Source organism: Pogona vitticeps, chromosome 3, assembly GCF_051106095.1.
Source record: "Pogona vitticeps strain Pit_001003342236 chromosome 3, PviZW2.1, whole genome shotgun sequence".
Lineage (NCBI taxonomy): Eukaryota > Metazoa > Chordata > Lepidosauria > Squamata > Agamidae > Pogona > Pogona vitticeps.
The window spans coordinates 240170945-240300315 of record NC_135785.1 but is presented as its reverse complement, the minus strand read 5'-3'; the positions used below and the strand labels follow the sequence as shown (position 1 = coordinate 240300315).

The following is a 129371-nucleotide window of genomic DNA, read 5'->3' as shown; positions in this document are numbered from 1 at the left end:
AAGGGTTTTACAAGATTGGGCATCTGTACCTCTTAATTCTGTCTTCTCTTGTTCCTTTTTGTTCCGGAAGAGTGTGGGATTATCTGGATGATTTGGGATTCACAAGAACTGGCTGCAAGAAAATTCAGGGAAGGGGGCTATGTTGACTCCACCCCCACAAGGCAATGCAGTCTTAACAGAGGCCAGGCTGAGCAGAAAGGCAGGAAAAGGGGGCTTTAACTTTCCTTCCACCTTCACCCCAGTGTTTTCTCCTGGTGGCACCACTGTCCTCAGCTGATGTTGCTGCTGCCTTCTTACTTGTTAGTAAACTGAGTAAACCTTGCTATATTTGGATCTGTAGCACAGGAGAAGAATGCCTTTAACACAATCTCCGGTGTGGAGAGAAAGATTGCTCAAGTGAAAGTTAAAATAGATCACACTTAAGAGGATAGGCTGGACTGCACCACATTCCCCAGTGTGGACAGGCCCTCGGTGTCCATTCTGGGGGAGCATTAGCAGGAGAGTGTTAACTGCATATACTTATAGATTTCTCAAAGCCATCTAGTTGGTCACTATGGCAAAAGAGATGGACTGTAGATTAATGTCATAGGACTTATGTTACTCTTGCTGCTGTTTCTCTTGAGGTACTTGAAACTATTTAGCACCATACTATTGTCAGAAGCTTGTCCTGAATGAGCAAGCTCTAATTCATGAACAGCTCTGGCAACAGAACCAATAGTAAATTAGTAGTAATGTGAATGCACTGGTGGCTTACCTATGCCTTATGCTTGTGTAATATGATTTTTTAAAAACCCAATATTCTAAACAGTTTATAAGAGCCACTCAAAACAGACAATCTGCACTGCCAACAGATAAGACATAGGAGGGTCCAGCTGAAACACACACGTATATCTGGAGGGGAGGTTCTGTTCTAGGTCATTCCATTACCATCTAATGTACAACTAAGAATGTGGAAACACAGGGGGCTTGGGAAACCTTGGAAGTTCAGCGTGAGGCATCCTCCCGACTCCATCTATAAGCTGTTCCCAACTGGAAAACAGCAAGCTGTCTTATACAAATTGGGCAAACTTGATTATCTGCCTGCAACAGCTCTCTGTTTGCTACATTGGCCAGCATGTCTATTCAGGGTGAGAAGTATGGAGCTCTCTGACTTATCCAGAGGTGCCCAAGGATTGGATCTGGCCTTGCCAACAATGTGGTCGGACACTGAGTTACGACATTGGTACAAAGGACTATTGACTGGTGGGTTCCAGAACATCCTTCCTAGGTGGTCCATTTGGCTCCTTCTGTTCTGACATGTTAAAGCACCAGTCAAGCATTCAACTTGCACGCAGACAGACAGATGATTGACACCTAGTTTGTTAGCTGCAATTTCCTGACACACTTTACGTGAGTTTACTTATTCCATAGAAAAACTCCAATAGGTTTGTTGCCATTGTTTCTATTGTTTTTCCTTATACGTAAGCTGGTTTGGTAAGGTCTTTCTTCAGGCTTAAAAGCAGCACTAACAATCGTTCTTCTTGCTGTTTCAGTTACAGCAGTCTCATAATACACATGATTTTATTACAAGAATGAGAGAGATTAAAGAAATGAGAGATTCTAGATAAGCCATGTCATATAATGTCTACAGTTATTGATATATATTAAAGAAATCAGTATCTAGACACTTTGGGGCTAAAACACAAGCACTGTAACAAATACATGTAATCCAAATCCAAACATGCTTTGTCTCCCTAACTTCATGAGGACTAAGCACATTTAAATTCAGATAACCTAGTTCCCTTTGGTCATGGAAAATCTGTGAAGCTTCAGGGTGCTATTCCTTTGGGCAATCTGCAATGTTTGTTTTTCACTAACTCACAGATGTGTTACATAGATATCTGCTTAAAGGCATGCACAAGTGTGCTTGTTAGTGTATTGGACTTGGATTTAGAAGACTAAGGTTGGAAACCACTGTCTTCTGTCAGCTATGAAGCTCACAGAGTGATTTTGGGCTAGTCACCTTCTCTCCGCCTGACCAACCTCACTGGGTTATTGTGGAGATAAACTGGAGGAGATATGAGCCACATACGCCACCATGAGATCATTGGGGGAAAGGCAGGATATACAATTTACAACGACAAACACCCTCCAACATCTTTGCAATAGTGTTACCAGAATTACACACTCACACATAGGCTTATACAAATGACTATGGATCATACATGACATAAATCTGAAGAATTCTAAAGAGGGACAAAGAATATGTGAATCAGATGTGGGGAAACTAACCTGCTAAATGTTGTTGAGATGTGTCTCCCACAACCTTTGACTATCAGCAATGAATGTGGTTGGTGCACCAGTTTTAACCATCAAATGCAATTCCTGGCCATTGCTAAAACCTGGGCATCCAAAACTCTAAACAAGCTTAAACAAGCTATCCCGGAGGCTTCATATAGATGTTAGATAGCATAGGGGACAAAATTGAGCCCTGAGAGGTATCACAGGCCAATGGGCAAGGTGTTGAATAGGAGTCCCCCAGCAGCATATTCACAGTTCTTCCCCCCAGAAAGGACTGGAGTCACCATAAAACAGTGCCACCAAGTCCCATCCCAAAGAGAAGGCCAAAAAGGATACCTTGGTATGATGGTATTGAAGGCCACTGAGAGGTCCAGTAGAATCAACAGAGACACACTCCCCCTGTCCAGTTCCCAGCAGAGGTCATCTACCAAGGAGATGAAATCAGTCTCTGTTCCATAACAAAACCAGAAGCCAGATCGAAATGAATCAAAGTAATCTATCTCATCCAGAAACCCCAGGAGCAGTGAAGACACAACCTGCTCCAGTATGTTGTCCAAGAATGGAACATTAGAGTTGCAGGCATTCTTGGATGAGATGGATAGTCTAGATCAGTTTCAATAGAGGTGTAGATTTAATATTGAAATGTACTGGTCACTCTGCAAAATGATCTCTGACAGGGAGATTATAATCCTGCTGGTGCTCCTGAATCTTTCCGCAGTCTTTGCTACTGTTGATCATGGTATCTTTCTGGGAAGACTATCGATATAAGGAATCCACTCTGTGCTGGTTGCAATCCATCCTTGATGACTGATTCCAGATGGTGCAACTTGGGTATGTTGTCTCAACTCCATGGAACCTCTTTTATGGGGTTCCACAGGGGTCAAACATCTTCCCAATGCTTTTCAACATCTATATGCTAAGATAAGTCATCTGGAGTGCAATGCCACCAGTATGCTGATGCACAGTTGGTTACAAAATTGTACTCAGGGAGTGCTTATCAATGGTTCCTCCTCAAACTGGGAAGAGGTAACAAGTGGGGGTACCACAAGGCTCAGTCCTGGGCATGGTGCTCTTCAACATTTTTATTAATGACATGGAGAGGGGGTGCAGGGAATATTTATCAAATTTGTAGATGACACAAAATTGAGTGGAATAGCTAATAACTTGGATATAAAAAAAATCTTGATAGGCTTCAGCACTGGGCTGAAAACAACACAATGAAATTTAACAAGGATAAGTGCTAATTTCTACACCTGGAGAAAGAAACCAACTGCACAGTTACAAGATAGAGGATGCTTGACTCATTATGAGTGAGAAAGATCTTGGAATTGTTGTAGATCACAAGCTGAATATGGGCCAGTGGTGTGATGTGGCTGCAAAAAAAGGCAAATAAGATTTTAGATTACATAGTCTCCAAATCCCTTGAAGTACCAGTTCCCCTCTATTTGGCACTGGTTAGGCCTCATCTAGAGTGCTGTGTCCTGTTCTGGGCACCACACTTAAAGAAAGATGCCAAAAAACTGGAACAATTTTAGAGGATGGCAAAAAGGATGGTCAGGAGACTGGAAACCAAGCCTTAGGAGAAAAGATTGAAAGAACCGGGCATGTTTAGCCTTGAACAAAGAAGACTGAGGGAAGATATGATAATACTTTTCAAATACTGTATTTGAAAGGCTGTCATATAGAAGAGTAGCAGAATATGTTCTCAATCAACCCAGAGTGCAGGACATGTAATAATAGGCTCTAGTTACAAGAAATCAAAGCGTGCTGCTTTGATTTCTTGTAACTAGAAATTCAACTAGAATTGTAACTAGAAATTCTTGCAACTAGAAATTTCCTGATATTCAACCCAATTTCTTCAAATTGGGTTGAATATCAGGAAAAACCTCCTAGCTGTTAGAGCAGTATCACAATGGCATCAGTTACCTCAGGAGGTAGTAAGTGCTCCAATGCTGAAGGCATTTAAGAGAAAATTGGACAACCATCGGTCAGATCTGCTTTGATTAGGATTCTTACATTGAGCAGGGGGATGGACACGATGGCCTTATAGGGCCATACCAGCTCCATTATTTTATGATTCTGTTCTTTAATTAAGCTGAAAGTCAGGAAGCAGCCAGAGTTGGAAGGATATGTATGACTCCTGTTTTAGATTCCTCTTGAGTTTCTCCTGGAATAGTAGAATTGTCATCTTTGAAATATTGTTATGGTCTAGTAACTATTTATTGGCTTGATTTTTCATGCTTATTTTCATTCTGAATGAATTTATTGAAAAGACTAGTACTAACGCACTGACCTTCTGTGATGAGTTGTTTATTGCATTAACAGTGTCAGTTATAGTTCTACTTTCATAGTGTATATTTTTAAGGTCTAACAGTGTGGTTACAGCAAGAAAAAGCTCATATTTCAATCAAGTATAGTATGTCAGGTTTTTTTAAGGTGACTATATGACATAACATGGAAGCTCAGATTTTTTGACCCCCCAGAAAGCGTGTTTTTTGGTTGGAAAGCAAGGTGCTTTACTGGGCGACAAGAGAGTCTCATTTAACACACTTACGAAATCAATCTTTCAGTCTGAATCATTTTGGCATATGAGAACGCTTTGCAATTTAGCAAAGTATGAGGGAGGCAAATGGGAAAGCCTAAAGTACAGAGTTGGAGGCAAGAGGCGTGTGAGATGTGTAATCTAAGTGAGAACCAAAGTCTTTTCATTGGAGCAAAAACATGGATCCAAAGCACAAATCCTCATGACTCCACATGATTTTTATGTAGGATCATCCGCAAATATCGATTCAATCATAGGCACCATATCTGCCGACAGATTGGACAATAGTTTGGAGATGATCCTATATAAAAATCATGTGGATTCATGAGAATCCATACTTTGGATCCGTGTTTTTGCACTACTGTGAAGCCATGTGCAGAAAGACCCATGATTTCTGGGGGGTAGTCTGTGGGTACAAATGGAACCTATGATTTGGTTGTGGTTTGGGTCAGATCAAGTCTCACAAGGCCCCCTCCTTGTCTCTTTGCAAACATCCATGGTCTATCCTGGGTTGGTATTCTTTGGAGCCAAAAAACAACAAAATATTTTCAGGAGTCATGTACTGGTCTATTTCTCCTCCCAGTCCCTAATAGCTCTCTCTTTCTCTGTGTGTCTCTTTTCCTGAATGCTGCTTATCTCTGTTCCCAGGGAACAGCTGGAGCATTCTTAAAGGGACAGAATCAGCCAAGCTTTCCAAAGGGACAATTTTGCTAGCACACTGGTTCTTAACCTTGAGTTACTCAGGAGTTTTGGACTGCAACTCCCAGAAGCCTTCACCACCAGCTGTGATGACTGGGGTTTCTGGGAGTTGCAGTTCAAAAGCATCCGAGTAACAAAGGTTAAGAACCACTGTGCTAGCAGACCCTCCCTCTCCCTCAGCACAACACTGAGGGCCAGTATTAGGGCAAGCAAGCAGGTGGGTGTCAGTTACAACTATTAAAAAAACCCATGTAGCCCCATCAACAGATATATAATACAGCTTAAAATTGATTTAAAAGTTTTCCCAGGAGGATGCATACACCAACTCAAAGACTATGTGACTAATCTGTGACTTAAAACAATTTCAAAACCCCTGATCCAGCTACCAAGTTATTTTCACAGTGTAACCACACTCTTAAAGGGGCAAGATGAAATAGGAAAAATTGGGCAAGAAAAAGGACTGAGCCACCTTCACTTGGAATTTCTCCTCCTCAGACGTGGCCTTTTATTTACACCCCAAACTTATATTGTGGCTTATTTGCATTTATGATTAACCCCGAAGTGACACTGGTAAAGCCAACTGTGCGTATGCATGGTATATTAAATGACCCTGCCAATCCCTCCAGCACAGTAGCTTGAAAAACCTGTTTCTCCTGTAAGCATACATAGAAAGGATTTCAGTTTGCAACACAGAATGGAGCGCAACAGGATAGTTAAAATGTAGGTTAGATTAAAGTGTTTTTCTGAAATTATGAGAGGAAGATAAAAGGAATAACATCAACTGTGAGTCTACACAAACTTACCATTTTTATTAAAAGTATATTTACTGAACTCATTTGCTAGATACTTTTCTACTATTTAAGAGGAATAAGATAGAACAAAAGAAAATTAACAACCAACACAAAAAATTTAAAAGCATCATGAGTCAAAACAAACTGTCCAGCAGAACTGAAGGTGAAATGGAAACTAATGCATGGAATATCCCTACCCCACATCTTTAACATATAAAAAGAACTGCAGATCTCACAAGAGAGATGATGCCACATCCTCAAAACTAATATAGCAGTGTAACAAATATCCTGTCCCTTTCTGTGTGTAGCTGAAAACTGGACCAGTGACTGTGAAAATCAAAATTGACTACATGTCTTACTTTAAGCACTCTAACATTAGAATACTAGACGGGCTGTGTCCCATCAAAGTCTGATTTTAAAAATGAAACACAAGGGAATTCAAGGGCCTTGATTCCCACGACAACAAGCAGGTGGACAGAAGACTGAACAGGAAGGTACAGGTCAACTGATTCCAGTCTTTTAAACAATGGTGAGATGGTTTATATTCTTATTCAAATAACAATAATTATGTTACAGCATCTGTGCATATAAATTTTCATATGTAATTATGTGTTGCTTTTAAAAATCTGGTTTGGTGATACTTTTCTTGTTTTGGTAATAAGCAGTCACCCTCGCAGATAAGTGGTTCCAACCTGCAGTACGATGGTGAGGCAGAAAATAAAGAACATGCCTATACCTAACTTTGAAAGAGAAAAAATATTATTATTCTTGGGGATTTCCGCTTTATTATTCATTTTTATTCTGGGATTGTATGCCGTTTTCCCCACGTCACTTAATGATCTAAATATATAAATTAACATATATATTTCATTTTGGCAAAGCTCCATATTTTTTGTCCTCATCCCTGCTGATGCACCCGCGGCCCCCAGCTTCTGCAGCCCGTAAAGGGGCCACCCCAAAACGAGCGGGCACTATAAAAGGCTGCAGCCTTTGCTCTCCATGACTTTTGGGAGCATTGGCCAGCAATGCAATCATCAAGAAGGAAGCCCCACCGAATGCAGCCAGGCTTGCTTCCGAGCAAACCCAGGCAGGACCGTGATGTGACAGGCTGAGGAGCCACCCTGGCAGAGATGAAGCCAGAGAAGGTACACGCGCGCCCATTCCCAGACGCGGTTACAGGGATGCCCTCCCTCATAGTCACACGTACACACAAAGGGGGGAAAAAACACATGTACAAAGTAGGCCGTGAAATAACGAAATACACAACCCTCCTCGTACAAAGTAGGCCGTGAAATAACGAAATACACAACCCTCCTCCTCCTCCGCCTCCCCCCCCGCCCCACCTCTTCCCTTCCCCTCCCTTCCCTTCCTGTCAGGGCTGGGTTGGGCCTCGACAAGCGTATTTGCCTCTTCCAGGCCCCCGATTACCCAGCGGACCTCGGTGTGGCGCAAGCGCGCTGAGGCGACCGCTCAGGAAGAGGAAAATGGAATAAACAACCCCGCCGCCGCCGCCGCCGCCGGGACCAGCCAGCCGCCTGGCCGAGAGGGCCCAGCCTCCCTCCACCTTGCCTTCTCCTCAGTTTCGCTGCCTTTCTCCTTCGACCTCTCTTGGAAAGAAGCACGAGCGGCGCCCTTTCTTTCTCTCTTCACCCCCCCACTCACCCCCTGCTCGCCCGCCCACCCGCTCCCAGTTGCCGGAAACTCGGTCGGTGACAGCGGGCGGCCGTGCTCCGGCGGCTGCTCCGGCTCGCCGCCCGCTGCCTCTCTCCCCATGGTGCTGTGGCCGGCCGCGGCGGGGCCTCCCGAGGCGACCTTGCTGCCGCCCCTGCCGCCACGACGACTCCTGTAGCGGCGGCCGGCGCCATGAACAGCGGCGGGCTCCCTTGCTCCTCCCCGGTGGCGGCGGCGGCGGCGGCGGTCGTGGGGCCACCCCTTCCAGGGCCGGGGGTGTCGGCGGGAACCGGGGCGGCGGCGGCGGGGGCCGGAGTCGCTGGCGGGGTGAAGCTCAAGTTCTGCCGCTATTACGCCAAGGATAAGACGTGCTTCTATGGCGAAGAGTGCCAGTTCCTGCACGAGGAGCCCGGAGGAGCTTCCGCCGCCTGTCCCGGGCCTCCCCCGCCGGTCGCGCTCGGGGGGCTTCCGCTGGGACTCCCGCCGGGCTCCGCGGCTCCGGCCGTGGCGGTGGCGGCCTCACCTGGACATAGCGGCGGGTACCCGGCCCACGGGGCAGCGGCGTCGGTAGCGGGGCCTAAGAAGCCCCCCGACTTGGTGGGAGGAGGCGGAGGCCACGCAGGAGCGGGCGGCGGAGGCGGGGGGCTGGACGGACCCCGGCTGGCCAGTGAGTGTGGTGGGTCGAAGGAGGGGTTGGGATGGGGTGGGAGAGAAACCTTTTGCTTGGGGTGTGAGGGAGGAGACAAGGAGGGAGGAAAGGGGGCACCCTCTGGATCTCCGATCCCAGGCCGGGGACTCCACGGCCCCTTCTCCCTGGGGCGGTGTCGGGACTGCCTCCTGGGAACTGATGCTTCGGATGATGAGATGGCGGGGATGAGGGATGCCGGAGACGGTCCCCCGCCCGGTTTCTAGAGCGAGTTGATGCCTGCGAGGTTTGAAAGAAAAGGTGTTGAGCAATAGAAGGAAGAGGCGGGTGATAACGCTTCTTAGGCTCCTTCCTATAGCATGAAAACTGACAAATGTGGCAACCTCCTTAAGAGAGATAAAAAGGGGTGTGGTGGCTTTTTGTTAAGATAGTTGGTGCTACAGATGTTGGTGGTGCCTGTGTATGAGTGGGAGTTTTCAAAATAGGCCAACAGTCATGTAGACAGTGGTGGAATGTATTTTAGTTGCAAGCAGTGGCGAGAGACAAAATTTCAAGAGGGTCCAGTAAATCTTAGCTGGTTTGATAGTTCAGTGTACAAGCCCTGTGACAGGGAAGAACGATGATGGCTCTGTACTGTCCGTGTGTCATTTGTAATGTTAAAATTCTCAATTGAGCGATACATTCTTTGTACAAAAGTGGAACAGGGTACTGGTTGAGAAACCAAATTGTGAGAACTTGACTTGGCTCCTGCTATTCCTTTTTCTACCTCTCCAAATTGGGGAAAGCACCTAACACCTGCTAGAAGCTATGAAATATTCCATGGCTTTGGAGTAGTGAAATAACACTTTAGGCTGGTTGATGGGAAGAGGCAGCTAATCTGTCATCAGTATGTAAAAAAAAATTGGCAGAACATGTTGGAGATATTTTCAAGTGTGGTTTGACAACTTGTCATGCTCTTCCTTTAGGTTTCTTTGCTCTTCTCATGCCAGCTTCTAGTTGCAACTCTTTAAGAATATTCTGCTTGCTATCTCAAACATAAGAGTATGCAATGTAGCTTCCTGTCTTACTTATTTTGAAGTATTCTCTGTGGCTTTAATTCAGATTGTAACCAGAATTTGAGAATAGGGAAATTTTAGGCTTTCCCCTTCTGCCCTTTTAAAAAGTTAATATTTACAATCACGACACACATATACTGTGTATTAGGGTTGAGAAGGAAAAGGGAATGTGACGTCATGTAATGCCAGATGTTTGAAGGGATGTAACAGTTTTTTTTTTTTTAAAAAAAACAATGTTTGGTGTAGATGCTAAGATGTAAAAATGCTATTCTGGTACCTTGCGTGGTGGTGTGCTGGTCCATAGCAAAACCAACAAAGAATCTTTTGCATATATCCCCAGGGCTGCTGAACAGAAAAAGAGAAAGTATAGTATAAATATATTACATCTTCTGGTAGAATTGTCAGAGTGAAGCAGTTTTAAGGAAAGGATCTGTGAAGAGAATTGTCAGTCATTTGTAGTATTACAGTATTCTGATTGAAGGAAGTCCAGCTCTATAGCCATGCTTTGTTGGAAAATTGGTTAACCCACAGTTGTTGGTAGTTAAAACCTAAACTTTTAGGATAGTTTCACATGGATGCTTTTCCCACTACAAGCTGAGCATATAACAGTCTTGTTGCAGAGACCCATCTCTGGGTCTGATTTGACGGTGTGATACAAAGATATGGTGTAGTGCAGGGGTCTCAAACTAAATTTACCTGGGGGCCGCTGGAGGCAGAGTCTGGGTGAAGCTGGGCTGCATCAGATTTTCCACCAAGCGGAGCAAGAGCCTGAGGAAGCCGTCCAGGAGTTTCCTTAGCCCAGCTGAGGCTCTGAGGAGGAGTAGTAGCACACGAGCCATCGTCACCGGCCACGACCCCCTCCCCGGTTCTTTTTTCACTACCACCACCAACAGCAGCAGCAGGCCAAAGAAGCGGAGAAGGGAGGGAGTGCCAGCAACCGCCTAGCCGGGGAGGGGGGGTGACATAAATTACAAAAAACAACAACACAGAATCGCCTTGCCAAAGGAGAAAAGCCCCCATCGGTACCTGCGAAATTAAGCAGAATGGGCCGGGCCCCCCACAGTTGTGTACGCACGCACAGAAACAGAGGCGTTGTCTTGGGAGAGAGGCTTTTTTTTTACTCTTGACAGCAGAGGACACGTAGGCGCTTTGGGGGGCAGGCAAGGCTGGGTCCACAAACTATCATCTGGAGGGCCGCAAATGGCCCCCGGACCGCATGTTTGAGACCCCTGGTGTAGTGTAATGACCAGCTAAGATTTGCTAGGCTGCAAATCAAAACAGCATATTACTGATTGACATCTCTGTAATGATCTCAGCAGCCTTTGTTCCTCCATGATATGGTATGACAGATAATAACAGAGGTTTACCTTAGAATAGCTGCCTGGGTAGCTCACTGTGATTGGGAGTTCGATTCTACACTGTGTCCCCTGGGAGAAGAGCCAGCCTATACTCACAGATAAGCTGCCATAGTCCCAGGGTGTGCCCAGAAAAAAGGAATGGTAAACCACTTCTGTGTATATTCTACATAGAAACCTCTGGAAAGGGTCACCATAACTCAGAATTGACTTGACAGCACACAGTTATTATTATTACCTTAGTTTGTCGCATGCGTGGTTCATGTTTTAAATAACCATAGAGGCAAGAATCAACAAAACTAGCTGAGAAGGAAAAGGAAAACTCCAATTTCAAACCTCCACTGCTTTGTAGCTATATCAACTCATGGAAAAGGCTTCAAGAGTTAACCTAGAGGCAAAATCCGGAGCTGCCAACTCCTGCGACATTGCTAGAATCAGTTGTATTGGCTCTTGCCTTTCCACTGGACCATTTCAGTGATGTGGAGAGGGGGGATTTGCTGCTTGGGTAACATCCTATCCTCCATATTACTTTACCCAGGCTTCATGCTCTGGAGAGGACACTTTTCGATACAGAGCACGTTATCATAGTCTCTCGAGACTGAAGGATGCCTATGATGAGAGCAGTGTTTCCCAGCCTTGGGTCCCCAGATGTGCTTGAACTCCCAGAAATCCTGATGGCCCAGCCTAGTAGTGATGACTTCTGGTCGGTTTAGTCCAAGAACATCTGGGGAACAGATGTTAGGAAACATGGGCTTAGAACATTGTTTTCAGGATATGTCTGAACCATTTCAGACACTTGAAATTGTGCAATGAATGTTACGTTGATATTTTTGAGCTTGTCAGTAGTGGAATAGAAATTTAAAAGTGAATTGAGCTTGTTTTCATAGTTCATGTTCAAATAAATATAGGATTGCTGCTTGCTGTGATTTCAGAATATCACCATGTTGTGTGAAAAATAGCAATGTGGATGTGGCGATCCCCTCTGAAGCCCCTATTCCCTCAGGTCTTCATGAGGTTCTTGCTCTTCTTCTTTCTTCGCTGCCACTAGGTATTGCTGCCTCAATACCATTCAATCAAGGAGACACGTGTGCTTTTAAAACTTAACTCATTTATTAGATCAGGGAAGTCCATATAGGATTATTAATCAATACGTAAATCACAGGTTGCTAATCACTTGTATTTATGTCAATTCTACTTTAACTTTAAAACTCTATCAACTCTCTGTTCCATTCAGTGTTCTTACAGGCCTCTAACTCACTCTAAGTTCACTTTTAAGTTTCACACTGTCTCTCACTCACAGAATCTCCCTCTGTCTCCATACACCAGCCTTTATATCCAGCCCCCTCCCCCCTTGGCTCCACCTTTCCGTCCTCTCATTGGCTCCTACTCCACTGTTCCACTGTTCCACTGTGACGGACAGGTGAGGGCAGGGCTGTTCGCTACAGTGGATTATACCATTTATGTATCTCTAATTTCTCATTCTCTTTGCATATTACCTCTCAGGTACTCAATTGTGTGTTTGCAAACAATGTCGAGATTCAAGTTGGCATCATCATCAAATGTCTTCATGGCAGTATTCTAAAACAATAATAATCAACATGTCATCAGGTCAATTTTGATCTATAGCTACCCTTTTCAGGATTTTTAAGGCAGAGAGTACAGTACTCAGAAGTAGTTTACCATTCCCTTCGTCTGAAGGAATTCTGGGACCATTTAGCTTGCCCAAGACCACTAAGTGGGTACAAAAGGGTAGTTTATCTAACTAGAGATATGTCATGTAATACATTTGAAAGAAACATTCTGGAAAAGCTAGCTGTGTTCTGTGAAATAAACTCTGAAATCAGCAGGTAGACACTAGTGATAATCAGAAGAAACTACAAATCTATAATAGCATGCAAGTATTTTAGTTCTTTCTAGTTCACCATCAAGCAAAGAAATTAAAAATAGGTGTGGATCACTTTGGTTGTAAGATACTATTGTTGTGACCTATATTTAGAGATTAGATTCTCTGATTTCATATTATATGTTTGCCATAAGAAGTGCACCTAAGCGTAGAAACATTAATGCCTATTATCTTAAAATACTTTTTGCTATACGGTAGATGAGCATGTGTCAGGAATTACCCATGAGAACAGTTGGGCTGTTACACTCAGAACCCTAAGTATTGGTGAGAATCTACTGCCTGTAGGTGATAGCTGCTTCCATGTTATATAAATGTCCTGTGCTACATCAGTTTTTTGAAGAAGCACTAACATGTATGAAACAAATAAATGTGTGTGTTAATTCCTTAAAAAATAAGAGCAGTGGCAATTGTCTCCTTTATGTGGACTTTTTGAATCTTATTTGGGATTTCCACTCGTGTAAATGTAATTGCATAAATTGCAGTGGTGAATTGCTGCTCACATTCCTGGTCACCCGGAATACAAATGACATCTCTTTAATTAGCTGCAATTCTTCTTAGCAATTTACTCAGTTATCCTTATGCCCTTATTGAATTTAGTGTGGAAGACGAACAAGGAAGCAGTCCAGATTAACCCCTTACAGGGTTCTGACCATTCATGGTATTTCTGTCCTTTCATCCACCATGATATAGTACATTTTGTAGTCCTATGTCAAAGTGGTTGTGGTTGATCTCCTGGATAGTTACATTCAAAACAAACAAACAAAAATCTCTGAGATAGGCCAATCAGCCACCAAAAGAAAAGAAACCAATAGCAGACTTTTTGAGTTGAATTAGATGTTGCAGTGTTCAGCAATTTCATGATACATTTGTGCATTGAGTACTACATATGATCTACAATAACAATGTTACTTTTAATTCTAGATCCTAGTGTTTAGCTTATTCAGTATGTACCATTACATTCTGTGTTGAACAGATGAATCACCACGCTCATTATCTGTGTATTCATACACAAAACCCATTAATAATAATTGTCAGGATATAAATTATCTGAATTACCCTACCCTGTTTTCTGAATGTGCCACCTAAAAGGTTCTTTAACACACACTATTATACCTACTCTTAACTGTTGGTTGATTTAATTCTTATAATACAAAAAATCAACAGAGTTAGTTCTGAAATAAGAGTTCTGTTTCTTAATGACTATTTAATGGTCATTAAAGAAGTGGACTTTTCTCACAAAAGCTCACATTAAAATATAATGGTTAGTCTTTAAGGTGCCACCCTTTTCTTCTTTTGTAAAATTTGCTTTTGTTTTATTTTGTGTTTCTTGTTGATATTTAACAAGCCAAATTAAAACTTATTTTTGAGGCATTCTTTGACATTGTTGTCTTAAAGTGTAAGATCTAATGATACTTGTGTACCACATCAGTATTTTGATGATATACAGTATATTGATTTTAGTATGGAAGACAAACAAGGAAGCAGGCCAGATTAACTCTGAATGGGCTAACTAAACATACATTTCAGTAGCTTTAAAAGAGTGTGATTTTCAGTAATTTATTGATGTTATATTATTTTTACTCTGATGCAACAAGATATGTAATATACATGTTTAAGGCTGCAGTCTTTTCTATGTTTATCTGAGAGTAAGCTCCATATATGCATTAGATATTACCTTTGAGTAAATGCACATATATTTGCACTGTTACTATCTTTGTGATAGAGAGACAAGTTTGTGGATCTGTAGCTATGCAGATTAGATAACTGTGGCACGTAATTTCAATATGGTCACTTGACATACATGCAGGAGAATAGACACCCTTATTAAATTGTATAAACCTTAAATAATATAATATCTCAAATTACTCTAAATGATGGATATTGTATGTAATGGGTGACTACACTAGCTATTTTGGATTGTAGGAGCCATTGAATTTTCAAATACAAATGTTAGAGCAGGTTATTTTCAAAGTATGGATTTTGTAATCTTAATGTACATAAGGATGTTCTAAGAAGATGTGGGCAAAGAACAGCATCTGTTTGGTGATTCTGAGGAAAGGGGGATGAGCTGCAGATGATAGAATTAAAACTAGTAGGCAGATGGTAGTATTTTCAGCGTGGTTAACTACTCGAAGAGTGTAATGTTCTCTGTGGGGAGATGAGAATAAAGGTTTTGACAGGTTAAAACTGTTTATGGGTCTGATTAAACTATCTAGTTGAAAAATAATAGGACAACAATTGCAATTTGTTACAATGTTAAAGATAGCTTGAATTGGCAAAAAAAGGTAAGTTGTAATTTAAGGAAGAAATGCAAATACCAATGTGACCTGTGTGTCAGTGAAAAAGATAGAAAGTATACCTGTTTAAATGCTGTGGCATTGACTGGGTAAAGCACTGAAAAGAGTAGTATAATAAATCATCCTGCATGGATGAATATTTGGGTCAGTCCAGCTTATGCATATCTGCTTCCAGTTGTAAGAAGTTAAAAGGAACAAACGATGCTGCTCTTACATACAACTGATTTCAAGCATCTTGGGCCTTTCTTTGTACAGGTTTGGGAACAATGTTGTGATCTAATTGTTTTCACATTTCTGTCATTTTTCACCTGGAACTGTTGTCTTGAGAACCACTGGGGCTATGAGAGAAGTTCCTCTTTTTGATATAAACTGAATAGAAGCACAGGGATAAAAAATATGGACATCACTAATATGTGGTGCACTGTGAACTGTTTGCTTCAATACAGTAATGTCTCATTTAACAAACTATCACAAATTATTTTCAGAAATTATTCTGTGCTGTCAAGTTGACTTATGGGAACCTTTTTCAGGGGTTTCCAGGTACCCTGTTTCCCCAAAAATAAGACAAGGTCTTATATTAATTTTTCCTCCAAAAATGCATTAGGCTTTTTTTTTAGGGGATGTTTTATTTTTTTCATGTACAACAATCTACATTTATTCAAATACAGTCATGTCTTCTGTTTGCTGCACAATGTTGGAGGGTGGGGTTTCACTTAACTAGGGCTTATTTTTGGGGTAGGGCTTATAGCAAGCATCCTGAAAAATCCTACTAGGGCTTACTTTTAGGTTAGGTCTTATTTTCAGGGAAACAGGGTTTATGGTACACAGAAGTGGTTTATTGTCCCTTTTCTGAGAGTCTCTGGGACCATATCTATTGCTCAAGGCTACACAGACTGGCTCTTTTCCCAGGAGGCACCGTGGGGATCGAACTCCCAGTCTCTAGCTGCAGCCAGATACTTAGCTCACTGAGCTATCCAGCCAAAGAGTTTTCAGAAATTCGATAGAAACATATCTATGCAGTGATTGTTATGGATTTTAGATACCACGAAATTAGTTTTCTCAATACATTTTAGACACTTCATCATCAGAAGATTACTTGTATGAGTATCAGCATGTATGCATCTGTATTACATGTATGTATCTCCTCAGATGTAAATCTCAGTGAGTTTAGTGGTACTTCCTTGTGGTAAATGTGTGTAGGATAGCATACTGGGAAGAGACTCAGGCAGTAGAGAGTTAAAACAGGCTTTAAAAAGTTTAAATAAGCTATTCCAAATGGCCTCTCATTTCTGGGACTTTTTTAAAAAAAAAGTTAGATAATGTTTTGAATCTGATTATAAAGAATGCCTTTAAGCAATTTTTAAAATTATGCTTTTAATCTACTTTTCATAATTTGAGTCCATTACAAATCACTCTGGGGAGAAACCCTATTTGGCATTAAAGCAACCTTGATGGTTTTAAGTTTAATATTTCTGCAAAATGTCACCTATTAGTATTATTGTTAGGAATGAATTTGTTTTATCTTAAAATGTTTCACAAAGTGTTAAAATGTAAAATGTTTAATTTCATAACGAAAACCTCTTTTATCTTCTGTTGGTGGGTTTTGGTGACCCAGAACCTAATCATACAGTAATCTAAAGAAGACTGTGTCAGTTGTGTTATTAGCCGTTTTCTGTAAGAGACAGAGTAGGATATTTTAAAAGGCAGAATAATGGTAAAAAATTAAAAAGAAGATTCCATATTGTAAATTGACACTGAATAGCTTGGTGAGTACAATACCTGCTAGTTCCTGGGAGTTCAGTTCTCCATTATGCCTTTCGGGAGAAGAATGAATCTGTATAGAGCAAGCTACATTGCTCCAGAGTGTTATCAGTAGAAGGGAATGGTAAGCCACTTCCGAGTACTGTATATTATACCTAGAAAACCCCGAGAAAGGGTTCCCATAACTTAGATTTGTTTCAGAGACAAATTGATGGCACGTTAGAATTAGACATGTGTCCCAGCTTTGTGACATCTCAAAGCCACTAGCTTCATGCCTCTTTGGAGTAAGCTTTAGTACAGTGTTCCAAGAGGTTGCTGACCCAGTGTGTTGCGGCATAAACAAAATGCCTTGGACATAACATATTTATTACAGTGTTAGCTTGAGTGGACTTCAGATGAATGGAGCATTACGAAGTGTGCTCTATATGCAGTTAACAAAGTCAACTATAGTCCACAGAAGCTCAAACTGTCATAAATCTATTAGCTTCTAGAAGCCATAGGATGCTTTGTGATAATGCCTTTTATTAGCGAAGAACAAAGCTCTTGGAATTTGGAGGAAGCTAGCTTTTCTTTTAAGGAAGATTAATTAATTTTTCAAAGTCACTTGTACCTATTCTGTTTAATTTATAGTACTTTTTAATCTTTGCCATCATTAACACCTGTTTCAGTGACAAAAGCTCAAAGACTTCCTTGGTGACTCCCCACAATGATAGAATTGTTTCTCTCACCTGGTGTCCGTGCACTTTCTAGGCAGTAGATTTTAACAAGTGGAGGAGCAGTAGGGAACTATATAAAATTACTACCTTTTACATCATACTCTTAATTTGCAGTATGTATAAGCATGCTATATGCGTCAGTCTTTCAGGATTGGGTGGTGTAGATAATAGTTTGTATTTAGAACATTTTGTCTTCATGTTGTGATTAATTGGTTTAAGATGTCTAAACTAACACACATTTTATACAGATGAAATGATCATAATTTAAGACAAAAGGCAGTAAATTGTGTCAGCCTTTAAAGCATTTTAAGTATGAGTAATAAAGGGAATACTGTATTCTTGTCTGTGATATTACAGTACTGATGAATTAAGGCCATAAGATGTAGCACTCTTGGTTGATACATTGAGTAACATAAGCAGTTCTCTTTGATACAAACATATGGTTGGGGTTTCTAGCCAGAAATAGGTCAGCCATAAGCTCTACATAGCCTATACTATTTCTACTAAAGTAAAAGCAATTTCCTCTAGATACATGTGCTGTACTACTTATAAACCAGACTTTGAACTGTCATGCTCAGAAACAAGGTTTTGTTCAATATTTGTTTATTTTTTATTTAGCTTGTAAACTTGGTGTTCTAACAATGTTAAGTCGCTAAAATGTGAAATTGTGTTTTTAAAGAGACACAAGTTTTCAGTGTACTTTCATTGCATTAAATAACATAAGTCTTTTAATGAAATCATAGAAACAATGTGCAATTCAATCATTGTACACGACTGAATATATATATATACTTTTAAAAAGACTTTCAGACCTAATCTAAATTAGAAGCGCTGGAGCAAATAATGGCTGAAATCATCTTGGTGTAACTTTTTATTCTACAATACAAATGATGGTATTAACTGGTGCCAGAAATCTTTAATTGAATTGAATTTAAAACATCCTACCATCCTCTTAAGACCCCAAGGTTCCCTAGGGATCCCTTTCATCCTGGGGAAGCCTTTGGAAGCCTTAGAATGGGGGGAGGGGCAGCCTTTAATGGTGGAAAATCACTGTCAAATTGCCAGAGCCATTTCCAATCCTGTGGTAGCAGTGTCCATGTCAATTTTTTAATATTAAAAACTCCCCACCCTTATTCCAAGGCTCCCAAAGACCACTTGGGGCAAAAAGGATCCCTGGAGAGCCTGGGAAGCTAGAGTGGGGTGAGAGGAAGCTTTGAAATCAATTCAGTGGAGTCTCAATTGTGGGGTTCCACAGGGGTCGATTATCTCCCCAATGCTGTTTAACATCTACATGAGGCCGCTGGGAGGGGTCATTCGGGGGTGTGGAGCTCGGTGTCATCAGTACGCTGATGATACTCAGCTGTACATCTCCTTTCCACCTACCGCAGGAGATGCCATTTTGCGCCTTCAGCGCTGCCTGGAGACCGTACTGAAATGGATGCAGGAGAACGGGCTGAGGCTGAACCCGGACAAGACGGAGGTGCTGAGGGTGGGTGTCCCCACAGTGAGGGGTCTGGGAAACTCCCTCTCCTTTGGAGGGGTGACCCTCCCTGCCAAGGATGGGGTCCGCAGCTTGGGGATCCATCTGGACCCGGCGCTCACCATGGAATCCCAGGTGGCGTCTGTGGTCCGAACCGCCTTTTTCCACCTCAGGCGGATAGCCCAGCTGCGGTCCTATCTTGATGTGGGGGCCCTCACTACCTTAATACATGCGCTTGTAATCTCAAGATTAGACCACTGTAATGCGCTCTACGTGGGGCTGCCTTTGAGGCTGCTGCGGAAACTACAGGTGGTGCAGAATGCTGCAGCCAGACTTATCAGTGGCGTGAAAAAATACCAACATATTTCTCCCACTCTGGCCGCACTGCATTGGCTGCCCATCCGTTTCCGCATCGACTTCAAAGTGTTGATGCTTTCGTATAAAGCCCTAAACGGCTTAGGGCCTCGATACTTGGCGGAACGCCTTCTTCCACCAAGTTCTACCCGTGTCACTCGCGCGAGTCAGGAGGTGAGGCTGAGGAGCCTAACGCCGAGGGAGGCCCGGAAAGAAAAGACAAGAAATCGGGCCTTCTCGGCGGTGGCTCCTCGCCTCTGGAATAACCTTCCCCCTGACATTCGCGCTGCTCCCTTGCTGGGTATTTTAAAAAAACAATTAAAAACACTGATGTTCCGGCAGGCCTTCCCCACAGCCAATCCCTGACCTTCTCCATGTTTCCTTTGCCCTAGTCTCTGTTTCACTTCGTTCTTGCTCTTCCCTTAAAATTGTTTTAATTTTATTGTAATTGTTGATGTTGTAAGCCGCCTAGAGTGGTCCTATGTGATTCAGATAGGCGGGATATAAATTAATTAAATAAATAAATAATAATAAATCAGTTAAAAAATTTTGTTGCCTGATGGTGACATCAAGTGAAATGCATGATAGAAAGTTGGACCAATAGGATTTCAGCCAGTATTTAAAGTGCCCCACTTAACTAGAAACAAAGCAACATTAAAAATCAAGTAAGCCATCCATGCAATAGGTTATTAGGTTTTTTGGGGCTCTGTGGCCATTCCTGTATGTGAATAGATTAGGAGCAGACTTTGCATGAATTCTCTTTTGCTTCCTTCTGACACACAGAAGGTACTGTTTTAACTAGGGGTAGCCTGTGAGTTTCAGAGCACATGTTGTCCTCCAAAAAGCAATCTTGTAGCATTCAGATCTGACTGAAGGCATCTGAACAGACTCTAGTATTTTTCTTCTGTTTATAACTTTTACTGTGCTCCCCCACCCCCACATCTAGGACAGAATTCATCTCCCTCTCTTTTTCTCTTCCAAGCCCATCTGAAACAGTGACTTAGCTTTTATCTTCATTAGCAAGTGTTTCTCAGACCCTCTTACCTTTTCAGAACTTTCTTGCTAGCGCTTAACCATTTATTTTCACTTAACCATGATGATAGCTAAAATGAACATTTCTACTTTCTTTCAATATACAGTGCCATGAAAAACACATTGCTGTTAGAGCCCTTAAAAGCATTTCAAGTTTCTTGCTTAATTTCATATGGGCTGTCATTGACCAGTTTCTCTATGTATGGTTTCCCTCCTGAAGGCTTCACTTGCCCATTCAACTCCTATTCCCCACTGCCAGCTCTGTCTTTTCTAGGGAGCAGATTCCAGCCAGTTAAACCCAGCTCTTTACCAGTAAGCCGAAATACGTGATTTAGAGCCCAAAAGTTTGCACGTGTGTGCTCCTCTACATTTTCAAGTCTATAAGCTACAGCTTCCTTTGAGATTGGGGAAGTGGGGGAAATACCAATGTCAAGGCACTCTGTTCCTCACACAGTTAGTGTTGTTTGAGGGGAATAATATTGCTGTGCTGTTTGTCCCTGCCCTTTCTATGTTACTGTTACCCAAGGTGATTGTCTTCCCTAAACCTGGAGAGCCTATATGCATGGAGCAAACTCACTCTTCAGACTCCCTTGGCACATGGATAGCAGGAGCCTGCAAGGGGATGCATGAATAGGACCAACAAGTACCTCTCTCCTGTAATCATAACGAATGCCTGAATAGAGAGAAAGTGTGGCGCTATGCTAAGCAAAGTTCAGCATGGTGTTTATTGTGTATGTGGCATTGAATTTCTTGGTGGGACAAGGACAGCTTGCCTTTATGTTGTGTCCAGAACTACTGCTCACTGCAATTCAGCCATGCTGATAATCTTTCTGTAGCATATTACAGAAATGTATGTTTAGATAAACAGGTGTAAAATTGTGACTTGTGTGGTATCAATAGGAAAGGGTTTGCAAAGCCCATATTTTTTAACATTATTTTCACTTTTTGTTCTAGTTCCAGGTATAGATGGAGGTGCCCTGGCTGAAGCTAGTCTTACAGATTCCTACTTCAGCACAAGCTTCATTGGAGTTAATGGGTTTGGAAGTCCTGCCGAAACAAAGTATCCTATGATGCAGGTAATGCTCCATCTGGTAATCAGCTACGTTAAAGTACACTGAGGCTTAGAAATATTTCTGCAACAAATCAGTTTCTTTTTAATACTTTCAATTAATTTTGAATCTCTCTGGGCCAATCTGTTTATTGCTTTACATAGGGCAGTAATACATATATTCTCAGTCATTGCAGTAGAGATAGCTTGATGGCAACTTTGACAAATCCAGGAGCCAGCATGTGGCTCACTTAAAACCTTACTACCACTCAGTTCCTCAAATTTGGCAGCAAATTAGAGAAAATAATGAAAACTAGCTGGAATTGTTTTTTTTTTACAAAGATTTTCTTGGTTTGTTGCTGAATTTCCCTTAAAACAAGTAGGAAATATTGTGTTGCTGTTGGCTTGCAGTGGTCTCATTGGTGGAGAAAAGGCTGGGGGCTGGAAAAAGTGGCCTGAGGACTTCCATCTGGGTGATGAGCAATGTGTCACTCAAGTTTTGCAGTAAGGACTTCTGATGATAAAGTTCAGCTGCAGCCTTTGGAATTGGGCACAAAATGTAAATTTCACACTGCCTCTTCATGTATTGTTCCTTTCTCATCTATTCTCTAAATATGCTTAGATTAGGATAACACATTTTCTATTTCCATGTCTCTTATTCTACATATAGGACAGTCAGGAAGAGCCCATGTTTGTTTGGAAACACACAGTGTAGCTCTTGCCTTCTGCTTGTATTCCAGAGGAGGGAGAAGGTTGCCCAGGGAGGGACCTCAAACTGACCATTTGCTTTTGATCTCTTTGTACACTGAAATTAGAAGAGTTGTGGGCTGTAAGTTAAAAGTATTGAAAACTTGTGCTTTTGTTTTGAAAGAGATGTGAAGCTTGGGAGTGCTTTTAGGTAGGGGAAGATGGATGCCACTTCAGTTAATGATTTATTTTAACTTCAAGAGGTTATGAGGAACAGGTTTTACAGCTTCCATTTCTGGTATCTTTTTAGGTTTTGACTTGATGTACTGTAGTTATCTCCCTCTCTCTTCTAATCAATTGCTGTTAATCACAAATGACGTTTAATGTAAATGTACTAATCTCTTCTGGAGTACTTCATAGTTCCTTCTTCACCAGCACTTACCAGATTCATTTAGATGTGGGTCAACGATATCATTTAATGTATGTCTCTGTGTGTATATCCCAGCCCATACATGCTCTCTGTACTTGCAACCGTCAACATTGTGGTTTTTTATTAAAAACATAGAATCACAAAATAATTGAGTTGGGAGGGGCCTCTAAGGCTACCGAGTCCAACTCCCTGGTCAAGGTAGGAATCCAAATCAAAACGGATCTGACAGGTGGTTATACAATTTTTTTCTTGAATGCTTCCAGCGCTGGAGCACTCCCCATCTCCCAATGTAATTGATTCTGTTGTTGTACTGCTTTAACAGTTAAGAAGTTTTTCCTGATATTCAGACTAAATCTGGCTTCTTGTAGCTTTAGCCCACTGTTAGGTGTCCTGCATTCTGGAGTGATTGATGACAGATCCTTCCCCTCCTGTGTATGACTACCTTTCAAGTATGCTTTATAATTATATAGCCTGTATATTACATGCTATGTAATTATAAAGAGTGTCTTCTCTATGGTGGTACTTAAAAAGTGTGCTTGGTGCCTTATTTACATTTTTTTCAACACCAGGCTAAGACATCTATTTCTCCCAGAATTTTAATCTGTATATCCCCCAAGCTGCAAGAGTAACTGAAATTTCTCTTTTATGAGCTAGTATCCTATTGCTGGTCTCGAAGTAACAGATCTACTGAACTGACCAATGAATGGTTAGTCAGCATTCATTGATATCCCACTGAGTCAACGGGACTGCTCTAGCTGAGATTAGTAATAGGCTACTGGGCATGATAGCTTCTAGGTACATTACATTTACTGTATGGTATGGTATCAAAAATTTTAAGTACTGTATCATTTATATTGTAAACTATACACGGCAATATACTGGCTTTTTAAAAGTGTTTGATACAATTAATACATATTTAGTTATTGGTCGTCTTCAGTCAAAAGGTTACCTTACTCAAAAGGCTATCTTACTCAAGCTCTCATAAGTGCCCTTGTTCACCAAGATTGGCCCCATTTTCTGACCCCTGATGAATCATCATCTTTCATCTGACCTTATTTCTGCCTGGGAGAGTGCCTTAATATTTCGTGAGGTAGAATATGTGCACATTTTGCTTTGATTTGAGAATCAGCATATAACAGGTATGCTATAAATTATTAAAAATAAGGTACCCAATTTTAGGTAATTTAAAAACTACCCTTCCACCAAAATGTATTCCAGTATAGTATACATAAACCTAAAGTATTCAAAACTTCCAATAAAAAAGAACAAGTGATACCCATCATACTAGCAATAAAGACTGAGAGACAACAAACAATGACAAAATACTCAGTACAATAATGGGGCCTGGGGCTCAAGAGGCCAAACTTCTAGGAGCCTTCTGATTCACGGAGATGATGACATCACCTCCCACACTACTCAAATTTACTTTTTCCCACTGAGCTTCACTGAAATCCACACAATTGTCAGGATGATTTTTTGAGGAAAAACATTGGTATGCATTAATTACGTTGCAATGTCAAGTATTTCTGAGCAGCTTGGTCCTGAACAGGCAATTAATGCTATTTAGTGTTAAAAAAGAGCTGATCCTTTGGTTTCTTTCTAATTTGGATCAACGTAACTGTCTGCAGTTTTAGACTCTCTGCTGAAAATGGCTGTGGGGATTGCCATGGTGAGGAACTACACTTTAAAACTTGCCACTACACCACTGACAATGTTAAAATTAGTAATGATACAGTCAGTGAACATACATGGTGAAATAAAATGTATTGATCTGGGGCCAAAGACTTTGCAGTGTTGATTTTAATTTTAATTCTTCCAGCAGAGACATTACCAGAGAAATGGTATGTTTTGGGCATATAAATAATGTACTTCTCCCACTGAACCCTACTCAGAAAAAGGTTGTATCTGAAGCTCTTAATGAACGACACACTGTAATGGGAGAAAATACTTCTTGAAGAAAGTATTTGAAGAAGGTACTTGAAGAAAATGCCATCCATCAGAGGCAAGCATCCTTACTAACAGACAAGACTTGGTGTAATATGGCCCTACCTAGCTGGAGCTAAAAGAATCCTAGCAACCAAATTCTGCAGTAATTAAAGCTTTTGAATCATCTCCAAGGGAAATCCTAGATATAAAGTATTATAGTAATCCAACTAAAGTTACTGACCAACTTTAGCAAGGCTATCTCTGTTTAGGAGCAATGACAGCTGGTTAACTTTCTGAAAGTGTTAAAAAGTACTCCTCATAGATCAGTTGGGGTTCAAATAACCATGACATCTAAAATTCTAAAGAGTTGTAGGTTTTTCAGGCTGTTTGGCCGTGTTCTGAAGGTTTTTGTTCCTGACGTTTCACCAGTCTCTGTGGCCGGCATCTTCATAGGACAGGAGTTAGAACTCTGTCTATGTTCATAGTAGGTGTGCTTTTCTGCTTTGGAGTGTTTCCAGTCTCCGGGTCTGTCTGACCATTTCCTCCCTGTAGAGGTGTTCAATGTATTCTCAAAGGCTTTCACAGCTGGGCCCCAATGGTTGTTTTAGGTTTTTTGGGCTGTTTGGCCGTGTTCTGGAGGTTTTTTCTTCCTAACTTTTTGCCAGTCTCTGTGGCTGGCATCTTCAGAAGACAGGAGTTAGAACTCTGTCTGTGTTCTAACTCCTGTCCTTTGAAGATGCTGGCCACAGAGACTGGTGAAACGTTAGGAAGAAAAACCTCCAGAACACGGCAAACAACCCGAAAAACCTACAGCCACCATCGGATCCCGGCTGTGAAAGCCTTCGAGAATACAAATTCTAAAGAGATTTTCTGGGTATTTTTCAACATTTATGCCATTCTCTTATCAAGCCTAACACTTAAAAGAAAAAAAGGAATGCAACGTAGTGGGAAAGTAAAGAAGTGGCAACTTCTTGATCACTGTAATAAGTAATGACAGTGGATTATTTTTCAAACATTGTAAAATGTAAGGAGAAGGATGTTTTGTAAAAGTAACTTTCCCATTACTGATCAATCGGATGTATTTTTTTAACCTGTAAGGTAACCTGCTGAAGACTAAAGACAAATTATACATTAAAGTAGCTTCCCAAACTGACAAGTGGGACAAGTGTCCTTGCTACACTTTAAAAATAATCTGCACCACAATCAGTTGAATTTTACATTATTTGAAAATTGTGCAGATTAACTGATTTCACAAATGGCTTATTTTTATAGCTGCACATAGATCTTTGCCCTTCCCCCAAGTCTCCCCTCCTACCACTAGAAATTCTAATGATTAAGAATTGTATCAGGCATTTGAAGATCTGTTACCTGAATGGAAAAGTACAGAAATTAGTTTTTTTTCCTTTTTAAAAGAGAACCAAAATGGTGTGCCGGTGTAGAATTCCAGAATAAAGAGAGCTTGCACAAGACTTGTTGTTTTGAGGGGGAAGCAATCAGGACTTATATTTTGTAGTGCATCACTGGTCAGGCAGAATTGTCATACTACATTCTGAAAGTCCGTAAGAGACAATAGAGTTTCTGAGGTAACGATAATTCTTGTATTTTGCCCCTAAGACCTGAGTAGTAATCATTTGTTCATGCTTTATCACATTGAGTCTGAAATCTAAACAGGCCATTATGACCTATTTGGAGCTATAGCAACAGTGTGTTGCATCCTGGATCAAAGAAATTCAGAAGGATGAACATGCAACTGAATGATGTCTGTATGGAAGTTAAGAAAAGGGTTTGTTTGTTTTTTACTCTTTCTTTGAACAGTTTTGTTCTAGCTTATGTGAATACTACTATGATTATGGAAAAGTTTTATACTTAAGATTCACAGTACCATATAGTTAAAATTTCTTCTTAAAGCCCAGATCTGCTTTCACTGACACCTTTGACCCTATACATCTCGCTGTTTAACCCACTATGAAAGAGTTCGGTGTAAAAAAATGGCACACGTCCTTACCAGTATACTTGGCATCTTCTCATATCAGCTGTCCCAATTTTTTTTCCAGACTTGGCCCATATAATGGTTTCAGGAAATTGTAGGGTACATTTTCACCTACTAATTATAATGGGTTATTGAGTTTTTCTCTGAGGGTACTCTGTCATAATATCTAGAGAGCTCTTCATATGAACACAATCCCAGTATGTTTATACACTTTGTTATAGATTGGTGTTATATAATCTTTATTCCTCATTCCTGCTTGCAAATATTTAATTTAAGAGTAATGTTCTATTCAGGCTTCTTGATGTATCTTGGAGAGGTCAACTATAAATTGAAATTTTATTTTATTTTTCTATTTAAAAGAAATATGCAGCAAAATGCAGCAAATGGAGTACTGAAAAATGGTAGAAAATGTAAGGTTTCAGTTTAATCTTGTTCTTATTTCCTTTTATTTAATTTTTAAAAAAATCTTCGATAATGATTTTTTTTCTTGTAACTGTACAGTTTTTGCATCCCTTAAGGAGCCCCAGAGATGTAGAAGAATTTCACTAATTATTGGAATATGAGTGGGATTGTGAACATCTGTTAAAAGAAGAGTGCTATTAAGCTAGATCAGAAAGAGAAGAGGAACCCATTAACATTTGTGGAGAATGCTTTTTTGGGGTTAGAAGCCCAGTGTGGCATGCTGGATAGAATGAAAGACTAGGATTTAGGAGGGTTGGATGCCCAGTGCGGCATGCTGGATAGAATGAAAGTCTAGGATTCAGGAGGGTTGGATGCCCAGTGCAGCGTGCTGGATAGAATGAAAGACTAGGATTCAGGAGGGTTGGATGCCCAGTGCAGCGTGCTGGATAGAATGAAAGACTAGGATTCAGGAGGGTTGGATGCCCAGTGTGGCATGCTGGATAGGATGAAAGACTAGGATTCAGGAGGGTTGGATGCCCAGTGCGGCGTGCTGGATAGAATGAAAGACTAGGATTCAGGAGGGTTGGATGCCCAGTGTGGCATGCTGGATAGAATGAAAGACTAGGATTCAGGAGGCCTGGGTTCAAATCCCAGCTCAATCATGAAAGCTCACTGGAGGTGTGAAACTGGCAAATCCACTCCTTACATAAAACGCTTGTCTTGAAAGCCCTGTTAGGCTTTATGCCCTACTGGCACATTTCCCCCTATGTCTACTAGAGGGTAAAAGGGTTTTATGGTTGAAGCTAGAGATGGGTATGAAATACTTTGAACCTTTTTTTCATAAGTTGTCTGCGTAGCAGCACAGCTGCCACATGTTCCTTTTCCCTACTCCCCCCCCCCCCACTGGCACCTTCACTCACCAGCCAGCACACAATGCTCCATCCCTCTCCATCACACAATCTTCCAGTCTGGGTAGGAGCCTGGACTTTTCTGCCCGCCCCAGCGGCTGGCCATTCACATAAGGAAGCGGGGCAGGAATACCTGCAGCGCTGTGTTTGAGTGATCTTTTATATTGGAGAGGGGAAAGCTAGGCATACTAGAGGCACGGTATGGGTAGAGGAGAAAAGACTTTTAATGTCCAAAGCCCTGACAGCTCTTTACACGAGAAAAGATTTCAGACCAACCCTAGAAGCCGGTCTAAATTATTCCTCCCTCCCCCATTGTTTGCATGGTGGGGCTAGGAGGGTTGGGTGAGTAGGACAGGGAGAGAGATTGGTCAATGATACTCTTCATTCACTTCTGCCTTTCCAGCAGGAGCCTGCCAATGCTTCGCCAATGCATTGCAACCTACTGTTACGATTTTCCTGTAAATGCTTCAGCCCAATGTTTCAGCCTTTTGTTTGTGTTGTCAATTGCTATGTCCTTGAAAATGTAGATGATTAATATCACTTTGTAACAAGTATTTATCAATCCATTTTCAGTTTATAGACACATGGAATAATACCAGTGATCCCTTTGGCATTGTTGATCATGCAATTTGTTTCCCACTTTCTGCAGCGGATGACAAATAGCAGCAGTTCCCCTAGCCTTCTCAATGACAGTGCCAAGCCGTATGCAGGCCATGGTAAGAAGTTTTCAAAATTTAAGTTAAGTTAATGTATGGGCACCCTTCTTGCCTTCACATTAAATCATTAATCTGTTTACACTTTGCTCAAATCCTGACTTTACTTGCATTTACATTTACAAAATTTATATCCATCACTGAAAATGCTTTCACTTATGTTTTAAAAGGTGTTCATATGGAGCCTTTCTGTTTTCATTTTGCTTCCATTCTGTGGGTTAGTTTGCAAGGTCTAGAATATTAAGGAAATGAAAGACTAAGGTTGTTAAGAAAAGTCTAGAATTCAGGTGCAGCTGATGGCACAGGTATGCCTTGGGTATATGTAGAAGCACAAACAGAGGTAGTTGTGAAGATGGTGTGCTTATTTTCAATTTAATATTTGTAAGATTAAAAAAATAGATGTAGAACTAAGATATTTTTTCTTAGCAGCTATCTGGTTTGGTCTAAAAATGGAAACGACTTCCCTCCTTGCCTTTTGAAATTTTCATTTGAATATTTTTGGAGGAAGGCTATGTAAATGGCATGGATGATCCATATAATCCACTTAAACTTTCAAATACAGTATCAGATATACAAATGTACATATTATAGCTGTAGTCAGCTCCCTCTGAAGACATCTTAAGCCTTTGTTCCAGGATAAATGTATCTGTAAAGGTAAAGGTAAAGGTTCCCCTTGACAATTTTTTTGTCTAGTCGTGTTCGACTCTAGGGGGTGGTGCTTATCCCCGTTTCCAAGCCATAGAGCCAGCGTTTGTCCGAAGACAATCTTCCGTGGTCACATGGCCAGTGCGACTTAGACATGGAACGCTGTTACCTTCCCACCGAGGTGGTCCCTATTTATCTACTTGCATTTGCATGCTTTCGAACCGCTAGGTTGGCGGGAGCTGGGACAAAGCGACGGGAGCTCACTTCGTCGCGTGGATTCGATCTTGCGACTGCTTGGTCTTCTGACCCTGCAGCACAGGCTTCTGCGGTTTAGCCCGCAGCACCACCACGTCCCTCTAATGTATCTGTAGTAACACTAAATTAAACTGAATTTACAAGTTAATATCAATAGCTTCTGGCTGCTGTCCATGACAGAAATTTTTTGTTGCATCTCTGCACATGTATGATAATCAGTTGAGAAAGAAGTTGCAAATGAACAAATAAGTAAGTATCTGTATTTATAATGTACGCTAAAGACTATAGAAAATATCGTACAGAAGTCACTGGTGTTTAGGAAACACGATGAATATCTCCACACAGGTGGAAATAATGAGGGTCCAGCCCCATGGGGCCAGACTGTCCACTCATAATTTCGCTACTGCCGCCGGCTCCACTGTGCCTTCCTATTGCACCATTGTCTTCACTTGATTATCCAGTCTTGGAAGGAGGCAGGATGACAAGCCTCTCTGCTAGGTCAGAGAGTGGCTAATACATTGCAGAGAACAGCACGATAGGAAGCTGCCACAGAGGCGGTGGCAGTGGCAAAATTGTGAGTGGACAGTCGTTATTTCCACCTGTGTGGGAATATTCGTATACAAATGCCCCCATCTCTAAACATGACCCTAAAAGCACAATTGCCAGAATCCTATTGCTATTGCACAGGGTTTGCACACATTGCTGTGGCTAATTATGGTTAATAGATGAGGTCTCAGGATACATGTCTATTAAGAGCCTGGTCACATGCCAAATTGTGCAACTGAGATGTGCCTCAGCAAGTCATCAGTTAGCTGTAGTTAGTTATGCAAATACCCTGTACAATTCCAATCATCTGCCTTGACCCAAATAAAGCAATGCTAAGTTAACCTCATACAGTGGTGCCCCGCACAGCGAGGTTAAACCGTTCCGGATTAACCTTCGCTGTGGGAAACATCGCACCACGGAACGGAAAAAGGCATTGGAACACATTAAACAGCATTTAATGCGTTCCAGTGCCAAAGAATACTCACCGTTGTGCGAAGTTTCCCAGGGGCCGGCAGCCATTTTCGCGCCCTCCCCTCGCAGAACGAGGGCGCGAAAATGGCTGCCATCAGCTGTCCGGCGGGTCCAAAATGGCCGCCGGAACAGCCGAAAGGGGCCGGGGCACAGCGTTTTCGCGCCCTTGGTAAGCAAGGGGAGCACGCGAAAACGCTGCCGGAAGCCCCGAAATGGTTGCGCGCAGCGTTTTCGTGCCCTCCCCTTGCTTACCAAGGGCGCGAAAACGCTGCGCCCCGGCCCCTTTTGGCTGTTCCAGCGGCCATTTTGGACCCGCCGGACAGCTGATCAGCGGGTCGCAAAGCGAAGGTCGGTAAGCAAGCAGCTTACCGACCTTCGCTCTGTGAATTTCCGCCTATACGGGCACTGTTTTGCGATCGCATTTGCGATCACAAAAACGGCCTCGTAGAGCGAATTCATCGCTCTACGAGGCGCCCGTTGTGAGAGGCCCCACTGTATTTCATTGAAATTCAAATGCTAGCAATGTTGGTTTGTGTTCAGTTAGCTGTGGTACCCATTTTATTTCAAGTTCCGGTTCTTCAGTCACCTAGATTTTGAAGTAATTTTTTAAAAACCACGAGATAGTGACTTTTGGAAGGTGTCCCAAAGGATGTTTGCAGAACAGGAGGCAAAGAAAAGGAGGAACCTTCAGGTTCAAATTGGTAATGAATAAGGATTAATTGCTAAGTGGAGAAGTCCATTGAGACTGCATGTCTATAAGTATATATAAAGTAGCCTTCTGGGTTCTAGTTTGTAAATTTTGAATGCTGAAATAAAAACGAAGCTTTCTTAAAAATATTAAACGTATTAAAGTTTCTCTTTGTGTTTGCAAAACCTCTTTTGCAGATCCTCTTACTTCACCTGGTTCATCCTTGTTTAACGATTTTGCTGCCCTCAGCTTATCTCAAAGGAGAAAAGTAGGTATTGCCGAACTTTTCAAGTTAGCATGTCTTACAGAAGAATCACTTTCTTAATTCCTTTTACACAGATACAGAAAGCTTTCAGCAGTAAAATTAATAGTAGCCAAAGCAGCAGATAGCAAGAACTTCTCACAATATATTGAAAGGAATTTTAACAGCTGCTCAGAATTGTTTAGATCAGCTCCCATAAATCGAAAGATGAATGCACACATTGTAATCCTAAAGAATTTTGATGATATAGTTATACTTAAATAGGTATTCAGAAATTTTCTTATAAAATGACTGAATCAGTTAACACTATGCAATCATCCACATTATCCAAATGCTTCTACAATCCATACACCATGTCCCAGTTTTCATATTTAAATTGCTAGACTGTTAGGAGGATGATTTCTATGACATTTCACATTTTCTCTGCAACATACATCTGAACCCCATAATCAAATTCAAAATCTGGCCTTTCTCACCAGATTATTAATAAACGTGTATAAACCCACCCATAAGCTAAAACAAAAATATGACATATCATAGATCTCTTCCCCATGTAACACTGCACATAATTTCAGTGTCATAATCATTTTCTAAAAGTAGTTTTTCTTTTTTTTTTCTGTTAATAACTGCACAAGACACAAACCTCCAGTTGTGTTTGTTCTATAGTCAATTAATTTACTTTTACACTTTTAGGAATACTTTTTAGTGAATTTTCTAGGTTAGCTGATTTTAAAAACACTTTCCAAATGTGATTTGCTGCAGCTGGTTATTGCTGTTCACAGTTTTTAATGGTCTGCAGTGTCCTTTCTTGATATCTGAAGATTACGTGTCACAAGTATTATCAAATTTGCATATTTCAACCATTTTTATTTGGCACTTACTAGTAATAGAACCATGTCCACAGTAATACACAAATGTTTCTCTTCATTGGCATAAGACATGAAATTTTCTGCCTTTTGTTTAGGATAAAGGATTCATTGGGATCTTTTCTCTGAATTTTCTCTGCTGGTGTTTATTGAAGTATATTAAGAATTTGTTCAGCCTCAAAGAAGCTAAAGCTTAGCACTGAATTTGGTGATAGATCAGACACTGGGAATATCTAGAACAATATTAATTAATTTATTCATTTATTCATTTATTCATTTATTTATTTAAATTTAATATGCTGCACCTGTTGGTGCCGCAGCACTACTCTGGGCAGTTCACATAAAATGCACAATCAGATAATTAGTATGATAAACAACCTAACCACATAAAAACAGAGGGTGCCAGAGCATTAATAAAATTGCCTTAAAAACACAACAAAGATACAAATAACAATTAACTGTGCAGAAATGTGTCAGTACACATGTAACATAATGTAACTAATACTACAGAAGTGAAGGCATACAGTTCAGTTTCACTTGTCTTACATTGGAGATGAGCGATTTCCAAAAATCCAGAGTCTGCATATTCTCATTTTTGGACTTTAAAGGGCCACCCGCTATGTTTCTTACAGAAATTTTTAACAGAAAATGCCTATTTGTGCCCTTTAGCATCTAAAATGAAAAACGTGGATGGAGAGCGTTCAAAATATGGCAGAATTGCCCCCAAAATTCTTCAGAGAGAACAAAGAAACTTTCTGAGCCAAATCCCCTCAAAAGTTAATTTTGGACCGGTGCTGGGGGCTTCATGTTGACCACCCTGGCACTGTGGTATTCTGGATATTAGCAATTTGCATCATTTTGAAGTGCTACAAAGATGAGCCTGACTTAAGTCAAAGACTAAAATGAGAAGAAGATGCAAATATTTATCGGCAAGCAATGACAGCTTTATTACACTGCCTCTGAAAACCTCAGAGCATGCAGGATCACTACTGGAATTCTGTCTTATCTGAAAGTGTGACGTGTGCACACCCACACCACAGTTCATTGCAGTAGGCAAGTCCACTTGCTCTGTAAATATCCAGGTAGAGCTGCTTGTTTATAGAAATGGAATGTTAACTGCTTGCTAGACTGCCAGCCTCCCCGTCACCCCCTGTGTGCTGTTAGAAGTGATGACATAATTACTGCTGGATGGACAAAAGTAGTCCTTAGGGAGTTTGTTCAGTTAACCCCAGTGCCAAATTTGACAAAAGATTGTGCATGAGGTAGGGTGTATAAAGTAGATACTTGGCTTTAAGACTGTGTATTTTAGGATTATAGTGTAAACCTTTTCTAAGACTTTAGCAACTTCCCTTTGAGGATATGTGTAACTAAAGGCTGTTGCCACTGAAACAACAGAGATCATCTATGTCACTGTTAATTAAACATGACATTTGTGCTATTAGAATATCAATTCTTCAGTTACGCAACCTCACTCTGATGCATATGAGAGAATGTAATGTATGTTTGGTAGTGTTTTTTTTAAAGTAAGTATTTTATTTTATTCATTTGAATTATTAACTTCAAATCGGAACTTTTAAGGTTCAGGTGACCGGGATAGTCATTTGAAGTACATGAAGATTTTTTAATTATTCTCATCTTTGTGAAAATGTGTTATTTGGAAGATTGAAGTGTATGAGTGTATTCCATCATCTAAGTGTCTTAGAAGTTGAGCAAATGCAGTTTTGAGCATCATTTAATTAAAAAGCAGGATATACATTCTAAAAAGAAAGCAAACTCAGGTAGTATATGTAGAGCACAAAAGCCAGGATTTTTGTTGTTAGACCTCTGTTGTGCCTTCACATTTATGATTTGAGAGGGAGAGGGAATAGTATTCACTGAAGTGTCTTGTGATGCTGATTTTCCATTTATCTGACTTCTTACAGTTTGTCTTGTAATGCATTGAAACTCTGATCTTGTTAAAAAAAGTTTAGAAAGGCTTTCTGCAAATTTGTAATTCCATCAATTAAAAGTAAAAACTGTAGTATGACTCCAGCTCATAACACATAAAGCTTGTGCTCGTATAGCTCCGTAAATGATAATGAGCTGTCCCGCATACTATGCCTCTTTTTAATTTTTAATGTCTTTTACCTCTTTGCTTCCTACTTTTCCACCTGTTTTTATTTTATTTATTAATAAAATGAAATAATAACAAAGCACCCTTGTTTTCAAAGTACCTTTCATCCTAATATATGAGTAACAAACCAGAAGAGAAAAGGGAAAAAATGCAAACTTCCGTATGTGTGTAACGCTAAATCCCTATGTACGCACTTCTATGTATGTGTGAGAGAAAGTATCTAATAATGTAATTGTTCTAGTACAAGACCTGTTGTGCTAGTGGTTGCAAAATAGCGGTTGTACAAAGAGACAAAGTATACAAAAATGCAGTACAGTGAAAACATAAAATGTTATAATAAAACCCATTTTGAAAGCATAAAAGGAGGAACAGACTAAATAAACTTAAATATACGTACATACAAGTTTTACCCAGCCATTAAATGCTAACAGCATCAGCCAGACAAGCTTGTATGTGGAGAACGTTACAAGGAAAGAAGTAAATGGAAAACAAATTTTAATAATTTTCTTTTTGAAATCATTGTAAAATGATCCCATCAGTTTATACAATTTAAACATGCAGCAGCTGCACTGTGTTTTGTCTGAAGCTTCTGTGTTCTCTCCATAGAGAAAACACCACACATTAAGTAGCCTCATCAGAGGTTTACCATGTCAAAGATCATTTTAACCAAATTATCCTTGTCCAGGATTGCCAAATCACTTAAAACTGTTTAAAAACACTGTATGTCAAAAGATCTTCAGATTATAAGGCTAGGATATAACTCATAGCAATCTTCTTCCTCTTTTAGGAAGTGCAACTCCATATAGATCAGAATATACAGCTAGGCGGTACTGTGTAGTTAGTTGGTGTGGCTTATGAGCCATTTTGTACCTCTGTAAGTAGCGGAAAATGATATGGCCAATGAGTTGCATGGTCACTTGACAGCAGTACTGTTTCTTCTACAGCATCTGCCCAAATACATGGGGGGGGGAATCTAAATGTGGGTTTCTTCAAATGGAAAAGTGTCTCTGTGCAAAAGGAATCAGGATCTAGTGGAAACTCTGCTAGAAGAAGGAGATGGGTGATGCCAGCAGTGTTTACTATTTGCCCCTTCCTTGTGGACCCTAGGCCAACCTTCATCTTGTTTCAAAGGATGAAGGTGCCATTTGCCCCTGCCACAGCTTTTGAGAGGACATGGGTGGCTGCAGTAAGAAGGGGGACCTGGTGAAAATTATTGCCACTCCCCTTTATGGGCTTTAATTTATTTCGGTTTGTTCATTCTCATCCAGCCTATTTCTAAACCCAAGCAGTTTTTTTTTAATTTTTATTGGTTTTTATAATTCATGACTGTTTCTGTGGAGAAGTGATAATAAATGTAAATAAATAAATAGTTTCCTCCAGCCTAGTAGAACACTGTACTACAAGTTTGGACCTATCCCATAGTCTGTATGCAGCACAATATTTTGTAGAAGTTTCTGTTCTTCTTTTGCATGTGCAAATATAGAGGCCACAGAAGGGATCTTTCAGATGGACTTGAAGACTCTGGAGTGCCTTTTTCTTCATTGAGATAGTCATACTCAATCATTTTGTTCACATTTAGTAGATCTGAAGATTTCCTGCTTAATTTTGCTACAGTTTGTCCTCTCTTTGGTAGCCACTGTGATTGTACTCCACATTCCTTTTAAATATTAACTATTTATCAGAAAGTAGGTTCTATTTCCTTGTATGTAATGTTATATCCACAGTTATTAAGTAAATGGATTCCAGCTTACTGCACTCCATGCTCTTGTTATTACATGGTTCATTTTGCTGGTCAGCTTGATCCTTGTCAAAGCTTTAAGCTCTTTACAGTGCATGTCCAAAATTGCTTATCTTCCTAGCATTTTTAAGCATTTTGAGTGCTTAAGGCTTAGGTCCACAAGGGATATAGCTTATATAGTTAACTCCAAGCAAATGAATTGAAGTCTATAAGAATGTTTACTATATTAAGCTTATTAGTAAATTCTGGGCTAACCAAAAACTCATGTATAACTGTACTGGGACATGTTCTTAGTTTTAGCAGGGATGTGGGCATACCGTCTGATCTGATTTTTACCCAGATATTTGCCTTACAGATTGGGACCAACCTGCCCTGAATTGATTTGAAAGTAGCTTGAGTTCATTTGTTCTCAGGTTTTTGCAGATATTTGTTTGCATTTGTATATTTCTGCTGTGAGAGGAGAAAAACTGAAAATGTGGAAAATAAAAGTCTGTGATCTGATATGGAGATTGTTGCACAGTGCCATCAGCTGTGTTAATGTGGTCGACTTCCAGTTTGTACGCAAATCTCCTACAAAGCTTCTTTCCTTCCACTCCCTCCCATGAGCTGTGGTCTGGGAGAACGCATATTAGGGGCATGCCTGCTTGTGCAATAGACTAAACGGTAAACTTAATGAGATGAATAGGTGAAAACCTGTAGAGACTGGAGAAGATGGCCCCTAGTGTCCCCGGTCAGTTGTCTGGCCAAATGTGCCACACACTACCAAACACAGATCAGAGTACTGTTCTGCATGTTTGGTGTCCACCTACTCTGGAACTCACACCAAGGTGAAAAAAGGACCTTCTCTGCATCAGAGGAACAGAAGAGGCTTTTCCAGTTTAGTTATTTCTGGAGTAGCACTTAGATGTTTTATTTTACAATTAAGTCCTTCCTATGCATTTGTATTCAGAGGAAATTACTCAGTTTGGAAGTCATTAATAAATTTGGAACTCATTAACAAATTTGGAAGTTCTATAAATGACCATGAAGGCATCTGCATGTTGTCACACACAAAGTCATGTGGCTAGTTTGTGCAATGTGAAATACAAATACCCACTTAAATAGCAAAAATTTGCTTCTGATATTTACATAGTTGGATTTATACCAGCAAGTATAATTAATAGAATTCTGGTCAGTGAAGGAGAAATTTGATAGTAGAATGGCCATACCTGTCAATGCCCTGATTGGGTGTTCACAAAGTAAAACACACTCATCACCACCTACAACCTTCCATGATTGACAAATAAATATTTTTTAATGCCACAGAACTATCTACTTTTCTTTCTAATTATAGATGTTGCTCAGTTTTTGGAGCATAAAAACCCAGTATTCCTTCACATAATTTTATATGATTTATGGCAACCCTACAAATGAGTAATCTTCAGAATATCCTATCCCCAATAGCCCTGATCAGCTCTTGTAAACTCAAACCTGTAGAATCCTTTAGACAATTAATCCACTTTAACTTCTATGCACATCAGCCTCTAGATGTCCTTTTGTCCTTAGTTACGCATATAGGGACAGCACTATTTGTAGTCCTTCGCTGTTCTCCAGTAGTTGATTGACTGCTTTCTGACCTGGAGGTCTCACCTTCCTTCTATTTCCTTCATTGCTGCCTTTCCAAGTCTCAGTCTTTTTCTGATTTGTTGGCTGCAGTCTTCATTTGGATCGGTGATTGAATCAAAGTATACAAAAAATTTAGCAACATTAAAGTTGTTTATTTCTTCTGTAGTCATTATTTTTGTTGTCTTCAACTATAACCCTGCTTTGGCACTTTCTTCTTTCACTTTCATCTGAAGTAATTTCAAGTCATTGCTGCTTTCTACCTGTAAGATGGCATCTGAAGCTGCCTGCTAGCACATCTTGTTGGTGCATACGGTTGTAGGTAATGCACTTCAGGGATTACAGCTACTGGTTGCAGTAGGAGTTCAATTAATGCTTCCTTGGATGGGCAGGAAGCTTCCCTAGTGACATGCTTGTTGGCTGATTATTTTATACACTGTGGAATTCAGTTTTATACTTTTGGGGGATTTAAGAAAGTTATTTTAGTTAGTAGTTAGGCTCCCTCAGCTAATGGTAGAAGCCTGTTGTTGGTGAGAGTTGCTCTGTGGCAACACATTATTTGCTTCTGTGTTTCATATGACGATACCATACAGTGGTGCCCCGCTTGACGACGATAATCCATTCCAAGAAAATCGCTGATAAGTGAAGTTGTCGTCAAGCAAAAAAAAACCCATTGGAATGCATTGAAAACCAGTTAATGAGTTCCAATGGGGAAATACCTCATCATCCAGCAAAGATCGCCCATAGAGAACCACCGATCAGCTGTTTGAAATCGCTGTCTTCCGAAGCAGGGGTTTGGAAAGCAGCCATTTTGCGAAGGGAGGGAAGCCATTTTGCGGAGCCAGAAAAATCATTGTTTAGCGAACAAACAGTTTGCAAATCAGGCTCCTAATCAATGTAATACGAAAAAACCCCATTGGAACCATCGTTTTGCGATCGCAATAGCGATCGCAAAAAACTAATCAAGCGATTTTGTCGTCTACTGGGGTCGTCGTCAAGCAGGGCACCACTGTACTTGAACCTGTTTCTAAGTATCTCAGTAAACCTTACTGGCACTGGCACAACATATGTAAGCCACATTTTACAGTACTGCCCATATTTGCATCTTGCTCTATGTCTGGTGTTACCTTGGGGCTGTTATTTAATCTGCTATGTTTTGTCAAGTCATATCTGAAATTACTTTGATTTGGATTTCTGCATTGATCACAGGGCTGGACTCAGTGGCCTTATAGGCCCCTTCCAACTCAATTATTCAATTATTCCATGATTCTATGGCAACCCTAACTGGGTTTTCAAAGTATGTGAGATATTTAAGGAGTGGTTTCATCAGTACCATCTCCCTAGTTGAATTTCCTTGGTCAAGCAGGAATTTGAACTCATGTCTCCTTGATGTTATTTAATGGTAATTATTTTGACTGTGGTTTAATTGTTTTGGTCTTGCTGGTTCCTTTGATTCTTGTGAAATCGCTTATGTGAACTAAGCCACACACATTTTTGGTTTGGCAAATTTTCTTTCATTGTAGTATAAATGTTTTTAAACCCCAAGCTAAGGTTCCAGTGTTTGACTAAAATTGCCTATAAGCGTGATGTTGACTGTTTTTACAAATGTGTGTGATAAAAGGCAACGTCCTTGTGCTTTATTCTGGAAGTGGCCACCATGCTGTTGTTTGAAAGTTTGAACCTCAGTGTTATTAGCAAGGAACCAAGATTTGGTTTTTATTTCGTCTTCCATCTGGGAAAATTAGAGCTTACTGTATTTATATTTTTGGCAAACTTCTTTCTGTTAGCTTTCCCTTCATACCTTTTTGTAAGGACACATTGTATAGCTCAAGATCTATGATTATGAAAAGCCATGTCATAGGAAAAGCTGAAATAATGTAAACAATCTACAGCTTATTTCTAAAAGTATGTTGTAAGAATTCTGGCTTAATACAGCTATCTTATAAGCATCTCTTTGTGTCAAATAGCTATATTTATAGTTTAATTCTAAGTTACAGACTTTTAATTATCATCCATATGGCAGCAGAGGTTTTTATAATGTTACCTGTCTTTCTCCATTTATTAGAGTCTAGTGTTAATTTAAATATAAATAAATACATACAGTGTGTAGGCTTTTCTAGAAAGCTTTTCAAACTTCCAAGGCTTACATTTGAACCTTTAGTGCCAAAACTTCAAGAGGTCTGAAATGAAAACCTGTTTCAAAGCTTAGTTCTTGTTGATTTTTAGAAATCATAATCTCAAAAAATATTGGGGTTCGTTATCCTGGTTGCAGTGTGTGATAAGAAAGTGTTTAAATTAGCTGGTCCTGCATGTTTCAAAAACTTCTCAATTCATTTCTATACAAAATGGAAGCGGTAGGACTAGATGGTTTCTTGTAAAATATGGATGAAGTGGGGAAGATATGACACACTCACACACCAATGTTGAATTACAACTCCCACCAGTCTGAGCAGCATAGCCAACAGTGAAGAATAGAGGGAAATTCCAATTAAAAATTATTTGGAGATCTAACGTTCCTGTAAAACATGACTTATGTTGCAGTCTTGTACACCTGTAATCTCTTAGCAGATAGGCACAGGATTGCACTGTAGTTTGTGCTACTTGTATTGTTGATGCATCTGAAATTTTCCAAGCCATGGCTAGTTTAGACTGAAGCAAATAGACTCCAGAATTTTACTTGCAAATTGTGCCTATTCCACCAATGAGACCAAAGATACCTTCTCATTAATTTTAGTTTGAGTCTCAGACTGAGGGATTTTGGGAGTGCCCTGGTTTTTTTTCCTTCTTTTCCATAGCCAAGAAAGTATCGACTGGGGATGCTGGAGGAGAGGATAGTTCCGGTGGGATCAAAGGCACGAAAATCAAAGAACACTATTGGCTGCTTGGCTGACAGGTGTAAAACAGGAGTACCCATCAATATGGTTTGGTGGAACAGAGTCACAGAAAACAATTTACAGGTAAAATTACTTTTTCCTAGTCATTTAATTAATTTCAGATACTATTTTTATTTCTGGAAAATGCTGAAGTCAGATACATGTGTTGGGGTTGAAATCTGGCCAGAAAGGTAAAATTAAGAAGTGATAATGCATATTGATATTTTATGGAGAAGGAGTGAAAGGGTCTTGTGGTGTGTTCAAAAGTAAAAGATTTATCATGGCATGAGCATTCATAGGCCAAAATATTGTTGCTTAGTGTAGTAAATTGCACTAGAGTAAGCCAATTGAACCAATGGGGATTTACTGAGTCACCTGCTCCATGTACAGTACGTAGAATAGGAGAGCCTGCTCTAAGTAAAACTTAGTAAGTCACAGTTAGATTAGGACCATTTGAATCAGTTGCACCTACAAAGTAGGGGACGCACTAAATCATCCCATTCAGTGGACCTACTCTAGTGCAATTTACTATACTGGGCCACAGGAGTTTGTCAGTAAAGTATAATCTACTATTTTGGGATCTCAAGAAGTGGATTGTAATCTAAAAAACAATGCTAAAACTGTTACTCTTAAAGGTGTCACAAAACCCTTTTTTGATTTCCATAGGACTCTTTGTTTTTTGGTGTTTTTTTGTTTGTTTGTTTGTTATCCTGAAGCAAATTAACATGGCTACCTCTTTCTGATTTGCCAAAATGGAAAATATGTAATGAATTATACATTTCACAATTAAGGTTTTGCGTGTCAAGAATAATAGTTTTTTTTAAAAAAAAACTTGCATCAAGTGTCGTTTTCTTTAATAAGATTATTTTCTAATGGAAATTGTGACTTTGATGTTAAATATTCAGAATAGGTTGTTAGCTGATTAAGTGGAGTCAACTCAGGTCCAATATGTTCAAATAATCTGAAAAGTTTAAATAGAAATCTAATAGAAGTAGTCTTGCTAAATAGTATGTCTTATTTATGTTCCCCACCCACACTTAGAAAAATCAGCCTTGAATGAACATCATATTAGGGGCCAGTATCCAATTGTAGCATTCATTAGCACTAATGATGGTGTACTTCTATACACTTAATATTTGGATTTTGTTCAGTAACGGACTCTTAACGTTGTTTTCAATTGCAAAACCAGTTGCACACATGATAGCATGTCTGAGGTCCTGAAAAAGAAATGTACTATTGTTTACCCAACTGGAAAAAGCAAACAAGTCCTGCTAATGCACCCTGCTACTTTTCATCTGCTAACATTGTAGCAGATTTGAGCTACAGTAGTTTTCTCTTAACATAATGGCATTAACAACCTCCACTACTTCAGTGGCACAGCTAGTATTAGTAAAACATCTTAGGTATGCTCTTTGTGTGACTTTAAACAGACATTATGGCATGGAGAAGGTGGGTAGTATTGTTTGTCAGGGTGCTGTGTTCAAAACGTAGACTAGTGCTCCTCTGGCTTTAGTGGATCAGGGAGACACACACAATCTGTCAGGTAGGATAGAAGCTAGTGGGCCTATCAGATGCTGTTGTACTTCAGTGTCCATCAGCCCCCCGCCCCCCAAGGATGACCTGTGATTAGGAATGAGTGGATTCGTGGTCCATCAATATTGGGAGGATTGCAGTTTCTCCATTCCTGGTCTAAAGGAAAAAAATAGTCTAGGAACAAGATAAATTACAAAATAAATACACTGGTGCCTCGCATAACGAGCGCACCGTTTAACGATGAATCCACATAGTGATGCGGATTTTGCGATCGCTAATGCGATCGCATACCGATGTTTTATCGCATTGCAATGGGGGAACAGCTGTTCGGCGGTTCCAAAATGACCGCCGGAACACCCGAAATGGCCGCCGGAACACTCAAAATGGCCGCCGGAACATGGGGAAACATTGCAGAACAGTGAGTTTGGGGCCCATTTGGAACGCATTAAACTTTTCTGTTCCGTTTAGCGATGTTTCCCCATAGTGAAGGTTAATCCGGAACGGATTAACCTCGCTATGCGGGGCACCACTGTATGTAAATAGGAAGAGTTGTCACCTAGTGATATAGAAAGTGCCTGTCATGATTGTGCAGCACCATTCTGCTTGATATATGCAACTCCAATGCATGTTAACAGTAGAGGAAGAATTATGCTCTCTTTGTTGCAAAATGGAGACCAAATTGCTAACATGTGCTAGATTATGGAGAAAGCCAGATAGTTCCAGAAAAACATCTACTTCTGCTTCATTGACAACACAAAAGCCTTTGACTGTGTGGACCACAACAAACTATGGCAAGTTCTTAAAGAAATGAGAGTGCCTGACCACCTTATCTATCTCCTGAGAAATCTATATGTGGGACAGAAAGCAACAGTTAGAACTGGATATGGAACAACTGATTGGTTCAAAATTGGGAAAGGAGTATGACAAGGCTGTATATTATATCCCTGCTTATTTAACTTACATGCAGAATACATCATGCGAAAGGCAGGACTGGATGAATTCCAAACTGGAATTAAGATTGCTGGAAGAAATATCACCTATCTCAGATATGGCAATGATACCACCCTGATGGCAGAAAGTGAAGAGGAATTAAAGAACCTCTTAATGAGGGTGAAAGAGGAGAGCCCAAAATGGTCTGAAGCTCAACCTTAAAAAAAAACCCTAAGATCATGGCCACTGGTCCCATCACCCCCTGGCAAATAGAAGGGAAGATATGGAGGCAGTAACAGATTTTACTTTCTTGGGCTCATGATCACTGCAGATGGTGACAGCAGTCATGAAATTAAAAGACACCTGCTTCTTGGGAGGAAAGCGATAAGAAACCTAGACAGTATCTTAAAGAGCAGAGACATCACCTTGCTGACAAAGATCTGCATAGTCAAAACTATGGTTTTTCCTGTAGTGATGTACGGAAGTGAGAGCTGGACCATAAAGAAGGCTGACTGCCGAAGAATTGATGCTTTTGAACTGTGGTGCTGGTGGAGACTCTTGAGAGTCCCCTGGAATGCAAAGAGAACAAACCTATCCATTTTGAAGGAAATCAACCCTGTGTACTCACTGGAAGGACAGATCCTGAAGCAGAGGCTCCAGTACTTTGGACATCTCATGAGAAGACTCCCTGGAAAAGACCTTGATGTTGGGAAAGTGTGAAGGCAAGAGGAGAAGGGGATGAGAGAGGACGAGATGGTTGGACAGTGTCATCAAAGCTGCCAACATGAATTTGACCAAACTCTGGGAGGCAGTGGAAGACACAAGGGCCTGGCGTGTTCTGGTCCATGGGGTCATGGAGAATTAGACACTACTTAACGACTAAACAACAAAGTTGCAATATGCTACATTTTGACCACGGGGAAAATGCCCTTATACTACTAATGCCATATCTTATAACTGAAGTGCCTATGAAATGAAGGTCATGGGAGTTTTTCTAGTGTTTGGAAAACAATCACAGCATTGAGAAAGTCTGAAAAAGCTCTGGAGATCTTGTTTTTAATGTTTTTTCAGTTTATATTACGTGAAAGAGATAGAATAGCAGAATTCTGTATTAGTTAAGCTTAGAGGATGTGAGGATGGAATAATTTTATTCATGCTGCTTTCTGTATACTGAGATCTCCACCTGAATGTGTGTCAACTCAGAATGTGTAATGATAAATCCTGTTTATCACTATTTATATATTTATAGCTATTATGTGAGAGAAGAATATTTTGACTTTTTTTGCAAAAATTATACTAGCCCTTTTTTTTAGTATCTCAGTGTTCTCATGTGCCTAACTTAGGTTTTATTATTGCATAAGTGAGGGTGTGGTGATTTTCTTCCTGTTAATGATTTGACCTACATAGATGTGTACTTTGGCAGATCTCTTGGATGGAATGACCTGATTTCATTTCAGTATCTTCTCTAGGTAGTGTCATCTTAGAAAAGGGCATCCAGAGAGAGAATGAATTATACACTGTTCAGGCAACTATGATTAACGTAGTTTTGAATTGCGAGTTTGATTAATCTGTAGGCAAAACAGTTTTCCATTAGACTTCCAGCTTTTCCCCTTAGCTTCTATAGGAAATAAAAGACTCATTGTGGAGATATACAAGGAGTATGCCTAGTATCTACAGACTTTAAAACACATTTGCAGAATTTGTTTTACATTGTGTTTTTTTGTACCCATGCTTCTTTCCACACCCATGAACTCTTACATTGTAGTCTAATACTTTGGTCTTGCTCAGAATAGAAGTTAAATGGATTCTGTAGAACTAACTTTCTCTCATGTTGTGCAGTTTTTGTAATAGCCATAAGAGCTGACTGGAGTAATGGAAGCCTGATGCATGTACATGTTGGTCTCTGGCATGTTTGCATTGAAGGTTTACAGGAAAAGGTTGGAAAGTATAGGTGGTTAGGTCGAGCCACAAATGTGAGCGGTTGTTGTTTTTTCTGTAGAGAAAAAAAAACTTTTATACGTTTTTAAGCAGATTATCAATGAATTTTTTTCAGTCTTAAAGGAACTTGAGATAACTTGAGAGAAATATGATTCTTGTTCAGTATGTGTTTGTTCATATGCACAATAATTTATTTTACTTCTCACAAGTATTTTTTTTTGTTACTAGGAGTCCATATTTGTAGCCTCACTTGCATGAGCCACTGCTCACATAAAGCACTTTATAAGGAAAAATGGGAATATGGTCTCATGAATGTGAATTCCTACCTTGTACCCTTGTCATGAGAGCACACATGAATGTAAAAGTGGCAATGTAAGGAAACTGCCACAAAAAAAAAAAAAAGAATTATGCAGTGGTAGAATCTGAAGCTGAAATTGCTTCTTTAGTCATGGAGCCAAGCTTTGGACCTCACATATCCTTGCCTACAACTCCCAGAAACCCTAAGCATCGGGTGTGCTTGCTGAGGCTTCTGGGATTTGTAATCCAAGAACATTGAGGCCTCAAATTTGCAAACCTCTGTATTACAACAGTAAGAGCCTAATCTTTGGTAAACAGTGAAAGTGTTGTTTATTAATACATTTAATGGTAACTATATGATGTCAAGTTGATTACAACTTACAGTGATCTTCCCAAGGTTTTCTAGATGTACAGTACAGTGGTGCCTCGCTTAGCGAGCGCACCGTATAACGACGAATCCGTATAGCGATCCCCTTTTTCGGGATCGCTATACGGAGCACCCAATTGCCGCACTCGCATTGCGACGATTGGGGAGTCCGGTGGCCATTTTGGAGCCGCGTTCGGTGGCTCCAAAATGGGCGCCGGATGACCCGAAATGGCCCCGCGCGGTGTTTTCGCGCCCTCGGCAAGCGAGGGGAGGGCGCGAAAACACGGCGCGGGGCCATTACGGGTCCGTTTTGAAGCCGCAAAACAGCTGTTTTGCGGCTTCAAAACGGCCGCGGACAACCCGAAATGGCCCCGCGCGGCGTTTTCGTGCCCTCCCCTCGCTTGCCGAGGGCGCGAAAACACCGTGCGGGGCCATTTCGGGTCCGTTTTGAAGCCGCAAAACAGCTGTTTTGCAGCTTCAAAACGGCCGCGGACGACCCGAAATGGCCCCGCGCGGCGTTTTCGTGCTCTCCCCTCGCTTGCCGAGGGCGCGAAAACACCACGCGGGGCCATTTCGGGTCCGTTTTGAAGCCGCAAAACAGCTGTTTTGCAGCTTCAAAACGGCCGCGGATGACCTGAAATGGCCCCGCACGGCGTTTTCGCGCCCTCCCCTCGCTTGCCGAGGGCACGAAAATGGCTGCCCGGGGCCAGGAAACTTCTCTAAGTGGGAAGTTTAGGGCCGATTTGGAACGCATTAAATGAAGTTTAATGCGTTCCAATGGCTTTTTACTTCCCGCTTAGCGAAGATTTCACGTAGCGAAGGTTAATCCGGAACGGATTAACCTCGCTATGCGGGGCACCACTGTACTTAGAAGTGCAAGTTAACTAGGTGTGGGGCTGGATCGAATGGCTGTCAAGTGGATACATAGTTGGCTACAGAATTGTACTCAGAGAGTAATGAATCGATTAAAGGCTTCTTCTCAAACTGAGAGGAGGTAACAAGTGGAGTAACTCAGGGTTCAGTCCTGGGCTCAGCATTCTTCAACATTTTTATTAATGACTTGGATCAGGGGATTCAAGGAATGCTAATCAATTTGCAGATTATGCGCCTGGAAGACAGAAACAAAATTCAAAATAATCTAGATTGGCTTAAGCACTAGGCTGAAAACAACAGAATGCAGTTCAACAGGGATGTGCAAAGTACTGCACCTAGGAAAAAGAAACCAAACACACCGTTCCAAAATGGGGGATACCGGGCTCAGCAATACTACAAATGTTATGGATCTTGGAATCATCGTAGATCACAAGCTGAATAAAAGCCAACAGTATGATATGGCCATAAAAAAAGGCAAATGCTATTTTAGGCTTCATTAACAGAGGTATAATTTCCAAATCCTGTGAGGTATTAGTTCCCCTCTGTTTGGCACTCGTTTGCCCACATCTTGAGTACTGTGTCCAGTTCCAAACACACACTTCAGGAAGGATACAGACAAATTGAAACAAGTTCATAGGAGGGCAGCAAGAATGATCAGGGGGCTGGAAACTAAGCCCTTTGAGGAAAGACTGAAAGAATTGGGCATGTTGAGCCTTGAGAAAAGAAGATGGGGGAGATTTGATAGCATTTTTCAAATAGTTGAAAAGTTGTCATACAGAGGAGGGGCAGGATCTGTTCTTTATCATCCCTGAGAGCAGGACATGCAACAATGGGCTCAAGTCACAGGAAGCCAGATTTTGGTTGAATATCAGGGAAAGATATAAGAGCAGGACGACATTGGAACCAATTATTGTTAGAGGTAGTGAGTGCTCCAACACTGGAGGCATTCAAGAAAAATTTGGACAACCACCTGACAGATTGATTTGTATTCCTGCATTGAGCAGGGGGTTATATTATATGGTCTTATAGGCCCCTTCCAACTTCATTATTCTATGATTCTAAGTGGTTTAGCAAGCCTTCCTTTTGATGGTGCTGTGCTACTGTGCAGCTTTTCGAACGCTACGTAAGTAACATGGCACACAATCCCATCAGCCATACACATTCCAGGTGATTTTGTCTGGTCCTCTCTGAAGAACAGTGAAGGTTTGAATTCCTAGCCCTTCGGCTGCAGCCAGGCATTTCAAGCACTGAGGTATACTGAATTGTCCTCTGGGTCCTGATTAATGTGGAAGGTGAGATGTAGAATGAATTATCTGAGGGGTTATATCCTGACCCTCTACATATGTATCTTTTTTCCTACCTCTGGTATCTTGCCTTAATGTAATCTCTTTTAAAGCTTAGACCAGAATTTGCCTGGTATTACATTTATGAAGCTAGTGGAGCTGTCATACAGTTGTTTTTTCTTTGTTCAACTAGTTGTGTTTTTAATACTAGTGGAAGTTTAACCAATGTAGGTTAGTTTGGTCAACATGTGAAACCCATATTTTCTCGTTTTAACATATTATTTGAGGTATTTAGAATTCACATATGAATGGGGTTGTAATTATTCATTTGCCTCCTCTCTATCTGTTCTCTGTAATAACAGAGACCTGTTGACAGTGTGGTGATATTTTAGTGAATTTTGACATGGCAGGATTTATTTGTCATTCTGTTTTGTCACCTATACTTAAGTTTTTAAATTCTGTATCCTTTCTGCTTTAGGAAAAGATTGTCCAAGATTTTTAATCAGTTTTGTATAAAGATGTTTCTCTCTCTTATATCCAACTTTCTGGCTTGTTCAGTTGCTTTAGCTACTTAAAAATTGATGCAAGTGCAAAAGTAATTTGTAGTGCAATCCTATATGAGTAAGCTGCACTGAGTTCAGTGAGACTTGCTACAAATCTGTTGCTCATGTATTGTTTGAGGCTTTTAGATTTAGTAATTTGATAGGCTCATACAAAAAAACAGCAAAATGAATTGGGCAAATATTGTACGCAAAGATGTAAAGCCTTTGCAAACAAAGAATAGTAGCTGTAATAGTTCATTGTTAACAGAAGCAGTGAGTTTGGATTATGCCAAGGTAAATCTTCAGGCTTAGATACAAATGTCCAAGATATGTGAACTTGGTGTATATTTTGCTGATTCTCATTTTGATTAAATATTCAGCTGTGTACAGGATCATCAATTTGCAACCTGCTTTGCTGAAACATCCACTTTTTTAAGGAATGCAGTATTGCAGTGCTTTCTGGAGCCTGTTTAGTTTTGCTGCCCTATGCCGATGGCTTTTACAGTGGGAGGTTTTTTTTTTTAGGGGTTTGAGTGAGCTTCCCCAGTGTTAGTTTTGTGTGACTTTTGAATATCAATAAATTGAGTAAAATATACATTATCTGCTAAGATTTCCTTAACTACCCTGTTTCCCTGAAAAGAAGACCTAACTGAGAATAAGCCCTAGCATGATTTTTCACCCCTTCACGAATTGCTGCCTTGTTGTGGTGAAGAGGCTTGAGTAATTCAGAGAAACTATGGGCTATGCTGTGCAGGGACACTCAAGATGGACAGGTCATAGTGGAGAGTTCTGACTAAACGTGATTCACCTGGAGCAGGAATTGGCAAGCCACTCCAGTATCTTTGCCAAGAAAACTCCAAGGACAGAAACAAAAGGCTAAAAGATATGATGCTGGAAGATGAGCCCTGCAGGTCGGAAGGCGTCCAATATGCTACTGAGGAAGAGTGGAGGACAAGTACAAGTAGCTCCAGAGCTAGTGCAGTGGTTGGGCTAAAGCTGAAAGGACACTCAGCTGCAGACGCACCTGGAAGTGAAGGGAAATTCAATACGGCAAAGAAGAATACTGCATAGGAACCTGGAATGTAAGATCTATGAACCTTGGGAAGCTAGATATGGTCAAACAGGAGATGGTAAGAATCAATATTGACATCCTGGGTGTCAGTGAACTAAAATGGACGGGAATGGGTGAATTCAATTCAGACGATTATCGTATCTACTATTGTGGGTAAGAATCCCGTAGACAACAAAAGAGTGGGAAAAGCAATACTGGGATACATTCTCAAAACTGATAGAATGATTTCAATACAAATCCAAGGCAGACCTTTCAACATCACAGTAATCCAACTTTATGCACCAACCACCGAGGCTGAAGAGGCTGAAATTGACCAACTCTATGAAGACTTGAAACACCTTCTAGAACTGACACCAAAGAAAGATGTTTTTCTCATTCTAGGGGACTGGAATGCTAAAGTAGGGAGTCAAGAGATAAAAGGAACAACAGGTAAGTTTGGCCTTGGAGTTCAAAACAAAGCACGGCAAAAGCTAATAGAGTTTTGTCAAGAGAACAAGCTGGTCATCACAAACACTCTTTTCAACAACAACACAAGAGGCGACTCTACACATGGACATCACCAGATGGGCAATACCGAAATCGGATTGATTATGTTCTCTGCAGCCAAAGATGGAGAAGCTCTATACAGTCAGCAAAAACAAGACACTCAGCTGATTGTGGCTCTGATCATCAGCTTCTCATAGCAAAACTCATGCTTAAACAGAAGAAAGTAGGAAAACCCACCGGGCTAGTCAGGTATAATCTAAACCAAATCCCTTATGAATACACAGTGGAAGTGAAGAACAGATTTAAGGAACTCGATTTGGTGGACAGAGTGCCTGAAGGACAATGGGTGGAGGCTCATAACATTGAACAGAAAGCGGCAATGAAAACCATCCCAAAGAAAAGAAAATTCAAGAAAGTGGCTGTCCAAGGAGGCCTTACAAATAGCAGAGAAGAGAAGGGAAACAAAATGCAAGGGAGATAGGGAAGGTTACAGAAAATGGAATGCAGATTTCCAAAGAATAGTAAGGAGAGACACACAAGGGCCTTCTTAAATGAACAGTGCAAAGATATAGAGGAAAATAATAGAAAGGGAAAAACCAGAGATTTGTTGAAGAAAAATAGAGATATTAAAAGAACTTTTTGTTCAAAGATGGACATGATAAGGGACAAAAATGGTAGGGACCTCACAGAAGCAGAAGACATCAAGAAGAGGTGGCAAGAATACACAGAGGAATTATACCAGAAAGATTTGGATGTCCTGGACAACCCAGAGAGTGTGGTTGCTCACCTTGAGCCAGACATCCTGGAGAGTGAAGTCAAAGTGGGCCTTAGAAAGCATGGCTAACAACAAGGCCAGTGGAGGTGATGGCATTCTAGTGGAACTATATAAAATCTTAAAAGATGACACTGTTAAGGTGCTACGCTTAATGTGCCAGCAAATTTGGGAAAACTCAGCAATGGCCAGAGGACTGAAAAAGATAAGTCTACATCCCAATCCCAAAGAAGGGCAGTGCCAAAGAATGCTCCAACTACCGTGCAATTGCACTCATTTCACACGCTAGCAAGGTTATGCTGAAAATCCACTGAGGTAGGCTTCAGAAGTATGTGGACTGAGAACTGCCAGAAGTGCAAGGTGGATTTCAAAGGAGCAGAGGAACTAGAGACCAAATTGCTAACATGCGCTGGATTATAGAGAAAGCCAGAGAGTTCCAGAAAAACATCTACAGTGGTGCCTCGCTAGACGATGATAATCTGTTCCACTGAAATTGCTGTTTAGCGAAATCATTGTCTAGCGAAAAGCATTTCCCCATTGGAATGCATTGAAACCTGTTTAATGTGTTCCAATGGAGAAGAATCATCATTGTCTAGCGAAGATCGGCCATAGGAAAGCCGCTTTGCGAACCGCCGATCAGCTGTTTAAATCATTGTCTTGTGAAGCTTAGATCCCTAAAACACCTGCTTTGCGAGCGCGGAGGAAACTGTAAAATCATCGTCTAGCAAAAATCGGTTTGCGAAGCAGGGACCAAACGTTGTCCAGCGAAATTCCCCCATAGGAATCATTGTTTCGCGAATCACTATAGTGATCGCAAAAAGTCAATGTCTAGTGAAAAAACTCATGCGGGGTAAATGTCTAGGGAGGCACCACTGTACTTCTGCTTCATTGACTATGCGAAAGCTTTTGACTGTGTGGACCACAGCAAACTATGGCAAGTTCTTAAAGAAATGGGAGTGCCTGAGCACCTTATTTATCTCCTGAGAAATCTATATGTAGAACAGGAAGCAACCGTTAGAACTGATTGGTTCAAATTTGGGAAAGGAGTACGACAAGGCTGTATATTGTCTCTCTGCTTGTTGGGAAAGTGTGAAGGCAAGAGAAGAAGGGGATGACAGAGGACAAGATGGTTGGACAGTATCATTGAAGCTACCAACATTAATTTGGCCAAACTCCGGGAGGCAGTGGAGGTCAGGAGGGCCTGGCATGCTCTGGTCCATGGGGGTCACAAAGAGTCGGACACGACTTAAGGACTAAACAAATTATTTTTTTAGGATGCTCGTAATATAAGCCCTACTCCCAAAATAATCCCTAGCTAAGTGAAACCCCGGCCTCCACCATTGTGCAAAAACCAGAAGATGACATGACTGTAAAATAAAACATCTCCTGACAATAAGCCCTAATGAGTTTTTTTTTTGGAGCAAAAATTAATATAAGACCCCGTCTTATTTTCGGGGAAACACAATATAACAATAATTGAGTGGTGGCTGTTAATTTTGCTTCTTTATTCCAAAAACACAAAGGCAAAGCAAAAAATGCAAATGAAAAACCTGCCACTTATTTGCTATATGTTAATAGGCCAGCTATATTTTGGCACTTGTTACATTTGTATTCTGTTATTCATGGAGCTCAGATCTGTGTGTTAACCATGACACAAGCCCAAGGGAAATACTATTGTATGTGCTGGACTACCTGAATTCTCTAATAATATGGAGATTAGATTTAGAATTTCACACCTCCATGACATTAATGAAACTTAAATATGTAACATAAAGTGAAAACAAAGGCTTTATCCTATATGAGTTACAGGATATTTTTTTGCTGTCACTGAAAATTCAAATATAGGATAGAAAAATACAATATAAAAAGAAGTGTTCTTTTGTAAGGGCAAATATGGAGCGCCCTTGCCACTAAGCCTTTATACTCTGTAAAGTGTACACTTAAATATAAAGCTGATAGCTGTCTCATAAATTTGGCTGAATTGGCTGTAATGCAAGTGTGCAAAATTAGATGATAGGAGAAGTTGCATGGAAACATTTTTTCCAGCAGGTTTCCTATAGCCGGTAAGCAGCTTAACCACAGTCAAGGAACTTGTTAATCTTGAACAATTTTGAAAAGTTTATTGTGTGGCATAAAGATTTCCTACAAGGAATAACAATTCTCAATTCTTTATTGACATCCAGGAACTAATTTTAGTTCTTTGGATTCTGGATTCTTATGTATTGGTTTTTTATAACTTCGAGTCTGTATCTTTTAAAATACAATTGATTTATTCAGGAGGCAAGTATATTTTCTCCCTTAACGCATACTCTGCTTTCATTTTTAACCAGGCACCAAATCCAACGGCAAGTGAGTTTATTCCTAAAGGAGGCTCAACCTCCCGACTCAGTAATATGTCACAGTCAAATATGTCTGCCTTCTCCCAAGCCTTGTTCTCTCATCCTTCCATGGGAGGTCCTGCAAATGCTGGGTTAGCACCAGGTGAGTTTGGATGAATTTTATTTACATTAGATTATGACTCTTAGTAGCACTAGTAAAACTAGAAATAACTATATAATAAGGTTTCATGGATTTTATTGACTTTGCATTTTAATAGCTTTAGTTTGGGACCTACGTATGTAGCAGAAACAGTAAGATTTCAGGTGTAGATTTTATGGTGGTAAAGTGTCCTGTCGCAGCTTGTCATGGCCAAATTCATTGTCTTGGCATATAAACTTTCGTAGAGGTAGGAATGTTTGCATTTGGAATACATGGCTTCGTTTTGAAAAAATACTATATTCATGGTATTCAACTTGTAATTTTTGGGGGGGGGGCTTTTGCTGACAATTTCTTATTTTCTTAATAATTAAAGCTACCATAAAGTGCATTATTTTAAATAGGAAAAAATAAGGTTTTAAAACTCATCATAGGCATCTTTCAGTCTCGAGAGACTATGGTACTGTGCTCTGTATGGAGGACTTTGACGCTGTATGCGAAGCTGGAGTGTCCTCTCCAGAGCATGAAGCCTTGGTGAAATAATATGGAGGATAGGCTGTTACCCAAGCAGCAAATCCCTCCTCTCCACATCGCTGAAATAGTCCAATGGAAAGGCCGAAGCCAATACAACTGGTTCTAGCAACGTCACAGGAGTTGCCAGAACGACATGAACTGCCTCCAGGACTTCAGCTCTGGATTTTGGCTCAAGGTTAACTCCTGAAGCCTTTTCCATCAGTGGATATAGCCACAAGGCAGTGGAGGTTTGGAATCAGAGTTTTCCTTCTCCTAAATGGGCTGCCTTCCCAGGCTAACGAGTCCCACCTACCACTATATAGAAAACTATATAGAAAGAAATATAGAAACTATATATTAAATAAATATAGAAAGAAATTGAGGGCATGCTTCTCTTGAGTCTGACAAGACTACCTCGTTAAGGAAGGAATTAAATTAGTTTATTAATCTTTCAATCAGAAAGATAAATAATAATAATCTTAGAACCTCAGACCTGGAAAGACCCTATAGATAATTGAATCCAGCCTCTATCAAAGAGGTACAGTGGGGAATTGCATTCTCAGCCTCAGGCTCAGATACCTAAATCTGTAGGTTCTTAACAAAAAATTGAAACAATTTTCTCACCCCATTTGGAAGATATGCTGAAAAGATATACTGCAAGTGGGGATGCAGTTGAAAGAGCAGGTATTTCTGCCTATAAAAAGTCAATCGTTTAAATGTATAAGATGCAGAAAATATTGTGTATGTTTGGAGAACATTGAGGAAGCATCCATTACACTTGAGGAACCACGAATTACTGTGGCTATTTGGAGTAGCATCCTTGGAAAGAAGGATAGCAGAATAATATTTGCCAGCTTCTTGGATTGTTCTGTGTATGCTATGTAAATCTAACAGTTAGTTCATCTAGCATTTACTTCTAGGACTAGCCACAGATTTCTGTGGTCTCTGGCAGAGGCTTGTCACATCACCTGCTTTTTGACACTTTTCACAGAAGTGAAAGTGTAGTCTTCTGCATATAGAGCATTTATTCTATCACTGAGCTATGGACCATGGCCTAATGTTTCTCTGGCAGCTTATTTTTCTAAATCTCATTTTTATGCTGCATTTCTGACCGTGAATTGGCTCTCAAATTATCAAATAGAGTGGCTCAAATCTTGTTGGTTTAACATATGCTGTTTAAGACTGATAACATCATCAGCCTTACCTAGCACAGGTTGTGCGGCAGGATTTCAGCCAATAAGTTACTATATTGTAAAAATTAAATATATAATAACATTAAAACTATTAGTTTACATTTTTAAAAAACCTTAACACAGCGAGAATAATAATATGCAACATTTCAAAATCAAAGACTCTTTATTGCCCAATTCAATTGTTAAAAGCCTGTTTTAAAAAGGAAGCTCTTTATATGGGCAGATATGAATCAACTACAGTGGTACCTCGCAAGACGAGCACTTCGTTTAACGAAGAAATCGCATAACGAAGTTTTTGCAATCGCAAAAGCGATCGCAAAATGATGTTTCCTATGGGTATTTTTTGCTTTGCGATGATTGGTTACCTGCTTCGCTAACTGATTATCGCAAAGCGAAGATTTTCGCACAGCTGATCGGCGGTTTCAAAATGGCCGCCGGGTTAAAAAAAATGGCTGCCCGCTATTTTCTGGGACGGATTCCTCGCTGCACAGGCAGCGAAAATGGGCGCGCTATGGAGGATCTTCACTGGACGGTGAGTTTCAAGCCCATAGGAACACATTAATTGGGTTTTAATGCGTTTCTATGGGCTTTTAAAAATCGCTTTACGATGTTTTCGTTCTACAGTGATTTCGCTGGAACGAATTAACATCTTAATGTGAGGCACCACTGTACTGTTCATTTCCAGGTATTTGTGGCCATTCACATCTTATGCCATTTTTTAATAACTTGGTCAGTTCATAAAATTTCCGGGTCTCCATTTTGAGGAAGGGAATGGGGTGACCAAAAAGTTTAAATTTTGCAGTATGTAGTGCATGAGTTGATGTGCACTGATTCATAGTATGCAAATGACACCTTCATTTTTCATGCTACAAAAAAGCTGCCCTCCTTTCTAGTAGGTAGAAAAATTATCTTCAAGTTCAAGTTCAGAGAAGCCAGCAATGTTTCTAATTTTGAAGGATGTTTCCAAACATTGATCAAGAACGGAAACATTGCAGTCTTTTGGTGAAGTGGAACCAGTATGGCTTGATAAAGAAGACTAAAACTGATGCTTTTATCATCTATAATTCTTTTAAATATATGAGGCCGCATATACAAAGTCCAGTCACATATCCAGTTCAATATATCTGTGAAGATTCTCAGTCATCCAAGTAAGGTTATCTGGAAGCTGAGTCATGGCAACTGGACTTCTTTCTTAGTAGGTTGAAATGTTTCGCTACTCATCCAAGTAGCTTCTTCAGCCTGAGGAGAGTTGGTTGGAGATCCCTGAAATATCCTCCAAATTGGTTTCACTTCCCCTTAGTCTGAATAGGATCTTTGGAAGGACAAAGGACTGGGGATGAGGGAAAGTCACTCAATGTAGAAGTGGGATTTTCCCTCAACCCTAGACCTTTGTACTTCCAATGAGCCTATTCAGTCCTCAGACTGAAGAAGCTGCTTGGATAAGTAGCAAAATGTTTCAATCTAATAAGAAAGAAGTCCAGTTGCCATGACTCAACTTCCAGATCCAATTCAATTGGATTTGATTTTTTACTCTGGCAGTAGCTCTCCAGGGTCATAGGTGGAGCTCTTTCTGAGTCCTGCTTGCCTTGTGATGGAGCCTGGACATTGTTCATCCAAAATATGTCATCTGTCTCGAATAGTGGCTTGTCCTGTATACTTGCTCCCTCTTTTGTGGATGAAATCAATCAATGCCTCGGTTTGTAGAGATGCTTGTCAGGGGCACAGGATAGTTTTTGGATCAAAGGGAACTGAAAAGCCTCTAAGAGTACCTAACACATATGTCACCAATACAGAGAAGCCAAAATTGCAGAATGCTTTTATTCAATATTATTCAATATTAGAATCAGTACTGGATTGATACTGCAATAAACATTACAATTTTACAATAACGAAATTTACAAAATGGGTTTTATGTTGTCATATGATTTACTTCATGAATGAATAAAACAGTAATTTGGCAATAAATTTATTCTGCTACTTCCTGGATTTAGTCTAGTATCTCATTTTTATAGTACAGTATTTGTGACCAGTTGATTTAAAATGTAGAATTTATATAAGAGAATTTGGAGTTTAAAATTTTTGTAGATTCTGCAATATAGATCTTAATGCTGACCCTTTAAATTCTTGAAAAGAATAATCTAGTTGGAACACTGTTTAACTCTGGTGTCTTAGATACATATATACTTGGAATATATATTGCACCTGGAATTATACTGTGTAGTGTGCATAAAATGTAATGGTTTGCAGAAACAACATGTGTAATTTTAAAGGTGTTGGCTTAAAGGAAATTATAGTATAGTTAGCAGTGTACCTGGTCTTTTTGCAAGCCACAACCAAGTTACCAGATCACACTGGGATAGAATTATGCCTTGAATGCTTGCAAATATTTGTAAATATTTGCTATTAGTCGTTTACTACCCCTTAGGAACCCTTAACATCCTTTGCCAGTTGTAACTGTTGTGGTTAATCATTTTGTTTAAGTTCTGTATATAGACTGAGCTCTTCAGTAACTCGAGAAACTTTGTGGTATCTTGTTCTACTGTTCTGAATTGTCTTGTTTTTATCTGCAAGGAAATTAAGTTTGCCAAGCCTTGGAGTTCACTATGGAACAAATGTGCTTTTACCCGTAAGTTTTCTTCTTCTTTTATTTTCATAAGGAATGTCACTGTCAGCAGGATCTTCTCCCCTTCATTCCCCTAAAATTACTCCTCACACGTCTCCTGCTCCTAGACGAAGAAGTCATACACCAAACCCAGCAAATTATATGGTGCCTACTAGTGCCTCTACACCAGTGACTAATGCTGTCTCACAGCCCCCAGCTACTGGCCAGGTGATTCAGAAGGAAACGGTGGGTGGCACAACCTATTTCTATACTGACACAACTCCAGCACCTCTAACTGGAATGGTAAGATTTTAGCTTTGTTTACAAAGGCATTGCCTTGTCAATAAATGCTTATACTGAGTACAGTAATATGGTAGTATAAAATGTAATGTACCATACCTTCAATAATGATGACAGCTTCGCTGTTAATCTTGACTGCTACCCTGAATTTTAATTTTAGTTAGTTTTCTGTTCTGTCCCCTCATTTTCTACATTAACTAAACACAGATGGAGAAAGGGGATGATGGCTGCACCTAGGCATTGCGATAAACAGTGCCTTGCTTTGGCCTGTTCCTTTCGTAATGAAGCATATTTGCTTGTGATAGCTGAATACAGCCATTGTAGCTTCCTTCCAAATATTCTGTTCTGTTTGCAGCTCTTTACAGTAGCTCAATAGTAGATTACATGATTGATATGCAGCACGACCTTGGTTCCGTTCATGACAGATCTGTGCTTAAATTGTCTGATATCAGTAAAGAGTCTTTCTCAAGACCATGGAGAGCTGCTGGCAATTGAAAAAAGATAGTAACATCTTCCCAGGTAAGATGAGCCAGTGTTCAGAATAATTAAAAGGCAGTGCTGTATTTTCAGATGAATTACTTAGCAGAATGCCTACCCCAGCCTGACATAGGAGGTGACAGTGAATGTGGGATGAAGAGGATAAAGACACTTGCACAGATCTGGAAGCTTAGTTATGGTGGCAGTGGAGATGACTCTCAGTGATATTGTGTCTTCACCTTCAACGTAATTCCATCTGAAGGGCCCCTTAGAGAAGAAGGCATGTCCTCTGCCGTGGCAGATCAATCCTAGTGGGCACCAGGAAGGTGGCTAACAACAAAACCTTGCTTACTGCATGCGTAACCTGAGTATGGTTGCCACTTGCTGAAATGTCAAATAAACAGACCTCTTCTACTCCCCTCCCTTTATTTTAATTTCATTTTATTTTATATACATTTATGTATGAAAGATAATGTCATAGTTGACTTCCCAGACTATCTTATAGTTAAAGAATTGAACAACAAGAACATTGACTTAATGATATAACATTAAAAATAAATGCTTAAGTAGAGAAGTCACCAGTGGTTTCAACTAAAAGTAGATGAAAGATATAAAATATGAATGGGTAGCTCTGACAGAGGGCATGACCAAATTTTGATAGTGCAGCAACAGCAGCAAATGACAGCTATATCACTTTGGGAAACAGTGGAGACCTTTTTCCAACATATGTCCAGCTTGCATGACAGCATGGTTTGGTTTGGAAACCAGGTCCTTGCTCCTTCCAGTCCTTGTTTCAGAGTGAAATCATTGTGTCCTGCTTTTGCATGACTACAGTTTGGTAGTATTGTAATTTGCTTTGAAAAACAAATTGTTTATGTTGCTGCAGACTTTCACTTGCACAGCTATAAACTGTCAGTGGAAAATAATATTTTGCCTATTTTATGTACCGTCAAGTCACATCTTAAGAACTCTAATAAGGTTTTCAAGATATGTGAGCTATTTAAGGAGTGATTTTACCATTCTCACCCACCCCCAGTGTCTGAAATCCAGTTGCTTAGTGTAATAGGTTGTGACTAGAGTAGGCTTATTGAATCAGTTGGGATTTGGTAAGTCAACTCCTCTGTAAATTCCATTGATTGCATGGGCCTGCTCACTTCACCAAGCAACATTATTTCACCCAGTGAGCTTTTATGGCCAAGTGGGGATTTGAACCCAACTCTCCTATATCTTAGCCACTCTGTCCCCTACACCACACTGGCCCTCTACATTTTTCCTATTCCTACATTCAAAGTTTGAGTAAATAAAAATCTTTGCGCTATGTCTGCTTTTCAGTGGAGTTTTATTAATGGGTGATATCATGACAGAGACCCTTTTACTAGACATGACCTGTCTCACCTCAGATTGAACGTGTCCTCAGAAAGGCCTCTGAACCTGGTAGAGTCATGTGAGATTAGGCAGTTACTAAGATTGTTTTATGTGGCCTTACAATGCATTTAGATTCCTCGTGCATTTTGCTTTGTCCTGTTATCCCTCTTCTGAAGTTTGTACACTTTCCATAGAAATGCATAATTGTCAAAAAAAATTCTCTCAAACTTTGATAACTTCCCTGAAGTTGTATCTGTGGTTATAGCTGGTCTTGCTAGAAGCAGCCATTCACCATAAGAATCAAATCTACCATTTTAAGGACTATATAATGTCTAAATAGCTTGTTTGTTATCCCTCATATCAAGCACTTTGAGGAGACCTGGTAACTCTGTTAACTTTCCAGATTCTAAAAACAGTTTGCTTCTGATTTTATTTTTCATAGGTATTCCCAAATTACCACATTTATCCTCCTACTGCACCTCATGTTGCTTACATGCAGCCAAAAGCTAATGCACCTTCCTTCTTTATGGCAGATGAACTCAGACAGGTAGGTTTAAAAAAATAATATAGAATAATAGTGGTAGATTTTATTCATGTATTATTTGTACTGCCTTTCTGTTCAAACAATCCATACAGCTGTGCATAACACTGCACCATAAAGCCAGTGACTTGTATTTGTGAGGAAGTTAACAAATCCAACACGTATGTTAAAACTGAAAAGATTGTGATGTATAATCATCTTGTGTTGCTGTCATGTACAGGCTATGAAGGAGTAAGACAGTTACGTGTCTAACAAGTCTGATTTTTAAGATTTGCTCAATACACAGTGATGGAAAAGCACACAATGAATCTGTTTATAGCAGCACATTTTTATGGATCTCTTTGGAAGGCCACACAAACTTTCTTAAAGAAACCCGCCTTCTTTTTAAATATCTCTTATTGTTTTTGGGGGGTGCTGTGATTATTTGAAATATCAGAACTCTGCCTGCACATTTGCATTTTTTTTCTTCTTTGTCTTATTTATGAATCTTAAATTATTTCTATTGTATCAAGCTTTGCCTGACATGTAGATTTAAGCACTTGGAAAAAGTGGCTTAGAATTCATGGAATAAACTGGAGTGATAAGTTGAATCTTGATGAGGATGAGGAAGATTATTCTTTATGTTTAGCAAATTGCTGCCCAAGAAAAGCATTTGAAGCAGTTTCTTAAAAACAAGCTGAATCTGTTTTTCCAGGATTGTAAGAAAATTAAGTAGCACCCGTGCTGGGAAACATTAGGAAACTAATTGTAGGGGAGACAAGAGGTGGTACATCACTACACTCTGCTTTGGAGGAGGCCTTTAGTGTACCACATTCAGTACATATTTAAACTATTCAAAAAGCAATAACATTATTCTAATTACTGTGTGGCTGTGTAAGAAGTCCCGTAAAAGTTAACAGACTTCTCTGTACTCTCAAGAGGAGGGAAGCTTTGATACTCCATGTGATTGGGTTTCATTCATCATAGTCAGCAGTAAGGGATTATTTATGTAGAAGTCCAAAACATCTTGAAAGCTAACATTTCTTCCCTCCTGTTTTACTCCTAAGAGGGTTTGAGTACAGGAGGAATAGAGAGGTGAAGGAGAGACACTCTGTGTCCCTCCCCTTTCAGTGGCTGCACACTCACCTGGATACCATTTTTGTCTATAGTGATCAAGTGAATACTGTAGCTAAATACAAGATTGATCTAGTGAGTAGTATATGATGGAAGATCTGAAGGAGTTATGTTCGAGCACTGAGGAAAAAGGTGGAATATCTTTAGGTAAATGAGGCAAACAGGATTAACTACTAAAATTCCAGGAAGGAAATTATGGGGTTATATTGTAACCCAAAAGATTTGGACTGGACACCAGGAAAGGTAATTCAAAAGTTAAATGTAGTGAAATTGGATTCTTTGAAATGTGGCAGAATTTCCAGGGGAATTCTTTCAAAAGCAGGTTTGCCACATAGTAGAAGCTATGGATTCATAGTTGAATTCTATCCCTGAGACAGAAAGTTTGAATAGCTGTATATGGGCTTTTTAATGTCACTTTGCCAGGCATTGTCAAGAATCTATAGATCCAAAGTTAGAGCCTTCTATTTAAGGCTGTTGCTACAGTTTGCCAAAGCCAGATATAAGAAAAAGCAAATTAGAGTTTTGTGTTTTTATCGGTAAGAATGCAACATTTATTCTTTATAGGAGCTGATTAACAGACACTTAATTACAATGGCTCAGATAGATCAAGCAGATATGCCTGGTAAGTAATTAAACATGCCTGATTTAAATTGCACATCTAAACTGTTGTTTAGCTTGCTTTCAGCTCTGTAACTCTACTAAATTAGTCATATAATTGTTAAAGGCATATTGAAACAAAACTGGTAGATTTAGGATCAAGTGAAAATCTGAACTATATGTGTCAAGGCTCCCCAGCCTACTGCTACAAAACATCCTGTGAAAGTTTCAAAGAAGTTAGCTGGATTTTTTTTTTGCTCTTGTCACAGAATAAAGGCCGGAAATCAGTTGGTTATTTATGCCGGCATAAGTGTAGTGACATAAATCACGGATTTATACCGAGTTTAGCATGCAGCAAGGAATATAAGCAGCAACTATTTAACTATCAACAATTCACCATTGCATGTGATGCAACTGGACTTTACGACTTGTTTATCATTGTAAATAACCAGTAGGATTTTGGTTGTTGCACTGTGATACAGTGGGCCTGTTTTTCATTGGTACTGCCTGATACTTGTTTATTAAAGTGTAAAACTGCTAGACCAAATGCATCAGGATCACCACAAATCATTAAGAAAGCTTTCTAAACCAGTTAACTGGAGAATACTTCTTAGCCATGGCAGTTTAATATTCACAATGACAGTAACATAACCTGAAACTTAAGTAAATATCTTCAGTAAACAGGCAAGATGTGAAAAGGCCTAGCTTCTTTGGCTGCAGAACCAGAGCACTTTAACTCTCCAAGTGTAGCGGTCTTTTGGAATAGATGTTGTCTCAATGTATACCTGAAATTCAATAATTAGGAGAATCTCAAAGGTAAAGTGGAATGAAAAAACTAGCTCAGACCTCAGAAAAGGAACTCTCTGGACTGCAGCTCTGTTTTTAGAAATCAGCAATATGGAGGGAATGTCCTACAGCTTAATTTTCAAATAAATTTCTAGATTCAAGTACAAACAAAACTTTTAAGTTGTTGAAATCCTGTTGCTTAGCATAGTAAGTCACAACTAAAATAGGTGTACAGTATTTGAATCACAGGAATATACAGCTGAGTTGATTCACCAAATCCCAGCTGATTTAATGGGCCTACTCACTCTGCAGAGCAATAGCATTTCAACTGCTGTATATAAAATAACTGATTTCTTAAAGTGCATGCTTGAGTTCTGTTTGTGGCAATGAACATTCCAGTTACAAAGATGCTTGCTGAATTCTAGAATCTTTCAGAGAGGTGGCAGTGTTAGCCTGTTTCAGTATAAACAGACCAAAAATAAAAGTAATATTGTGACATCTTTAAGACCAAGATACATTTTTGTATAACGTTTTATGATTTACAGTCCATTTCACTCTGGTTCCATCTCTGTAACTATGCCCATTGTGCCTATAAAATTGTAGCCATGTGTCTAAAATGGTGGATTGTGATGCATTAAATTTGTAACTAAATAGGGATCTGCTTAAGAAAGTGTATGTTTGAGTCTCATTCTTGTCCCGCCTGTGAAGTGGCAGGGACTGTTTGCCAAGCAGGAATTAAGAATTCAGTTTATGGTGAAGTGCAGTGCCTCCACCCTCAGCTGTCTGCCTCTGACCTTTCTGGAGTCTTTGGATAGCTTCTGCTGTATAAAACTGCTAGCAGAATGATGTGGCAGCTAGGCTGACATTCCAGATCTGGAAAGACTAGAACAGGCAGCTAGAGAGTATGATCTTGGTTGAAGGAAAGGGTGTAGTAACAGTGGCCAGAGTCATGTTGGGGATCTGTGCTGGCACAAGTATAACTGCATGTATTGCAGTCGTGAATGATAGTTAATTAGCAAGTTGCCACTCATATTCCTGGTCATGTGACCAGGAATAGAAGTGGCAACTTTTTAGTTAGTGGTAGTTCACCAGTTCAATTTATGCACTTATATTTATGCCAGCATAAATCCCCAGTATGGTTCCGGCCGATGTGTCTATACAAAAGATTCAGTTCTCAATTTTTCTAATTCAGTGCAACAAAAACCTGGGTCATAGCAAGCAAGGGTTTTAAATATTTGTGTAAAACTTGTTTAAGTAGAACAGAGCTTTCACAAGTATCCTACAAAGTTTTACTCTTAGGTGTGCACTTTAAGATATTTGGCTGCTTGATGTAAGACTCTCCCTTTATGATTAATACTGATTGAATACACTCTTTTCTGCCATCTTTATAAAATAGCTAATCAGGATCTTGCGCATCTGCACTAACATTTTTTCTTTAATACTGCAATTTGTGTCTTTCCTAAAGCAAATAAGCATAGTGTGGAAAAGTGGTTTATAAGTTGCAACAAGGCTGTCCTGAACTTTTAACTTTGTTGCAGTCTTCTAAACAGTGTGTGTGTTGACTTCTAATTGATCTTCTTTATGTCTGTAGTAACTGTTTTCTTCATAATTTAAAGTAGTATCTAATATATTTCTGTAAACTGGTTTAGCTGTTCCAACAGAAGTTGACAGCTACCACAGCCTTTTCCCTTTAGAACCACTGCCACCACCCAATCGGATACAGAAAACAAGCAACTTTGGGTACATAACATCATGCTACAAAGCTGTAAATAGCAAAGATGATCTGCCATATTGCCTTCGGAGGATACATGGTGAGGGAAATCCTAAGTTGTCATCTTTTAAAATTTCTTTGCTATCAGTACTTAAGTCTTAAAACACTTGTGTTTTATTGTGTATAAATCACAAATTGATTTCAAATTGAATCATTCCTTTGAAATAAAGAACAGAAATTTGGCCCAACTAACCATCAATGGAATAGGTTATGAGCAAATAAATTAATTTTGTTTTGGTGTGTCTCTGTTGGTGGCAGCTCAGTATTTTGAACCAAATTCTGAAAATTCTATTAAAAGTGTGAATCTTTAAAGTATGAAAGACTTTCTCTTTCTCAGGTTTTCGTCTTGTTAACACAAAATGCATGGTGTTGGTTGACATGTGGAAAAAAATACAGCACTCAAATATCGTAACCTTGCGAGAAGTATTCACCACTAAAGCATTTGGGGAGCATTGTAAGTTTCTGATTTTTAAGATGTTGGCCAGTTGTATTGGAAGATTTGCATCAATTGCATACCTAACTCTCACCTCGGACTCTTTTTAAAAAGCTCTTGTGTTTGCATATGACTTCCACGCTGGAGGAGAGACTATGATGAGCAGACATTTCAACGATCCTAGTGCTGATGCCTATTTCACAAAAAGGAAGTGGGGTAAGGCCAGCAAATGAGACCTGTAACTCTTTTTTTTTCCAGTAGGCCAGAATTAGAAACAACAAAAATTCAGAAAGTTTTATTCTGTAGTTGTGCTGCATTCACATCAGGCTCATAATAAAGCTTGTATTCTTGCTCATATCCAGTTCTAGAAGGAGGCTAAGAACAAGTTGATTCTGTAGCAGACGGCTCTTAGACTGCGAGCCCTTCCTTCTGTGTGTTTTATTTTTCCTCTTATTTCTGAAGAGTTTGCATAGTTGTAAAGTAGCATTTCAACTTTCAGTACAGTGACCTAGTGCTTGTCATCCTAAGCAGTGATCCAGAACTCACCTGGGAGCTGTGTCTTGTCAGCAGTGGTGGCTTTGGGGATGGATAGTGTAGCCTACACCATCATGGCAGCACTCTTTCCTCCCAGGTGTCTCCATGGAGCTGCTCCCACCCTTGGTTAAATGCAGCCAATTTAGGACAGCCAGCAGGGCAGGAGCATTTTTCTTGGTGGACTTGGGATGTCACATTTGGCCAATGTGGGAATTTAAAAACCATTGTCACCCCCCCTCGCTCTTTGGGAGACAGGCAGGGCCACAAAGTGGCCTACATCCATGTGGTTAATCCTGTCTTTCCCTGGTTTGCATCAGACACCAGGCAGCATGGTTGATGGGGATCTGTTCCCTATGCTAGTGTGAAGGCTATTGGTAGCTATAATCATCATTTGTTTTTTATACCAGCAAAATTTGCTGTTCGGTCTTATTAATTACAGTATTTCATTTTATTTTTTCATTCAGAAGGCAAATTTGAGGGCACCTGTGGGCTGCACAGCTTAGCTAGGTCTGTAGAATATACCTTCTTTTGCAATGTGTATAGACCTGCAGGTCATTTTGCACAAAAACTGATGCACCATGATTTTGCTTCAAATAGCATTACTTTTCAAATTCTATCCATAGAAAACTGAGGCCCTTTCTTTTCTTTTTCATTTGTGGGACATTGATTTCGAACTGATTTGGATGTAGTAAGAAAAGATTCACTATAACCTCAATAGCTGCCTAGGATCTGAGTTTAAAAAACTCAGGTTTTAATAATGCTAATTTTAACTAATTTAAGATCCAGTGTATTGTACTAGAATTCAGGAGACGGGTTCAAATCCTTACTCTGTCATGGAAACTCACTGGTGGCTGACAATAGTTCACCTTGAACATGTCACATACCCTGGAAAATCCCTGTTAGTGTTGCAGTGAGTCAGAAGCAACTTGATGGCACATAAAATAAAATATGCTAATCTAACAAGTTAAAAGTTTTCTAGTTAAAAAGTTAATAGCAATATGCTAATTCCTGCATATAACTTTAGCTAATTCTTTCTTTAACCTAACATTCTAAGCTCTGACTAAAGTTGACACTTAGTGAAATAGAAGATTCTTTTTTTTGAAAGAGTGTAGAAAAAAATTGTAACTTGCTCGTGTCTTTTTAGCATGCATTTGGCAGCTCAAAGCTTTTTAATTGTAGAAAGTGGTCTTATTACAGGATTCACTCAGCCATTCACCAACTGACAGTTTCATCTGTTGTGTGTCATCATGTCATTTCCAACTTATGTGACCCAGTAAATTAATGATCTCCAAAACCTTCTGTCATTAACAGCCTTGCTCAGGTCTTACAAACTGAAGTCTGTATCTTTCATTAACCAGATATTAGTTTGACATTTGAATTTGATTCCCAATGCAGGCACTAAATCCAAGTGCTGAAAGCCAAGCCTGAAAATTTAATTCTGTGACTATTGTGATATAAATCTTCCTAATAAAGTACATAGTGTGTGCTCAGAGAACTCATAATTGAAAAAGCTTGATCTGTTGTTCGTAAGATTGCCATCTGGCAGTTGACGGAAGGCAATTGTGGTTACATGGCTGGTTTTATGTGCTGTGTTCTGTTGTCACAGTGTGGTTAGTTTTTTTTTTCCAGTCTGTATTGTCATTTGCCAACACATCCCAGAATTCTGTTGTCAAGGATGTGGTGCAACATTTTCTTCTGAGAATTGATCTCATAACAATTTTGGTTTATTTTTATACTTGAACACATGTGAACTTGACTGCTTCCTGGTTAATAGAATTCTTTCTCAATTACCTATGCTTGCTCCTAGGGATGTGCAGTGATCTCTTTCTTTAATTCTTTTTTTAATTCTAATTTGAAATAGGTTCAATAGAAGAGTTTGTCTGAATGGTATTGCTGTGTGGGCACCAATGAATGGGAATCACCATTGAACACTCCCAAATTCATAGCATAGTTGCTCTTTGATTAACTGTACAGTCATCCAAGTTAAAAAAGAAGAACATTCCTGGCTTGAATAATCTAAACCAGCCATTCTCAACCTTTTTTGGCCATGGCCCTTTTAGGAGCTTCTCAGGTTTCAGGGCCACTGTCAAAGAAGGATACAACACAAACAGTAACCTTTCAGAAGCTTCTCACATTTTTAAAATCTGTGACCCTCTTTAAGTATGGCATATGGCACCCACTGAGAATGGCTAAACTAGACCAGTGATTCTTAAACCTTTCTTTACCACGGACCCTCTTTAAATATCTTTTTTTTTTGCCGCAGAGCACCAAGACTTAACTCAAGAATTTAAATCCTAAAGTACATGAAATATTTATTTAAAGTTTCTCATGAAGGGTCTCATTGACAGATATTCCTTGCTATAAGGGCTTCATTATGCTTTGAACAGGATGTGCTCTCATCAATAGCATCAGTTCTTTTACATTTCAGATTCAGCCAGCAATCCATTCTGAGACTCAGCCAAAATGTATTGTTACAACATTCACTGTAATATCAAAAAGCCCTGGTGTGGTCTGGTCCATAGGGTCATGAAGAGTCGGACACAACTTAACGACTAAACAACAACACACAAATATTTCAGAAACAACTTGTGTATGTTGTCTTTATCACGTTTATTTAAAAAAAGTGACTTCTGTCAGGTACACGGTTAAGGTGAAGTTTGCTAGTAAACTACTGGATGAATTCCCCCCCCCCTCGCGCACACACTTTAATATTTAAGCACTTGGACAATATAAGTTTCCCCTCAGTGTGCCTGCCCTTGTTGCTTAGAGCAGGAAGTTGTTTGCTTCCAAATAAGAACAAAAACAAGAACAAAAGCCTTAATCACAAAAATGAAGGGCAAGTTCTGTGTGTGTGAGAGAGAGAAGGGCAAACTAAACTACTGCCTACTAATCTGTAGATGGACTTCTCATTTCACACTATTTATTTATTTATTTATTTATTTATTTATTTATTTATTTATTTATTTATTTATTTATTTATTTATTTACAATATTTTTTAGCCGCACCATTACCAGTGAACTGGTAATGGTGCGAACTTCTTTCCCTCTGTGTACGTACGTTGTGGATTAAGGGCTTGATTTATATGCTGCCATGTCTTATTAGATGATGGCCAATGTAGTTGGCTGAGTAGAAAGCACAGTAGTGAGAAGGCAGAGCACACACACAAGCAGGTACAAATTCACATTGAGGAGGAAGGTCAGCGTAGGCTTTCTAGGGTAGTCTGAGCCCGACACAGGAAATTGCTATAATAGTCACCCCTCCACTGGTTTATAGTCACAAAATATATTCTCTAATTTTGCATGATGTTCCCTAAAGTAGCCAGTGTTTCTATTTTATCAAACAAAAAGTTAGAATTATTGTTCAGGGCATGCTTTTTCTGAATATATTTCAGAGGCATGTTGCATGCGCTTCTGTTTGCCCTGCCTGAATTGTAGGGATGATATTTACTTAAACACCCTCATGCCAGCATGACAAACTTCTAAAACTCTGTAGAGTTTTTTAAAATGTTTTGGGTGATTGCTGGCAAAACTGCTCAAAGAAAAGCACAGTGAGCAGGTGGGCAGTTTGAAAATGTAGAGCAAGTTTTCACTACATACTATGTTTTCTTTAAACAATATTTGCAGCAAAACCCCAATTACATTTTTAAAAACAAGCTGTTTGTAGGAAATTGTCTCTCAGTGTAATATTGCCAAATTTCTGTCAAGGGAAATGTGCATGATAATGAAACTATAAATCACATCTCAAGATATTTTTTGTAAGTTTCAGTTTCACCATGTATTGTTCTATAAACGCAAAAATTCCTAAATATCAATGCCAATATCAATCTCTTTTGTCAGAAATCATATACATATGCTGCTCTTTATAGTTCCAAAACTGTGTGAATTTATATATGATAGCTGTGATGCATTAGATTTATTAGTTCCAAATACGCTTATCGGAAGTACATTAATTCCTCAATGAAGAGTTTGATTCATGGGCCCAAATCCAGTTCACATAATTCTGCACAGACCCAATGATGTCATCATCTAGTGCTGGTAATATTTAATTTAAACAGATTTAAGGTTTCCTATTCCACACACACCCATTTCAGGTTCTGAGGGTCCTTTTACCCTAGGGAAGCCTTTGGGATTGGAGGTAGCAGAGCCTACCCCCGAATCATAAATCAGTCTTGTGTATTTGCTTCCCTTTTTGAGGCATGTCTCTGAATTAGGGTCAATATAGTCGGACTCCTTTTTCTTAAACTGGAGTTGCTGAATGCAAAACATTTCTTGTACCTGATAGTATAAGTGTAAATAATATCTGAAGGACCATATATCTTCATATGGTCCTTCCCAGTTCTTAAGATCTTCAAAAGAGGCCTTCCTCTCAATCTCATTGCCCTCTCAGGCACATTTGATTTGGACACGAAAGAGGGTGACCCAAGAATCTATGGCTGCTCTCACTGTGGAGTTATTTCCCTTGGGAACTTATTTTAGCTCCCCTCCTTTTATTCTTTTTCCAACAATGAAAGACCCACATCTTCAGACAGGCTTTTAATTGAGTCCCTGGATGCTGACTTTTGCTTTTTTAGCTTGTTTCATTTGTTTTTTAAAATTTAAAATATTGATGTATTTTTAATTATTAATGTACACTTCTGCCTTTCAGCAATGCTAGGGTTAGGGTTGCTGGACACCCCCATGTAGTTCAAAATCTGTATATAACTCTTACACTCTTATAACTGTAACTACAAAGCACAAACAGTTGATTTACTCACACATACATGTGCAGAATAGTTCTCTGTATCAGGGTTCTCTTTCGTAGCATTGACAGTACCATGTGTAATGAGCCTTAAAAGGTCGATACGACACACACACACACCCCAGGTCTAGAGACTGAATTAGAGATGTTGTGTTTGTGGACAAGTAGACTACTTTTGTCACCTTCATTGTTGAACTCATGGGGTTCTGGATGGTGAGGGCCACAATATCAATTGATTATTGATAGATTGATTAGGGAAAAAAATGCATATAATCAAAACTGTGCCATTAAAACCTGTGCAATTCAAGGGAGGTGTAGTTTAATTGTTTTTAATGTGTTATTTGTTGTATTTTTAATTTTGCTTGTTTTAATGTTGTGAGACTCCTTGAGTCCTCTTTTTAGGAGAAAGGTGGCCTACAAATGAGACAAAATAAGTAAAGTTAATAAATAAATATTAGTATTTTCTCCATGTAAGTGTATATATGTTTATTGCTGTTTGCTCAGTACATAAGAACATGCTCAATCAATCCAGTAGTCCCCTCTAATCCAAATGTGGCAACACTTTTTCCTTGCAAGTGATCTCTCAGGGGTGTCACTTTGGCAGTGACCGGGTTGTAAGCTAGCAGTGGATCTTGCAGTCTACTGGAAAAGGGAAAGCTGTCTGTTGCAGAATCCTGATATGCTGCAGAGAGCATTCAGGGGTCTTACTTGTGGTTAGAAGAAGGGCACCATTAACCTTAGGGATATAAGTTGCCCATCCTGATCTAGTCCAGCATCTTAGTTCATAAATTCACAGGCAAGACATAAAAGATAAGAATTATGACTTGCAATTGTCCTCTGTGAAGAGCCGCTCAGAGTGGTATAGATTTATCAGATGGGCGGGATATAAATCAAATCAAATCAAATCAAATAAATAAATAAATGAATAAATATTTAGTCACATACTGTGAGCATAAATGTTGTTTTGACTTGTATATAGGCTCATAGTGCTAAAGCACTCGCTGGGCAGTTTATAACATAATGATGCAAACTACATTTTGGCAAACCCACCACTCTCCAGGCAAACTAGGTTTTTAAGCAACCTTCAGCGACCTTTGGCAACCACCCAGAGTAGATCTTTGGTCTAGATGAGCGGGATAGAAATCCAATAAATAAATAAATAAATAAACCTTGGAAGGATGAAAGACTGAATCAGACTTGAGCCGGCTACCTGAAACCATTGGGATTGAACTCAAGTTGTGAACAGAGGCATGACTGCTATACTGCATTTTAACAACTATTTTGCTGAGAGGTGATGAAGTGCAGGTGGTATGAGAGGACCGAATGGGTGTCCTCAGCCTACTCTGTGGGCCACACACACCCCAGAAATTATTCTTTGGGGCCCTGTTAGTGGGAAAGAAGTAAGCAGGAGGTGCCATTATGGAGACTTCCTTTAAAAAAATTGTTTTGGAGTAACGGGGGCCTTAGTCCCTGAAACCAGTACTCCTGCCCTAGGAGCAAAGGACTGAACAATTTTCATTTAAGAAAAAGAATTTAAAAAATTACCACTGGTAGACTTTCAGGAGCTCTTCGGAACTGCAAAAAGGCTTTTGGATTACTCATTGTCTCCAGATGCAACTTACAGGTAGTGGCAGGCATTGAAACTGAGCAGACGTAATTGAATAATGTGGCATTCTATAGATAGCAGTTTTAGCAAAGTGGGATGGGAGTTATGTTCTGGTGATTAGTATTTGGTTTTCACTGTTCTGGTAATAGTTATATTTGAAGCCCATACTGTCATTTGGGAAAAGACATTGCTCTTTGGTGAACCAGGTGTTTAATGAATTAGAGCAAGAGCAACTTTCAGATTATGATATAATGAAACATTTCAAGGCCCCATTTTACTCTTGGCATTTTAATACCGTATTTGCCGGCGTACAAGATGACTTTTTTGGCCCAAAAAACATGCCTCCAAGTGGGGGGGTCATCTTGTACACCGGGTACACTTCATTTGGACCAGGAAGAGTGACGCGGGGCTGCGCTGGCCGGAGAGGAAGGCAGGCAGGTGGTTGGTCCGGACGGAGGGAGGGAAGCAGAGCAGGCCATGCCTGAGCGGCCAGAGCCTGCTGCCCCGCGCCGCTGAGCCAGCTCACCCGCTCGCCCACGCACCACCGGAGAGCTGCTTCTCCTTCCCCTCCTCCACCGCACCCGCTTCCCTTTCCTTCTTGCCCTCCTTGCAGCTGAGCCAGCTTGCCCGCGTGCCACTGGAGAGCTGCTTCTCCTTCCCCTCCTCCTCCTCCTCCTCCGCCACCTGCCCGCCCACCCACTTCCTTCCCTTTCCTTCTTGCCCTCCTCGTCGCTGGCCATGAACTTCCAGGGCGGGCCCGGGCAGAGCCCCAGACAGCTACTGCCGGCGCCGCAGCAGAGCCGTCCACTCTATATTTTGAGTGGAAATGTTGGGGGGTCGTCTAATACGCCCAGTCACCTTGTACACCAGCAAATACGGTATATAATAAGAAATTCTAAAGGTATAATAAAGCACCACCACTGTATAGTCTGTATTAGTTTTAAATAGAGATGGCGGTATATGTATATCAATACAGCTACCTCCCCACAGCTGGACTTAATGAGGGTCTGGCCCCTACGGCTGGACCGGCCATTCATGCATCCAGCGGTGGCGGCTATGGCAGCCTCAGTCAGCCTTCCAGTCACTCCCAGAGCGTCTCTCTCTTTCCGCTCATCTGGTCACTTGGCCGCTGTCCTCTTTCCCTCTGCCTGGAGTTGGCTAGATGAGTAGAAAGAGTGCGGCCCTCTTGGAGAGACTGGAAGCCTGACGAGGGCTGCCGCCACTGCCAGATGCAGGGGCTGGACCCTCGTTAAGTCCAGCTATAGTTTTAAATTATCAGTACATTCAAAAATGTTGGTTACAGTCATGATAAGCAGTTTATTATTATTTGTCGGTTTCATTTACTTTGCATTGTAACAGATTTTTGATATTGCTTTGAACCAAAGTAGGGTTTTTTGTGGGTTTTTTTAAAAAACAACATTAAAGAAATATATGCACTAATCAAAGTTTTATAAGGCTGAAAATACGAAACTAACTTGTTCTTTCAATTCTGCTGCTAGGTCAGCATGATGGACCTCTGCCCCGGCAACATGCAGGGTTGTTACCAGAATCCCTGATTTGGGCCTACATAGTGCAGCTCAGCTCTGCATTGCGGACCATTCATACAGCAGGACTGGCCTGCAGAGTAATGGACCCCACAAAGATTCTGGTAACTGGCAAAACAAGGTAACCTATTTTGCTATTACACTACCAACAGTGAAGTCACTTGTATATAGAAATTTGTAGTAGCCTTTGGACTGAGAAGTAATGCCGATATGATATCACCTTAATTAAGTTTATGGGATTGGAAAGTGGCTGGAGGGTTGTGAATACTTATTTAGCCCCCATTTCCTCACCACCTTTTCAATCTGAGTTTCCCCTGCCTATTTGTGAGATTTGGAGCAAATGATCTTTTTTCCCACCCTTGTTTAATGACTGAGTGCAGGAGATAGAAATGAGACCAATCTATTTTCTGTCTTGATTCAAGCTACCAGTCGATGTATATAATAAATGTTGAGTATTGTTGCACCTTTTAAGAGTAATAGATTTATTTCTGGGTGGCTTTACATGGCTCACAGTCCACTCCCTCAAACACATGAAACACAGTACAGTGCATACTTAAGCTACTGGTTTATATACAAGGATTACAGAGGTGAGAAACAAGTGAAACAGGACATAGACACAGGAAGTGATCTTAAAAGTGTTGATTACATAAACATAGCATTATTTAAAGTAATTAGTTAATATAAATTATTTGTTGGCTGGTATACAACAGTCATGTTAACAATAATTTACATTCATTAATATTTTTGACGCCTGTGCGATGACTTGCTTTCAGAAAGGAGTTGGTTATGTTAAGGCCAGGGTTTTGGCAAAGAAAACAATGTTTTGGCTATATAACAGATTACAAAGAAAACTATTTTTAACCACATTATTAGCATATATTGTCCAGAATCCTGTTGGTGTAACTCCACATGCGTAAGGCTGATGATGTCTATAGGATTCCAGCCATAATATGCTAAACCGATGCAGTCTCTATTTAAGCCTCTTGGTATACTTGCATTTAGCAGCTGGGCCAAAATGCCCTAGTCTATAAGCCTCTTGATACTTTGGAATTCATCAATACAACATAGTTCTGCTGTTTTCTTCTGATATCTCCCTTTGCAACCTTTTAAAAAAAATTAAAATATCACTTCCAAGATCACTGTCACAGTGTTCTGAGAGGTACGGTAGAAATATTCTGACATTGGCTTCTGTATGTTGCCATTTCTGATGTCAGGTTTCTGTCCATTTATTCTCTTGTAGAAAGGTTGTCCTGTCTATGCTATATAGAATACAGAGAGTTGTTACTGGCAAAACATGGCGCGTGTTACATTGGAAGATGAATGAGTAAATGATGTTGTGGGTGACGTTGAGACCAGTAATGGGCAAAGTAAATGTGGTTAAACCGCTGTACTGCAGCCAAAACTGTGCTCATGACCTGGGGTTCAATCCCAGGTAGCGGCTCAAGGTTGACTCAGCCTTCTATCCTTCCGAGGTCGGTAAAATGAGCACCCAGCTTGCGGGGGGGGGGGGGCAATGTGTAGCCTGCATAATTAACTTGTAAACCGCCCAGAGAGTGCTTGAATCACTATGGGGGGTATATAAGAGCACACTTTGCTTTGCTTTATCTTGGTTCCCATGTTGAGTGGCCTGTTATGTCAGTAGTTGTTTGAGGTTTTGGAGGAGGTGTCTGCAAGTGAGCCCAGGTCTGCCACCCAATGCCTTGAAGAGGAACATATCATTGCCTAAAGGGCTTTGACTCATCAATGATATGTGTGACTGGTCTCAAATGGGAACTGAATAGTGTACACTGTATGATTAATGCCAAATGTTTATGTAATCAATACTTTGAAAGTTTATTATCTATCTAATAATGCTATTGTCACCTTGAAAGTTATCTATATATCTATATATCCCATTTCATTTTGTTGCAAAGTTGGAAAGTGATTTCCCAAAGTAATTTACTTGTCAGAGTGTTTTTTTTTAAACAGTTCTCAGAGCAGGATACAGTCAGTAAGCTCACATTAATTGCATTCAATGAAACCACATTAAAAGAAGCTAAAACAATTCAAGTCCATTAAAACAGTATAAAGCACTTTCAAGCAACTTTGAATTGTAATATGTGTTTGTGTGTATACACCCTCACAGTTTGATAAACAATTGTGATTAACACCAGTTTATTTACAGAGAATATTACTGATGTATCTCTAGAAGTTATATAGTGAATCTAACAGGAAGCCAGAGGAGTTTTAAAACTTCTCTTTCCTATAATGCTTCTGTTCTCAAGGTTACGAGTGAACTGCGTTGGAGTCTTTGATGTATTAACATTTGATAACAGCCAAAACAATCCCCTGGCCCTAATGGCTCAATATCAGGTAAGAATGCAGTATTGCCCTTCACAATATACTTATTCACTGAATATTCATCAGTGATCCTCTTGAAATAGACATCATTTATATTGGATTTTTCTCCTATCTAAAACCACTTGGTTTTGACATTTGAATGCTCTTCTTTCATGTTTGTCAGTGTTGTGTGTATGCGCACACACTTTATTTAAGTCTTCCTGCTGATAATCTTTCAGACATAGACTTCACTTATCAGGAGTGTTAAAATGAATTATTTTAACTTTGTGTATTAGTAATGACCCATCTGCATTTGTTGCTGTTATAATTTGAATTACAAAAAAAGCAAAAAAAATGGCAGCCTTACAGGGGCTTATAATTCTAAAATGAACAGAAAACAGATACTGGAGAAAGGGGTGGAAAGTGTTCTTAAAATCGGTTTGATTGTCCAAATATTTAATAAATGGAACCACAGTTTTTGGCACAATAAAAATATTTGAAGGGCAATATCCACGTGAAATTTACAGCTCATGTGGATGTGAATAAAGAATATCTCTCTTCTGGATCCAAGGCAAAGTGGTGGGCAGAAAGTGACTTTCTTTTTCTCTTCTCTCCCAGTCCCTAATCCTAAGCCCTCTCCTACCAAGTCAAGTGGACAGTTGCGTGGTGGGACTGATGGGAAACATAGAAGGTGGGCATTTACACCTTTCATGAATGAAGTGAGACATGTCCCCACCTCAATACTGACTCTGCCTCGTTGCATGCCACCTTATTCAGCAGAATCCCATGTCTCTCAGGAGATGATAACTTCAGGGTGAGGGGCAGGGAAAAGGTGAGAGAGAAGGAACTCAACTTTCTGATCCCCACATTCAGTGAAGGCTTTATTCTCAATCCCACATATTAATCTTGCTAATTATAATCATGCTAACCACTTATGGGGGAGCTAGGAGCAGGATTTATGAAGCCTTTTAGTTTTTCATTTTCCCTTTTCACTTCCCACATCCCACTATATGTCCAAATAACACAAAACAGAATCCCCTTGCCTAACTTATACTAATGAAGAGGAAATGACATCACTGGGCAGTGGCAAATTGCCACTCATGAAGGAGTTCCAACTCCAGTTCTGGGTCACAGGAGATGAAGTTCAAACAATGAAAGTCGAAGCAGGGATAATTAGCAGCAGTTCTGAAATGGCTGATTATGTGATTTCCTTTATGCTAGCATTAAGTTACATAATATGTTTTTGACCAATTTCTGCATTGCGCTTTTACCTTCATTTTGTGAACTTTTTTGTAGACTAGTGAAAAGAGTGTGTATAGCTTAGCATGCATGTTTTTTGGTGGTTTTTTTGTTTTGTTTTGTTTCGGTTTTGTTGTTGTTTGGCTTTAGAAATTATATGAAAAGAGGGGCAATTATTTCTGTGAAGAGTTTCCTTGAATCAGTTATAACATGATTATTTTGAGATCTCAAACAAAAATGGAACAGTATCTCAATCTGATTTTAAAAAGCCTCAACCTTTAAATTTTGAATGATTTAATCTCATTCAAGACCTTCACTACACTAGAACATTTCCATAGATATGTGCTTGATTTTTTTTTCTTTGTGATTACTGCTCTTACTCTAGCTAGTTGAAAGAAAAATGGAAATTAGCCTTTGGCAGAAGATGTTTCTAAAATAACTACCAAGTGTTTGAATCATTTTTCAGGAGTCTCAAATCATTAAATAGTTCAAAGGTGCTCACTGCACAGTCATCAAGAAAATATGTACTTTGTGTTAGAATAAAATTATGAACCTGTGTGTTGTGGAACCTTTGGATTCCGATTCATATGATAGAAGGATTGATGTATTAGAATATTGGTTGTAACTTTGCACCATAATGCCACTTAATTCCTTGAAAGAAGCAACCTGATCATTAATCAATTTTCACTTTAAAACCTGAATGCCATCCTCTTTTGCCTACCCTCTCTGTCCTATATCATTTTCTATAATTGTGTCTCCCACAGATTGAATTCTTAAGGGTTGCACAAAAATATGTTAAATTGGGCTCCTTAGTCACAGAGACATACACACATCTATAGGTAACATGTTCTTTATAAAAATAGCCTGAGGACTTTGGGGTTTCCTACATTTACAGATTTCAGTTGAGACTGTATGGGGGGAACTGGATAGAGGGAAGGGAGATGAAGGAATTGGCCTCTTCAAACCCCTCAAGATTTGTGCAAGTGTGTCTTTAAGAGGGCTGAAGTTCAGAGGGAAGGCCGGTGTGTTGTGAGATCAAAACAGTCCTTATCTTGGACTACTGAAACATATTTCAGGAGGAAGGAAAGGAAAAAAGGATCCCTTTCCTGCTTCCTGCTTTGCACAATCTCTCAGATTGCTCAGTCCCTCTAACATGGTATAGCACAAGAGGGAAAGGACATGTGGTGAAGCAGGGGGGGAAAAGGATCTCCCACACCATCACCTAGCTTCATAGGCTTCTGAAAGGCTTGAACTGAAATCCTGCATGGTTTTTCCCCATAGAGAATAGGGGGCGTTGCAGTACATTTTGCATAGATTACTAAATGTAGCTTCTGCTGTTTTCTTAGTTTTTCTGTTCTGTGTTCTTTTGGAACAAGTGCCCATGCATGGCATCTCCCTGGCCGCCAGACATTCCAGAGGTTTCCAATACCAATTCCTATTGAAATTACATGTGTTCTTCTGGCACTAAGATTGAGTTAATAGTATTCCTAGCAGCTCCAGTGTCATCTGTTCTTCCTTGGTTAGGAACATTATCCGGGTACCCAGTTATCAAGATCTGCTCCATATTCTTCTAACATGGCGGGAAAAAGTCTGTGGCTTAGCAGTGAGAATACCAAGTTCTTGTAAGGCACTTTGCTCTTGGCAATATGCTTTGTTATGAAGCCATGGTGAGAAATTATGCTTCTTAAATACTAGTCAATATATTGGCCATAATCCTTTTGGTTATTTACACCAGTATAATAGCAGTAGTATAAACTGCAGCCACAAATGGTAGCTAGTTGAGGAGTCATCACTTATCTTCCTTGTGCATCTGTCATGTGATTTGGTGTGCAAGAAGGCAAGGGATAAAAGCAACAATTTATTATCCAATGACAATCCCCCCACACCCACCTGGATAAATAACCAGTAGGATTTTGGACAGCATTTAGATTATAAACTTTTCACAAATTTTCATTTAAAAAACTAGCATAGTATATAGCAGTTATTTCTAATGTGCTGAAATAAAGATAGTTGGCTAAAAAATTACATAATTCGCTCAGAGTATCAGTTTGCCTGGTTGCAGTAAGGTAAAATTACAGTATTTTGCAGCTTACACAGATAACAGCACATAATTCTTGAGACTCCAGCTGAGTTCTTTTAGTTTAGTTTGGTTTGGTTTGGTTTGGTTTGGTTTGTTTGTTTGTTTGTTTGTTTGTTTGTTTATTTATTTATTTGTTTATTTATTTATTTATTTATTTATTTATTTATTTATTTATTTATTTATTTATTTAACTAACTTATTTGCCGCCCACTCTACCCAAAGGTCTCTGGGCAGCTTACAACTTTAATACAGTGTAAGAATTATGTACTCCATGTAGCCCAAAAGATCATTTGATGCTTCCAAAAGCCTCATGTTGTCAGTCTATAACATATTTTAACAAAATGTCTGTTTTACACAAACTTCTGATCCCTTTTGATTTCATTTAGGGGGATTAGCTCCAATCCAAACCTAGCCTAAATATCCAGCACTTGATAAAATCATTTAGTATTTCAAGTGATTACTTTGAGTTCATTTTATTATCTCTCTTGTGCTTCTTCTATTTGGGAATGTACCTTTTTTTTTAGACTATAGAGTTAGGATCTATTTCATTTCTTATTCTCAGAAAAGAAGTTGCCAACAGGAAGCAGTGTAAACAGCAGTAGAGCAAAATAACTGGAAGTCTGAAATCTATTTTCTTCATCTCTGCAACAGATACTTCTTAAATTATTTGATCTTCATAGCAATGGACTTGGCCCAAGATATATCAAAGCTAAAAATCTAACCCACTGTTGGATTTATGCATAACTAGTATTTGGTACTCTTTCTGCAGTAGCAAATGAGGTCTACATTTTGCTTTTATCATTTGTGTTCATTTTATTGAGTGTAGAGTGGCTTGTTTCTCCAACTTCGATCCCATTGTACTACATCCCATTGTACATGTAGTGACGAAAGAGCAGAAATTAAGAATGGGCTAAGAGGGCCATGAGAAAAGAATGCATTGTTTCTTGCAGTCTATTTTTCATAGTCTGTTTCAGCCACATGAATAGAGACTGTGATACAGTAAATGGACATAAATAGAACCATAGATAGAATCAGAGGAGAAAACAAGAATTGAAAAGCAGGAAGAAACGTTGCAAGTGAGGGGGAAATAAAAGCATGCAACAAAAGGAAAAAATACATGGAGGTAAGAAACAGACACAAAATACATTAAGGAAAATGGGGAAATGAAAGGTTGCTGAAGTATATTTTGCAGCATGATTTCAAGTTTAGTATTCAAAAGATGGCTGTTTCAATAATAGGAAGAGAGCAAAATCTTAGTCTGTCCCACTAGGTATTGTACATTTGCTAATTCAGTTGGTGTTTGCTAATATTTCCCATGATCTAATATATATTATCTGTGATATATATAAGCATTTTAAAAAATGAATGTGATCAACTCAGTGGTTTTGACAGCATAAGAAAAGCATGAATTAAATTTAACATTTGATTCTACCCAGGAGTTCATGAACAATGCTGAAGAATATATAAGGTACTCAGAAGGTCTGAATAAATATTTTATTGAAGATTTTACCTCAAGCATACTTATACTAAAAATATGATGCATCCATTTTTGATGCATTGATTTGATGCCACTAAAAATTGTTTTCTAATTTTTCATTATAAAATTATTTCAGAATCATCTTGAAACCCAGAAAGGGCCCAGAAAGTGACTTACAGCTTAAACTGTAAAACAAAAACAAAACAAAACAAAGAGCAGGGCTAATACATTTAACAGAACAGCCATGCAGAAAAAAAATGTTGTCATAGCCCATTTAAAACTTTAAGAAAAGTTCTTCAGTCTAACATTAGAAAGAGAGTTGAATAGTCAGGGTGCCATCCCAGAGAAAGCTCTGTTCCTATTCACAGTTCAAGGTAATGAGCAGTCTTGTTATAATATGTTAGCACTGTAATAGATTATGATCAAGACATCTCTGCAGTGGATTTTAATATATGACTTCCCTTTTTGTTGAACCCTTAAGAAAGAATTGTATAAGAGATGTAACAGCTGCTTACCCTTTTTCTAAAGTCAGTGTATTTTAACTGTGTTAGTATAGAGCAGTGATGGTGAACCTATGGCACGTGTGCCACAGCTGGTACACAGAACCCTCTCTGTGGGCACACGAGCCATAAGTTGCCGTAGAGAAATACTTACCCATCCCCTGATCTTGGTTTTGACACTCCCCTCTGCTGGTGCAGTGGTCCAGCAGAGGAATGCAATGGTGACCATTACCGGTCTAGTCAAATGGGGGACTGGAGGACCAGTAAGTATTTCTTTGTTAATATTGCCCATGGTGGGGCATTTAACCCTTGCAGTGCAGGAGCAGTTGTTTTTTCTAAACTAAAACCCCAGCATTTGGGTTTTAATTGCAGTATTGGCACTTCGAAATAAATACGTTGATTTTGTGTTGCAGTTTGGGCACTCGGGCTCAAAAAGGTTCACCACCACTGGTATAAAGAATACTGTAAGAATATTTCCATGGTGGGTTGAGGTTAGGTAAGAACACAACTGAGATCTTTGAGTATATTACAGTAAATATGAAATAATGCTCTTTGAAAAGAAATTACTATTAGTATGTGATGTGAGGTCTTTTCTGACTTACAGAAATTCTCATAGAGTTTACTGCATATAATGTACTCAGAAGTGGCTTACCACCCTCATTTTGGTGGTGCTCTGGAATTGTGCCGTGTATCCAAGGCCACATAGGTGTCAGGGCATCTAACATCCTCAGCTATACATGCTCTAGGTGATATCAGCTGGACTCTTTTCTCGAAGGCAGTGGAGATTCCAATCCCTGGCAGAATTCTGTTCCTATAAATGAGAAACTGAAGTGTATTGCATAGTTATTGTAGTTATGCAATTCACATTTGTTCCTGTATGTATAGAATTTCTACTGTAGAGCCTTATCCCTTTGTCAGAATTTACATATTACTTTGTTTCATGAACCCAAATCCTAACTTGTTTTCCTGTGAACTGAATGTCATTTTCCTACCTTTTGCTTCCCTCTGCTGATGTTTGCACTTTCCCCAAATCCACTCTTGAGATTATAGGTGTCTTTGGGAATAATGGGGGTGGGTTGTCAGAAGAAATCCCACTCTTGTTTAGGTAGAAAAAAAGCCTGAATTCGCAACTTCTGTTACTGGACACAGTTTGTAGAAAGTGGAACTGTGATCATTATACAGATAAGTTTTTATTGATAGATTTTGTCTTTCAAGGAAAAGTATTTCAGAAGGCATATTTTTAAAGTAACTCTCAACAATTGCCTTAATTAGGTCTTTGCTGATTGTCCAAAGAAGGCTTCAGATTAAAACCTGGATAACACTCCATTATAAAATTATAATTATTGACTTAATTTGATTTGTATATTTGCTACTTTTTGAATGATGTACTGTAGTTTCCTATTACCAGTTTAAAGAGCAAAATGTGGTTAGTAGAATACAGTTCTAGTGTGAAATGATCACTAAGTGCCTGAACTAATTTATTATTTATTTTTATTTATTTGATTTATATCCCGCCCATCTGGTCTGGTCGACCACTCTAACCAACAGGAATCAGTGTTAACCATCAAATACAGCAATGGCATCATCTGTCATTTAGCAGGAAATACGTGTGTGCCCTGATTTGACATGTTTGCCTCCCTTCCAAGTAGATATTACAAGCTTATACGCATCACAAGTCCTTTGCAACTAATATGTAGTGCTTGTCAAAACTTAATAAAAAGCGGGAAGGAAAAGATCCATAAAGATGGGAACTGGATTGAAAGGAGAATTCTTGCTAGAACTAGACTCTGCTAGAGTCTATATTGTTTACTGAAATACATGGACAAACGAGTTTCTGCTCGTTGATAAAGATATATTTCTCACTTTTAGGAATGACTTTAAATGAAATATTCACATGTATTTTTAAAGTGCTGGGGAAATGTGCAATCTATTGCTCACTGGTGAATTTGCTTGTTAATTATTTTTTATTTTTTTTTATTTTTTGTAGCAAGCAGACTTGATCTCCCTTGGGAAGGTTGTGTTGGCTTTGGCTTGCAATTCTTTGGCAGGAATTCAGAGAGAGAATTTGCAGAAAGCTATGGAATTGGTGACAATCAACTATTCCTCTGATTTGAAGAATCTTATTTTGTAAGTTATGTGAAATGACCAGAAATTTCTTTTTAAATTATAGTAAAATGTAAATATGTAGCACACTTTGCTTTGAATAATATAGCTGCTCACAAGAAGCTTCCAAGAGAATGTGTCTGCACATAATCTGTGAAGAATATGATTATCATGACATCAGAATAGCATCTGTGTGCTTCAGGTTCTTGAACATTTTACACATATGTAGAATTTGTCATCCAAAGCTCTAGAATGCCATTCTCAATCCTTTCTTGGCCCTGGCCATAAACACAATGTGAAAGAAATATGTGCCAGATCAGGATAGTGTAATTTGCCTAATGAACCTTATAAGGTGGTGCTTGAATAATGGTTTCCAGTCTGTGACCTCCTTCAAATGTGCTGGGGAGCAGTGGCAGGGGGCAATATAGCCCCCCTTGAGAATGGCTGCTCTCGAGCCTGCACTGAGTTCCACCCAGTACCATACAAATAGAACCTTTACTTGTGCAGTAGAGTTTTAGCTTACTCTCCTCCTGTTGCAGTCTCTTGCACATATCCCAAATCTCCTCCCTAGCCCCAAAATATTCCCTAGCTCTCGAAGTAAGAGGGATACATAGTGGGGGCAATGGGAAGGAAAGAGAATCTCTTTTGCCGGTATTATCTATTCCACTTACAGACTGAGAAGTTGGGATCTAGTACACTTTTCAGTAATCCAAGGCTCAGTTAGTTTTCAAGTTGTCATTAAACTAATAGATTATTACAGAACTGTTTAGTCTCCTGTTTGGTCTACTGCTAGGAGGGTCTGGCTTGTTCCTAAAGACAAGTATATTTACTGGAGCGAACCAGCCCTCCCCCCAGAGCAGTCCTACCCGCACCTTTCTGGCCCCTGTCAGGGACTTTTACTTTTTGGTGTGGGTAGAATCACTCAACGGTCCATTTCCAGTGTGTGTGATCACTGGAAACAAGACAAAACAAACCTTTCACTTTTTAATTTGCCAGTATTGTGAAGAGAACCACTTCATGATATTAACAAATTAAACACTTCCTCAGCTCTTTGTAGCGGCCAAGGAAGTGGGGAAAAAACAACGTTTTTAAGTGTATTAGAGCAGCCAATATGCCTTCCAGACATTACAAGTTAAGTATGTGTATTAGGTAACATGGTAGTGGCTGTACATTTAAGGGGAATAAGAGGTTGTTATCTTTCCCCACATACAGCTAGTGGTAGCACAGTATAAGTGGACATTACTCAAAAAACCTAATCTCATTTTATCTCTTTCAAAGGATTTTGGGCTCCAAATCAGTTTAAAAATGTCTAAGCTTCCTGATGTATGCAGTTCACAGGAGTCATTGTGAAAAAGTCAGTGCTTGCACTTGCATCCACTTTCATACATTTCATTTACAAAGTTATTTAGAAATGTCACCCTTCTGTCTGCCTGCAAGATTCAAGTGTTGCTAGGGTTGAGAGTGACAACTATATCAGTCAGTCCTTTATAAGATATTTAAGGGTGAGTTATTTTCAACATTCCCCCCCCCACAGTGCAACCACATTATTTTTTTCCTAATTCATTCCACTCTACATCTGAAGTATGCTCACCAATTCTGGGAATGGTGCTTATTCCATCAGATTCGCCCAGTAATGGCTTTTCTGTCTAGAAATGATGATATAACAGAAGATGTCCTCAGGTGATAGACACCACTCATGTGGTATTTCAGTATATCAAGACATGTTATAGGATCCTTTTTAATGTTGTGGCTACCAATATGTAGATCTGTTTATCACTCAAGGAAATGCTTATTCCTTTGTTCAAAAGGACAACTACTGAGTCTGTCAGTGAGAGATGCTCTTCTCCATTGTGCAAGAACAAGTACTTATATATTCCTTTCAGTTTCTTTGATAACAAAGGTTGCTGCCAGGAAGATGCCAGTTGCATTCTAATAACACCACTGTGGTTCCACTAGACTGGTTTGCTTCCCTGTTTCTGCTGGTATTACAGAGTATCACAGAGTGGATTTTCTGTCCCTCTGACAAGGGATGTTCTATCACCGAGACATACAGACTTTGTTGCCAACAACATCCAGAAGTAATTCATATAAGTTCAGTGGTGTAAATCTCAATGGCAGATGGTTGCTTTTTAAGGAGTTGTTGCTTATATTCCTTATCTAGCACCCTTTGCAGGATTTGGCATGGTACAAAGAATACAAAAATACAAGTAGGGAATTAACTAGCAGCAATTAGCTGCTGAGATTTTCTTTTTATTTACACATGTACATGTAAGTGGTAGGATTCTGACCAAATAGATGTATCCCAAGCACATATTGGTCACTGCCTAGAGTGGTTGTATAGACCAGATGGGTGGGATACAAATCAAATAAATAAATAAAAGTTGTGGAATCATTCCCAAAGTCAAATACTCATATAAGCCTTACACTACTACCCATGCAAAAAATCCAAAAATACATCCAAAATGCATCATCTGCTCCTGACATTCCTGATCATGAGTTTCCTTCCTTGACTAAATCATGAGGGTTTAACATAAACAGTGGTGCCTTGACTTACGAACTTAATTGGTTCCGGAACTCTGGTCATAACTCAAAATGGTCATAAGTTGAAGCACCATTTCCCATAGGAATGTATTGGAATGCAATTAATCCGTTCTGGCCAAAGAAAAAAAATCACCCAAAAAAGTCATTGCAGGACCCATCAGAAACACGAATAATCCATTCCGGCCGAAGGGGAGGGAGAAAAACAATCAGGCGTGCAAGACCCACCAGAAATGCAAAAAAAGCAAAGCAGAAAGCAAGTGAAGCATGCAAAACTCATCGGAAATGCAAAAAAAAAAAAAAAAAAAAGCAAAGCAGAAAGCAAGCGAACCCTGCAAGACCCATCAAAAATGGGGGGAACCCAAAAAGCAAGCAAACCCCCCTGAGACTCATTGGAAATGGGATACCAAAAAACACACAACCCCCAAGAACCATCACAGCACAGAAACGTAACCCCCCCAGCCCGAGACCACATTGCAAAACCCACCCAGAACAGTTTTTGAAAAGCAGAAAGCAGCACCTTACCTTACCAGCAGTCCGAAGCCTCCTCTGATCGCACTCACTCTAACCATTGAGGTTAAAGAGCTACAAAGAAGCAGCCTCTTCGCCTACCAACAGTTAGCAATTTGAATTTCCTGCCTTTTTTTCCTGCCTTTTCTGTTCGTAGCTGCAAACATGTTCCAAACATTGTAAGACACTTAAAAATGAGCGAAAAGGGACATCGGAAAAGACTTCAAAAGCACTGAAGCCGGCTTCAGTGCTTTTGAAGCTCTTCTGTTTTCGCTCATTTTTAAGGGTCTTACAATGTTTGGAACATGTTTTAAATGCTTGCAATCGTTAGCCCACCTCCTGAACCCTATGCAAACTTAATTTGGTGTTGTTCTGAGTCGTCTTTAATTTTTGGTGATTTTTTGAATTTTCTCTCATTGGAATGCATTGAACTTTCCGTCCAATGCATTCCAATGAGAGAAAATTCAAAAAATCACCAAAAATTAAAGACGACTCAGAACAACACCAAATTAAGTTTGCATAGGGTTCAGGAGGTGGGCTAACGATTGCAAGCATTTAAAACCTGTTCCAAACGTTGTAAGGCACTTTTAAATGAGCAAAAACGGACTTCGCAAAATCATTGAAATGTATTGAGTCGGCTTCAATACATTCCAATGGAGGAAACATTGTTTCACTCAACGATGTTTCCTATGGGTTTTTTCACTTAAAGACGGCAATCCGTTCCAATTGGAACGGATTAACCGGTTTTCAATGCATTCCTATGGGAAATGGTATTTCACAGAACGATATTTCACACAACATTGAGTTTTTTGGAACCAATTAATATCGTTGTGTGAGGCACCACTGTACTTAGCATCCATTTCTGCATATTTGCCTTGTACAAAAGGCACATGGTTTTCCAGCTTGAATCATTCCAAGTTCATGAAAGGACTAAGAAATATGAATTTCTCTTTCTTGCCTTGTTCTCTATTACGGAGTTTGTCAGTAATGTTATCACAGTGGAAAACCCCTTTGAGCCATTGGCAGCTACAACCCTGCATTTACTTACTCTAGAGTGGTCTTCCTTGATGCGAGTGCTTCTGCTCACAGACCAAGCAAATTGTTCTTAAAGTGTTATTCTGCAAGACAACTTCCCCAGCGGTCTTCCTAAGCAGTGGCCCATTGCTGAACATCTGGTCCCTGATTTTTATTTTTGTCTGCCATTACCGCTTAGACAACAGGTAGAAATGATGTTCTATGTGGAAGAACTATGTCGCTGTGTTGTGCAGTGGACTAGAAGCTGAGGAAATTGGGAAGGAATAGCACTAGGCAAACACGGTGAAGGGTGGTGGTGCTCCTTCCAGGAGGAATATGTTCTGTGTAGGCACTCAAAGAGCAACAATTACAGGTTCCTTTAGGTTCAAATTCCCATCCTGCCACTTGAAGTTCATTGTGAGGGACCTCTGTCTCAGTCTAATCTATCTGATAAGATTGTTGTGAGGATAAAAGAAGATATTGTTCGACATCGTAGGGCAGAGAGTAAGATAAAATGATTGCATTGTACAGTATCTGTGCCTTTTATGAGATAATTAAGGATTTAGCATAGCATAACTTATCTCAGAATGTTGCTACAGGTATATTGTTCATGTAGCAGCAGTGTTGTTTAAGGTGAGTATGAACTGGCACCACGAATAACTAGTATCATTTCAGATAAACACTTGAGAATATTTCAGCTGTTATGTGTTTGGTTTAAAATCTGAGCTAAACACACTTTTTGGTGGAAAATGTAATGACTGCTGCTATAGCGCAAGATTAGAAATATACTTGTGGGAAGATGATTATCACACTCTAGAAACATAAGAAGAGTCTTGCTGGTCTCTTTAGTCCAGCACAGTTCATAGAGTGGCCAATCAGTTGCCTATGGGGAACCTTTAGCAGGAGATGAATATAGTTGCACCTTCTGTAGTGAGGATAAAAGGGGATATTTCATCCCTGGTGATAAAACTACAGGATGTTAACCGTCATTCACCAGGATTAAAAGAAGTAATATTGTATTGAGTGACTTGTGTGGTATTTTCTGACCCTATGAGAATTTTAGTGTATTGATGGCTAACAGTGTGATTGTAGTTAGGACTGGGGTAATGATTGATGGAAGAGTTTTAAGTACGCTTCCTGTATTTTCTAAACTTGCTGTAAATTCCTTTGCTCAGTTTGAATAGAGCCAACCTATTGTCAACCAGATATCTGAAAAGGGCCAACTTACTGTCAAATATGCCATTTCTGCTTCTCTGCATCATGATTCAATGAAAAAAAGCATTGGATAGTTTGTGCTGGTTTTGGGACAATTCTTGTCTGAGCCAAGTTTTTGACTGTTGAAACAAAAGCAACAGCAAATGGATTAAATTTAGAGACATTGTTTACAACTCTTAAGTGACAATGATTTATGTAGTTCTTTGTGAGTTTGGCAGCAAAATGTGACTAAAATGTCTTATTCTGATATATGAGATTTAATTTGGAATTGATGCTTAGTACGATATTGTTTTAATGGAATTATTACCATGGAAGTAAAAAAAAAATTGCAGGATGATATTGGAATATTGGAACACATACCTTCACAATATTAAATGTAACAGTTAAATTTAAGAAAAGAATTAATTACAAAATTGTCTTCACTGTAGATAAAAGAAGCCTATAAAAGCTGTTACTTAGATTAGGCATCCTTCAGTCTGGAGAGACTATGGTAACGTACTCTGTATGGAGAATTTGGAGAGTGTCCTCTCCAGAGTATGAAGCCTGGGTAAAATAATATGGTGGATAGGCTGTTACCCAAGCAGCAAATCTCCACGTTGCTGAAATAGTCCAATGGAAAGGCAAGATCCAATACAACTGGTTCCAGCAACGTCACAGGATTTGCCAGAATGACACGGACTGCCTCCTGAACTTGGTCATTTAGCTTCTTTTAATCTTTGATGTACTCTCTGAATTAGAAATCTGTTCCATATTTTTGTTTGATGTTAAAAGCCAATTATTAGTAAAAGTAGTTTTAAACAATTGTATTGTTAGGTATTTACTGACTGACCAAAACAGGCTTCGAAGTGTAAATGATATCATGCCTATGATTGGTGCAAGATTCTATACTCAGTTGGATGCTGCCCAGATGAGGAATGATGTAATAGAGGAAGACCTTGCAAAGGTGAGTTACCATTTTCTGTCTAGTGCATCCTACTGCCATTATAAATTCAGCTATTTTTCCTGCAGTGCTTATTGGCATCTTTGGAACTGGATTCACTTAGGATTTTCAAGTCATTTAACTATACTTTGACCAGGTATTTCAGGATAATCAAAACCTTCATCTCAGCTGAGACCAGTGCTTGTGCTCACTGTATAAAGATGAGAGATAGAGTGTTGATTTTTCATTTCTACGCACAGTAAGATGCTAATGCCCATTTCACTACAGCAGATGTGTAAAGGTACTACATGCTCATTTCTGTATGTGATTTGGAAAGCTTTTGTTGGTAATAGTATCACAAAGCTTTCCCATCTGGCCATAGTCATACATATTCACTTGCTTTGGGGGGGGGTTTGACTCCGTTCCAGTCATCAGGGTAAAAGTGTTCACTTCTCTCTGGTTTACAAAGACAGTAATATAAACTTATTTGTTGCATTTTTATGCTGCTTTTCCCCAGAACTGTGGATTGGCAGTGTATATTTGTAAGCAGGTCACTCAGAGCAGTGTCTAGTATATTAACAATATAAAATACACACCAAACAATGCAGAATGGAGAATGACCATAATGAAATTAAGATAAAGCTAGAAATATAACCTATATTCAACTAATTTCATCTCAATCCAACCCATTATGTGGTTTTACAACTGTGTATGCTCTCGTTGGAGACTGAATAACTCAGTAAGTGAGGTTCAGAGTAGAGCCAGGATATGCATATTGTTGTCCTTACCTTCCAAGTTTTCTTTTAATCTTGTCTTCTAGGAGGTTCAGAATGGAAGATTATTTCGGCTTCTTGCAAAATTGGGAACAATCAATGAGAGGCCAGAGTAAGGAATTCAGCATTTTTTCTAGTGTTCTGTAAAGGGGGATCCCAGTCTGAATGTTCACGTGTGATGATGGATGTGCCAAGTATATATTTACCTCTGAAAAATGAGCTAGGCTACTTGAGTCAAATTAAAGCACACACGGCAGAACATTCTTGTATATGAATATATATTTACCACTCATGGTTTAGATGGATAATGCCATCCTTGTCTTGAGGCTTGTCTGGAGGCAGAGGATAATTAGTACTGTATAAGGTGAGGTTTCGTAAGAGAGATTTTACCATATTCTGGCATATTTGCAAGACTTAACTTAATTTGAAAACTCCAGGTTGTTAGTACATTTTTGGGAAGGTATTTCAGTTTTTTCTCCCAACAGCAGCAAATATCCTCCAAGGGCAGACAGTGCTACAGTGCCAATTCTGGATACGGGGATCAGTAATTGATATTTGTAGAGATTGCATTCTCCAGGACACTGTAAGTCTGACCACCATAACTAACAATACCAACCATAAAAATAGAGTAATACTGCTTTTCGTAGAACATTTCACATGAAAACCTAATTCGTCTGGTTTTCAGAATCAACCCGATTATAATACTCGGAGAAGAATGTGAAGCATAGTTAACATAAAATGCTTTGGGACCGATGAGTAGCTTTTATCATTTTGATCTCTGTAATCAGAAGGATGGTATATTGCTTTTTCTCCACTTTTTCTTAAACTATGTACTAAATGTTGCCACAGAACAAAAATATTCATATAATACTCATCCTGAGATATTTGTGAACATTGCGCTCTTAATAAGAAACATAAACATTCTGTTTTTACAATAGATTTCAGAAGGACCCAACGTGGTCAGAAACTGGAGACAGGTATCTCCTAAAGCTCTTTAGGGATCATCTTTTCCATCAGGTGACAGAAGCGGGTACTCCCTGGATAGACCTCAGTCACATTATATCTTGTCTTAACAAGGTAAACTAGAACTGTTCTGTTTTGCAAAGGTTAGAACATTACTTTTAAGGGGAATGAATTTGGTCCTACTGAGCCATTAGACCACAGGTGCCTGGGAAAACCGGACCTCCCCTCCAACCAACAAGTCCACTTACTGCTTGCTACACGGTCTTTGCAGCCAGTGGCGTTCTCGTCACAACAATCTAGGAAGCAGCCCAGCGGGCACTTCCCCGCCTCCCCACGCAACCATCCGCTCAGCAGCTAAGTGAGGAGACTCTTCCTTCCTCCTCCTCCTCACTGGAGTGATTGGCTGTGCAGGAAAGTGGGGAAGCGCCAGCTGGGCTACTTCTGCAATTGGTGTGATGAGAATGATGTTGGTTATGAGCACCGCATGGTAAGGAGTAAGTGGACCTGCCGGCTCTGAAGGGTCTAGTTTTTCCAGGCAAGTGTGGTGCTGATATTGATATTCATATCCCCAGGGATATGACTACAAATATCCCATGTCTAGTAGCTATCTGTAACTGACCACTGGTAGGATGACTCCCAACAGTATTCAGTCTTATATGGCTTCACCATGTTATATTTGTTGTTCTTAATAGGTACTTTCCAAGTTATTTCACTGCATACTGATTTCCTACTGTTTTCTTTCCTTCTGGGTTTCATTTTAATTGAAATGGAGCCAGGTTGTTTTCCAAGCAGATATGAATCCTAGATTGTTCCTTTAGCTGTGGGGCAATGCACAACAGCATTGTCAAATACTATACGGTGGACCCTCGACTTACGGAATTAATCTGTATTGGAACAGTGGCCGCAGGTCGAAAACTCCATAGGTTGAGGGTCCATTTCCCATAGGAATGCATTGAAAACCATTTAATCCATTCCACCCGGGCTTCCAAAGCTGCACCTGGCAGCTTGCAGGCCAAAAGCCACTCCGTGCCACTTTCAGCTTTCGGGGCTTAGAAAGCTGCACCCGCTGCCCTCTTGTCTCCTGTCCTCGGTGCCCTCTGCCTACAGGAGGCAGAGGGCACCGAGGACAGGAGACAAGAGGGCAGCATGAGCAGCTTTGGATTTCCTGCCCTTTCCCCCTGCCTTTCATAGGTCGAAGCTCCAGCCGCAAGTTGAACTAAAATTTTGCGGCCGGAGCTTTTCGTACCTCAAAATTTCCGTAAGTGGGGACCTTCGTAAGTCAAGGGTCCACTGTATAGGATGGTGGACAAACAGGTGCTGCTTTGGATGTTGGTGCACATGGGCCCAGTTCACAAGTGATACTAGACCATAAAGTCTCTCATTTGAAACAAACCTAAATCAAACTTTGCCTTCTATTTCTGATTTATTTCAACCAACAAATTTAAACCAACCAGTTTATCCTTGTGGCTTCTAGTCTTCCTCATGGGTGTGCCTGGAGAGGAAGAGAGAAGCATGAACCAAAGAGTTGTACAAACGTTTTCCCAGAATACTGAATCAAATTGAAATTGGGCCTTTGTCTTCCATGTTCAGTTTTTCTTTTTTGAAAAAATGCTTGTCTAACTTTAAAAGGATGCCTCTTCTCATAAAGTTCAGAGTCTATTATGTCTCATAGAAAATTACATCACAGTGTGATGCTCTATTTAACAGCATTTACTATTTCACTAGTCTTAATGCGAATTCATCTTTGTCATTTCTGAAGTAACACAGCCTGTGGGTTTGGCCTATAATTTACATATGAGGACAGGTGGGCTTAATGATTCTTTCATGCCAGAATGTCCCTGCATACATAAATATACACCATCAGGGATAAGTGTAAGCTGTCTGCATGTTGGGGGAATTTGCCTTGGAGGTCTATTCAGATGAGTGATCCCTTGGGAGTACAGGCACACAAAAGCTCTGTACTGGGGCCCTATCTAAATAGTTGAATTGTTTATTTCTCCCATAATGTCTGTTGTGCAGTTTTGAATGCTTCCCTTGGCTTCCAGGTAACTGTCCATTTAAAATGTCCTCCCTTCCCACTGTTCTTGGACATATTTACTGAAATATCCTACTAGTAGAATTTCCACAAAAAATGTATCTTGCACTTGTACAGAAAAATAATGATAGTGCCTTAATGAGGATGTCATGAGGATAAATGAACAATGGTTGTTGTGGGTTTTTCGGGCTCTTTGGCCGTGTTCTGAAGGTTGTTCTTCCTGACGTTTTGCCAGTCTCTGTGGCCGGCATCTTCAGAGGACAGGAGTAGGAATTCCTACTCCAGTCCTCTGAAGATGCCGGCCACAGAGATTGGTGAAACATTAGGAAGAACAACCTTCAGGACATGCCCAAAACCCCCGAAAAACCCACAACAACCATTAGATCCCAGCTGTGAAAGCCTTCGCCAATGCATAAATGAACAACATTGCATTCTTCTGTGTGCCAGAAATGCTACTTACTGTTTATCTCAATCCTTGTTCTGTTAATATGTGTAATGTTTCTGGTGCTTTGGTTTCAGCTAGATGCTGGTGTGCCAGAAAAAATAAGCCTCATTTCCAGAGACGAGAAGAGTGTCCTTGTGGTGACGTATAGCGACCTGAAGCGCTGCTTTGAAAATACTTTCCAAGAACTGGTTGCAGCTGCAAATGGCCAGTTGTAGTACTTGTTGAAAGCATGCAGGACATTGCTGAGGAGCGTAACCAAGAGCAAATTGCACTACAGCTGATTGTCGTCATCTCATTTCACATTTCAGGAAACAAAACAGCGGGAAATGTTGCACTTCAGTCAGGTACACTGTTACTTGAAGGGAAGAGTAATTTTGCTTACCCTTGAGCTCTGGCTGCCATTGGAGGCTTTATCTGTGAAGAATTTATTTTAAAACAAGGAACACATCAGGGGGATGATGTTCCTGCTTTTATTTTTTTTTCCACTCGTATATGCACTAATTTTTATTTTTTAAAAGACTTCTTGATCTCTGAAGTTTTGCCACATTGGATACTTATTAAGGGAATCTATTTGCAAAGACATTTCTGGGATATTCTTTTTTGTTTTTTGTTTGTTTCCTTTTTATTATTATTATTATTCACCACTGCAGAATTTATTCATTTTTATATTATTTGCACCCCAGAAAACAGAAAGGACCAGATGAATAATTTCATAAAAATTGTGTTCTGTAAATTACAGTGTAGCGTGTAACTTCTATAAAACTGTGTCATATGCCACTCACTGTTAGGTTAAGAAAACAAACCAGAAGATGTGTATTTAAAAATTGGGGTGGGGGTGGGGGTGGAATCAAGTGTAAGATATAGAAATGTCACATGTAAAATCCCCCTTTTATTTGTTCAGAGCTTTGTTTAAACAAACTAGCAGCATTTGATATCTATAATTTCAGGAGCAAAACCAAATTGCTCTAAACAAAACCAGCGCCTTTTAAATAAAGTACCTGTTTGTATATTTTCTTGCTAATCAGATGCATTGACATTTATGCAATTTTTAATAGAATTTTTAAAAACAAATTGTGTTATAGGCCTGAGGTTTCAGGAGTATATTCCTTTAAGTTACTTATGGTATCCTTTTTTTCTTTTTGTATAAAGTTTTGTTCTTTGAACCACAGCTTTATTATGGTAATTTACACTGGATACAGATACAGAGACACTGTTCAGAAGATTAACTATACACAGCAGTTGTCTGGCATCAAGAGCTTTTGAAGTTTTATAGCCTGATTCTGGAGGAATTGATGGTCTGCTGTGCCTTTGCAGTTACTGCTTAGCCCAAAGTAATGTTACTTTTGATAATATCCAACATGTGAATATTCCGTCAAGTCTGGACTTTCTCCCCGCAAGAATCTTTCTGAACTGGACCCACACTTATCTGCAAGCTTGGGTTTTCAAGGGAATTTGTAGTAGAACACATTCACTTTGATACTGAAGACTGCCAAATATGTAGGACTATTTTTTTCTTTCTTAAAGCAGTAGTGAAGACTGTGTGTACCTACATTCTTTTCCCAGCACTGAATGTTTAATAGCACTGGGTGCTCACCATGAAGAAAATATGGAAAGTCTCTTCAAAAAGCGTCCGAACGGAATGAAAGCACTTGCAACTGATGTTATCAGCACCAATTTTATTAATTCTCAATATTTGTAATTGCAGATAAATTTTTAATAGTTTTCTCCAGTTTTATAAGCTTTAATGATGACACTCCTACTTTTGATTTGTCTCAAGAAAAGCAGTGCTCTTCTTAACAAAGGCTTTGAAAAGCTAGAGGCTCCCTCGGCACCTTTAATGAGAAATGCAGAGCCTGCAGTTGGTAGCATCAGTTGACGAGCTTAAGTAAATAAAATAAATTATCATTTAATCTGGAAAACAGTTTTAAATGGAGCGTAATGTTTAATATTCAGACAATAACAGTTGCCATAATAGTGTTCTTTTTAATGCTAAGAAGAAAAGAGACTTTGCGATACGAACATGGCAAACCCGTCTTTTATCATTAGCTCATGTATTTGAGGAAGAGCAGCTGTCTTTTATATGTTTTTGAAAAATCATATTGTAATTCTTTTGTACAAAAAAAGTAGTATTCTAGAAGAAATATTGAATGCTTAATTTATAAGCGGGCTGAGGCTATGGGTATTTTCCCACCATTGTTTTCTTTGAAAATAAAAGGGGATCATCTCTTCAGTTGCGGGACTTAGGAACTTTGACAGATTATTTTGTGGACCAATATTTTGGGAAAGCAAAGGCAGGGCAATGCAGGTCTTTGATCTCATCCTTGCTTATACCAGCAAGATCCACCTCTGAAAAGAGAAGTTGCATTTTGCAAATTTTGTCAAATATCGTATCCATTGCTTTAGCTTCCGTAATCTCAGGACTTGGTTTAAAGTGTATTTGGGGGGAAAATGAGCAAAAATCCAATAAGTTTCCATAAATAAATACCATCCAGAAAATATTTGCTGTTGGGTAATGCATAGAACAATGTGGAATTTTGTTATTTTATTTGGTCCATGATTTGGAAGTTTCTGTTTTGGTGTTTTTTGGGGGGAGATCCCTTCCAGTCTAACATAATTCCATTTAGAAGGCTGTCCAGCAACTAGCATGTTTCCATTCATAGGAAGAGTTCTGTATGTAGTTCATGAAACAGAGCAGTAATATTTTTTTAAAAATCTCAAGGCTTCCTTTTATTCCATGTCAGGAAACAATTCTAACCTTCCTATCTTTACAGTTGAAAGCACAGAAAAGACAACCTTTTGAAATCATGTGATGTTACACCGTTGAAATTTCCTTACCTGTTTTAGGTTGCTTGCTCAGATTTTTGTTGTTGCTACACTGTAAATACTTTTGGGGTACATGTTTTTGTTTTGTTTTGCTTTTTTTCATTTTGCCCTTGTTACAGTAAAATTTTAGATATGAACACCTTCCCCTAAAAAGCACCGGTATGTTACATTCTGGTATCATGATCCCACAATGTGTTACCTTTTAATCCTGTTTTTCATTGTTTTCATGTGTACAGCAGTATTTTTAATAAAGAATTCCAGAAATAACATAGACGTCTTTTGAAATGTGAAGATGTGGGTATTGTGTTCCACTTCTTGTGTGATAGACTTCCACTTCTGTTTTCCTTGTGTTTCTCTTGGCCATACTACTACAAATTTGATTAACAGTCAACACTTGCTATGTCCCACAAACTTAAATTCATACTGACTTTTTGTTATACAACTGTTTCACACACACACGCCGACACCCAAAATAGTGCTGTATATTTCTTGCTCACCTGCAGGAAGGAATGTGGATCTGCTTGTTTCAGATGGGGGTCCAAATAGTAGAATAATATGAAAATTGTTCTAAACTAGCTTCAAATTTGATTTCATCTCTTTGGTCATAATTAGAAGATGTAATTTGTTTTGTGGGAAATAATACATAGGTTTTACGAAATTTATAATACACACTTTTTAAATGATTTTAACTGTTAACTGCAAGAATAACTGAAAGCACGGCAAAGCCTTTTGTACCCTCACCTACCTTGTAATATATTTATATCAAGTGTAAAAAACTCACATTGAGTAAAAAAAACTCAATGATGACACACAAATTATCAATATTACATTTTTTATTCTTTCATAAACTAATCTGGAACGTTCATCCCTTTATATACCCTTTGCTTTAGTTTATTTCACAAACAAACATGGATCACAGGCAGGTTTGCTTGAGACCCTTTTCTCAGGCAGGCAGAAGAATACTAGGGCTCCCAACCCATTTTAAAATGTCTGGAAGAAATTTCGTAATTTAAAAGCCTTTGAAAGTCTGTGCCATGCCTTGTTTTGTGCCCACTGGGTTTCTTTGCCTTTCTTCGTTTCACTCTGAAGTTAGAGAGTGTTCAGTATATGAAGCTCCAGGTGACTTCATCTCATCTCAGATTTTTAAGGAACATCACACATGTAATGTACCTGCAGCAAAAGCATGTTTCTAACATTTGAAAATGAAAGTTGCCTGCAACAATTTGCTACAGCTACGCATGATTGCAAACATGCCTTTATTGTTTTACATCATACAGAGCAGCTTTCGGAGGCTCAAATCAAAACCTTGTATTTTTAAATTTATAGTAGCTAACTTTGGAAAGGATAATTTCAATATGGCTTTTAAATTAGACTAAGGTGCTCTGAGAATTTGAAATGCTATAGAAGTGAAAACTCTTCTCATCCTTATAGTCCCTTCAGTACTCCTACTTGTGTTGGTCCTGCCCATGCCCTCCATCACAGATTTGTAGAGCTGGAAGAATACCCAAGGGCCATCTAGTCCAGTTCTTCTAGTTCACTAATCCGTATCTAAAAGTCCAAGACAAATGCCCATCCAAATTCTGTTTAAACATAATGAGAATCCGCCATTTCTCATGTTGTCTATTCTACTGTCCCACAGCTCTTAGCTTAGGACGTTCTTCTACATAATAGTGACTCATATAGGCTAAAATTCTGTATGCCTCTTCACAGAAATCAGTTGGACTTACTTGCAAATAGATATGCCTAAATTTGTTCTTCAAGTATGTTTTGGAATCAAGCTAGCTAGATATATGTTGTTTTTCTGTAATCTGGGTTCAAATTGAATCATTCCCCAAAGCTCTTTGCAATGATCCTAACGCAAGTGTAGTGCTAAGATGTTGGTGAGAATCGTATTGGATATTTGCACTTGCATTATGCTCATTGAGTTGCTGGTTGCAGCCCTAAGTGTGTGCAACCATCACCACATTAGTAAGCAGGAATTTGCCACCAAGATGTAGGCAGTTTCCATTATAGAATTATACACGTGCAATAACATTTTAGTCAGTGTTGCCTTTTTCCAGGCATATATGATGTGTTGCCTTACCCATACTACTGCTTTCTATTTAAATGGTCCGGAGGCTGTTTGTAACCTATGTTGCACAGTCCATTAAGTGGAGGAAGGGGATAAAATACTTCTTGTGTGACATACATCAAAAAATAAGTAATCTGACTAGGACTAATTGGATTATGACTTCCTAATAGGCAGCCAGTATTTCCATGTGCAATCTACAGGTCTTCAGTCACTTTTTGTGACAGGTGATGTTTTATCTCCCTGTTAGTTCATTCATGAACGTATCTCAGAATCAAACAGCAATAATTTCTGACACTGCTAAGCAAGTTGAATCCAAACATCTACAATTAATATACAGTATTCTGTCTGTATCTTTGGTCTGACCCCTATACCAAACTAGAGAGTCTAGAAGAACCATGAAGCAGTTGTGTTGATAGGCAAAGCATCCAAAACTACTGGTACATATGTTAGAAGATTCTGGAATTAACAATGACATCAATTGGGGCAAGTGATGTTTCATTTTCTGTTACAATGCTGGGAATATATCAAAGTAAAGATCTGTGAAAATAATGATGCAACAGTGACAAATATAATTGCAACAATAGAAAACATCAGTTGTCAACCATACAAAATCAAATCTACAGTCTTCTGAACCACAGACAATTCCGGCTGATTATCATGGGATCTCAAGGCCTAAAAGATTGAAATTGTTGTCCACTAGATCAGGGGTAGGTATGTTGATGTCCCCAAGATGTAGTAGATAACAGCTTCCATCACTGCTGATCATTGGGTGGAAGTTGTAGCTCGAACCATTTGGAAGATACCCTCCAGAACCAATCAATGTGGGTCATGATCGCACACCAGTGAAATGAGGTTGACAGAATTTGCTTTGAATACTTCAATGAATGACTTCAATATACCCATGCCAGTATCTTCCTTTAAGTGTTCTTTTCATACAAACAGAATAAGAAAAGGGCAAACAATGCATGATAGTTTTGCTCCTTTTGCTGCATCCTTGTCATGAGCCTCGCAAATCCAAGCAGCAAAGCTGTATAACTATAATAGGATCCCTTCTCATAAGCATTTCCCCCTTAACCAGGTTGATGAGACACAACTGGCAGGAGGATACTGTAGCAAATTCTTGGGCCCTTATGCACTTAAAATTGTGTGAGGAGGATGTCTGCTTAAAATTGTGAATGCTGTAATAGGACATCAAGTTGCTTCTGACCTAGAGAAACCGCATTCATTATGAGCCTTCAGAAAGTCCTGTCTTTAACAGCCCTGCTCATGTATTGCAAAATAAATATTGTGGATTCTCTTACTAAGTGACTTTGCCTTGTGTTAAGTCTTCCTCTTTGGTTGTTGTAGGTTTTTCGGGCTGTTTGGCCGTCTTCTGCAGGTTTTTACCTGCCCGTCTGCATCTCAGTTTTGTAATTTTTTGGCTGCAGTCTCTATTTGCATTATCAGTTAAAACAAGGTGTAGAAAATCTTTCAACTATATGGACTTTGGTCAACATTTTTGAAATATGATAGAAGCAATTTATATGAAACAAACAGCAAAAATAATTGTAAATGGAGAAGGAACACCTAAAATTGAGATTACAAAAGGAACACAACAAGGCTGTCCACTCTCCCCATTGTTGTTTATTCTCTCATTAGAAACATTGACTAGAGAAGTTAGGAGAAACAAAGGAATACGAGGAACAAAGATCAAAGATGAAATCTATAAACTTCAAGCATTTGCAGATGACTTGGTCTTTATTTTAGAGAACCCAATAAAAACAGCCCCAATTTTACTCCCAACAAATTAAGGAATATGGCAAGGTAGATGGATTAAAAATTAATCAAGACAAAACAAAATTTTTAACTAAAAATCTAACCTAAAAACAAAAGACAACCCATCTCAAATACAGAAATTCAAATAACAAAAAAGTAAAAGTATTTAGAAATGAACTTGACGGCTAAATGTTCCTCCCTGAAAGAAGATAATTATGTGAAACGTCTTGGACAGATCAAACAAGAGTTGGAAAGATGGGAGAAATCACAATTATCATTTTTAGGTAAAATCGCAACGGTGAAAATGAAAATTCTTCCAAAAGTAATCTTCCTTCTTCAGAACTTACCAATCAAATTAGAACAGAAATTTTTTGAAGAATTAAATATGTTAGTTGCAAAGTTCATATGGCAAAAGAAGAGGCCAAGAATCAAAAGAAAGAGGAGGATTTAGTGCCAAATTGGAATTTATATTATCAAGCAAGCGCTTTAACGTGGATTAAGGAATCAATAAAGCTAAAAAACAAGAGAATATTATACCTAGAGGGACATGATTTGCAAGCAGGCTGGCATGCCTTTTTATGGTATGGAAAAACCAAAACACACAAATATTTTGAAAGAAATATAATAAGGAACGCTTTGTTAAAAATCTGGGGAAAAATTAAAGTTAAAATAGGATTCTATAAAGAACATACAATATTTGATAGAATATTATTCACTGCAGAAAAACAACAAATTTAAAAACTACAAATTCTTATTGCAATGAGACACACAAGACGAAGAAGATAAGGAGACAATGTTAAAATGGGCCAAAAACTTTGGATACAGTATAGAATTAGAAAAATGGGAACAAAGGTGGACAAAAAAAATCTCAAGTTAACATTAGCAACTTCCTATAAAGAAAATTTATACAAAATGTTCTATAGATGGCATCTCCCTCCATCCAGACTTGCAAAAATCTTTGTAAATGTTTCAAATAAATGTTGGAATGTAAAAAGCAAGAAGGAACTTACTACCATGTATGGTGGACATGTGATATAGCAAGAAAATATTGGATTAAAATACATATGTGAATTAAATGATTAAACAAGAAATGGAATTCAAATCAGAAATTTTCTTATTGGGATTATTACCAAATAATATAAATAGGCAAAGCTACTATTTAATTCTGTATCACATGTTCTGACAGCAGCTAGATTAATATGGGCACAGGTCTGAAAGGAGGGAGATCCACCAAAGGATGACATGATCATTAAAAAAAATTAGAATGTGCAGAAATGATTAACAAAGATATTAAAAGGACAAGAAAAATCAATTTATTACTTAAACTGGAATGCATTTTATGATTGGTGGAAAGCAAAAGTAATGTAATAAATAGAACTAAAATGAACAATATGGAGAAGATAAAAATGGAAGAAATGTAATAGTAAATAAGATTGTAGATTAAGCTCTAAAATGGTTTGTTTTATTCATACATAATGTCTTTGTATATTTGTAAATTCTATGTTGGAAAATAAAAAAATTATATATAAAAAAGAAAATCAGCTATATTGATGTCTTCATTCCCAATGTTAAAGTTACATCATTCTTCTCTACTCGTGATTGTTGTCTTAATGTTCAACTGTTTTCACTTCTTTTGTAATCTTCAGCAATAATCATTTCAAGTCATTGCTATTTTCTGCTCATAATATGTTTTCATCTCAAATTGTTCAAGTTGCTTCTACCAGTATTCATGTCTCCTTCACTGGAATCAAATCTACCTTCCTGTATGATGTGTTCTGTGTTCAGAATGAACTAATAGGGAGACAAAATACACTCTTGCCTGACACCTTTGTTAATTGGAAACCACTCTGTTTCTCCATATTTTGTCCTAACAACAGTAGCCTTTTGTCCAGAGTATACATTATGCATCAGGACAGTCAACTGTTGTGGCATTCCCATTTCTTTTCGAACACTCCATAGCTTTTCATGATCCACACAATCAAAGACTCACTAATAGCTGTGCTGGCTGGGGTTTCTGGGAGTTGTAGTCTGAGAACACCTGGACTGCCCTACATTGAGAATCACTTCTCTAATCTATGAAGCATAACTTGGTTTTCTTCTGAAATTCTTTGGTATATTTCGATACCCAATAATGTTGAAGGCCACTGAGCTGAAGTCCAGCCAACAAATCCAGCAGTCAGAGATTGTGGGAGTTGGCTTAGACTGTGGTCACACCAGCAAAATGTTTTCAAGTTACTCCTTGTGAATTTCAGCCCCTTTTTGGGGTTCAGATTATGCAGGGCCATTACTGATTCCTCCCCCCCATCACTGCATCAAATCCAGCCCACTAGAAGGATACTACTATATTTATTCCATGTTTCACCATGCAATACAAATTACATTCCATTGAGTGTGTACTACAAAACCAATTCATTTCCTATGCATCTGGTGTGCAGCCCCACCTCCCTCACCCACTCTCGTTCTAGTCCCTTCATTTTTAAAAAAGTAATTTTCAAACAGGAATGTCAGCTTGTCGGTATGCTTCTGTCAAATACAAAGCATCACTCCCCCTGTTGTCTTTTGACCACCACTGCAGTGCGCTGTGGGTTCTCTATAGAGGGTAATGAAGCACAGAAATAGGAAGAAGTGGCCCAGATCAGTACGTGGTCAGCAAGGGTATTTTGCTGACACAGCTGTGTAACCACACAAATTTTTTTAAAAAGGGGAAATGGGGCAGAGAAGGGCACAAGAAAGGGGGTATATCCTGCTTGAAAGGTGTAGATGAATGTACTGCATCTAACTGACCCCCCAAAAAGTGGAAAGGTAAAAAAAATGTATGAACCATTATCACAGGATATATGCCATGTGACCACAATGTGCAACTATACAGGTAGCAGGAGATGAGAGAAAGAAGGGGAACACTTTTCTAGTCTGATTGCAGCCTTAATGTGACATATTGAGAGTCACAGAGGCTTCATCTCTAGCTGTGAAGCTACCAATGTACATCCTGCTCAGGAGCCATGAAGAAGAGCATAGATGTGTGAACTCATGTAATAGAGACTCAATATAAAGGCATCTCTTCACATTGTAAGCCCTACCCATAGAGTACAGTGAATTCTTTGAGATAATGTATGTGGTTGTTAAAAAATATTTAGGTTATTCAATAAAAATACTAGTAATTTTTGCCCCAAACTAGGACTAGTTAGCTCTACAACACTCTTCTGTAGCATATGCATAGATTATTAACAGGCATAGTAGCATATGTGCAGATAATTCACACAGGCAAAATACCACTCTTTCAAGAAAAGTTTGCAAACAAATTTTATTGTGAAAGTTTAGAAAATGTGCATGAAAATATATTTTAAAGTTTAGCTGCAGTTGTGCGTTATTTACATCCAGTTATCTTTAGTAAAAAAATTATTTTAAAGAGTAATTTCAGGTGGTTTATTAAAACCATGTGATTTTAGTTGGAAAAAAAGTATATTTACAGCTACTAATATGCTCCTTGTAGAAGAAGCTAATCTTTTCATTCTCTAGTTCTTCCTTTCTTCAGTGTCTTTGATAAGAGAATTGTGGATCAAAAGATGACTGGTGTGCTTACAAGCTTCCAGGTTTCAGAAGCAGGAAAATTGTAAAAAGGCACATGTACTCAAATGTTTATATCAACCCATTCCCAGTTGGGGGTGGGGTTTAGCTGCAATCTGTTAGCCTTGATGCAGCTACAGTTAGTTATAACAAAGTTCCATGAGAAACAATGGATCCATTTGAGGGATCCTCCTTTAAATTTCATTGTGTTCACTGGAATTTTATCATGACCAACATTCGGTATTTCACTTTGTGGTTTATTGGTGAACCAAAACAATGTTCCTATTATACTACCCATCCCTTAGAATAAATGAATTTAGCAGCATACTCTTAGCACTAAATAATTGCCATATTTGTGTGATAGCAGCAATAACATTGGATTCAGCAGGTCTTTCAGACACATCTTAACTGGCCTTTGAATACTATATGCATAGTTGCAGCTGTAGCAGGTTGGGTGGATAATTGCTCCCTGTGTTGTCACTTGGAACTGGCATATAAAAGCAGGCTATACTATAATAAAGATGTGTGTATCTAGAGAATTCTGTATTCTCTTAGTTTAAAAAGTAATAGAATTAAGATGTGATACGGATATTCAAATGTCGCACTGAATAAAGGCTCTGCAGATTGCATTCATTATATAATTTGCTGACTATAAAGATTTTTCAGTGTGCATAACGAAGAACAGTGTATACAGCTAAGGTAAGTACTGTACTAAGTTCCACTTAATCAATGGACAGTGGTGCTCAGCTCCTGCTCTAAAAGGGAGGGTTAGATAGTTAGATGTTGCTTGCCAACACTCAACCTTAGATTACCGTCATGAGGACCCAGTGCGTGAAAGAGGAAAAAGAATGGAAATAATCAGAGTGCTGTGTTCCCCAATTGTATAACATTCCACAGTTTTCAGTTAATATGATGCCAATAAGATGTGTGTACAAAGAAGCCTGTGGTGAACCAGTTAATTCTCAGATGCTGTTTGTGCACTTTAGTCTCCATTTCAGTGCAGTTGGCTGCACCAGCATTTTGGCCACTTTTAAGCAATGATGGCAGTTTTCAGTTTTACAGCACTGCCTCATTCTACAGTGCTGGTATTCTGTGCCAAGAAAAGGAAAAGAACTGCATAGCATGGCGCTGCATCAGTGCAGCAGTTCTGGTACTAGTGTTGCATATCGGTAATAATAAATGTATAATAATAATGATAAATATGCCTTAATTTTTGCTCTCTCTATATGAACCAGTTAATTGCTTTTTAACAGGATCTGTGTTTGTTTGTTTTTCCTGAACTTTACCTCAGTCCCTACACTCCAGCTTCCACAGAACATAGCTGTTCATAGACCACTGGTGAAAAAAACTATTTTATGTCCACTGGAATATTAAGTCTGGAGGTTTTAAGGCTGTCTAGAAGAGAGTTCAAGATCTTTAAAGAATTAAATTCCCAGAATTCTTTGGAGGAAATCTGTGTCAGTGGAAGTATAAACAAGTGGTCAGAATTTTGCTGGGGAAACATGGAACCCAAAGAGCCATCACAGACGTTTCCCCACATCAGATGGGTAGACCTTCCTACCCCTATTTCTATACTGATTGTGAAATTGCGTGCGCAGCACAGCTCTCATGAAGTGCTACCACCCAGAGCGATGTTGCGTGACTGCTCTTGTCCATGCAGGCTTTTTTCACTAAAACATTTGGCCATTGTATTGTGCCTCCCCCCACCTTGGAGGCAACATCGTTTCTTGCCTGTGGAATATTTTCTATTGGAAGTAATTTGGTAAAAATTAATTAGTGGCCCATGCATTTTCAACAGCAACTTTCAAAGTTGTTAACTTACATTATTATAATGAGTGACATCAGTGTTTCAGATTACGGTTATTTGCCTGATGAGAGAGTTTGGGTTCCCCCCCCCTCATTTAGGGTCAATATTTTAAATCTAAACTCATACATTACTGTTAATGTAATAAATTCATTTTATAATGTTCACTAATATGCAGTTGTACTTCGCCAGTGATATTTGCTAAATTGCTATACTCTGATAATGCCCCCACATCTACAGTACCTCAACAGCTCTTGAAGGTTTTTGCAGTAATCCCCAGATTTGGGGGGGGGGAGGAATAGTAAAGATAATTCCAAGAAAGATGTGGGCAGACCAACAGAATTGCCCATTCAAACACTAGGGCAACATAGCAGTTTAGTATTGTTATCCCACTATCACCCATGTATCCATTATTGGAATGACTCTGAGTTGTGATTATTGGGGAAAGATGGGGGGCCATACACAGAAATAGGCAAATTTGGTGGAAATACAACGTGGTCCTCAGGAATAGGTTGGAAGCAGCTTCTGTTTTGTTAATCTCACTGCTCCTCCATTGCATTGTATGGGCCAGTACAACAATGTGTAACTGAGACACTGAGCAGGGCCAGCACATTACAAAAAGGCTTCTTCCCTTGCAGCAAGCCTCTCTCCCCTTGTTCCAGTTATACAGGTCTAACATTTCTGCTGTGGGATGAGAGCGTGTGCCAGAGTAGATGCAATTTGTAGAGAGAGTTGCCTCTGATGCTTCATAGAAAAAGTCTTTCATTGTTTGCATAGATAATACTGAATCAGCAAGCAGCTCTAAGCACTGTCCAGTTGCTAAATGGGGTTAACAGAGAAGTGCAACTCCATCAATGAGCAGCTGCTTTGAGAAGTGAGAAGAAGTCCTTTGCTAAACAGGTGGAGTGGAATATCGAACTTCAGAGTTATAACTGGATGGAGGAAAACCCTTTACAGGCTTCCCTTCCCATGTGAAACCATTATAGGTTGAAGGCTGAATGACATCACTGATATGGCCACAGCTGAAACTGTAGATGTTCAGCTTGGTTGGGTCACAGAGGATCAATTCCTTGCTTTTCTTGGAAGACTGGAGGCTGCAAGCAAAGAAAGATTAATTATATGATAAATATATACAACACGTTTCTAGCAATTTATAAATTAAATACAATTATATACCACCATTTGGACTGACACCGTAAGTCTACTGTGAACAAATTTTGACAATGATGTCTCAGGCCTCTAAGAAGCTCTCATATCCAAAGTAAGTAGTAGTCATCCACTTTTAGATGGCCAGGTAACATATAGGGCTTTTGCAACTGAGAAATAATTCCTGCAAGGCCCACTCTTTTCATTGGCAAGTGCTTAGTCCCTAGGTAGAAGCCAGGCAGAGGAAAGTGGCTAACAAGGAAAAAAATGCAAAGTGTGAGCCTCGTGGTGCAGTGGTTAAACCACTGTACTGCAGCCAAAACTGTGCTCATGACCTAGGGTTCAATCCCAGGTAACGGCTCAAGGTTGACTCAGCCTTCTATCCTTCCGAGGTCGGTAAAATGAGTACCCAGCTTGTGCTTTGCTTTGCTTTATATACCACCCCATAGCACTTAAACCACTCTCTGGGTGGTTTACAAGTTAACTATGCAGGCTACACATTGCCTCCCTCCCAGCAAGCTGGATACTCATAGACCTTGGAAGGATGGAAGGCTGAGTGAACCTGGGATTGAACCACAGGTTGTGAACACAATTTTGACTGCAGTACAGCAGTTTTACCATTGCATCATGAGAGACTCAGAGCAGGAAAAGAAACAACACTCCTGCACCCCTTCATTGTCATGGTTGCTATTATCGCCCCCTGAGCCTCTGTGTCTCATTTTGATTACGTCTGAGTGCTGAGTCATGAAATGGAAAGAGGAAATGTGGACGTTCTCTAAACTGTGTGCTCTCTCTCTCTCTCTCTCTCTCTCTCTCTCTCTCTCTCTCTCTCTCTCTCTCACACACACACACACACACACACACACACACACACACAAACACACACACACACACACACACACACACACACAGAGAGAGAGAGAGAGAGAGAGAGAGAGAGAGAGAGAGAGAGAGAGAGAGAGCATGAAAAATAAAGCTTTGTTCTATATGTTGACTACACTCTAGCCATGGAGCTGCCTTACAAGGAAGGCCAAGCTGGATCTCTTGCTGTTATCCTTCCATCATCAGCAAAGATGTTTTCATGTAGGTGGCCTTTTTGCACCAGGCCAGATCTAAGGAAGGGATTTTACTTGCAGACATACTCCCAATAAAGGGATTTAAGGCTGCTTACAAAATGATTAACAAACAGCCAAAACCATTGTAAATGATATTAAAATGCAGCTAAACATATCAAAGCATTTGCTGAATCAAAATAATTCAAAACAAATGGAAGAAACATTGGGGGGGGGTGGCGATAACCCAGTAAAAAAAGAACCGCACCCTTCATTAAAAACCTTTTCATCAGCAGGTAGCCCGTTTACATGAACAAAAAAGATATTTGCCTATGGCTAGAAGGACAATAGGCTGTGGCTATCCCAGCCCACCTCCTCAGGGAGTGGGAGCAACCACCTAAAAAAGCCCTCTCTTTGTACCCTCACCACAGGTGTAAGGCAGGTAGGACTGAGAGAAGGGACTCCCTCAATATCTGAAAACCAAGAGTACTTCCCAGAGCCTGGGCCTACACCATGTAAATGGGTGGGTCCCGTTCTTTTAATGGTTGTGCTTTTTGAACTGCTTTGAATTTGATTGTGTTTTGAGCTTCTTGAGTATTTTAAGTACCTGTTTTATAATCTTGTCAGCTATCAGAACCCCACTTTTTCTGGAACCATATACATTTAAAAAGAGAACGAAATACATAGCATGGGCATGCTTGTGTGTTACTTCAGGCCAGAAAACATTTGCCCTTGCCATGGGTTACTGGTGCTATTATATGAATTTTTTTTGCCCCACATGACTGTGCAAAAGGGGCTGGTGACAATGGTATGAAGTCTTTGTGAAACAGGAACTCACAGACCTGTTTTCAGCCAAGCTAGATGGGAGTGTGAGATATTTTAACTGGGTCTTGTTCTTAAAAGTGGAATAACAAGAACAAGGTAGAGACCAGGGGAGGAAAAGCCAAAACATCCCCTTCTCCAATATTTTTGATGATCTACCCCTAGTGTTGATATTTGCCCCATGGAGCAACAAATATAGGTCAAATCAAATTGCTAGTCCCAACTAGAGCTGACTTGTTGATTCAGTTACTGTATGGTGCCAGCATCACATTAGTGGGGACTACCTATTGAATTTAGGACACAAATTGTTGTGTGACACATATATATTCGTCCAGTGGGGCCAGCAGCATCTTAAAGCAGGGAGGGTTGGTTTGGCTGAGGAGAATAGCAGGGGTAAAGTGAGAGGTAAAGAGCAAACCCCTGCTAGAACAATTCATCTTTTCAGCTGCTGCCTTTCGTTCTATTTTTTTTTAATCACAGTAGAAGTTCTGGCAAAACTTTCCATTTAGTTGCCTCTGTGAAAGAATGAACTATAGCTTGATTTCCATACCCAGAGAAAGTTTGCTTTTGTTTACTTCCTGTCCATGTAAAACGTTTCAGCTCTTCCAAAGGCCAAGCTATTCCATTGCTTACTCGGTCAGCCTGAAAGAAAACAAGAGTTTCAGTTGTGCAGGTTGGTTGTGGGTCACCCCTGTTTGTGCCAGTGTGACAAGCCTAAGCTAAGTAACTTATACCCAAAAATAATGTCTGTAGAATTTATATACAGAATTTCAGTACACGCAAAGCTGGCTTTTCTATGTCTTGTTCTTTTTATAATGCAGCAAGAGTATGTTGAATTACAAGAGAGGTGGCTTAATCAACTGTGGCAAACAATTACAGGTGAACAACCTTTTCACACAGCACAGCGGCTTCAGATTTGAAGTGCTCTACCGTCTCCCCTCCCCATCTCCAACTTGGAGCAACTTCAAAGAGGGATTTCTTCTTATGCAAGGGGATAATGGATTCCCCTTTGCATGACTTGAAAGCACATGGTTCTCCACTAACAGGATACTGGTCATAGTGGGACAACAAAAACAAACCAACCACGAACTGTTAAGTGAATAGGTGATAAATGCTCTTTGTCTAAAACTTCATTTCTTTTCCCTTTCCCCCCATATGGTCAGATATTAAAATTAATCTATGATATAATGGTCCTATGATATAATTATATTGTATCATTATATCTGTGATATAATGGCTCAGTCCTAGAAGCTCACTGAGAGGGTGGAACTGGTAAGGCCACTCCTTAAATATCTTACTTAGGGACCTGTTAGGGTTGCTATAAGTTGGCCCCAACTTGACAGCACACAACAACACCATAACGGACCTATACATGTTAGGAGGTACTATCAGAGTTTGCCAAGCTTATGCTCAGCTGAAAGCTTCAGAGGTTCAAATAACTCTTAAAACAACAACCATATTGGGGGTGGGAGAGAATCTGCATTACATGCAGCTAGCCATGAGCCCCATCCCTGATCTTCTCAGTCACTAAACCTTCTGCATTTACCAGATGTTGCAATGGGGGGTGGCAACAGTGTTGCAGCTGCAGTAAGGGAAGCAAAAGGCAGATAGAAACAGGGGCAGGTTTCCTTTCCCACTTTTGGTGTACTGCTGGACGCCGAGCCAGGGAAGGTCCTAGTGGCTCTTGGGAAATGTGCTTCTGATAAGAGCTACTACAAGAGCTGGCTTTTCTGCTTCTTCCTCCTCTCATAATGGAGTGACTTTGCCTCTGTTGTTCCCATTTAAATGGGAGGGCTTGGGGGGAACCTGTCCTAAGTATGTCTTAGGACTGCAGGTGGGTGGGCCCTTTCCAAAAATCATATTGGCTTTGAAAGAAAGTTGGGTTATTTCCACTTTTATCCCAGTGTATGCGTAAGTTGGGAGTTCCAACTCCACTGTGCCTCGTCGGAGAAGATCCAGCCTGTGTGGCCTTGGGCAAGCTTCACAGTCCCAGAGCACCCTCAGAAGAAGGGAATGGTAAACTTCTTCTTAATACTCTCTGTCTAGAAAACCCTGAAAAGGATTGCCATGACTCAGAATTTACTTGACAGCACATGATAATGATGTATAAGTCATGCTGAGAGCACATCTGACAGCCAGTGTAGTATAGTGATGAACTAGGACTCGGGCCCTGGTTTCAAATCCCTGCTCAGCCACAGGAACTCATTGGAAGAGGGCAGAGGGCACTGATCAAATCATTCCTAAAATAGCTCACACATACCGAAAACACTATTAGGGTTGGCATAAGATAGAGTTACTTGATGGCATATACACCACATGTGTAAATCAAGGCCATTCAGGTTGCGAGAAACTTGCTCTTCTCTGTACATACAAATATATATGTCCTTATGTGTGCAAACTGCCAGCTCCTTGAAGAAAGGATGGGAGAGAAATTAAGTGAATAAAGAGGCTACCTCCTAACACAGTATGCTGGGACTAGAACAGCAAAAACACACATATTGTGTGGATGTGTTCTGCATTCAGCTTTGAGATCCCAGTAATATAATAGTCTCTTGCACCTGATAACAATTTGCTAGTTCATAAGAAACTGTTTTTTAAAGCAGTGCTTACAGTATGTACGTCAAGAGACAGATACTAATGTAGAAGTTTCCCACACTACAAGAAAGACTGCTACACCCATAACATCAGCCTACAGAATCTTGAAGGGAAGGATAACAAAGATTTTCCAACTGAACAAGACAGGAATTAACTGAAAAGAATTAATTGTGACTTACATCACATCCACATTTGTTCTTGGGTGAAAGTTCCTCAAAGGTCTTGACCCTCTGTGGTGGCTTCATTTTGGAGGAATTCGCATATCTTGTTAAAAAGGAGAGAAGTGAAGAAGCTTGTCAGAAGAATTCATACGACAGATGTATAATAAAAAACATTTGTGAGCCTGTAAACATGGATGATGACACCATTAAGGCACTCCTACTGTCCTCTGTCTTTCACTGGGGGAGGATGGAGTTGTCTCAAATTGCATATGAGAGAGTCAATATCTTAATCTTACTGAAGTCACATGTTTACTGCTGCCTATAGATCTCAATTAGGCCATGGATGGATAATATCCTTAGCCCACCTGGGAGCTTTTTCGAATAATCTGGCTTGGCTGCTGTTAGAGACAGGATGATTGACTTGATAGGTCTGTGATTTCAGTGAGGATGGCACTTCCCATAACCTCTTTTTTTGTAATCCATGGCTTAAATCCAAACGCTAGCCTTCACCAAAGTAGACCCATTGAACTAGGAAAATGTTGAATGATGACACTAAAGAAAATGCCACTGATTTAGTTAGATCTGTTGTAGCTGAGAGTAGATATTGGCTATCACAGGACTTTCAATATATTTCACTGCTCTTTGTGGATATGTCTTAGCAGACACCATACTTCTTGTCCTGGTGGCATGGAGTCTGGATTGAAATGGGCTTGATTCCATCTCTCATGCCATACAAAATCACACTGAGATCACCATGACCTCTAGGTAATGGAGGCACACGGTTTTCCTTGCGCCAGCCTCAGTTGGTGAGAGAGATGGCAATAGCTGAGCAGTGCAGAGACCTTCACCAGGGAGAAAAGTAAAGCAAGAGGAATACCTGTGACACCTATGAAGTGTTTTGGGTAAACTAGGTTTACACTTTCCATTTCTACCTGAAAAGATGCTTAATGATGCTTAAGTATTTCCACTGTGTTGCAAAGGCAGAAGCTGGTTTGATTAAAAAAGACATGTAATTTATGAAATCCACTGCCACACACATTGGCGAAGGCAACAGGTGCAGATGCTGTTATAAAGGGATTGCAGAACACTGGCAAACTTTCTGTTTTGGTGTCATGACGCCCAGAATTCCCCTGCCAGCAGAGTTATTGGAAGTAGGAATCCAAAAGAGAAACATTGCTCAGCTATAGCATTAGAGACATTCATGACTCAACTTTCAGATTCATGAATAATGGTCTTGATGGTTGGAAAGAACCTTTAGGAGTGAGAAGGTAAACAACAAGGAACTACTATGGCGATTACTAAAGACCCAGAAATCACAAAACATAAAATGCACAAAACTAAAAGATGTTGGTTTTGTGATGAGAAACAAAATGTAGAGATTGTCCTAGATGATCACTCAAGGTAAACGGAATGGCAGAGGAAATGCCATAAGGATAAATTATTGGCTGAAAACCCAAGCAGACTCATTTGGATGCAGCTCAATAGCATTTTTCAGAGCTGCTGCATCCAAAGTCGAACTATTCATGATTATGTCCAGCCTCTGGCAGAAGGAGAGGCTGACAGGGAGACACAAAGAGGAACACTATAGCCTTCCTACTCCACTTGTGGGCTTTCTAGAAGCATTCGATTGGCCACTGTGTGAAACAGGACACTGGGTAAAATTGGCCATTTGTTTAACTTATACCCACATTTTCACCCAAAAAAAGTGCTCAGAGTGACTCACAATACTAAAATGATGATTAAAAACAGGATCTTAACTAAAACAACATAACAGCAATTCTGTTTTTAAGAAACACAAGTAAAAGGCATAGTTAAAATCTAGCTGATCAGATTCATTGTGTTCAGCAGCAAGGTAGCCTGTCTGAATTAAAATGTCTTTTGGTTGTTGTGGGTTTTTTGGGCCCGAAGAACCCACAACAACCATAAGATCCCGGCCGTGAAAGCCTTCGTAAAATGTCTTTGCCTATCAGTGGCAGGACAACAGAGGGAGCCCACCTTGCCTCCCTTAGCCTTTACTTTACTTTATTTAGACTTATACCCCGCCCCTCTAGACAAAAGGCCCTGATCCAGCATGGCTCCTCTTATGTTGTTAAAAAGGCTGCATCTGTCTGGGTCCAGCAACCAACACCCCGCTCCTGTTCATCAGTCTGCTGTATGTATAATATCTTAAGCAACCTTAAATGAGTATGTAAAAGGTCTTAACTCAGTCTTACCCCAAAGGCTCAATGCTCGCATAATTCAAGGCTGGTACTGAATCACCTTTTGTCTCATAAGGATTAGGGGATGTCAGACAAGAATGGTCAAACCCAGCATTTACTGATAATATAGTGTTCAGAGGGAGGTAATCTTTGCCATCCTGTATAGATAAAGATATTAAATTATCAAGGAGACAGAAATAGTACAGAAACTGGGCCTAGTAACCAGGCTCAGGGTGCCGGTGGCACTTCATCAACACCAGTGACCAGAGAATCTGGAATTCACCACCCAGCTACATCTGAAGGCCCCCGACTCTTCAACCCTTATATAAACAATGCAGAGCTCACATCTCTTTTACAAGTACAATGCCCTACTCTTGCAATAGCAAGAAGGGGGGAAAGAGTCCTCCTCCTCCTCCACATTGCTGAAGAATCCTACAGACCAGCATCAATAATAGGTGAGTGTGACACCTACTCCCATCACATAAGGAGCATGCTTTTCACCATGGCAATCTGCTTTCTGGCCCACGCCATGGTCGTAGGGAGATGAAGTTGAAGTAGATACCACTGCTTGAGCCATTGATCCTCTCAGTTCTGTACACGCTGGCTTCCAGCAGCCCCTCAGACTCTCACACCAAGGGCACAAGAGGCTCTCAGCAATACCTGGAGATGCCAGTGTCTCAACATGGAATTTTCTACACTGAAAACACTGTGAATCAAGCACAGCCCCAATGAAGAAGAGGAAATGGAAGGGAGACGTGTGTAAGATTTTTACTGCTTACCTGTTCCACATTAGCTTGTAGCAAGTCCCCTAATCTTTCCACCAGCAGTGAGAACCTTGGTCTTTCATTTGGATCTCCTTGCCAGCAGTCCAGCATTATTTGATATCTGCCAAGAGCAAAAAAACAAAATGGAGGTAGCCATGTTGTTCATAAAACAAATCCCAACATCCATTTTGCAATGATAATATTTATTAAGTTAACCGAGGAATACTTTTTGTGCCCTTTTTGGCCGGCTTACTAAAAATGTCACCATGTTATGGAGACTAAAAGTGAAAGAACAATGATGAAAAAAAGAAAGCACATAAAGACCCTCTTTCAGGGCTCAGCTTCAAATCAGTGGCTTCCATTTCAGACCTAGAAGTTCCCTTTCACCTGAACTGGCAACATGAGATTTGTCTTCAACTGTGCACCGTATGTTATGGCCTTTCTCTTCCTCTCAAAGTCTTTTTATCTCGTTATTTCCTAAGTTAATTTGCCTTTCCACCCAAATTTTGATATGTTTCATGACAACTGTTTTGGTAGTTTCTCGACTTGTGATTTTTGCATTTCTGTTTTATCTTGCCCTTCTGACTTCAGCCCCTGCTGGCTCTCTCTCTCTCTCTCTCTTTCTTGAGGCTAAACTTTTTTATTTGGCTTACAGCACAGTTACATTAGGAATAAATGTGTATTTGAATTGGGTTTAGTATGCTTTAAATCGATTTTTAAAAGGGTGAGTACACAATGCACATGGAAGAGTGGATTGTTTTGACAGAGGATCGTGTTATTTTGAACAGAAGTGAGGAGCTTTTATTTCCACTCAGATGTCAAATTTATTTAATTTGAATCGATTTGACATATGTGAACATCTCTGTTGGTGGGAATGGATTCTTCCTTGTCCCCTTTCTCCCTTCCCACCTCAGCTCACTCCTGGTTACAATCTCTAACACACAGTGATTTAAAATGGCATGTAGCCCCCTGCATGAATACACTGCACAGTTTAAAATCAGATTGCAAGTTGTTCCTTTAGGACACACACATTGACAGAAAGACCACATGACTTTGAACTGACTTCAAATACCCTAATCCAGCTCTTGATTCATTTCAGTACTGTAACCATGTCCTTGGTTACAGTAAACCCTTTTTCTCAGGGTTGACACCATACGTTAACCTGCTACTTTATGCTTCAAGGTGTTTGTTACTTACTAATGACATTGAAAGACCCTTCATGATCACTATTAAGACCATCACTGTACTGATACTTTTCACATTTCTGTCACTTCATACTCACACACACACACACTCTCACACACAAACACACAGAGATAAATGCCAGACTATTCAAGTCTTCTCTCCATGCACCTGTTGAAGGGGTCAGGAATCCACAAAAGCTATTGTCAGAAAAATGTCTTCAGCCTTGAAGTGCTGGAAGACATTTTGCTGTTCATGTAAGTTAAATATGTAGAAGTTGTGTTGAAAGCTTTTTCCTTTCAGTTCTCTTACTAGCTATATATATAAATCATGGACAAATCTTTACTAATCTTCACTAAAGCCCCTCACAATGCTTTATGACTTAATTATCCATCCGACTGACTAATCAGTGGGCTAGAAAGATCCCTGCTGCCTTAACCTCTAAAACCTTTCCTATCTCTTGTATAAAGTCCATTATCTCTTCTCCTTCAAGCACTGCTCCCATTAAGCTTTCATGCGGATAATAGCAATCAGATCTCAGCCCCAGTGTATTCTGCTAAAGGTTAAAGGTCGGAGCTTCTTCAACCTCTCCTAGTCCTTACAGATCTCTTCATTGCAGTTACTGACAACCTTTGATGATCTCCACTGGAACCTTCTCCTTGGTTACGTTCACCCCTTTGGTACAGCTCCTGCCCAGACCAGAGACTGATACTCAATAGTTTCAGCATTATAAAGCTATCTATAAATCCTCGCAGGAATTTGCATTTGCTGAAGATGGCAGACCTGTGATTCTTTGCTTCGTATCTTTTAAGATACCGAGTTTTCTCTTCCCACAGGCCCCTTTATGGCAGTCAAGATCAGATCAGACGTTTTTGGACAATGTCTGTTGGAATTTCCAGAGCTGGATCTGGGGGCTTATGTCTTAAACAGTATGAAGGAGAATTCATCCTAGACCTGTCTTCTCAATTTAAGTTTCATGGGCAACTGGGCTTTTGTCTGCACTGCAGTCTTCCTCTTCAATTCAACTATGGCATCTTTGATATTATAACTAATTCCAGGGAGATGTAACAGCAGTGATACCCAATGTGATGTAGTGGATAAAGTGACAGACTAAGATTCAGGAGGCCTGGGTTTGAATCACTGCTCAGCCATGGAAACTCACTGGGGGAGAGGAATTGGTAAAAAAACCACTCCTTAAATGTCTCACTTATCTTGAGTGAGGTTGCTATAAGTCAGTTCCAACTTGATGGAACATAACACAGCAACGTAAAAGCAAAGATTTGTTTTTTGAAACAAAGAAGTAAACCATGTTTTGCATTTTTTTTAAGCTGGCAAAGTCCTTTAGTCACAGTCTCAGTACCTCAAAATGATATTTGCGAGCCCAAAATTACTTTTATTCAAATGAATAGTAAGGCTAACCTCCAGCTTTATCCATTTATTCAATCACTCTCTCCACCCCGAGCCCCATCTCTGCTGTCCTTCTGTGCACAAACAGCAGCCCCAAAGTAGCACATACACCCTTCCAACAGGAATGATGTGGAATCTCTCATAACACCGGTAATGGGTGATGTCAGAGCCATTACACAACTATCAGCTGTCTCTGACTCTCTGGCACACACCCCTTCTGTGCTCCCTCTCTTCCCTTTCCTTTTATTCTTCGAACTGTGCTTGGATTAAACAGCCTTTCAACTGCAGGAATAAATTCAAAGACAGATCTGCTTTCTGCAAAGTAGGAAACACAGCCACCCTGGATGCGCATGGTTATATGTTTGTCTGTGTGAATGGTATGTGAAAGACCAGGGTGGGTATATACCCTTTGGGCCTTGCCTCACCTATTCTGGCTATGCCAGCTGTTCCCATTCCATTCTCAGGACATTTCTGTAGGCCAGCCTTTTGCATGGAAGAAGATTTCTACCTTTAAGTACAACACCAAGTTGGATATTCAAATTGTTCTTATATAACTACAGTGGCATTCTTACATTTCTGGAGTGGCAAAATCTGGGTTTTTCATTCTTACACCTTCTTTTATCTTGCTGAAGAAGTCTTCATCGATTTGCACACCTGGGTAAGGGGAAGCCCCTAAAAGAGAAGAATATAAAATATTTGGGCCAGAGGTGATGACAAAGGAAAACGAAACAGCCTGAACTCTATTGGATATTTTTGCCAGAATAAGTGCAATGGTATAAAATCACAGCAGCAAATTGCTACTAGTTACCACGATGCCACTGGTATCGCTCATTGTGCATCAGTCATATGACTTGGTATATGAGAAAGAATGCAAGCAACAATTCATTAACTGCTTGCAATTGCCACTGCAATTTACACCACTGGACTTAAATGCTGGCATAAATAACTAAGAGGATTCTGGCTAGCTGTTTCCAGTATAGTAGCAGTTCAAAATAGTTGCACCATTTTTTAGGCTTTCTGTCCAGTTTAGCACTATCATGAGATCTCTCGTTCTAAAGTTTTTTATTCTCTTTTGTATGATAGATAATGAATTCTACACATAGAATCTCACTTGTTCTAGATGGGCGGTATATAAGTCAAATAAATAAATAAATAAATAAATAAATCCTGCTCACACATTGAGCCCACTCTAGAGAATACATGGCAAAAGTCAGCCCTCAGTCCCATTGTCCTCAGAGTCTCAATCCTTTTTATCATGCTTTCTCATCAATAAAGCAGACTAGATGCAGAGATGGGTTCTAGTGAAATATATGTTCACACAGAAATAAACCCCATTGAATTCAACAGGTATCGCTTCAAGGTAAGCAACCACTTCTTTTCTATCTCTTTTTCTTGACCTTAAGTACAGAAATATTAAAAGGTGAAGCAGCTGTCCTTTTCCAGACCTTTAAGAGTTAATTCCAAGTCAAGAACTGCCCTAGGAACATATACTAGATGACCAAAAGATTGTTTGTCTAAGGAACTGCATGCATCGGCTGATTTCCTCTGCTGTTGTGTCTGTCGCTCCTACCATTCTTCTTTGATGAATGAAATTGTTGTTTCCTTTGCAGGATGGGTTTTGTATCCTGCATTTTCCTTCTTTTTTTGTCTCCTTCGAGTTTTTTAGTGCCTTGCTCAGCATTTTCATCTTCGATGCCATCAGCCTGAGATGTTTTGGTATTTTCCTGTGAGTCTGTTGATCACTCCAAAGAGGAAGCAACTCTGGGAATGGCAACGGCTTGACACCGTGTGCTCCCAAGGCAATTGTGGCTGGCTGTTGTTGTCTCCCATACCAATGACTAACCAACCACCCAATGCACAGAACAAGGATTTGTCTGTCATCCCAGTGTAGAGAATATTAATGCCTTTGAAGATGCTGCTGGGGTGTACTTTTGCTGCTCTTACTAACTGGAACATGAGCTATTTTTTTCCTCCATACACAAGTTGTTCTCAAGGGAAACAGGAAAGATTCATACGAGGAAGAGGAAAGTGTTGCTAAACATGCTATTTTACACAGGGTCAAACTTTAAAATACAGCTGAAGTTGATACACAGCATATATAACATACAATAGTACTGGATATAATTTGATTGTGTTTGTTGGCTGCTGAGGTTCTTGCAAATACACAGTCATGAAGTCCTGAGTAGGAACTCTTGTTTGTTAAAACACACTAGTGAATTTGAAGGCACTAATAGAACATAAGCAAATAATCCAAAAGTAATGTTAGTTCGCCCTCCATATATAATATCTAGTCTGAAACTGTATTAATGAGAGTAACAGTGCAATATTCTCCTCATTTATCTGTTAGAGCTTCTGATCTTTGTTCGACCCACTTATGAGTGTAGGAGTAAATGCCTAGAATTACAGTGACTAAAATCAGTGGGGTTTGGTGAGTCCAGTCTTCTGGAAATTCCATTGTTCCTGCTTTAAATGCAACTTATTTTAGCACAGAAGCTAGCAATTAGAGCAGGTCCATTTGAATCAGCACAATTTACAGCACAACGGAGTTGACCTACCAGATCCCAAACAATTCTATGGGCTTACTTTAGTTGAAATTACTATGTTACACAACAGAATTCCAGCTAATATAAGATGTTTATTCTCAAGAGAATAACATTGCCTAACAGAAAGTCATATTCAGTTATTTATTGAATTCTATGGACCTTGCACAATAGATGAAAGTAGGATTGCTCTGTTCATACGTTTATTGAGTCCTTTGTCCTGCTGGTGTTGTTTTCAAAGTTAGTGTAGATCGATTACAAAAAACTTACCAAGAGAAAATATTTCCCATAACAACACACTATATGACCAAACATCACTTTTGGTACTATAGATTTTATCAAATATTGATTCTGGTGCCATCCATTTGAGGGGGAGGCGTGCCTGTAACAAAAATTAACTAAAATTACATCTTTGAAATAATAAGTCTGCAGCCGTCAAACAATTGCAACAGTCATTCGTTCCACTAGAATAAAATATAATGGATGAACCCAAACACAACGGGATGGACCTGGTATCCTTCCAGGCACAAAAGATCTTCTTGTGCTCAGGAAAGAGTTAGAAAGTTGTGCAAATGAAGTGACACTAAGAAAAGCCATTGTGCTTCTGTTTGCACAAAACCTCTGTACAAACTACTTTTTACACCATTTGTGCAAATTCTTGCACAAATGTTTGTCAAACAGCACAAGCAGTTGTTTTCCTTCTTTTTCATTTTTTGGACCCAGGCCAATGTGGACCTGCTGGATTTGGGGGTGAGCATCTAGGGGAGATCCTGCCTCTCTCTCCTCTGGCCCCTGTATAAATGTACTTGGGACGGATCACCTCACATGATGAACATTTCACTTCAGAAGTGCAACTAAAACTGTTGCCAAGCTCTACCTCCCATTATCCCTCAACATTGGCCCTGTTGTTCTCCTTCATCTGGAGGGCCACAAGTTCAGCCATCCCTAATTTAGATGGTATATCCGTGGGGCAATTCCTAAATGTATGCGGCTTCTCAGATTGTTCTAGTGATGTGGACACCCTGATACTGCATGCACAGAACGTGTGTTAACTTCCTTTGACAACATCAGAAGTTCATGGGAGCCAAAGGGGTGCTGGCACAACTTTCCAATTCTGCTAGCCAAGGCACATATTCAGTGGCCCCTGGTGAGCATGGCAAGAGCCTCGGCCTCTCTGGGAGTGGAAGGGAACAGCCACTAAAGTTGTGCTGTGCCTGGTAGCCTATCATGAATGATGGGACCAATCCTGCTCATCTTTCCAGCTCCAAGTTTGCAGAAGGCAGAGATGGGCAAAATTACGTACTTTTTTGGATTACAGCTACCAACTAAAAGGTTCTTCTGGTGAACCAACAGATTCTGGAGCTAAATATAAGATGAGCAATAGCTGAAGTTCAGCTTTACTTCAGCCTCAGTGTAGAAAAGCATATGTCTGGGAGTTTATTTCTCTCTCTCTCTCTCTCTCTCTCTCTCTCTCTCTCTCTCTCTCACACACACACACACACACACACACACACACTTTAAGCCTTTCACTGATTTGTACAGTGAGGTTAGCCAAGAAACAAATATCAACATCTAAACTATTCAAAAAGCAGAGCTAGTGAGCATTTCCAGGCATTGTTGTGGAGGATGCAAGAAGTCCCAGTATATACAACTCATCTGGATTGCTCATCTTCACATTTAAAAAATGTACAATCATTTTCAGGGTCCTTTTAAGTGCAGAGAATGTAAACATTTTGAACATGAGATGTTTGAAATGATAAACGGGACAAATAAAAAGCAGCAAGCTGACTTACATCGCCTTTTCTCACATAATCAGGATTCTTATAAATATCTCTTGCGAGGCCAAAATCACAGATCTTCACAACATTGTTTTCAGATAAAAGGACATTTCTGGCTGCTAAGTCACGATGGATGCACTATGGGGGGAAAATACAGTTTCACAGTCTCATAGTAATCTCCTAAAACTCATTAACATTCTTTTTGAAAAATGCGTATTAATTCTGGAAAGCTACTTTTTGCATTTTCCTTAGGAGAAGTTGCGAAAGTTTACCTTTTAAAAGTGTCATTTTCAGAAACAGAGCACATACAGCTTTTTATAGCAATCTTATTGTCTACTCTCAGGTAACCCCCACTGATTTCAGTGGGATATACTCATAAACGTGTACATATAGGACTGCAACCTGCTTCTCAGTAGACTTGAATACCACTGCACTGTAAATTTGTTCAGTCCCTTCTGGGCCCCTCCAGAAACAGGGCCCTGAAGCTCAAGTTTCATTACAGTGGGGTCTTGACTTGAGAACTGAATCCGTATTGGAAGGCGGTTCTCAAGTCAAAAAGTCTGTAAGTCAAGTCTCCATTGACCTACAGTGCATTGAAAAACGATTAATCCCATAACAGGCCGTTTTTGTTCCATTTTGGTTTTTTTCTGGTCTGTAAGTCAAATCTCACTCTGCAAGTCAAACCTAAATTTTGCGGCCAGAGAAGTCTGTAACTAAAAAAGTCTGTAAGTCAAGCCGTCTGTAACTCCAGGGTCCACTGTAGTTTCATAGTAGCTTTACCCCTGGGTGGATTTGCTGGTTGCCTGAAAAGGCCAAATATAGAGTTGTTGGAAATCACAAGCCAACAGTATACGGCTGGTTGTTAAGAGTTCCTTGGTCAAAAATGAAAAGAGAAGACTTGACAGGAGAAGCTTCCACCAGAAACCATGAAGCATTGTGAGTATCGCAACAATTTGAATAATGACTTATTCAGTTGTGAACTCTCCCGATCAATTAATTTATTATTAGTTGCATTTATAGTCTGCCTTCCCTCCAGGAAGCTCAACATGGCTCTCTCCTTATAGCACTCCTGTAAGGTAGGTCGGTCTGAGAGATTGTGGTTGAGATTTCATGGGTGAGTGAAGATTTGAACCCTGAATTATAATCCAACACTCTAAAATTCTGGCTGTCCCTGATGCACCCCAGCTGAGTTGTGATCGTCTTGGTGAGCCCAATACACTACATTCTTCCTGTAGCTATTATGGATCAGGCAGCAATGACTCCTCACAGATAAACCACTTATGGATAGTATCTTCATAAAAATTATGCTTGTGCCTATTGTGTTTGTATGTCTTACCGCTTGATCTTTGCAAGCTAAACTAGAAGCCTACTTCTGACTGGGAAAGGATGTTAAATGTTTTACATAAATAATGAAATTTAAATGTGGTGCCACCAGTACACAAGACGTTCCACAAAATACAAGGGGATGGGTTCCTTTTCTGAGCAATTTACAATCTAAAATTCAATGGAAAGGATGGAATGAATAAAATAAAGAAAGAATAGCTACTTTACTTCAGTTACATATACAGTGGTGCCTCGCATAGCGAGGTTAATCCGTTCCGGATTAACCTTCGCTATAGCGAAACATCGCTGAACGGGACAGGGAAAGCCATTGGAATGCATTAAACATTGTTTAATGCGTTCCAAAAGGCTCCTTTACTCACCGTTCAGCGAAGTTTCCTATGGCCGGCAGCCATTTTCGCGCCCTCGGTAAGCGAGGGGAGGGCGCGAAAACGCTGCGCGCGGCCATTTTGGGGCTTCCGGTGGCCATTTTGTTCGCCAAACAGCTGATCGTCGGGGCTTCGTTTTGCGAAGATCGGTAAGCAAAACGCTTACCGATCTTCGCAAAGTGAGTTTCGCCCTATCTAAAAGTCGTTGAGCGATCGCATTAGCGATCCCAAAAAAGGGATCGCTATGCGATTTCGTCATTGTACGGTGCACTCGTTAAGCGAGGCACCACTGTACTTAAGCTAAAGGCTTTTCCAGATGGAGTATTTGTTCTCCTTTAATATAATGGGTTCTGGACTGATGCTATCAGTATTTTCCCTACCATTCATACAACATTGTTCTTGCTTCACTTAGTGCAGTGACTTTTCTTCTGATTCGGAGTTCTTCCTTGTTCCTCTGGCAAACCTTGCTTATTTCTAGCATTGCTTCGTACTGACAAAGATGGAGTTTAGCCCTCTAGCACTTTTCATTTGAAGCTGATCTCCAGTGAGAACTTCCTAGTTGGCAGTTTTCAATTATGACCAAGGAAAATGAAATTAAAAAGCTCTAGCAGAAAAGTGTCAAAAGAGAACTGTACTTCTTAAATACTTTTTTCAAAAGATTTCAATAAAACAAAGGTTTCTAAGCAGAGAAGCATTTTTCCCCTTATAGATATGTGGATTTTTGAACAGACATTTGGATGCAGATGCTGTGATTCTTCACAATTAAGGGAGAGGAGCAGAATCCTTGCTTCATCTGAGAGGCCTATGTTGCCTTAGGTTATGGAACAATGCGCCAAAGACTTAAAAGAGAAAGTGGCTTTGAAGGTAGAAAGAGAGCTGCCATTGCATAGGTGTTCAGCTGCACACAGATAGCCTGGACCACAAGGCACATTAAGGCAGATTCAGACAACTGCTAGTATACATGCTCTCAGATTATATGAATGAACATATCATGTGTTCATCAACATCGCATAATGGAGGCTGTGTGGCTGGAACACAATGTCACTGTTTAGAGCTGTTGCATTCAAAATCAGAATAGCCATGATGACATCCAGCTTCCAATAGAACAAAAACAAGAAAGTATCACACTGCAAAGCTCATGGTCATAGTGAATCTGCCTTCATCAGAATATACCCTTCGTTGCTATAGAAGAGCAAAGTCTTCATCTTCACATTTTTTGTCTGTAGTCCTTTGTTATGAAGACAACATGAATAAATGCATATTTATATGTAGGATCTCAACAGGAAAACTGTTGCAGCTTCATTCCTTCCTTCCTTCTCTTTTTTGTCTTTTCCTCGTTCTTCTAATATAGTCTGGAAAATACTGACTATAGAAGTAAAACTAACCTTTTGAGATGACAGGAACTCCATGCCCCTGGCCACCTGAAAACTGTAAGAGATGAGGTCTTCCATGGTGAGGGGCCATTTGTAGAAATCATCAGAATCTAAAATCAATTAAGCACAAGCAAGAATAAAATGACTTTGTGTTGCTCCTATTAGTGTCAATAGATCATTTGAAGTTCAATTTGCCCTAGAGAGAACAAAAAGAACAACAATTCTTGTGATGCACTGAGCACTATTCCCTAAGAAACAAACCACAGACAAAGTCACATATCTTCCTGTAAGGGTGAGTAATGCTGTAAATAAACTTATTTTAAACCATCTTTTCTTGGATCTCAGTATCTCCAACGGATGTTTGCGGCAGTGATAAATCAGGAAAGAAAATGTCAAAGATGCAGAGCATGGCTGTAAAAATAAATTCAGAATGCATAGAAAGAGGAAGGAATTAATACGTACCCTCCTCTTCCTCTTCCACATCACTTAAACTTTTATCTTCCTCAAACCCTGAGCTTGCTAAGCTCTCTCGACTTGGGACGCTCTCTAGCCTTTTCTTCCTACCGCTGATTGGCTGGACATCTTTCTCTTCTGTCATCAGCTCTTCTTGAACAGATGCTTCCTTTAAACAAACAGAGAGGGAAAATATTAGCAGAGCAACCCAAGATGGAATAGAAGGTGTTTCAGTGGGATGACTCAGTGAGAGTTAAGCACTTTTGAATCCTGTCGATTTCGGTAGGAAAGCTAAGGATGGATTGGATCCAGACTTACTCATGGCTAATCTAAGTCTCCCTGACCTCAGTGGGTCTGCTCTAAGTGTGATGAAATCTGAGTCCAACTTAAATCTATTTTGAAAAGCTTAATTTTTCTCCCCCATCAGCTTGGGAACAGGGACCGACAGGCCTGACTATTCCATCATTTGGTGGTGACACAAGATACGCCATTTTGAAGTTGTACTCTCAATTTTGAAATGTTTTTTCCTCTCAAGAGGTACACCTTTACCCACTTTAATGACTTTTCTGACAACATATTAAGACCCCACCTGTTTCACGGGGTATGTTTAAGTGAATAATTACTGCTGCAATGAATTTCTCAATTGATTGGTTTCTTGGTTTTATGGCATTCTTGTTTACTCAGTTTCATCTGTGGTTGTTTTAACATTTTTTGTACTCACATTGGGGATTTTGCATGTTAAAAGGGCCTTTTTGCCTCCATTCACTATTTTTTCTTTCATAGCAGCAGTGCAAAACCCACATTATGCATTTCAACAGGTTGCAAAAATAAAATGGGATACAGTATTTGGAACTTTACCTTATTTATGGAAAAAAATTCCCTTTTACTCTTCAAGTAGCTTGATAAATTTCCATATTTGCAATATTCAACAATCACCATTAGTGGTCCTATAAATAAGGTAACATTATGGTGAAAAAAGGTGGAATACTGTGCCTTTTAATTACATACATTTGAAAATAACAGCACTGGTGACTAAAATATATTTTATTTTAAATACCGTATTTGCCGACATATAAGATGACTGGGTGTATAAGAAGACCTCCCAACATTTCCACTCAAAATTTCCACTCAGAATCGTAGATGGCGTAGATGTTGGGGTGCACCGACTCGAAGCACCCGGTCTCGGCCCAGATGGCTGCCAAGTTGGAGAGGCCGAACTGCGGCACCCTGCCCAGCGACAGCCCCGATGTCTCTGCTGCAGTGCCGGTGCTGGCGGTCTGGGGCTCTGCCTGGGCCCGCCCTGGAAGTTCATGGCCGGCAACGAGGCCCCAGGAGGGCAAGGAGGAGGGGAAGCAGCTGGGTGGGCAGTGGCAGCAGAGGAGGAGGAGGAGGGGGAGAAGCGGCTCTCTGGCGGTGGGTGGGTGATCGGGCAGCTGGCTCAGTGGCATGGGGCAGCGGGCAGCCCAGCAGCAGGCTCTGGCCGCTCAGGAATGGCCGGCTCTGCTTCCCTCCCTCCATCTGGACCGACCACCTGCCCGCCTGCCCTCCTCCCCAGCCGGCGCAGCCCCAAGTCACTCACTCAACAGCGGCGGCGGCTCCTTCAAGAAAGTCTGCCCGCTACCCTCATGGCCCAACTGAAGTCCACCCGGCCTATAAGACGACCACCCCACTTGGAGGCATGTTTTTCAGGGGGGAAAAGTTGTCTTATATGCCGGCAAATACGGTAATATTATTTTCACTGAAATTCCATTCCTAGCCCTTGTTTGTTCTTTGCTTTCACATCTACTGTTACCAAAGTGTGATTTCATTTGGATTTGATTCAAGCCTATTTTTCAACAGTATATTGATATCTGCAGTATTAAAATAGATATTAATGTACCTCCAATTTAAAGAATCTCTCAGAGTTATAAGGATAAAGTATAGCTGATCTTAGCAGTAAAAACTATCTTCCAGGCTATCACAAATCAATTTACACAAATGCATGCATGCATGCATGCATGCATGCATACATACATACATACATACATACATACATACATACATACATACATACATACATACATACATACATACATACATGAAAAAGCAAGTAAGAGATCCTAGAGTATTGGTGTATATGTGTTATACCTCCACTCTTTGTGCAAGCTCCCAGCAAATTCACAACATTGAGATGATGACCAATATGTGTCAAGATCTTCAGCTCCGTCATTAGTGCTTTATGCTCACTGGCAGTGGCCCCTTCTGCAAGGTGGAGAGAAATTATTAGAGTTGCAGTCTGCTACTTTTGCAGACTCCTTTAGCATCATCGTCTGGAGTTGCTGGACTGTTGAATGTACTCTCCAGTTTAGATCTGTCTGCTCTACACATCCCTGGCTGCTGGATCCTTTGACTGTTACTTTGCTCAGAACCTATTGTTCATTTGAATCTTTAAAATCACTCTATCCTGATATGTGCAACATAATTATTCTGTGTCTTGGAAATTCTCTTCCCCTGTCTTTAGATCTTCTCTGCCTCGAAGTACAAACTGGGTTTTAGACATGGTGGGCCTTAGAGGTGAGGGAGTTGGACTATTGCCCTGGGTGCCGAATGGAAGAGGCATAGCACTGAACTCAGTGGGTTAATGTTTGTTGAGTGCACTGTGCCATGGCCATATGTAATCCCCGCCTCAGCTGTTTTTGCAGGGTCTTCAGTACTACTACTGCTAACTTTGCCTGGCAAAAAAAGGGCCACTTTTCATTTAAAACAAGGAAAGTTATTCCTATGTATCATCTTTAGAAGGGCAAATTCCTTTTTCTCTCTCTCATTTTTTTGTGTCCAGTGTGATACCATTTGTTCAACAGACACCACTTTCCTTCGCTAGGTTTTACTGTCCCATACAGGCCACACAAATAGGCAACATTGCTTCTGCAAGTTGGTCATTAAAATCAACCAGGATGTGATTTATTTTTCTGGGAAATTGTGGAGAATTCTATACAAAGTTATATACAGTACAGAAGAATACACGCCACCCACGAAGCAGAACGAGTACATCCAAATGAAAAATCACATTAAACTATCAAAACAACAACAGGAAATCTTGATGGTTCTATCAAAACTCAACAAGAGTTAGTAGATCAAGGCATCGAAATGGATTGGTGGGCACGATCACAATTATTATCAAGGTTTGCTAAAGATAATCAACAGGGCTTTTACTTAGAAAATACCTCCTTTGACCGAATTCTTCTAGAATCAGAGGGAAAATGCATTAAGTTATTATATAATTTTCTATTAGATTCTGAAACACAAGATGACGTGGTAAAGGCATGTATGATTAACTGGGCATCGAATATCGGACATAACATTGAACTGGATCAATGGGAACGAATTTGGAAAACAAATATAAAATTAACTAAATATGTTGTATTTAAAGAGAATATATACAAAATGTTCTACAGATGACCCCCCCACACACAACACTGGCTAAAATAAGCACCCAGATTTCAAATATATGTTGGATATGTAAACAGAAAGAAGGAACATTTTATCACATGTGGTGGATGTGCAAAGACGCCCAAAGATACTGGAGTAAAGTGAATCAGATGTTACAAGAGATATTAGAAACTTCAATACCGATGGTACCAGAAATATTCCTATTAAATATCTTGCCAGATACTAGACTCTGAAAAATCATATTTAACTATTCGTATTATAACAGCAGCAAGAACAGTGTTTGCGAAACAATGGAAGGAATCTAGAACACTGCAGATAGATAAAATCCTTGAAACCGCAGAAATGGACATACTATCAGATTGGCTAGATGCAAAAAAGAAAAAAAGACCATCAGAAAATTATATATATGGTTACAAGGTAGATAGAACAGTTGACTGATACGTAGTTATCTGTATGGTTGTAGAAGAGACAGAATAAATGATGGATAAAGACTATCAGCTACCTAATCAATAATTACAATAACAATATATCTGCCTGAATTTGATTTTTCCCTTTTGCTCACTGTTTATATTTCTTTCTGCTATGTGGAACTATTACTAGAAGAGAATGTATAGAATTACTATGAAAAATATTGATTTGTAATGTATCCGTTCAAATCCACTCCCTCCAGGGGTACCCCTATCCCAGCTGCCCCTTACCTTACCCTACCGTTATAAGGAAAATTTTATATATATTTAAAATGATGTGATTTTTCTGGATAGCCAGAGATACCCACTGGACTGTTTGGGCTTTTAGCTCCAGAACTGAGCCCTGCCTGTAGATCTTAACCCTGCCTGTATAGACTTTTGTAGGATCGTGTGTTTTTTTTCTCCTCCCAATAAGCTTTTACAGACTTGCATCAACAGACAGGAGGGACTACAGTAATTAATTTATCTAATATCTGAACTGCTTTGAAAACCTATGCTTTGTACCAGTGCACACATGCAGTCCAAGTTATCTGATCGTGCATATTCAACCTTCCTACAAATATAAAACAGACAAAAATCAGTGCCCAAACCCTTTGAACAGTGTGAAGGAAGAATAGGTTTCTTCAGGGTCTTACCTTTCAGCATTTTGACAGCAACTACTTGGTGAGTGGTAGATTTTTTGATTCCAAAAGCAATTGCTTGTACTACTTTTCCATAGGCAC

The 129371-nt window shown here is 39.6% G+C and overlaps 2 protein-coding genes across 12 annotated transcripts in view; one reads left to right on the top strand and one right to left on the bottom strand.

Moving 5' to 3' along the window:
* Positions 1–8038: 8038 nt before the first annotated feature.
* Positions 8039–96646, top strand: PAN3 (poly(A) specific ribonuclease subunit PAN3). Of its 11 annotated transcripts, XR_013543361.1 has the most exons (20): positions 8039–8659; positions 21537–21658; positions 28623–28689; positions 31489–31559; positions 40668–40829; positions 53169–53319; positions 57677–57924; positions 60206–60310; positions 61982–62039; positions 64450–64611; positions 64909–65025; positions 65119–65220; positions 73382–73547; positions 75691–75778; positions 76364–76436; positions 83029–83168; positions 89235–89364; positions 90161–90225; positions 91052–91190; positions 93631–96646. XR_013543361.1 is itself a non-coding variant. In XM_020788560.3 (19 exons), exons 1-19 carry the CDS (start codon positions 8176–8178, stop codon positions 93769–93771), a joined length of 2709 nt encoding a protein of 902 aa, XP_020644219.3. In that variant the 5' UTR covers positions 8039–8175; the 3' UTR covers positions 93772–96646. The 11 variants fall into 11 exon arrangements, 7 of the variants coding, with proteins under 7 accessions (XP_020644219.3, XP_072849841.2, XP_072849846.2 ...); XR_013543359.1 differs by lacking the exon at positions 76364–76436 and having other exon boundaries at positions 90599–91190; XR_013543362.1 differs by lacking the exons at positions 91052–91190; positions 93631–96646 and adding an exon at positions 90599–90750.
* A 6841-nt stretch (positions 96647–103487) lies between these two features.
* The window catches only part of FLT1 (fms related receptor tyrosine kinase 1), a 139421-nt gene continuing 113537 nt past the window's right edge, over positions 103488–129371 (bottom strand). Inside the window, exons 18-30 of the mRNA XM_072993748.2 lie at positions 129285–129371; positions 126881–126994; positions 125612–125700; positions 124763–124922; positions 124313–124410; positions 121234–121356; positions 119711–119822; positions 117473–117572; positions 114327–114432; positions 113563–113705; positions 111368–111452; positions 109144–109235; positions 103488–106667 (exon numbers count right to left, since the gene is read on the bottom strand). The exon at positions 129285–129371 is cut by the window's right edge and continues 18 nt beyond it. Coding sequence (XP_072849849.2) covers positions 106466–106667; positions 109144–109235; positions 111368–111452; positions 113563–113705; positions 114327–114432; positions 117473–117572; positions 119711–119822; positions 121234–121356; positions 124313–124410; positions 124763–124922; positions 125612–125700; positions 126881–126994; positions 129285–129371 — 1511 coding nt within the window. The 3' untranslated portion in view covers positions 103488–106465. The remainder of the gene's footprint in view (positions 106668–109143; positions 109236–111367; positions 111453–113562; positions 113706–114326; positions 114433–117472; positions 117573–119710; positions 119823–121233; positions 121357–124312; positions 124411–124762; positions 124923–125611; positions 125701–126880; positions 126995–129284) is intronic.

Bases quoted from the DNA above. Each gene is read 5' to 3' on its own strand.
- PAN3 (XM_072993740.2), top strand. From the start codon at position 8,176: ATGAACAGCGGCGGGCTCCCTTGCTCCTCCCCGGTGGCGGCGGCGGCG. The intron at 65,026-65,118 runs GTAAGTTTCTGA...CTTTTTAAAAAG, and splicing joins TAAAGCATTTGGGGAGCATT to CTCTTGTGTTTGCATATGAC. The intron at 73,548-75,690 runs GTAACCTATTTT...TCTGTTCTCAAG, and splicing joins CTGGTAACTGGCAAAACAAG to GTTACGAGTGAACTGCGTTG.